Source organism: Sciurus vulgaris, assembly GCF_902686455.1.
Source record: "Sciurus vulgaris genome assembly, chromosome: 9".
Taxonomy (NCBI): Eukaryota; Metazoa; Chordata; class Mammalia; order Rodentia; family Sciuridae; genus Sciurus; species Sciurus vulgaris.
The window spans coordinates 90,108,172-90,252,350 of NC_136469.1; the positions used below are offsets into that span (position 1 = coordinate 90,108,172).

General features: G+C 35.6%; 2 protein-coding genes across 7 annotated transcripts in view; both read left to right on the forward strand.

Moving 5' to 3' along the window:
• Positions 1-22,272: 22,272 nt before the first annotated feature.
• LOC306669123 (UDP-glucuronosyltransferase 2B31-like) lies at positions 22,273-101,937 on the forward strand. 5 transcript variants are annotated; one of them, XM_079152999.1, is made up of 7 exons: positions 22,273-22,575; positions 85,258-85,722; positions 87,066-87,214; positions 93,535-93,666; positions 94,833-94,920; positions 95,730-95,949; positions 98,811-101,936. In XM_079152999.1, exons 1-7 carry the CDS (start codon positions 22,332-22,334, stop codon positions 99,088-99,090), a joined length of 1,578 nt encoding a protein of 525 aa, XP_079009125.1. In that variant the 5' UTR covers positions 22,273-22,331; the 3' UTR covers positions 99,091-101,936. The 5 variants fall into 5 exon arrangements, with proteins under 5 accessions (XP_079009125.1, XP_079009124.1, XP_079009123.1 ...); XM_079152998.1 differs by having other exon boundaries at positions 22,275-22,829; positions 85,497-85,722; positions 98,811-101,933; XM_079152997.1 differs by having other exon boundaries at positions 22,276-22,884; positions 85,540-85,722; positions 98,811-101,933.
• A 21,615-nt stretch (positions 101,938-123,552) lies between these two features.
• The window catches only part of LOC306669122 (UDP-glucuronosyltransferase 2B7-like), a 21,636-nt gene continuing 1,009 nt past the window's right edge, over positions 123,553-144,179 (forward strand). The window contains exons 1-5 of one of the 2 annotated variants that reach the window (XM_079152993.1): positions 123,553-124,342; positions 125,600-125,748; positions 138,072-138,203; positions 139,377-139,464; positions 140,399-140,618. In XM_079152993.1, coding sequence (XP_079009119.1) covers positions 123,595-124,342; positions 125,600-125,748; positions 138,072-138,203; positions 139,377-139,464; positions 140,399-140,618 — 1,337 coding nt within the window. In that variant the 5' untranslated portion in view covers positions 123,553-123,594. The remainder of the gene's footprint in view (positions 124,343-125,599; positions 125,749-138,071; positions 138,204-139,376; positions 139,465-140,398; positions 140,619-144,179) is intronic. The other variant, XM_079152994.1, reaches the window with a different exon arrangement.

The window sequence follows — 144,179 nt, forward strand, 5'->3', positions numbered from 1 at the left end:
TGGGGAGCTGGAGGAGGTGAATTTTTTAAAAGTTACCTTTGAATGGGAAGGCTCTTGTCTTCTGCCACCTTCCTCTGCCTCCCACGGATGCTGAGGAGAGTGCTGGTGAGGACCAGCGCTATGCCGGCAAGTTTAACTTCTTCCCCTTTAGCACCTTGGTGATACAGCAGTAGAAGAAATCACAATAGAGGACTGTTGGAACTCAGTGGTAAAACATCCCCGTGTTCAATCCGCAGTACCAACCCTGCCCTGGCGCCGCCATACACACATACACAAAGCCAAAACTAAGGGTGAACCCAAAATTCTATTTCCAAAATTTCTGAAAAATTTCAAGTGATATTTGCTAAGTTTTCTACATGGTTAACAAATGTTAATAAACTCCTAATGCTAACCAAAAGTAGCATTTGATACAAGAAATTCAGTCACACTCTTAAAATACTTATATTTTGGCTGGAAAATCAAGGATTGGGGACCAGATTACTAAATTACAGAAAGTAGATTGAGTACTCCTGAGAAAGATATTTCCATGATTACGGTAGAATTTCTTGACTCTGGAGCTAAAATAGTTGTTTGTATTTAGATTTCCTGCTCTTCCAGTTTTAGAAAAGAAATGCATGCTTAAATCTATAGTGGCTTCGTTTAATGAGTCTCTACAATTGTGAATATACTGAGGTGATGTTAGAGTCAAAGTCTTTCAGCTTGCATTTCACCAATGCATGTGCATAGATTATGTAAACAACATAAGGTGTATATGTAAATTATGTTATACATAAATGTATTTATTTTATCAATGAACAGATACTTTATACATCATTGACAGCATTATTCCAAGACCTTTCAGAAAATACTTGTCACATACATAGAACAATATGTCATCACCCTAATTTTTATTTTTTTGGTATTGGGGATTGACCCCAGGGGCCCTAAACCACTAAACCACATCCCCAGTCCTGTATATATATAAGTTTGTGTGTGTGTGTGTGTGTGTTTTCTTTCTTCTTCTTCTTTTTTTCTTTCTTTCTTTTTTTTTTTTTTTTCATTTAGAGACTGGGTCTCCCTGGGTTGCTTAGGGCCTTACCTCTCTAAGTTGCTGAGGCAACTTTGAATTCACAATCCTCTTGCCTCAGCCTGGTGAGTCAAGCCACTGTTGTTATAGGCATATGCCACCAAGCCCGACTAATTTTTTTTTTCTATTTCTATTAGGAAGGTCCATCATATTGTCAGAGACAATGAGGAAAGCAGAAATTCAAACCCATTGGGATTTGAAATCTCCTTCCCACACATTTCCTAACCAAATATTGATTTTTCTGGAGGACTACATGGCACACTTGCCAAACCCTTGCCTAAAGTAAAATGTATTCTTTGGTTTGTTTTCTTCACATTTCATTTTCAGTAGGAGTGACTCTAAACCATAGATGCAGAGTTTTGCTTGAAGTGAGAAGGATGCCCTTGTGAATTGGACTGTCCTAATGCCTTAGTGAAGATGTAAGAGAATGGTGGAGATGGGGTTCTATGCTTCTGATGAATCTAGTGTGTTTAAAAAATGTGCCTGTTATGGTTTAGATATGATATTGAGTAAAGTGTTCTGTAAATTAGAAACATATATATTTCTATACTCTCACAAGTATCCATATTTCATTAATATTACAGAATAACATGGGCTACATGGGAGACATTGAAAGTAGTCAAATTAAGGTTGTCACTATTTAACACATAGGAATCAATCACTCATTCAAAAACTACAGAGACTAGCATACTCAAGAGGCAAGTGTTGGATATGCAGAGAAGCAACGTTGCCACTTTTTTTGCATTCCACAGACCTTGCGTTGCATTTGGAAAGGTAGATGATGGATAAGCATAACAAATGTGTGAAAAATGTCTTAAAAAGAAAGAATCACAATGCTAAGAGAATAATCATTGGGGATCATAAAATATATCCCAAATCCATTGATAATAAAAGTGAGATATAAATAACATACACAAGTAGATATAAGGTAGAGAGGAAAAGGAAGACACAACAAGAAAGGCAGGGAGAATTGTAAAAACGATTACAAAGACCTGCTAGTTAGCAGGAAAGAAAATAGAGGTCAATTTTGCTGAAGAAGTAATTTGTAATCAGATAATAGACAAGAATTTAAACCATCTCAGAAGGACAGTGGGATCCAAAGAAGACTTGAGCTTAGTAGACATATAATCAGAATTTCTTTTTAAGAAAAGACTTCCCCATACCATTTAGGCTGCCCATGGAATCTCTACCTCTTTGCTCACCCTAATTACAGAATAGGGCTATTCAGTGTGCAGTTCAAGTACCCACCCAGCCATACAAATTAAGAGGAAAAAAAATCAGTCTGCCCTTGTGAATTGGACTGTCCTAATGCCTTAGTGAAGATGTAAGAGAATGGTGGAGATGAGGTTCTATGCTTCTGACGAATCTAGTGTGTTTAAAAATGTGCCTGTTATGGTTTAGATATGATGTGTCCTGACAAAGTTCATGTGTCAAACTATGTAAGACTTTTCAGAGGTAAAATGATTGGGTTATGAGAGGCTTACTCTAATCAGTGGATTAATCCTGTGCTTTGAATTAACTGGTTGGAAACTCTAGGCAGGTAAGATTTGGCTGGAAGAGGGAGGTCACTGGGGGTGTGCCTTTGGGGTTTATATTTTGTTCCTAGTGAACAGAGCCCTTCTGTTTCCTGGGACCATATCTTGAGCTGCTTTCCTCTGCCATGCCCTTATGCCATGATGTTCTGCCTATCTTTGAACCCAGACCTCTAAAGTCAACTGTCCATGGACTGAGACCTCTAAAACAGTCACAATAAACTTTTCCAACTCTAATTGTTCCTGTGAGGTTTTTGATCACAGAGATGACAAAGCTAACTAAAATTTACAGTGTTTCATAAGGAGTTTACTTCTAACTCACAAGATTAATACCTTCTCCCAATTGAGGAAGGAAAGGGGAAATTAAAAAGTCAAACAGAAGCAATCTTTAAATGGGAAGATTGGGGCCTACATTGTATTCTATTTGTTGCAGGGTCTGTGGTCTAATTCCTAAGGTCTTGATCCATTTTCAGCTGAGTTTTGTGCAGGGTGAGAGATATAGATTTAATTTCATTTTACTGCATATGGATTTCGAGTTTTGCCACCACCATTTGTTGAAGAGGTTGTCTTTTCTCCATTGTATGTTTTTGGCTCCTTTGTCTAGCATGAGATAACTGTATTTTTGTGGTTTTGTCTCTGTGTCTTCTATTCTGTACCATTGGTCTGCCTGTCTATTTTGGTGCCAATACCATGCTGTTTTTGTTACTATTGCTCTCTAGTATAGTACCTTTACTAGATACTAGTCAATCCTGCTTCACTTTTTCTATTCAGGATTGTTTTGGCTATTTGAGGTCTCTTGTTCTTCCAGATGAAGTTCATGATTGCTTTCTCTATTTGTATGAGGAATGTCATTGGGATTTTAATTGGAATTGCGTTTGAATCTGTATAGCACCTTTGGTAGAATGGTCATATTGACAATATTAATTTTGCCTATCCAAGAACATGGGAAAGCTCTCCATCTTCTAAGGTTTTCTTCAATTTCTTTCTTTAGTGTTCTGTAGTTTTCATTGTAGAGATCTTTCAACTCTTTTGTAAGATTGATCCTGAAGTGTTTTATTTTTTTTGAGGCTATTGTGAATGGAGTGGTTTTCCTAATTTCTCTTTCAGAGGATTCATCACTTATGAATAAAAATGCATTAGATTTATGCATATTGATTTTATATTCTGCTACTTTGCTGAATTCATTTATTAGTTCTAGAAGTTTTCTAGTGGAGTTTTTTGGATCCTCTAAATATAGAATCATGTCATCAGCAAATAGTGACAGGTTTAGTTCTTCTTTTCCCATTTGTATCCCTTTAATTTCTTTGGCCTGTCTAATTGCTCTGGGTAGTGTTTAAGAAACCTCAAATAGCCAAAACAATCCTGAGCAGGAAAAGTGAAGCAGGAGGTATCACAATACCAGACCTTAAACTGGCCACATCAGATTTTGTTGTAAATTTTATTATGTATATTTAAGGTAAATAACATGATGTGTTGAATACATATAGAAAGTAAAAAATTTGCTATAGTGAAGTAAATTAATATTTATAATTTCATATATTCAATTTTGTTGTTTGAACTCTTCTAAAATGGTTTACTTTCATTAAACCAATAAGATTTAATCAATCTATACTTCCCATTACATTTAAAACTTCCCAAATTTGTTATACTAATATTTTAAGTCCAGGAGTGATAAATGGTAAATGACTAGGATTTTCAAATTTGCTCAGTTAAAACCATTGAAAAAAAGAGGATACTACTTATACATGTGGGTATCCTTTTAGTACTTATGGTTGTGGTGGTTTTTGTTTCATTAGAAAGAATTGTAAAATCAAAAAAACAATTGCCTTGTATGAGGTAGGTTGCAGTGTTTTCTTTTGTAATAGACAAAATATCCAAGTGATAAAGATTTGGTCCCCAAATTATTTCTATATATTATTAATTTGTTATTCTACTATCATTACAATATTAATATAGAAGTATGAAGAAAAAAGCAAGACCAAAATTCAGTAAGGCAAACATTAAATCCTTACTCTTCATATCCATCATCTGGGACACATGGTGGTAGAATGTGAGCTTCTAAGGTCATGGACTGTCCTGCCCCTATGACCTTGCTGGATGTAATCCATATAGTCACGCCCTTCTGGCTCTGCTCACAGCTTGCAGCTTCCCTTGGCAAATGTTCCAGGTTCCTGGCATCTCCAACTTCCTGGGGTCTCCATTGCAGCTTCAACTTTATCTCACAGTTTCATATATTGCCATGTTAGGGGATGCTTGCAGGGTCTTCAATACTGCCACTTACCACCTAGCCTCCCAGGATTTTGACTGAAGTCTCTGTGAAAACCTCCATAACCATAAGACTGTTACATTCTGTGTACAAACAACTAGCATCATGTGGATGGTGGTAAGATCTACCATAAGTGTGAGTTGTATCAAACCTGGTTGAATCATGGCTGCAGTGGTTGAGATAAATGCAGAGAAAGAAATCCTGCAGGAACACTTCCCAAGTGACCCTGTGCAAGTTGGGAATCCCAGGGGTATCTTCGCAAATTAAAGTCTTAGAAATGAAAGTTCATACTCTTACATCTTTGAACCTGCAATGAGTGGGGTCTTGCTAATTCCTGAGATGCCCTCAAGGTATCTTTCCTATTTTACCAGTGAAAAGTATTTGGTTTCTTTTTAATGGAGTTCATCTCATTAGGATCTGAACCGTCTGTGACAATAATTTTAAAACTTCTCCTTTCCCCACCAAAATGTAAATTTTTAAAGTCACATTGACTGTCATTTTTTCCTACTAATTCTCACCTTAAATCTGGCTTTAAGCATTCAGCCTGAGCCCGAATGCTTTGCCTCCTTAACATTTCCCCTACCAGATTAACTATTCTATCAACTTTAGATAGGCTCTCACAATCTCAGGGTATGGACAAAATGAAGGTTTGTTTTGTTTTTGCCATGATATGAAATGAAATTCTTTAGTCCATTTCCCAATAAACCCATCATTTCCATCTGAAACCTTCTGGGTATATCCTTTACTGTCCCCATTTCTATCAGCATTTTGGTCTTGAGTTCTTACCAGAATCACCTATAACACTACACTTATAATATTCTAGGGTTTTATTAGCGTCCTTCTCCAAACTCCTCCCACAAACCAATTTTAAAGACTTATCCAAATCATTTCAGGAATAATCACAGTAATGATCAAACTTTCTAGCAGTAATTTTCTGTTACTTGTTTTTTTTTTTTTTTCTTACTGTAATAAAATAACTGAGAAAAATGAGGGGAGGGGATATTAGGGAGGAAATGATAGTGGAGTGAAACAGACATTATTACCTCATGTTCATATATGTCTGCATGACCAATGTGATCCTACAATATGTATAATCAGAAAAATGAGAAATTATACTCCATTTATATATGATCTGTCAAAATGTATAAACATATTCTCCTGTCATGTTTAACTAATTAGAACAAAAAAAGCAAAAAATAAAAGCAAAGCAAAACAAATAAGTTCTAAGAAGGAAAGGTTTATTATGGTTCAAGGTTTACAGTACATGGTGGTTGGTTCCATTGCTTTTGGGTCTATGGCAAAGCAGTACATCATGGCAGCTGAACCAAAGGTGCTCACATCATGATGACCAGGAAACACAAAGAGAGAGAGAGAGAAACAGGCCAGTGTCGCAAAATCTGCTTCAGGAACTTCCCCACAACAACCTAACTTCCTCTTTCTTTTTAAAGGCTTCACTACTTCCCAGTAACACCATAGACTGATGACCAAGTCTTTATCATTGTGCTTTTTGGTGCTGCTTATCCAAAATATAGCAGGACTGTATTGATGATAATAATGCAGGAGACAATTACGTTTCAAAAGCAATATCATTTTAATTTTAGTACAGTTATTTGTCATCCTAATGAATACCGTGTCAAGAATATTTCGTTTCTTTTTTTTTTTTTGGAAAAGAATATATCTTTCATATGCCATTTTAATGTAGATATATATCTTTCTCAGATATCTTTCCACATATTTAAATTTTTCTTAGCTGACACATACTGAATGCATATTATGTGACACCAATGTACTTGTTCCATGAATGTATTATGTAACTTCACCATTACAGCTTTTTTCTCTTATATTAGAAATGTATTAAAATTAGTGTACTTCTCTGTAAAACAGTCCTCACACTCTTTTTAATTAACAGAAAGAGAAATTACGAAGTTACCTCCATAGCTAATGCTACCACTTCACGTTTCAGCAGCTTGGGGTTTAGATTGGCAAGTCATTTCCTCACATGCACCCTTCTCTCTAATACTCATTCCAACACTAGAAACAAATGCAAGTACAATGCCTGAATGGAAAATATTGAGCACTTCTCAGAATCTAAAATCACAGTGCTGAGAAGGAAAACAACAAAATGATAGCAAACTTTTATTAAGAGACTACTAAATAATATGAACAATTCAAAGTATTCTAAGGATCACAATCTAGCTCATGATAATCAGCGGAGAAAGCTGTTATTCCTAGACATTGCATTTAACAATGAACAACTAGAATCAAAGAATTTTATGGAAAGGACAAGAAGTGTCAGAGTCAGGATTCAATCTGCTTTCAATGTTCTAATCATTAATCCATTCATAAAATTTCAATGTTTCAATACCAGTTTCAGATCAGTACCATCTCTTTATCTGCTTTCAGACGTGTACCTGAAAGTGGATCACTTCCCTTCTATCTCTAAATTGTGATGTTCTTTGGAACCTTATACATACAGTCTATTAATAATCATTTACTAGATAATTCAAGCCCTCCACCCTCAAGTGATAGATTTGTTATTCTTGTTTGTTTTGCCTTTGAGATTTAACTGATTCCAATCTCTATGTTAGAAAATACTTGAGCTCTTCCAATTTTTCTCTTCATTTATTTAGATCCTATGGATTCAAGAAGTTCTGGCCTATATACTCAGATCCTTGTAATGATCACTGAAGAAAATAATTTATTTCCCTTTCATGTTTTTGTACTCGTTTTCCTATATATCCACACACAAAATTTCATGTCTATCTTTTCTAGTAAATTATGTCTATCTACTTGATTCACCATTAGCTGTAAAGAGATAGGGGTTTCATAGACTGATCATGGTCTATGAAACCATGATCAGTCTATGAAACCATGATCAGTCTATGAAACCCCCGGACTGATCAATTTTGTCATGACCCACAAAGGAGTCAAATATCCGTGGCCAGGTGCTCACAGCATCACCTGTATTACTCTCTGGATGTGACTGTGTTCCTAATGGCCTGTGCGACTACTGCTACTTTCCTTCTTATAAAATGTCTATTATAAAAAGTTTGTGAAAAGAATTTCAAAGAGGAGAGAGTAGAATTTTTTGAGACCCAAGGTCAGTATGCATGATCCATTTAATTCAACTACTCTGAATCAAGGTGTAGCAAGGTTATGCTGTATGTTTTACAAGATTTTTACCTTGCTGATTTACATACATATTTTATTCCACATTAAACATTAATTAGTATATGATTCTAATTTCAAAATTCCTCAAAAAATTCCACTTTAGTACTAACTTGCATATTATCATAACTGAAAAAATGATACCACTTAAACCTTTGCTTATTGATCTGAGAATAGTAAATCTAATTATATTTCATTGTGAAAAATTTTTATTGTGAAAATTCAGAAACATCCTCTGTTTGGATAAAATGCATCAAATGGACCATTTGTATGTCTATCAAAGCAAACCAGTCAGATCTTTGTTAAAGGTGGACAGATCTAATTTATGCAGACTATTGATGTAGGGGAAGGAGACTATAGTATAAACTGAGCTTAACTCCTACTAAGACAAAGATGACTGAGATTTTCATAGGAATAAGAAGGGAATCTTGGGAGGGACCACAGAGGACTATTGAGCTACATGTAAATGGAAAATTACAGAGGAAGAAGTGGAAAGTTACTGAAAATGACCTAGCAGGGGTGACTAAAACAATGTGTACTTTGCAGCTTGAGAGAATTTCATTTTCATGAGCAAAGATGTATCATGGAGGTTGAGGTCACATGTAGGGACACAATCAATGAATTACTGCAGATAGAAGTCAGGCTAAGTTTGGTCAAGTCTCTTAGCACATTGTTAAAGAAAGTCCTCTGTGCTACATGAGAGTTTACAGTATACATTCTCATGAAATACAAAATATTTCAGTATGGAATTTTTCTGTTTTACAAATTTTGGATGGTTCTAACAAGCTTCTTACCTAAAACTATGCAACTTAGTAAACTCTTTAATTAGAAAGTCAAAAAGTCATTTCCACAGGAGGCCTTTAATATTCCTGAATTACTATTTTTGCTTTGTTGATGATTCTAAACAATTTAGTAGTAAAGCAGAAAACAAAAGAGAGACCCGTTAGTTAGGAATGAGAGTTGGAGACTTGCAAGTTTAGTTCAGTCCCACCAGATTATACTGTCAGATTTCCCTTCTCCTGCAATAAGATCTCCCATTTCTTGTCTTACCTTGTCTAGTAAGATTCTTCTAGTTACTTTAATACCTGGAATACTGAGGAGGTAAAAAACAGATACCTGTATTTTCTTTTTATTTATTTTTCTCCCACAATGCATAGAAAATTAAATTTAAAATTGAATAAAGAACCAAGATAAATCAAAACTTAAATAAATAAAAATTCAATAAATATCCAAATATTATGTGCAGCAATTTTTTAAAGCCTGTGCTGCATTTCACATCTTGCCTTTAAATATATGCAATTATTATCTCTAAATTCAGTCTGCAAAGTAAACCACAGAGAGGAAAGAAACTAAGTTAAGAGCAGTTCTTCTGCCTGACAAAAGATAGGTTTCAATAGTTGAATGAAAGAGAGACATAATTATCACTTTTGACACAAGGAAAAGATTTTTACAGAATTATTTTTATCCAAAAAGTAGGAATAATTGTTAATGAAGATAATTATGATAATCTCCAGAAAACTAGACAAGTAATGATTTTCTTTTAAACTTTGACTATATAATCATATCAATAAAAAGCAAAATTCAAATAAATGATAAAGTACAAAAAGTGAAAATATAACCATTATGTTAATATATTATAAAATAATATATTTTCAAAAAATGGAAAACCTTGTATATATATTATTCTGAGGCAATTCTTAGATCATATAGCCAGATACATTAGTCCTTGGCTACTCATATGTGGTCATTAAACTTTTTCACATGTTTTAATTTTGAAGTTTTTTCACATAAAGCAATATTTACACATGTAGGGAAATATGCAAACATGAAAGCAGACTTAACAGAGTCATATAAATCCAATTTTATATTAAATGCCCCTAATTGAAATGTTGTCCATGTGTTTGTTCCTTCAATATTGACTGTTGCATTCCAAACCTCTCAGCAATCAAAAAATTAAGTACAGAAATTCTAAGTGGTCACATATAAAGACAGAATTCTGAAATCCTTCATTTTAAAGAACTCTGGGATAGTCTTGTTTATTTTAAATATAACATTTAATGTCAATTCCTACAGAGATTGGAGACAAACACCAAATATTCATGAATTTAATTATGAAAATAACTCATGATGCTGAGTCATCTTTGTCAGGGACTACCTGTATAACTAGGAGTTTTCTGAATTAATTTCCATGTCAAATGCAATGTTTATTGAAAGAAAAGTAATACAAATAGACCAGCTAAGAATTTTCTTCCTACATTTCTCAAGTATAATCTACAGTATTCTTAAATATATGCTATGACACACATGTTCCTAAATCCTAATGTTAACCACAAATATTACTGAATAACAGTTAAGAAGAGTGAAACTTGAAAGCAATGTGTCTTCCTGCTGCTACACAACCTTCCAGAGTAATTCCAGTTTCCTCTATGGATGAAGCTTAACCTTCAGTCACCTGGTAGAAAAGAAATATTTGCAGAGTCCAGGTTCACTGTGACAAAGCTATATTGGAGCTGAGAGACAAGGAAATGAAATGATATGGCAAAATTTCAAATTTTCCTTTGTTAGCATTTGAATTTTTGTACACTTAGGAACTGACCGTATCATGGTGAAAATCCCCTAAGAGACATAATGTTCTTCTGAAAAAGAAGTTCTTAAACCAGGGAGCATACAGGGTCTCTGACAAAGATGAGATTAGAGTTGACCCATTGAATCTGCAGCCACACTGTTGGTCACTTCCCTAATGTCCAAACATGAGAATTGCCATATTAGCAGGGTTGGATTTGAGGTTTCAGTAGTAACTGGATCAGTCTTTGTTAGAGAGAGTCTATTTTGTTGTGCACATTTGTACCCTTCAAACACCTCCACTTTATGTCAGCCACCATCAACCATCACTGGAGTAGTCAGTTATTTGTGTCTCACCTATGGTTGATATTTATATTTCCCAACACAAAGTCCATGAAAATATACCATTAATTTGCTTGGAGCATTTCTACTTAATCTGATTGGACATCATTTTAAGTTTATGATCCATTCTGGTTTTTTGTTTATCTTCTATACTTATCTTCTCTTGTGAAATTTTTCTACTCGTTCTCCTTTGGTATAGGAAAGTTAGAGTCACTGATAAAACAGTTGAAATCCTGAGTCATGATGACAGGGGTCAGATTTTGTGTGGCTAAAATTGAGATCAATATAGATAGATAAGCTGGGAAAAAATTAACCAGAATTTATAGGTCAGAGAAGTTGAGATTTGGAAACATCTAATCAAACATGAGTACATGCAGGTGCAAGAGTTGAGCTAGAATGAAATCAAAATCAGGATGAACATATTGCATAAGTTCACAAGTACTTCATTAACGTATAAGATGGATGGCTAGGGCAAAAAAAAAAAAAAAAAAAAAAATAGAAACAAGACAATTTGAGACCTAAATTAGGAAATGTGATGTGCCCTAACGTAAGGTGTTTTAAAAAAATCACACTTCAATCAGTTAATTGGCAATTCCTAAAGCACATATGTGATTCTTGTCAGGGGCTCTAATAGTCAAGTTTCACACAGAAAAACAGAAAAATTACTAATTCTGTCCACTGTTGATCTTTCTCATTTTTCGTTCATCCATTCTGTTCCACTTTATTTCATATGTTCAATTTTGTTTCATATAATCAGTGAATATGTATTCTATTTTAGAGAACAACCTTTCAGAACAGTTGATTGCTTCTGCTATAAGCCTACGAGAGATCTTCTGTACCAAAATTTGTTCTAATTTTTTAAGCAGAAGGTCACTACACTCAATAGATGAGTAAGGTTTTTTTTTGTTTGTTTTTTTTTTTTTTTTTTTTTTTTTTTGCTACAATTAAGGCCTATGTCTCATTTGGATTCCAAGAATACACTAATAATCAGTGAATAACTTTCTTGGTTACGTATCTGGGTAGGATTGTTGTTGTACACTTCTTTAAATGTGTATGATTTGGGAGCAGAAGTAGTTGGAAAGTGTTGATCTACTTATGAATACTTCACTCCACTGAAATAAATGGAATTCTAAATATATGTATTTGAGAGTAGATGGGATACATTCCCTTTTTCTTCCAGGGATATTTTTTTAGTTTTATTTCACTATAGTTAGATTTATCTCACATAGAAACTTTAAATTTGCTGAAATTTCATCTGTGACTTTCCCTGAGATCACCTTTATAAAATGTTTCATGTGCACTTGGAAATAACATATGTAATCTCACAAAATTCTTTTAAACTTTGGAACACAAAGTATGTTGCTTGAATTTAATATGCATCCACCTACCGTACTATCTTTTCTTTTCCTAAAGACATGGCAAAATTTCCAGTCCACCTCATTTCTTTTTTTTTTTTTTCTTTTTATTGTAAAAAAATGGGATACATGTTGTTTTTCTATTCGTACATGGAGTCAAGGCATACCATTTGTGCGATCATAAATTTACATATGGTAATGTTTGAATCATTCTGCTCTTTTTTTCCCTTCCCCACCACACCTCCCACCCCTCTTTTCCCTCTATACAGTCCTTCCTTCCTCCATTCTTACCACCCTCCTTAACCCTAACCGTAACCCTAACGCTAACCCCTCCCACCCCCCATTATATGTCATCATCCGCTTATCAGAGAGATCATTCGTCTTTTAGTTTTTTAGATTGGCTTATCTCACTTAGCATGATATTCTCCAATTTCATCCATTTGCCTGCAAATGCCATAATTTTATCATTCTTCATGGCGGAGTAATATTCCATTGTATACATATGCCACAGTTTCTTTATCCATTCACCTATTGAAGGACATCTAGGTTGGTTCCACAATCTGGCTTTGGTGAATTGAGCAGCAATGAATATTGATGTGGTTGCATCTCTTTAGTATGCTGACTTTAAGTCCTTTGGGTATAGGCCAAGGAGTGGGATAGCTGGGTCAAATGGTGGTTCCATTTCAAGCTTTCTGAGGAATCTCCATACTGCTTTCCAGAGTAGCTGCACTAATTTGCAACCCCACCAGCAATGTATGAGTGCATCTTTTTCCCCACATCCTTTCCAACACCTATTGTTGCTTGTGTTCTTGATAATCGCCATTCAAATTGGGGTGAGATGGAATCTTAGGGTAGTTTTGATTTGAATTTCTCTCATTAATAAAAATGTTGAACATTTTTTCATATATCTGTTGATTGCTTGTACATTTTCTTCTGTGAAGTGTCTGTTCATTTCCTTAGCCCATTTGTTGATTGGATTATTTGTATTCTTGGTGTAGAGTTTTTTGAGTTCTTTATAGATTCTGGAAATTAGCACTCTATCTGAAGTATGAGTGGCAAAGATATTCTCCCACTCTATAGGCTCTCTCTTCACATTACTGATAGTTTCCTTTGCTGAGAGAAAGCATTTTAGATTGAATCTATCCCAGTTGTTGATTCTTGCTTTTATTTCTTGTGCTATGGGAGTCCTGTTAAGGAAGTCTGATCCTATGCCAACAAGTTGAAGGTTTGGACCTACTTTTTCTTCTATATGATGTAGGGTCTCTGGTCTGATTCCGAGGTCCTTGATCCATTTTGAGTTGAGTTTTGTCCAGGGTGAGAATTAGGGGTTTAATTTCATTCTGTTGCATATGGTTTTCCAGTTTTCCCAGCACCAGTTGTTGAAGAGGCTATCTTTTCTCCATTGCATATTTTTGGCCCCTTTGTCTAGTATGAGAAAATTGTATTTATTTGGGTTTGTGTCCATGGTTCTATTCTGTACCATTGATCTACCTGTATATTTTGGTACCAATACCATGCCGTTTTTGTTACTATTGTGTTGTAATAGAGTTGAAGATCTGGTATTGCGATACCCACTGCTTTGCTCTTTCTACTGAGGATTGCTTTAGCTATTCTGGGTTTCTTATTCTTCCAGATGAATTTCATAATTGCTTGCTCTATTTCTGTAAGGTACATCATTGGGATTTTAATTGGAATTGCATTGAATCTGTATAGCACTTTAGGTAGTATGGCCATTTTGACAATATTAATTCTGCCTATCCAAGAACATGGGAGATCTTTCCATCTTCTAAGGTGTTCTTTAATTTCTTTCTTTAGTGTTCTGTAGTTCTCATTGTAGAGGTCTTTCACCTCTTTTGTGAGATTGATTCCCAAGTATTTAATTTTTTTCGATGCTATTGTGAATGGGGTAGTTTTCCTAATTTCTCTTTCTGAAGATTCATCACTTATGTATAAAAATGCATTGGATTTATGAGCATTGATCTTGTAACCTGCTATTTTACTGAATTCACTTATGAGTTCTAAAAGTTTTCTGGTGGAATTTCCAGATTCCTCTAAATATATAATCATGTCATCAGTGAACAGGGATAATTTCTCAGTGGAATTCACATGGAATTAGAAATACTGTCACCTCAACGATCTTCCTACAGTTTTGAATTGTCTGAGAAAGTCTTTGTTTTCACTAATTCGTTTTTCCCCATGAGATCTTACAAAGATTTGCCTGGTTGATTTCATTCTCATTTTAAAATATCGACAGTAGGTATAAGGTCTGAATTTTAAGTTGTGATAACATAAAACCTATACTCTAACAGAACATAGTCAATTTTCATTCTCTCGCAGTGACAAGTAAATATATATGTTCATTTCTTTCAGAAGGAGACACAGTGCCATGTAGCTATGTTACAGATACATTTCGATGGTAAATGTGTTTGAGAGAAGTTTTTAAAATAATGGCAATTGTTCTATACAGTCATGCTTTAGTGAGCATTCCTCCAGTTCTCGTTCCTTCTTTTTCCTCAGGAGACTGTTACTGCCTCTTCCTATAATCCCAATACAGAAACATTAAATATTTCACATGACTGAAAATGAGATAATGACCGTTTCATTTTAAACCTGGACAAATTCTGGCTTACCATAATCAATAACAATGAAAAGGATAAAAAAAAAACTATAAAAGATTTTATGAATATTTGATAAATAAATGGATTTCTAAGGCCCTCCTGAATATTGTACATCATGGGAACTCTTTAAAATCAAAGTTGTTCAGGTTAAGAAAAACCTATTAGACTTTATGGGTAAGAAGACCTTCATCTAAGACCAAAAAATATTCTCCAGCCTAAAGCATGATTTTTTTAAGAAAAATAAAACATTGATGGTAGGAAAAGTATAGGAATAGTTTATAATAATTCTCCAAGGAACTCATGTAGATAATTAACAATTTTCAAAGAAAAAATAGGATCAATTTAGTGCAATTGAAGATAGTAATTTTAAAACATGGATTAATTGATTAATTTTTATCAAACTTATTTTGTAACAAATATAACAAGGGAATAGTGTCCATTGAATGGTGAGCATGAATGTAAATCATCAGCCAAAAAGACAAGTATTTCAATGGGAAGACAGATGAAGGATATAAAGAGGCAATTCAGAGAATTGAAAATAGTGAATATCAAATAAAAGATGAAGAAAGTTACTGATACTTTGTGAAATGGAAATTAAGTCAATAAATTGTTTCCCCTGAGAAGACTTTCAAAATTTAGAAATCTAACAAAATTGTTTCTGAAGCATTGTAATGTGATAAAATCTTTTTATGCAAAATTTAAATATTCTGTGTCATCCTGAAATTCTATATCTAGAAATCTGTCATGGAAAAAGTACTTGCACATGAGTACATATATGTGTGGGGTATTTCCTACTGCACAAATGACTATAAAGTGATACAGAGGATACAGCAATTACAAAGAATTATTAGATTTTGGCAATATCATTGAATGTTCTCCTTGTCATATTAATACCAACATATCAACTTCCAGAAAAATAAAATTAACCTGTGATGAACGCCTATAATTCCAGAAGCTCAGGAGACAGGAGAATTGCAAAGTGGAAGTCCTAAGAATTCAATAAGAAATAAGCTAGGAAAGGCTGAGTAGTAAAGTGCCCCTGGTTAAATCCCTAGTGTGTATATATATGTATATGTATATATATATATATATATATGTATATATATATATAATACACACATTTCTTTAAAAATAAAATATATGAAAACTGGAAGCTCAGGGGAGTCAGTCCTAAAGAATGCACAAAATTCCAAGGAACGGAATTTTAAATTTTACTCTGTGCACTTTTACAGTGTTAAACTTTTCACAATAATGTTTAATATATTAATTATGTAACTTGAAAAATTAATTCATGAAACAAGCAAATTGATTCATGAGAGCAGGTTCCAAGATTTGATACATTGCTGGTTCTTTACTGTCATTTAAAATATTTCAATTGACCAAGAATCTGGCACATAAATATTTGATCCATGCAGGGCATGTTTTTAACACATCTATTTCTTATTTAAAATATCTATGCATAAAAACATTAAAATGTGCATTAAAAATTATAATATTCATGAAATTCTGAGTTCACACAACTTTAATTATTTTACTGCTTTAATGTCATATTTACAGTTGTTTAATGACTTCTACTGAATAACCCAACATTTGTATTTGTGGATTTTTAAAAATGTAAGCTTTCTATTGCAATATAACATGCATATAAAAAGTACACAACCATAAGTATACCACTTGACAATATTTTTATAAAATAAATGCATCTGTATAGCCAACATTTAGATGAAGAGATATTATTTGCCCTCGTTTTGAAAAATCTAAAATAGGTTCCCATTTTTTAGGCATCTTAAGATAGGACTATAAATACATTGACAATCTTCCCATCTTATGTGTTTCCTCCTCTTGAACTTTGGCAAGTCGTGTGGCTCTCTTAATCAACAGACCATCTGATTATAACACAGCTTAACTTCCAAGGCTCAATAAGAAAAAGCTATTTTCTCTTCCTTTTTCTTTAATTCTGTCCCTGTCTCTTTCACCCTCTTCTGAGACATTCTGGAGCCCTGTGCCATACTCAAAGTCCTGCTGAGCAATGATGATTTGAGGGAGTGTTACAAAAATATGTCTTAAAAGTCACATTATCCAGTTCTAGGTATATAAGTGAATGATGTTCAGATGATTAAAGTCCCAGCAACCACATGACTGAAACCACCTGAGGAACCCTACACAAGAACCACATCACTGACCCCAGCCCACATCCAGATTTCAAGAATTATAATTAAATGGTTATTGATGTTTTAAGCATAGTTGAAGACAGTCTGTTACAAAGTGATAGATAACTAAAACAATATTTCAAAAATGTTTAAATTATGCACTTGTGATAATATAAAATGAATAGAGTTCTACAAAAATGGGACACTATATATACTATATTTTTAAAATAACTGAAACTCAGAAAGCATGGTGATTAAATCTGGAGAACATAGCCTGGATTCACATCCTTGCAATTCCACTACAGAGTCATGGGAGGTTTACCAACCTGTCTTCTAGGTGTCAGCTTTCCCACCAGTGAAATGAAAGTGAGGTAACATCATTGCCTATCTCAATGGTTTAATAAAACAAGTGACAGATATCTGAACTTGGCAAAGCAGTAAAAACAATTCTTCAACATAGCAGATTAAATATGTGTTAACTACAATCAGTATTAAGTGGATAGAAAAATTTCCACAATGATTATAGTTCTCACCTAGTGTGGGAAGCCATCCTTATTTAGCAGAATCAGACTAGGTTGAGCCATGGGATGCAGAGGCCTGGCTTCTAGGAACTGCCAGGAAGCATGTGGCACTGCATGGAAGTGGTTCCCTGTCTCCTTCTGGAACTTTCTCCCTAAGAGGATGGCTCCCCTAACTCCACCCTATCCTGACCATCACAGAAGAAACTCCTCCCAGTCCTTGCTTCCTTTACCTGTATGTTATAAATAAAGGAGAGTTGAACAAGTTGTTGTTGTAAGAGGCCAGAGCTAGTATGGCCACACCCATCATGACCCTTCTCATTTAAAAAGAGTATTATTGGCTCTTGTGTGTTCATTGAGTAGATTAGGTTTTTGGGTAATAGACAGAAAAACTGCCAACATCTTCCTCAAGCAGTTAACCCTTTCCTTCTTCACGTGGGACATGGCAGAGAGGACTCCCACAATCTAAATTACTTAAAATGTTATGAAAGATAACATATTTCATCCAGGTGCAGTGGTGGACACCTGTAACCCCAGTGGCTTAGGAGTCTGAGGCAGGAGGATCTTGAGTTCAAAGTCAGCCTGAGTAACTTAGCAAGGCCCTGTGTAGCTCAGTGAGACCCTGTCTCTAAGTAAAATACAAAAAGATCTGGGGATGTAGCTCAGTGGATAAGCACTCCTGGGTTCAATCCCCAGTCCTCCCCCCAAAATAAATAAATAACATGTTTCAAATATCTAATAAATAAGACACAAATAGTAATAGTAATTATGTTCTTTTTAAAGAATCAAAAGAAAATATTGGAATTGAAAATTACCATATTGAAATTAAAAAGATTCTTTCGAGTGGATCCAATAATAGATCTGAAACAGCAGCTGACAGAGTCAACCAACATGGCAGGTAGGTAAATAGAGATTATATGACCTAAAGAATAGTGAGATTAAAAGAATGAAGAAAAATGAGTAGAGCCCTACAGAATTATGAAGTACACTTAAGCACACCAACATATGTGAAGTGGGGGTACTAGAAGAAAAGAGAATGACCAAAAAGAGGAAAATATTTCTTTAAAAAAATTCCTGAACACTTTCAAAATATGATGAAAGACTTTGATTTACAAAATCTAGAAGTATAATGAATTTCAAGTAAGATACACACAGAGATCCAATCACAGACATGAAATTGTGCAGTCTCAAGAGAAAAACAATTCATTTACAAAGACACTCCACAAATATTAACTGCTGACTTCTTATCACAAACTGTGAGACCAAGGAGGGGCTAGTATGTGATATTCAAAGAAATTAAAAAATCTACTGAAGAGAAACCATATGAACCAGAAAACTATTTTTTCCAAAATAAGAAAGAAATAAAGACATTTCCAAACAAACAAAAAGAGATAATTTGTGTCTAGCAAATCTGCCTTGCAAGAGTACTTAGAGAAGTTCTTCAGGCTGAATGTAAATAAATCCAGACTTCAACTCTTTTTCACTTTATTTTATGCTTTGCTTTTTCTCTTTTGGTACTGGGGATTGGACCCTGGGATGCTTTATCACTAAGCTACATAACCACCTCTTTTTATCTATTGTTTTGAGACAGGTCTAAAGTTGCTGGGAGTCGCACTAAGTTGCTGAGGCTGGCATCAGATTTGCAATCCTCTTGCCTAGGCCTCCTGAGTTACAGGATTACAGGCATGGATCACTGTACCTGGCCCAAACTTCAACTCTAATCCACTCAATAAAGTGCAGTAAAAATAATCTGCAAATAAAAGGTAGAGTAAAACTGTGTATTTCTTCTCATTCCCTTAATGAATTTCAAAAGGAAGTACATGAAGTATATATTTTGTACATACAAAATCTTAATGAAAATATGGTTGAATCTTTGATTTTTCATTTGGTCATTGATATGACATTACAAGCAAAACAACCAAGTAAAATTGATAAATTGAACTTCACTAAAATTCAAAGTTTCATTCATAAAAAGATGTTCATCAAGTAAATGAAAAGACAAATCACAAGATTGCACAATATATTTGCAAATCATATATTGAATAATATTGGTCTTAAAATTTGTAAAGAAAACTTAAAACACAAATATAAGAAAACAGAACAATCAAAAATGTGCTGACGTATTACTCCAACTCTGGGAGTGGTGGAAAAAGTGCTAGTGAGCCCAATAGTTGTTTTTAAGGAAGCACTGGATGAACTTGTCCTGAGTTGGGGCCATAAGGTGCTCGTCTGAGGATTTCATCTTCCATTTTATTTGATCTCAATGAATCATCTTCTATTAAAATTTTAATTTTTCCTATATCTCATGCTAGGGAGAAATTGAAGTTTTTTTTTTTTTTCACACAATGCATGAAAATATAAATAAATTAGCCAAATATAAATATATGAATTTTAAAAAAGCAACGTATTGGTCATGAGTTCTAGTATAGAAGAAATAAAATTAAGGAGCATACTGGAAAATGTAAAGAACACAAGTTCATGTTCACAGAACTAGGGAAAAAAATCCCAAAATTCATATGGAAGTACAAAAGACCCTAAATAGCCCAAGCAATCCTGAGGAAAAAGAGCATGGCAGGGATATCATAATACCCAATTTCGAATGTACTACGAAGCATAGTAATAAAAGTGGCATGCTACTGACATAAAAACCAAAGGAATAGAGCAGAAAAACCAAGAAATAAACCCATGAGGCTATTGTTATCTGATTCCTGTGAAAATTTCCCAAAAACATACATTGGAGAAAAGATAGTGTTTTTAATAAATGTTGCTGGGAAAACCATATATCCATATGTAGAAGACTGAAACCAGATCCCTATCTCTTGTCTTATACAAAAATCAACACAAAATGGAGTAACGACCTAAGCATGAGGCCTGAAACCTTGAATCTACTAGGATAAAACAAAGAAGAAACATTTCACGATGTAGACACAGGTAATAACTTTCTGAATAGGACTGGTATAGCTTAGAAAGTTAATAGGAAGAACTGACAAATGGAATTGCATCATAATAAAAACGATAAATGGACAAATGAGCTGAACAGATACTTCTCAAAAGAAGTACACATAGCCAATATATACATGACATCTTCAGCCATCAAGAAAAAGCAAAACAAAATTGCATTGTCCTTCCATCATCTGTCATGTGAGGACACGGCATTCCTCCTCTCTGGAGGACTACTCTGTTCTTTGTGAAAGCACAGAACCCTGGACAATAAGTATGCCAGTGCCATGCTCTTAAACTTCCCAGCCTCCATAAATCTGAGAAATAAATTTTCATTCTTTAAATATACCAAAATATTTCATTATAACAACAAAAATCAACTAAGAATATCCTTCTTTCTGGTGCCATTAGTCCTTGTGGTAAACATCTGCTAAAATACTTGAAATACCCTTTGTGTACAATGTCAGCTTCTCTCCTGGGTATACACTGAAATAGTAGAGCAGAGGACTTCTGTGTCCTTCTTCTGACATACTTGCTTTTATCTAAAAATTAAGTGGTAAGTGGTATGCATGGAGAAAGAAAGAATATGATACATGTACATACATTACATTTAGTTTGGTTCTACACATTAAGGAAGAAGTAGAGTCACTTTTGCTTGTTAAATACTAGATATCTTACAATTTCAGTTGGTAGCATGAAGTCATAACTTTCCTCATTTGAAGGTGAGTTTGAATGAACATACAATCAGAGAGAGAGAGAGATACCACAGGGCAGATGCACCCTTCTAGGGCATACCTCCACTAGCCAAGCTTCACCTGCTTACAGTTATACCCACTCAGTTCATTCTAGTTTGAACTGATTAGGTTATAGTTCTCATAATCTAAATGCTTTTACCTCTGAATATTCCTTATGAACAGAAGTTTCAGTGGGGGGTTACCTTATATTCAAACCATAGCAATGATTAAAACTTTAAAAAGAATTAATATGTCTTATGGGAGTGGGTGAGATCTGGCAGTACTGGATTAATTACTGCAAGAGATAGTAGTTATAAAAATGGGTCACCCCAAGTGCTTGACCTCTTGGGCTTATACATACCCAAGTCCTATTCTACTTTTCTGCCATGCTGTCACATAGCCAGAGTCCCTAACAAGTGCCCTAATCAGATGCCATTCCAAGTCATAGTATCATGAGCAAAATGAGTCTTTTATTTCTAATATACCCTGACTTAGGTATTTCATTATAGGAGTATAAAATGGAATAAAACCAGAAGAACAATTGTATTTAAATCCCTATCCAATGAGTTTCACAATTCTGTGCATGTACTAGGAAACATTGAATTGTACACTTTAAATTGGTGAATCATATGGTATCTGTATATATCATCAAAATTTAAAAATTACCCTTGAATCAGGTCGTCTAAGAAATGCTGAGTCTGTTGTTTTATTATTTGATGTCTGGCTCGATGTAAAAGAGATATACAGAGAAGTTTCTCTCAATTGCCTCTGTGCTTGCTATCACTCTAAAACACAGTACATAAGACAGCTACTGTGTATATGAGATTTTTAAATCTCAGCTGGAAAACAACACTTACAAAAGTAAAAGAGATATCAAGCAAACTTTCATAACCTTGAGGGACTCTAGCTTGAGTTTGTTTTCCTGTCATCCACATGATCAGCCTGTTCACACTATGCCTGTACTTTGAAGTGCAGGAGTTATACTTTAACTTTTGATTGATTGATCCTGAGATATATAAGCCTGAGAAACCAAAGACTGGAAGAGTTGCTACTGTAAAAGAAGCATTACATCACCCCAAGATGTCTATGAAGTGGACTCCAGTTCTTCTGCTGATACAACTGATGTGTCACTTTAACTCTGGAATCTGCGGGAAAGTGCTGGTGTGGCCCACAGAATATAGCCATTGGATCAATATAAAGACAATCCTGGATGAACTTCTCCAGAGAGGTCATGAGGTGACTGTTTTGACATCATCAGCTTCCATCCTTATTAATCCCAACACAACATCTGGTATTAATTTTGAAGTTTACCCTTCATCTATTAGTAAACAACAGTTGGAACGACTTTTCTTAGGATGGATCCAGGAGTGGATTCAACTTGGTCCAAAAGATACATTTTGGAAATTTCATTCAGTAGTGCAAAAAGTGTTTAGGAGATATTCTGATACAATTGAACATTTCTGCAGAGAAGTAGTTTTCAACAAGAAAGTTATGATGAAACTACATGAATCAAAATTTGATGTCATTCTTGCAGATGCAATTGGTCCCTGTGGTGAGCTGCTGGCTGAGCTACTTAAAGTACCATTTGTATACACTCTCCGCTTCAGTCTTGGCTACACTTATGAAAAATACAGTGGTGGACTTATAGTCCCTCCTTCCTATGTGCCTATTGTTATGTCAGAACATAGTGATCAAATGACATTCATGGAGAGGGTTAAAAACATAATGTATATGCTTTATTTTGATTTTTGGTTTGAAACATTTGATGTGAAGAAATGGAATCAGTTTTACAGTGAAGTTCTAGGTAAGTTGGTACTTTAATTCATACTGTGAAATCCTAAATTCTCTGTGCCTTTGAAGCTGAGCTTGCATGAACATAAAATCAATAAAATTTTCTCTAAGTAAAATGATGGGATGAAAACATAAAATGAACAAGTAGTCTCACCAATAAAAAATGGCCCTTACATTAGAGGGACAGTTACTCATTCATAATGCTCCAGGAAATAATAACCTGCAAATTGAATCACTGAAGCTTTCTCTGAGCAATTACATATGTATCGTACTATTCTTTTGATCTTTAAGGACAGTCACTATTAATCTTACTAAATGTTTTAATGATAATAGATAAAATGATGTACATTAATGTGTAATGATGAACATTAATGATGTACATTAATAACATACACGTGTATTACTAGCACAACAATATATATGTGCCATGGGGAAATTGTTTACTTTTGTATAGCTTTGTTTAGAAATTAAAATATTTATTTGCATTACCATGAAGATTCCTTCACAGTGAAGTAAAGTGTCTCTATCCCAGAAACAAAAAGCTATAAATTGAACTACCTCATACTTCCACATTCCTTTGATAAAAACAAACAAATCATGTCTTAAGGCCTAAAACCTTGGTGTAGACTAGAACCACATCATATTAGTATATATTTTTAAAGACTACATTTACCATTAAATGAACGAATTAAGCATAAGAACAAATCTTTGTTTTAATAATTTTGAAAACTTTCTGGATGTTACTTTCGAATATATATATAGTTTACCAACTTAATATTATTAATCTCTTAATATGAGGCAAATGCAGTAGTGGTCATAGGAATTCAGCCATACTCACTAAATCACTATAGTTCACTTGTCGATTCCAAGGATCAAGGAAATGGTTTGCTAAATTGTGAGTATTAGACTGAGTACTCCTAGAAAAGATGTCTCTTCAGTTAGGGGAGCACTAATTGGTTACAGAATTCACAAAGATTCCAAAAATTTAGGTTACTCTTGCAGTTTTAGAGAGAAAGTAAAATAAAATGCATGTTTACTTCTATGTTGGCTTAGATTAGTAATTTTTTGTGATCATAAATATACTGATAGAATATAGACAGTACCCACACAATTAGTTTATGTACATATTAACATATGTAAAACATATTCATTATAGTATGAAAAAGCATACACTATATAACCTATTAATTGTAGTATGCAAACACCCCCCCACACACACACACTTTAAACATCTTGCCTACACTAATCCAACTCATTTCAATGAAATTATATGAGGCATTCAAAATACAATTACCTCATTTTGTTTCCTTTCCTTTTTTTTTTTTTTTTTTTTTCCTTTTCTTTCCTCTTCTTCATTCAGGGCGACCCACTACAATATATGAAACAATGGGGAAAGCTGATTTTTGGCTCATTCGAACTTATTGGGATATAGAGTTTCCTCGTCCATTCTTACCAAATTTTGACTTCGTTGGGGGACTCCACTGTACACCTGCCAAACCCCTCCCTAAGGTAAATCCATTCCTGTTTATTTTATTTTGTTCAATTGACACTTTTGGTAGAAATGACTCTGCATTACTAATTCAGAGTGACTCAGAGATATGAAAAGCAAGATGAAGGTTCTACCAATTATAGAACCAGGCATTTCTATGCCACCACACATATTAGCATTTCATTATTGTCACAGAAGAACATAGGCCATCTGGCATCCTTTGAGAATAGTCAGGTAAATTAAAGACTTCATTATGTAATTCATAAGAAAGAATCAATCATTTATTCAAATTGTATGTATTAAGCGACTGTCATATACTAGAGGTAAGTGCTGGATATACAGAGATATAAAGTTGACAGTTTCTGCATCATCCAGACCTTATATTCTAGCTGGGTAGAGAGTCTGTAACAAGTAATAAATTTTTGTGTGTTATCATAAGGAAAGTACACAATGCTGAGGAAACTGCCAGCAAAGATCATGAAAAGCATCCTAGAATCCTGGATAACTAAATTGACTTCTGAAGAATGCACGGAATACGAAGAGGGGTTGAGGGAGAGAGGAAGACACAAAAAGAAAACATATAGAATAGTAAGGGAAGTTCCCAAGAACTTCAAGAGTAGTTTAGCAAGAGAAGGCTGAGCAAAGAGCAGATGATACTGGAGACGTAAGTGGAAGTCAGATAATTAGTAGGGTTTTTAAAAATACCTATTAAGTGCGTTGAGGAGTCAATGAAAGAGTTAAGTATAAGAGAGATGTGAATAAAGTTTCTTATTTGGAAAATCTCACAATGCAGTCACCAAGTTGGATTACAGAGGGACAAGACAATGCAAAGAGGAAACATTCAGGAAATTGTTGCAAGAGTCAGACAACAAATGAGGTAGAACATGGATGAGGTTGTTCTTACATGTGACTATGCTTATTTGTCTATTAATAATCCAACTTCACATTGTTATGTGGAAAACATAGGTAATTCTGATATACAATGTCCCTGGTACAAACATAGGATCCATGATAATATTAACTATTGTAATTATTTCCTTTTGTTCCTATAAAATAATTTTTCCTTCTAAATAACTGAACTTTGTTATCTACTTTTAAAGATCCTAACTATACCAAAAAAGTAGGATTAATACTTGAAAATAGTAGTATATGGGTGTTTTTCCAAGTTAATCATTTTAGCCTACCTTAAACACTGCCGTGTACATGAATTTGGATTATATTCAACTTGAGAGAAAGAAACTCACAATATGGCTGAAATAAGCTACCATAGAACTTCTCTTGAAAATGTAACCCATCCAGGTCTGATATAGTAGCTCTATTACCAATAATATTAATTAGCTAATATGTGCCAGGCACAGTAGATATAATTCCACATATAACAGAAAATAGTTTTCTGAAAGATCAACACTATTCTCAAGCAAAATCCTAGAGAACAGATATTCACTTACAGGCAGACATGTGAGTTTTGGCAATTAAATGAGCAAGTAGAATTGCTAAATTTGTATTGTGAGGGTTAAAGTTCTTCACAATCATCTTGCTTAAAAGAAATCGCCTTTCTCAGTGATATAAATGTGTGGCCTTAACTTGTCTTCACTCCAGTACCATGCAGTTTTTGTTACTATAGCTCTGTAATATAATTTGAAATCAGATATTGTGATGCATCCAGCATTGCTTTTTGGGTTTAGAATTGCTTTTGTTATTTTAGGACTTTTATTCTTCCAAATGAATCTTACTACTGCTTTTTTTTTTAATAGTTCTGTGAAAAATGTCATTGGTATTTTCATGTGAATTGCATTGAATCTATTATATATTGCTTTGGATAGTTGGCAATTTTCACAATATTAATTCTACCTCTCCATGAACATGAAAGTTCTTTCCATCTTTTTGTGTGTCGTCTTTAATTTCTTTCTTCAATTGTAGAGGTTTTTCAACTCTTTGGTTAGATTTATTCCTAGGGATTTTTTGTGTGTTTTTTGAGGCTATAGTGAATGGAATCATTCTCTCTCTCTCTTTGTATTTTTTTCTTTTCCTCAGTAGATTTATTGTATATTGGAAAGCTATTGATTTTTTTATGTTGATTTTGTAATCAGTTACTCTGTCGAATTTGTTTATTAGCTCTAGCAGTCTTTTGGTGAAATCCTTTGAATCTTCTATAAATGGAATCATATCATCTACAAACTAATATTTTCGCTTCTTCCTTTCCTATTTTTATCTCTTTTATTTCTTTCTCTTTCCTAATTGCTCTTCTACTTGTTTTGGAATTGGTTTATTCTTCTTTTCCAAGGACCTTAAAATGAATAATTAGCTTTTATATGTGGAATCTTTTTTATTTTATTATACAGGCATTCATAGCTATAAACTTTCATCTTAGAACTTTCTTCACACTGTCCCAGAGGTTATGATATATTGTATTACTATTCTCATTTGAGTCTAGAATTTTAAAATTTCTCCCTTGATTTCCTGTAAAATTCATTTTTTTCATTCAATAGAGAGTGTTCAATCTCCATGTTTACATAGTTTTTGTATGGTATTGTCATGTTGGTTTCCAATTTCATCCTATTATGATCTGATGGGATGTAATAAATTATACCAATTGTTTCGTATTTAAGGAACTTTGTGGCCTTGCATATAGTCTTTTTTGTAGAAGGTTCCATGAGATGCTGAGAAGAAAGTGTATTCAGATGTTATTGAATGAAATATTCTATAGATTTCTGTAAGTCCATTTGACTTACAATATTTTTCAGGTCCAAAGAGTTTTTACTGATTTTGTGTCTGGATGACCTATCTAACAATGAGACAACTGTGTTGAAGTCACCCAGTAATTTGTACTTAAGTCTATCTGAGGTTTCATTCTGAGTAATGTCTCTTTTATGTAACTAGTTCCACCCATGTTTGTGACCTAAATATTTATAATTGTTATTTTGTTGTTGTTGTTGAATTATTCCTTTTACCTATATGAAGGGACCATCTTTGTCTCTTCTGATTAATTTTTGTTTGAAGTCTGCTTTGCTAGATATGAGAGTAGCTAACCCTGCTTATTTTCTGGATCCATTTGCATTACGTATCAATTTTTATCCTTTTGCTTTCAGCCTGTGGCTGTTTTTACCTATAATATGCATCTTTTACAAACAACATATCATTGGGTCTTGTTTTATAATTCATCCTGCCAGATGATATATTTTAATTGGAGAATTGAGACCATTTATATTCAATGTCATTACAAAGAGATGTTTATTACTTCCTGTCATTTTGATGTATTTATGTTTAATTTGGTCCTGTTTCTCATTTTCTTCACTACTTGTCAAGTCAGATTTGTTCATTTGTGAACTCCAGGGTTTGTTTTTCATTTCTTCTGTATGAAATATTTCATTAAGTAAGTTCTATAGTGCTGGTTTAATTGTTCTGTATTCTTTTAGTTTGTGCATGTCATGGAAGGTTTTTATTTCATACTTGATTTTGAAGGATAATTTTGTTGGATATAGCAGTCTTGGGTGACAGTTATTTTATTTCAGAACTTGGAACATATTATTCCAAGATCTCCTTTTAGAGTTTGTGCTGAGAAATGAGAAGAGATTGTGATGTCTTGCCTCTAAATGTGACCTGACAGCTATCTCTTAAGGCCCTAAAAGTTCTATCCTTGTTCTCGTGTTAGGCATTTTAATTACAACTGTGGAAATGTTCTTTTCTGATCCTGTGTATTTGGGGTTCTGTATCTGATATATACCCCTGTGTCTGTATATCCATTTCATTCTCAAAGTTTGGAAAAATTTCTGTTATTATTTCCCTAAAGAGGTTATCAGTTTCTCTGGGTCTACTTCTCATAACCTTCCTCAATTCCAAGGATTCTTAAATTTGATTTCTTAATGTTGTCACAGCATTTTTGTGTATTCTGGTCTGGTTACTTATTTTATTTACTCTACTACTGTCTGAATGTTCAAGGCTGGCCATTTTTTCTTTTATATCTGAGATTCCACCCTTTTCATTGTCTACTGTCTTATAGAGACTTTCAATTGAAAATTTTATTTGATTTATTTTGGTTTTCATTTCCAAGACTTATTTGTTGTTCTTTTTTAATATTTTTATTTCATTAAATTTTTCATTCTGTAGTGACTTCCTTAATTCATTCAATTGTTTTTCTGTGATCATTTTTATAATGACTTTTTGAACTACTTATCTGATTTTTTTTTAATTTCAATATCTTTGGGGTCAGTTGTTGGTGATTTATGAACGTTAGTTGGTTTCACGTTACCTTGTTTTTCCATATTTCTTGTAGTCCTGTGTTGGGTTTTATGCATCTGTTAGGAGGGATTTCTCTACCACTCTTTTTAGGATATGGCCTTTACTTTCCAAAGTATTCTAGAGTGATCTGGATTGAGAATCCCTGTAAGTGCGGTGTTCACAACCTTTACATTAATTCTCTCTGTTTTTGCTGTGGCAGTGGATTTCCATAGGTGGAAGCCATGAACCCACCCCCAGCTGTTTCTTCTTGAGGACTTATCATTAATTTGGGTTTTTATCTCTTCTATTCTTTGTATTAAAGTATAGTTAGAGATTGAGCATCACTAATTTGTGTGTGAAGCAAGGTGAACTATATTGTTGTTGAATTTAGTTTAGTAACCAACTTCTCTAACCTGTGAACTTGTAGTGTCAGATTTCCACCTACTCAGAGAACAGGGGGAAATAAACAATAGCCAACAACTGATACAAACAATATATAGCATTAAAATAAATACCTGGATTCTACTATGACTTCTTCAATGTTAATTGCTGTAAAAAAACAGAAATGCTTGGGTCAGCAATTGCCAATAACAACAACAAAAGGAAACAAGTGCACAAACATAAACTAGATCTGGCATTAAAACAAGAAACAGGTGTCAACCATGTCATCCACAGAGGTGATGATTACAATAGTGTTAATGGTGGGAGCAGCAGTTATACACACCAGTTAGTTCTAAAAGATGACAAGAATACAGTTAATTAAGATGAAATAAAATGTGATAGGAAGGTAGAAAAAGACTTTGCAGTTTTAAAAGGTGAACAGAGAGAATGCAGAAGAGTTGTAGCGGGTGACATTTATAAGGATGGAGGAGAAAAATAGGAGAAACAAAGGGAGAGAGAGAGAGAATAAAATTTAACTACCAGCAGGAGAAGAAAAGAGAGAGACACAATCGAATAAAAACAATACAAAGCAAGACAAAAATATACAAATCAAAAAACCTAATCCTCAAAAGACAAGGCAAGGTAAAATAACTACATTTTTAAAAAATTAAAAATGCTAAGAACAAATAAAGAAATGTGTATGTTTATATGTCCAAGAACCAATCAGTACTGCAAGAACACACACACACACACACACACACACACACACACACACACACACACACACAGAAAGAATAAGAAAAAGTAAAATTATTCTTGATGATAAATGAAGTAATCATTTCCACTGAGGTGGTCATGTAGTCACCAAGAATGGATAATGGATAACTGACTATGCCCAACTGTCTTTCTCTCCATTTCTTCTTGAGCTTTACTGAGAACAAGAGCAAGGGCTGGGTTTTATTATCCCCTACCTCTTTTTGTGGTTTTTTTTTTTTTTGTGTGTGTGTGTGTGTGTGTGTGTGTTTCCCTCTGAGCTGCCAGTTGGAGTGGCCCAAGACTACAACTGTTTGGAATAAGTCTCAGCCTCCCTTCTTACTGGTATGACATAGGATGGATCAGGAAGAACTGCCAGTTGGAGCTTTGCCTGCAGAGATCAGATCTATTAACTTCCAGGATGGGGTTGCCGCAGTGTTCTATGAAGGGAGTTCTGATGGATGAGGCTTAGGTCTAATCAGACCTCAGGGGCTTTGTGGGTGTCTGCTCTCAAGAGATTAGATGGACACACCCCTAGGGATTGGCTATTCTCTGTAGGGAGTCTGAATCTCGGGAGCCTCTCAAGAATTCTTCTCATTTGGGAGGGGAGCTGAACCTCCACACATTCTGCTGTCCACCAGCTCAGCTATCCCAGGGTTAATCCCTGAGTGTTTCCATACTTGCCTGTTCAGATTCTTAATCCACTTTAGCTGGTCACATGAGCCACCAGACTCAAAGTTTTGAAAAGCAAGTTGTGCTCCCCCTTTTCTTTTCTGACTTGAATCCTTGGGGTAAAATCTCTGTGCCTTTTTCACTCTCATTTATCTAGGTACACACTAGGCCACACAGTAGGCATTGTGGCAGTTTGCTCTGATCTCCCAGTTCTGGCCCCAGCAGCCGCAGCATGGCCACTTCAAGATGTCTCCACCTCATCTCTCCCCAGCCGGTAAATACACAGCACTTTTCAATCACCAGTGCACAGTGCAGCCTCTGGATCTGCTCAGGTCAGGCTGCTTTTCTGATCTCATGTTTTTCTCATTCCAAATATGTGTTTCTCTGTTTTTCCTTCCTCTGTGGTAGACAGCACCATCCCTACTGCTGCCACCACCTCCACAAACAGTTTGGTTCCAACATAGTCTTCTTCGTTTAATGAACCCAAACTTCTGAGTCTCTAAGACACACTGACTCTCCAGTGTTGAAATTTAGTGAAATTTTTCTTTCACCCACCTCACTAAGAAGTAGTACTCCCACTGCTTGTATTTTGATCCTTGGGGCAACTAGGAAGGCAGCCTTCCTCTAATGTGCCATGTTGAATCCCTTCTCAGTTGCTCTTTTTTGATGATGCAAATTTTTTATTTACAGGAAATGGAAGACTTTGTACAGAGTTCTGGAGAAAATGGTATTGTGGTGTTTTCTCTGGGATCGATGGTCAGTAACATACCAAAAGAGAAAGCCAATGAGATTGCATTTGCCCTTGCACAGATTCCACAAAAGGTAAGAAAAAGTGCCCTCTTAGTGGATAAGTATGTGAAGTCTGTTAAACTCTATAAAGTTTTTGATTAATGAAATATCCTTTCTAAACATAACCTATCATAATCCCTCTAACTCATCTCAGAAATCTTGTTTTAAAGAAAAATATGTATAGTACTTCTAAAACAGTAGAGAATTCTTAATTCATGTTAACATTAACATTATGATCATAAAGAATATATTTAACCAGTACATTGTGAAATTTGAACTGTAAGGTTATCACAGGCAGATACACAGATACCACATTCTTCCCTGCCACTTCTTCCTTTTCCTTTCAGGATTCCTGAGGGCACTATATACACTGCAAATGTTAACAGAAAGCAATAAAAAATTAACTCATAACTGGACCACCAAAATAATGTTAAGCAGGTATTGAAAAAGGATGAATTTTATCATGATTTTAGATATCCCACACAATCCCTTGTTCCTTGCTGACCCTAATTTAAGAATAGGCTTCTTGCCATCATATTCTACCTCATCTCTAGCCCAGATCAATGGAGTCTGCCAAACATGGACTGAACCTCTGAAATTGTGAGTCCAAAATAATCTCCATTAAAAAAAATAGCACAAGTTTCTTTAATGAACTGTTTCTGAAGTTTTGAGGAGAAAGGCTATCCAGAGTTGAACAAGATTGAAACCCTGAGTCCAAATTCCTATTCAGTCACTTGTATTTGCAGAAAAAGAAAAAATGGTTTGCACTAGTGTACAGGATCCTGACACTGTCTGAAGAAGGAAAATATTAGAGAAAGGGTAGAGTTAGTCCTGCCCTTCAAGTGGACTGTGTGCATTATAAAATGTGTTCCAAAGGACAGTGCTTCTAAAATATCAGATTAACACTTTCTAAGTAGAAAGAAGAAAATATCAGGAAGGTCAAGCAGAAGCAAGCCTGGCATAGGCTGAAATTCAGAAGCTTCCAGCTCCATAAAATGCTTTAACACCACATTTTCCAACATGTAGAATACTCTTGTGGTCCTTGTGCTTCCTATCTGATAAAGGTTTGTAGTTTCTGATCTGATATAGGTTTCTCCTAATCACCCAAGTATTTTTTTTTCTGCAGACTTAACGTTACATTTTACTTACATTTCATATAGAAGTTAAACAATTAAAAAGTATACTCCAGTTCATGAAGAATGCTTTTAATTTCCAAAGTCAGCTCCTCATCTTGGTCCTAGGCATAAAAATATTTTGGATCTATAGGAGACTACCACAAAGACTTTGTAGTGCATCATTAAATGATAACAATCAATTTTTAAAAAATGCAGCAACATCACAATTGTGTACTTTATTTCAACATCCATGTAATTATTTACAAGTTGCCAACAGGCTCTTCATTTTAAAACTTAAAGAATTTCCAAATCTACCAATATTGATAGAAGTGTGGGTTAAAGTCCACAAGTGACAGTGAAATGTTTCTTGTAGGTAGTGCTTAACAAATTGCAATCTAAAACAAGTTACATGTATTTCATAGTTAGAATTCATTTATTTCTCTCAAGTAGCTGACTGCATTGGTTTGCTTTTGTGTATAAAAAATATGCCAAACTGAAATAAGTACCTTAAAGAACTAATGAATTTATGTACTTGCTATCCAGTCTATGTCACTCAAAAGAGATAAACATGATGATAGTAAATTTGGAAAATGAAAGTTAGGATAAAATACATAAAACAAAATAAGTATGGACTTTTACTTTAGATTTTAGGAATTCTCATTACTTCAAATTATTTATACTCATTTCCTCTTGTGATAAATGTTGAACTAGATGATCTCTTAAATTTTTAGAATTCAAACATGGTATAACTTTAAACTTTAAATCATAGAATAAGGTACTTTCTTTACCAAACAGGTCATATGGAGATTTCAAGGCAAGAAGCCAGATAAATTAGGACCCAACACTCGGCTATACAAATGGATCCCCCAAGGTGACCTTCTTGGTAAGACTCTGAGATAAGTCCTGAAAACACAAGTTCAGTCAATCTGGATACTTACAATTCAACAGGAAACATTTTACTGAATATTTTTACTTAACAAAATCAAACACAGTGTTCAAATTCTTTTTATTTATTTTCCAGACCCAGGGATGGTTTGAAAAAGCAAATTAAAAAAACCCTGCAATTGTATTATACACAGTCTTTATATACACAATCCAAGTTATCTCCATTTCTGGTACAATTACTCTGCAAGATTTTTCAGTCAGTTCTTGGATTGTCTGTCTTATTCTACAACTTTCACTTTTTCTTTTGCCTCCTGCAGGAATATTTCAAATATCACTCAAAAATAACAGCCAGGATTTTTTTTTTTATTAACAGTGACTATTTTCTATAGAAATGAATGCACAATCTTCTTTATGAAATTATAACATACTTCATAATGGAACATAGTCTCTCTTTTCTCTGATTTTATTACCATACTATCTTACTTCTTGCTGCTTTGGACATGCTACATAGCAAACTTAGTGATTTCAATTGTTTTAAATGAGAAAATGTTCTAATATGTCCTTCATGAATTTATTTTTCATTAGTACATGTTAATTCTTGTACTCAAAAATGTCCTACTTTGTCCACCTGTCAATCTTGTTTTCATTTTTCAAATCTCAAGTCATAAATCTCCTCTTTCGTGTAGTTTTCACTTGGCACACCAGTGAACCTAGGTGCTTCTTCCTCTGAGATAGATGAAAAAAAAAAATCAATGCAGAGTCATGGTTACAATAATCTGTTATCTAAAATGCACGACTCCCTTTAACGTCTTTTAATACACATTTCTCATTTCATTTCTAAGGTTTCTAATTAATAATTTTGCTGCCATTCACTCAATCCTAGGTCATCCAAAAACAAAAGTTTTTATAACTCACGGTGGGACCAACGGTATCTATGAGGCAATCTACCATGGGATCCCAATGGTGGGCATTCCTTTGTTTGCGGATCAACCTGATAATATTGCTCATATGGAGGCTAAGGGAGCAGCTATTAGATTGGACCTCAGTACACTGTCAAGTGAAGATCTTCTCAAGGCCTTGAGGATGGTCTTTAATGACCCTTCGTGAGTACAACAACTTTGACATTGGGTAGTATTCACAGAAGGATTGTCTTCTCATCAATGAATATGAGTTTTAGCCCATTTTGAAGAGGATAACTTTGAAAGAATTTAAAAGATTTAACCCATGTTAAATCTTACTTATTTTCAACCAGTTTAACCAGTATCATTTCAGTGTTGTAGACAACTTCAAATATAATAAGTATTTCACAGTTGAATTGATCTTGAGATACATAGGTAAATGATTACTACGTCATTTCTATACATACACAAAATGTTTGGCATATATAACTATTGGCAATAAGGATGTAATTTTTAAATATGACAGGATCTCCACAAGAAAGATGAACTTATAGAAATATGACAAAATGTCTTAAATCCATATCTAAAATTTCTGCAAACATAAATCATTTTACTCAAAAATTATTTTATCAGTATCATGAACAGATTTAATTGATGATGTATAACAACAGCATATACCATTTATCTATTTAAAGTGTGTTTTCACAGTTATGCAACTCTTAAATACTATAAATTTTGGAAATTTTATCACATCGAAAGGAATGTGACAAAGCACTGAAGTCATTTCCTGTTTCCTCCTAGCCCAGCAGACACCACTGACTTTTTGTCTCTATAGATCATCCTATTCTAAATATTTCATATAAATAGATGATACAAATTATTATCTTCTTCAGTGTATTTATTTCAATAGCATAGTGTTGTCAGTTTCATCATGCTTTGCCATGTGTCAGACTTCATTGCTTTTATTGCTGAATAACATTCTGTGGTTGGATATATTCAAAGTAATTTATCAATTCATCAGTTGATGGAAGTTTTTGTTGTTTTCAATTTGATTATTATGAACAATGTATATATTTTTGTATGAACTTATGTATTCATTTTTTTCTAGTAAGTCCTAGTAGTAGAACTACTGGGTCATAGGGTAATTTTACATGTATTAAGATCTGCCAAACTATTTTCCAAAGTAGTTGTGAATTTTTGGCAACATGCAAGAAACATAAGAGAGTTCCAATTACTACATGTCATTGTTAGCATTTATTATCGCCTGTTTCTTTTATTATAGCCATCCTGGTGAATAATATTGTAGCTCACTGTGATCTTGACTTACATTTCCATTATAGCTAAGCAGCATCGTTTTATGTGCTTATACGTCATTCACTTGTCTTCTTGAAAGAAATGTCAGTTTCAGATCTTTGCTCATTTTTAATCAGGTTATTTATATTCTAGTTATTAAAATATTTCTCCATATTTTATGAATATGTCCCATCAGATATAAGATTTGCAAATATTTTTCTAACCTTCCATATGGTTGATATTTTTTAACTTTATGGTAAATTTGAAGCACAATAAAATTCATTGTATGATATTTGATAAAAGTTCAATAAATAACATTTACCATACTGCAAAGGGAAATGATGTGGAATATATAGTATCTAGCTAGAATGACCACCTTCATTCAATTCAGCTGTCATTTTTCCTATCAATAGTATTATTGTTTAAGGAAGGTATCACTTAAAGGAAAAGTTCAAAACTACATTTTCAAGAAGAAAATTGTTGGACAATGAATAATAAAAATGCTCTGAAAGAAGTAAAAAAAGAATAGGAAAAGATATATAAACAGGATGTACACATAGAAAAGAAAATGCAGATTAAAATGGCAGGTTTAAATATGAATATATCAATTATTACATTATGCCCTAGAAGACTTTAAGGCACCCTAACAATTTCTCCTCCTCTTCTTCCTCCTCTGCTGATCCCTTTCTCTTGTGTAATACTCTTCCTGTTACTTTTATATCACTCCCCCAACCAGATTCCACATATGAGCGAAAACATGCAGTATTTGTCTTTCTGATTTTTTACTCACTTCACTTAGTATTGGAATTTGTAGTTCCATCTATTTTCCTACATAATTCCTTTATGACATAATTTCCTTTATGGCTCAGTATTACTCTGATTGTGTGTGTGTGTGTGTGTGTGTGTGTGTGTGTGGGTGTGTGTGTGTGTGTGTATGATAGCACATTTTCTTTATCCATTCATCTGTTGATGGAAACCTGGGCTGATTCTATAATTTGTGAACCGTTTCATGAAGAGTGGCATGAATATATGCAAGTATTTCTACAGTAGGATAAGTTTAATTCCTTTCAGTATACCCAGCAGTGGTATACCTTCGTTAGAAGGTAGTTCTCTGTTTGTTTTTTCAGGAAATTCCACACTAATTTCTATTTTAGCAATACTACTTCCAATGTCCACCAACAGTATAGAAATGTCCCTTTTACCCTGCATCCTTTGCTAGCAATTATTGTTATTTTGATTCCTTTTGATAGTCATTCAGACTGGGCTGAGATGGAAGCTCAGTGTAGTCTTAATTTGCATTTTCTTGTAGGCTAAAAATGTTGATCATTTTTTCATGTATTGTATTAGTCAGATTTTTGTTGCTGTGACCAAAATATCTGACAAGAAGAACTTAATTTAGAGGAGGAAAATATTATTTTGGATCATGGTTGCAGAGGTTCAGTCTATAATCAGTCAACAGTTTCTCTGGGCCTGAGATGAGGTAGAAAATCACAGAAGAACATCATGGCAGAGGAAAGGTCCTCAGCTGATGGCAACCAGGAATCAGAGAGAGGGAGTGATGAGGATCCAGAGATAAAAATATATTCCCCAAGTTCACACCCCTAATGTTCTACTTCCTCAAACCACACCCTGGCTACAGTTACCACCAAGTAATACATTCAATTTCATCCAAAGGGATTAATCCACTGATGAGTTTATAAATCTCATCATTTAATTATTTCACTTTTGAACATTCCTGCAATGTCACATGAGCTATTGGGGGATATCTTGTATCCAAACCATAACATGTCTGTTCAATTCATTTGCCCATTCATTGACTGGTTTATTTGGAGAATATTTTCATATAAACATTTTGAATTCCTTACATATTTTGAATATTAATCCTGTCAGAAGAGGAGAGGGCAAAGTTTTTATCTTATTCTGTAGGCTGCCTCTTACTGAGCTGATTGTTTTCTTCACTATGCAGAAGCATTTTAATTTGGTGCAGTCACATTTGTTGATACTTCCTATAACTTTCAGAATTATGGGAGTCCTATTCAGGAAGTCATTGCCTGTGCCTATGTCTTGAAGTGCTTCTTCTGTAGTTTCAAAGTTTCAGGCCTCATACTTAGGTTATCGATCCATTTTGTGTTCATTCTTGTACAGAATCAGAGTTAGGAATCAATATGCAATCTTCAACTTGCAGATATTCAGTTTTACCAGCACCATCTTTAGAAAAGAATAGTTTTTCTTCAACATATATTTTTGGCACCTTTCTCAAGAATCAGATGGCTATAGCTGAATGGGTTTATTTCTTTGGCCTCTATTGTATTATGTTGGTCTGTGTCTGTTTTTATACCCATACTACGTTATATGTGTTACTATCGCTCTGTAGTCTATTTTGAAACTGGATATTATGATAATTTCAGCATTTATTCTTTTGCTCAGAATTGCTTTGACTATTTGGGAGGTCTTTTGTACTTCCATATGAATTTTATAATTCTTAGTTCTGTGAAGTATTCCATTGTTATTTTGACAGGGATTTTATCAAATCTGTAAATTGGTTTCATTCAGATGGTCATTTCAACAGTATTCATTCTGCTGATTCATGAACCAAGGAAGTCTTTCCATCTTCTAGTATCTTCTTTCTTCAATATTCTATAATTTTCATAGCAGAAGACATTCACCTCCTGGATTAGGTTTATTCCTAGTGATTTTCTTTGAAGTTATTGTTAAAGAAACTGTTTTTCTGATCTCTTTATCGCTGAATTTGCTATTTGCGTATTAGAAAAGCTATTGAGTTTTGTGTGATGATTTGTATCCTGTTACTTTTCTGAATTTGTATTTCATTATCAGTTCTAAGTCTTCTAGTGGATTCTTTAGGATCTTCTAAGTGGCAGATCACATGACCTACAAATTCTATATCATGATACAATTAGTGGGTATGTTGGTGTTCTCACTTCACCATCCCTTCAGGTTAATTATGACATTTTCAGCTGATTACTTAGGATATGTGTATTTTTCTTATACTTTTGGAAGCTTATTATGGAAAATATAATATATTTTGAATTATTAAGAAATACATTTAAAGCAACACATAATAACAAAAGAAATGCTTAGGGCTGCTATGTTAATATAGTCAGGAAAAACACCTCTGAGGGGTGACATGAGGGCCAAGATCTCAACCATGAACTATAAGCAAGTCTTGCAGTGTTGCAGGAAAAGATGCCTAAGGAAAGACCCAAGAAGATTCAAAGTATGAGTGTGCCAAGGGGAGAACACGTTTGGTGACATGGGAACAAGAAGAAGGCACATGTGCCTAAAGCACTAAATTTAGGAATGGAACCACCATATGATTCACTTATCCCACCCCTTAGTATATATTCAAAAGATTTAAATTCAGTATACTACAGGGATACAACCACATTGATGTTTATAGCAGCTCAATTCACACTAGCCAAGCTATGAAACCAAGTTAGGTGCCTTTCAACAGATGAATGTATAAAGAAAATGTGGTGTATATACACAATGGAGTATTAGTCATAAAGGATGAAATCATGGCATTTGCCAGTAAATAGATGGAACTAGAGACTATGATGCCAAGTAAAACAAGCCAGTCTCAAAAAGTCAAAGGTCAAAGGTTTTCTCTAATATGTGCAAGCTAATCAAAAATAACCAGGGGTGGGTGGTGTGGGGGGGAGGGAAAAAAAAACAAAGAAGAAGAGAGAATTTTATCAAAATAGAGGAAAGATGAATAGATTAAACAAGAAGGATTGAGGAGGAGGTAGGAGGGACAGGAAAAGGACAAAAGAGTGGAATGAATCTGACCAACTTTTTATATGTACATACATGATTACATCACAGTGAATCCCAATACCAAGAATATACAAAAAAACTCAAAAACAACTATAAATAAATTGCAGAAAGATTAGTAGAGAGAGTGAAGCAAGGAGAGGAAATGGGGAGTGGAGAGTACTGGGGGCTGAATTAGAGTAAATTATATTCCATGCTTTTGTGATTATGTTAAAAGGAATCCTAATGTTATATACAACTAAAAATCAATAAAAAAATAAAGAGGACAAATATGTATAGACAATGAGCAAGGGAAAATGATATCAGAAAATATGGCCAGAGTCTAACCCATCAGAATCCTCTAATACAAGAACAGACTTGGATTTTATTCTACTTGTGATGAGAAGTCAAAAGAAAATTTTGAGCAGGATAGCTTCATAATGGGAAGTATATGTTTTAATAATACCATTCTGGCTACCTAGTGGAAAAGAGACAGTAGAGGATAGAAACAAAGAGGAGAAACAGAGAGAATAGTTAGGAAGCACTGCACCACCATGATATGATTCCTTGTTAAAAGCTTCAAGGTAATCTTTCACAAATTGTATGCCTTCTCTTGCACTTATTGGTCTCAGATGGTTCATAACTATTTCCTCTGATGGAAAGGATTTTACTCACTTTCCTGAAATTTCATGATCACTTTTGAAATATTTATACATCAGAATATTCCAATTAAAACTATATATTATATGGTGAAAAAATAAAAATACACCATATGAGGGTTAGTCTATGATATTTATTTTAAATCGTCCATATGGCATTTGTGAAAAACTTTCTTTGACTTCATATGCTCAGACAAATTAACTTACTTTCAATATTGATACTTTTATGTTTCACCTTTAGATATAAAGAGAATGCTATGAGATTATCACGAATTCACCATGATCAGCCAGTGAAGCCTCTGGACCGAGCTGTCTTCTGGATAGAGTTTGTCATGCGCCACAAAGGAGCTAAACACCTCCGGGTTGCTGCCCACGACCTCTCCTGGTTCCAGTACTACTCTCTAGATGTGGTTGGGTTCCTGCTGGCCTGTGTGGCAACTGTGATATTCATTATCACTAAATGTTGTCTGTTATGTTGCCAGAAGTTTGCTAAAACAGGAAAGAAGAAAAAAAGGGAGTGATTGTACCTAGGCCTGAAGCTGGAAGTCCTGATAGAAGGCTCCTCCAGTTAACTCTCACAAGAGGAAATTGTCTTGCCAGGTTCCTACTCATTGTTACAACTTTTCACAAATCGCTTTGTCAAGTCAAATTTTGTCTTCATGAAATTCACTCTCTGTGTAAAAGGTAGAAATATTTCAGTTCAAAGAAACACTATTGGAGAAAATAAAATTAAACCCATGCATTTATATTGCCATTTATGATTCTAATTTTGTAGCTTCAACCTCTATGAAGAAAGACTCCACTAATTAGAGTTTGTGACAAGATTTGCCCTTCCATGGGTTTTCAGGAGACCCATAGTGTTGCTTACCTTTCGTTGTACATCAAGTCTCAGCATCCCTTCTTCCCTAAAAGATGTGGGAAGGCAACATTTGTCAGTGGCATTAGAAATGGAATGATGCCTACCTGCTTTTTCTTATCAAACTGAAATATGTGGGAAACATTTAGTTTCACGAGTTCATTCACTTTCACTCTTAGCCTTTTAAAGTTTCACCTATATGTTATTTTTATTCCTACATGTACATGTATGTATATGTGTGTGTGAGTGTATGTATATATATAAGAATACATACATACACATTTTTTATATATAATGGGTGGCATAGGGAGAGAGTGAAAATTGAAAAAATGAGACTATATATATATATATATATATATATATATATATGTAGTCTTCTGATTCTACTTTGCTTTGGATGTGATTTAGTTCCTGCTGGCCTATGATATTCATAGGCCTGTGATATTGATCCCAACTAAATGTTGTCTGCTTTGTTTCCAATTTTCTAACACTGAAAAGTGCTGTATACATATCTCCATTTTTTCCAAAGCAAGACACAATGTTGCTGAGCTACCTTACAGATATGTTGTAAAATTCAATTTGTTAGTGGGAGAGTTTGAAATAATGCTTATCATTCCATATGCCCTACTTTACAAAAACTAGTTTAATTTTTTTTCTTTCTACACCAACCTGTTGCCTTATTCCTCTCATATCACTGACAGGGAAACAAATAGTTTGATTGAAAAATAGCATAGTCATCATTTTCCCTTAAGCCTACACATATTCTAACTGAACATAATCATTAAAAATGCATAGAATACAAAATTACATAAATCTTATGGAGAATATGTAAATCAAACATGATATGCCAGTCCTCCATCGAGGTACACATAAGAAAAGTCCTTTGTGATTACAGTGTCCCACTTGAGAAATATCTAGTCATCCTTTGGGTATAAGATTATCATCCAAAATATCACATGAAATATTTGCCATTGTAAGATAAGAACTTATTAAAAGATAATTCAAACTTACTTTTGTAAGATAGAGGAATTTCCCATACAACTCATCTAAAAATTGATGAAATTTTTAAAAGAAGCTAATACAGTACCTTGTGGATAATACTATAGTCATGCACATGAACCTGAATTAAATATCATCAAATATATATTGCAGCAGATGCAACAAGAAAGGTTTTGTATACATTTTATAGTAGCATGTACTAGAAGTCATTAATCAAAATTACAAAGAGTGGGATGAAAGAGCAATTGATAAATGTAAAGTCACCCAAAACAATTAAAAGATGACAAAATTCACTGACACTTAGAAAGTAAAAATTAGCATAAACACAATAAATTGTATTCCCAGAGAAGATATTAAATCTATCTTTGCCACTCATACTTCAGATAGAGCACTAATTTCCAGAATATATAAAGAACTCAAAAATCTCTACACCAAGAATACAAATAACCCAATCAACAAATGGGCTAAGGAAATGAACAGACACTTCACAGAAGTGGATGTACAAGCAATCAACAGATATATGAAAAAATGTTCAACATCTTTAGTAATAAGAGAAATGCAAATCAAAACTACCCTAAGATTCCATCTCACCCCAATTAGAATGGCGATTATCAAGAACACGAGCGAAGCAGCCCAGCCCCCTTTGGTGGGAAACGCCTCTCTAGGCTAGCTTCCCAGGGCAGACCGCCCAGTGAGAGCCTCTCGACACAGAGCCAGCCACAAGTCCCCAAGGCAGCGGAGATATTCGACATGCAAGCGGCTTCTGGGACCAGGGCTGGGCAGCCAGAGACCTCTCCAGGCAGCATTGTCCCCCTCCAGCTGCAGGCTTTTTCCACGGGGCGATCCAAGATGGCAGACTAGAGGGTGACTGCATCTCCAGTTGCCCCAGAACCCAGGATTCAAGAAGGAGAGGCATTGAGAGTCTTGGACTAAAATAGAACCACAGGGTGAGTCTCCCCCACCCAGCGAAGCTCAGCTGGGTGGCAGGCCAGGATTCGAGTGGCTTATTAGAGTAGGACAGGGCAGATAGCATCTCTCCCAGGCAGCTCTGTGCAGTCTGGCAGTGGGCTCTGCCCACAGGGACAGATCCTCCAGCCTCTCAGAACAGGCCCCCCAGTGAGAGCCCTTCTGCACAGAAGCAGCGCGGCCAGCTCCGGCCCGCCACGGCTGGCTCTGGCCCGCCCTGCTGCCAGCTCCGGCCCGCGCACAGGTTGCTTCAGTGACCAGCACAGGGCACCAGGGACTTCCCCAAGCAGCCCAGCCCCCCTCCAGTGGGAAGCGCCTCTCTAGGCTAGCTTCTCAGGGCAAATCGCCCAGTGAGAGCCTGTCTACACAGAGCCAGCCACAAATCCCCAAGCCAGTGGAGACCTCTGACCTACAACCAGCCTCTGGAACCAGGGCTGTGCAACAAGAGACCTCTCCAGGTCTCTCTCCCTGGAACCAGTAGCTGGCTAGGGGCAGCGTTCTTTGGAAGCACTGCATTATCAAATTAATCCAAGACTTCTGGCTACTGAAGGCTGGTAGGTGATACACTGGAAATCTACAGGGTCACTATAAGCCAATAGAGGAAATCTACAATATCACAGAGTCCCATTGTCATCTGACCAATATGAGAAAACAAGGAAAGAAAATGTCCGAAACAAACGTAGATACTATATCAATAAAACCCAATGACAGCACAGCAGAAGAAATGTCCGAAAGGGAGTTCAGAATGTACATAATTAAAACAATCAGGGAAGCAAACGAGGAGATGAAAGAACAAATGCAGGCATTAAATGAATGCACTAATCAACAGTTAAAAGAGCAAATAATGGAAGGAAAAGAGCATATCAATAAAGAGTTAGAGATACTGAAAAAAAAAAACAAACGGAAATCCTTGAAATGAAGGAAACAATAAACCAAGTTAAAAACACCATAGAAGCATAAACAACAGGATAGATATCCTGGAAGACAGAACCTCAGATATTGAAGACAAAATATTTAATCTTGAAAACAAGGTTGACCAAACAGAGAAGATGGTAAGAAATCATGAACAGAATCTATAAGAATTATTGGATACCATGAAGAGGCCAAATTTAAGAATAATTGGGATTGAGGAAGGCTTAGAGAAACAAACCAAAGGAATGAACAATCTATTCAATGAAATAATACCAGAAAATTGCCCAAATCTCAAGAATGAAATGAAAATCAAGTACAAGAGGCTTATAGGACTCCAAATATGCAAAATTACAACAGACCTACACCAAGGCACATTATTATGAAAATAACTAACATTCAAAATAAAAACAGAATTTTAAAGGCCGCGAGAGAAAAGAATCAGATTACATTCGGGGGAAACCAATAAGAATATCAGCAGATTTTTCAGTCTAGACCCTAAAAGCTAGAAGGACCTGGAACAACATTTACCAAGCCCTGAAAGAAAATGGATGCCAACCAAGAATTTTATACCCAGCAAAACTTACTTTAGATTTGACGATGAGATAAAATCCTTCCACGATAAACAAAAGCTAAAGGAATTTACTAAAAGAAAGCCGGCATTACAGAACATTCTCAGCAAAATATTCCATGAGGAAGAGATGAAAAACAACAATGTAAATCAGCAACGGAAGGAACTAGCCTAAAGGAATAGCCAAATAAAGGAGAAACCAAATCATGTCAAAAAACAAAAATGAGTCCAATGACTGGGAATAAAAATCATATCACAATAATAACTGTGAATGTTAATGGCCTGAACTCATCAATCAAAAGACATAGAATGGCAGATTGGATTAAAAAGAAAAATCCAACAATAAGCTGCCTGCAAGAGACCCATCTCATAGAAAGAGATACCCATAGACTAAAGGTGAAAGGATGGGAAAAAACATACCATGCACACGGACACAGCAAATAAGCTGGAGTATCCATCCTCATTTCAGATAATGTGGACTTTAAGCCAAAACTAGTCAGAAGGGATGAAGAAGGACATTACATACTGCTTAAGTGAAGCATAAATCAGCAAGACATAACAATCATAAATATCTATGCCCTGAACATTGACTCATCCATGTACGTCAAACAAATCCTTCTCAATTCCAGAAATCAAATAGACCACAACACAATAATACTAGGTGATTTTAACACACCTCTCTCACCGCTGGCTAGATTGTCCAAACAAAAATTGAATAAAGAAACCATAGATCTCAACAACACAATCAACAATTTAGACTTAACCGACTTATATAGAATATACCATCCAACAAAGAATGAATACACTTTCTTCTCAGCAGCACATGGATCCTTCTCTAAAATACACCATGTTTTATGCCACAAAGCTACTGTTAGCAAATACAAGAATATGGAGATACTACCTTGTACTCTATCAGATCATAATGGACTGAAATTAGAAATAAATGACAGAATAAAAAACAGAAATTTCTCCAACACTTGGAGATTAAATAATACACTATTATATGATGAATGGATAACAGAAGACATCAGGAGGGAAATTAAAAAATTCTTAGAAGTAAATGAGAACAAAGACACATCATATCAAAATCTCTGGGACACTATGAACGCAGTACTGAGAGGAAGATTTATTTCATGGGGCGCATTAAACAGAAGAAGTAGAAATCAACAAATAAATGACTTAACACTACAGCTCAAAGCCCTAGATAAAGAAGAGCAGACCAACACCAAAAGTAGTAGTAGACAGGAAATAGTTAAAATCAGAGCCGAAATCAATGAAATGGGAACAAAAGAAACAATCGGAAAAATTAACAAAATAAATAGTTGGTTCTTTGAAAAAATAAACAAAATTGATAAACCCTTAGCCACGCTAACAAAGAGAAAAAGGCAGAAAACTCAAATTACTAAAATTCGGAATGAACAAGGAAATATCACAACAGACACAAGTGAAATACAAAACATAATTAGAAGCTATTTTGAAAATCTATATTCCAACAAAACAGAAAACCTCGAAGACATCAACAAATTTCTAGAGACATATGAATTACCTAAACTGAACGAGGAAGACATACACAACTTAAATAAATGAATTTCAAGCAATGAAATAGAAGAGGTCATCAAAAGCCTACCAACAAAGAAAAGTCCGGGGCCAGATGGGTTCTCAGCCGAGTTCTACAAAACCTTTAAAGAAGAGCTCACTCCAGTACTTCTCAAACTATTCCATAAAATAGAAGAGGAGGGAACCCTCCCAAACTCATTCAATGAAGCCAATATCACCCTGATACCTAAACCAGACAGAGACACATCGAGGAAAGAAAATTTCAGACCAATATCCTTAATGAACATTGACGCAAAAATTCTCAACAAAATTTTAGCAAATCGCATACAAAAATATATTAAAAAGATAGTGCACCACGATCAAGTGGGTTTTATCCCAGGGATGCAAGGTTGGTTCAACATCCGGAAATCAATAAATGTCATTCACCATATCAACAGACTAAAAGTTAAGAATCACATGATTATTTCAATAGATGCAGAAAAAGCATTCGATAAAATACAGCATCCCTTCATGCTCAATACACTAGAAAAAATTGGGGTAGTGGGATCATTCCTTAACATTGTGAAGGCCATCTGTGCTAATTCCATGGCCAATATCATTCTAAATGGTGAAAAACTGAAAACGTTCCCCCTAAAAACTGGAACAAGGCAGGGACTCCCTCTTTCACCACTTGTATTCAACATTGTTCTTGAGACTCTAGCCAGAGCAATTAGACAAACCAAAGAAATTAAAGGGATACGAATTGGAAAAGAGGAACTCGAACTATCCCTGTTCGCTGATGACATGATTATATATTTAGAGGAACCTGGAAATTCCACCAGAAAACTCTTAGAACTCATAAGTGAATTCAGTAAAGTAGCAGGTTACAAGATCAATGCTCATAAATCCAATGCATTTTTATACATAAGTGATGAATCTTCAGAAAGAGAAATTAGGAAAACTACCCCATTCACAATAGCATCAAAAAAAATAAAATACTTGGGAATCAATCTCACAAAAGAGGTGAAAGACCTCTACAATGAGAACTACAGAACACTAAAGAAAGAAATTAAAGAAAACCTTAGAAGATGGAAAGATCTCCCATGTTCTTGGATAGGCAGAATTAATATTGTCAAAATGGCCATACTACCAAAAGTGCTGTACAGATTCAATGCAATTCCAATTAAAATCCCAATGATGTACCTTACAGAAATACAGCAAGCAATTATGAAATTCATCTGGAAGAATAAGAAACCCAGATTAGCTAAAGCAATCCTCAGTAGAAAGAGTGAAGCAGGGGGTATCGCAATACCAGATCTTCAACTCTATTACAAAGCAATAGTAACAAAACGGCATGGTATTGGTACCAAAATAGACAGGGAGATCAATGGTACAGAATAGAGGACACGAACACAAACCCAAATAATTACAATTTTCTCATACTAGACAAAGGGGCCAAAAATATGCAATGGAGAAAAGATAGCCTCTTCAACAAATGGTGCTGGGAAAACTGGAAAATCATATGCAACAGAATGAAATTAAACCTCTAATTCTCACCCTGCACAAAACTCAACTCACAATGGATCAAGGACCTCGGAATCAGACCAGAGACCCTGCATCTTATAGAAGAAAAAGTGGGCCCAAACCTTCATCTTGTTGGCTTAGGAGCAGACTTCCTTAACAGGACTCCCATAGCCCAAGAAATAAAAGCAAGAATCAACAACTGGGATAGATTCAAACTAAAAAGCTTTCTCTCAGCAAAGGAAACTATCAGTAATGTGAAGAGAGAGCCTACAGGGTGGGAGAATATCTTTGCCAATCATACTTCAGATAGAGCGCTAATATCCCAAATCTATAAAGAACTCAAAAAACTCTACACCAAGAATACAAATAATCCAATCAACAAATGGGCTAAGGAAATGAACAGACACTTCACAGAGGAAGATGTACAAGCAATCAACAGATATATGAAAAAATGTTCAACATCTCTAGTAATAAGAGAAATTCAAATCAAAACTACCCTAAGATTTCATCTCACCCCAATTAGAATGGCGATTATCAAGAACATAAGCAACAATAGGTGTTGGCGAGGATGTGGGGAAAAAGGTACACTCATACATTGCTGGTGGGGTTGCAAACTAGTGCAGCCACTCTGGAAAGCAGTATGGAGATTCCTCAGAAGCTTGGAATGGAACCACCATTTGACCCAGCTATCCCACTCCTTGGCCTATACCCAAAGGACTTAAAATCAGCATACTACAGAGATACAGCCACATCAATGTTCATAGCTGCTCAATTCACAATAGCCAGATTGTGGAACCAACCCAGATGCCCTTCAGTTGATGAATGGATAAAGAAACTGTGGCATATATATACAATGGAATATTACTCTGCCATGAGGAATGACAAAAGTATGGCATTCGCAGGCAAATGGATGATATTGGAGGATATCATGCTAAGTGAGATAAGCCAATCTCAAAAAACTAAAGGACGAATGATCTCACTGATAAGCGGATGAGTACGTACGGGGGGAGGGGTAGGAGGGGTTAGTGTTAGGGTTAGGGTTAGGTTTAGGGTTAGGGATAAGGAGGGTGGTAAGAAGGAGGAAGAAAGGAATGTATAGAGGGAAAAGAAGGGTGGGAGGGGAGGGTGGAAGGGAAAAAAATAACAAAATGAATGAAACAACATTGCCCTATGTAAATTTATGATTTTTAATTAAAATTAAAAAAAACTGGGACATATGCACACTCTATTTATAAATAAATTCATGTAAAAAATTTGGAGATAACTTAAACAGAGATACATAGGTTTGAAATGTAATGAACTTAAAAAATTAGTAAAGGGTTTTTAACTTTAAAAAAAAAAAAGAACACAAGCAACAATAGGTGTTGGCGAGGATGTGGGGAAAAATGTACACTCATACATTGCTGGTGGGACTGCAAATTAGTGCAGCCACTCTGGAAAGCAGTGTGGAGATTCCTTAGAAAACTTGGAATGGAACCACCATTTGACCCAGCTATCCCACTCCTTGGCCTATACCCAAAGGACTTAAAATGAGCACACTACAGAGATACAGCGACATCAATGTTCATAGCTGCTCAATTCACAATAGCCAGACTATGGAACCAACCTAGATGCCCTTCAATTGATGAACGGATAAAAAAACTGTGGTATATATATACAATGGAATATTACTCAGCTATAAAGAATAATAAAATTATGGAATTTGCAGGCAAGTGGATGAAATTGTAGAATATCATGTTAAGAGATATAAGCCAATCTCAAAAATCCAAAAGAGGAATGATCTCACTGATAAGCGGATGATGACTCTTAATGGGTGGTGGGAGTGGCACAAGAATGGAGGAAGGAGGGACTGTATAGAGGGAAAAGAGAGGTGGGAGGGGTTGGGGGGGAGGAAAAAAATAATGGATTGAATCAAACATCATTACTCTATGTAAATTTATGAATATGCAAATGGAATGCTGTTACTCCATGTACAAACAGAAACAACATGTATCCCTTTGTTTACAATAAAAATAAATAAATAAAATAAATAAAAAGGGGCCTAGGGTTGTAGCTCAATGATAGAGTGCTTGCCTAGCAGTTGTGAGGCACTGGGTTTGGTTCTCAGCACCATGTATAAATAAATAATATAAAGATCCATCAACAACTAAAAAATTTTCAAAAAAATAATAAAAATAAAAAGGACTGGGGATGGAACTCAGTGAAAAATGCCCCTGTGTTCAATCCCCAGCACCATAAATCAATAAATAAAATGCATAAATTCTTTACAATGTACATGTATTCCATTTATAAGACAAATTAAATATGTTTAAAGGAAAAAAAGAAAAAGAAAATTGGAACACATTGTTTGACCCTGTAATTCTACAATGAGGAATGTTCCATGCTGACATGCTCCTCATAAACATGTTTAGGTGTGGAAAGTTTTCTCTCGAACTTCAGTGGTTAGCAGCAATTAACGCAGCTCTAAGAACACTGTAAGCCATACAGACATTACAGAGAGAGGGTAGATTGCAGGCAATATGGTTGAATGTTCTACTCGTCATATTGTTTTATTAAAAATTCCAGAAAACTTAAGAAAAAACACTCCTTCTTGGAACACAATCAAATATATGTAAACTTGAACAAACAAATAAGAAACAGTCTGAACAAATACACAGAGTTCTGAAGAAAGAATCTTTAAGGCCTGTACTTCGGCAGTGTTTAAACTTTCACAATGCTATTTTCATGAATTAATTATGTGACTTAAAAAGTATAGCAGTAGCTGGATAAAGCCAGCTTAAGGAACAGTGAGACACTAAACATCTCAGTGAGAACCTGTCTCTAAATAAAACACAAAGTAGGGGGAGGGATGTGGCTCAGTCATCGAGAGTCCTGAGTTCAATCCCTGGTAGCTAGCCCCACTAAAAAAATGTGTAGTAGTAAAATGGACATTGAGATTCAAAAATATAACTGTAAAATTTAGCAAACTTATTGTCCATATATTTGTACCATTCAGAATACTTAATGGAGCAGTAATCTGGGAAACTATCTCTGATTCATTTGCAGGCTGTTATTGAGACTTATACTTCATATTTAAAATATCAATGAATAGATCTATAATTTGTTATTAAATTTTCAGGTTGTGCCTATCTCAACTCGCACTATCTTTATGATGTAATTTTGGATTTAATGTCAACATTTAAATATATTTCATAGTAGCATAGGGCCTTCTGCTAGCAATTTCAGAAGCTTTTCTTCTGTAGCAATTTGAGACAGGACTATAAACACTGCAACAATGGTGCCATCGAGCCACGGCCCCTCGGGTTGAATTTTGTCGATCTCATTATGGAACTGGCACTGGAAGTCATGCAGTTCCCTTCCAAGACATTGTTAAACAAGGCACTGAATTCTCTTTATTTATCTGTCTCTCTCTCTCTCTCTCCCTCTTACTTTCTTCATGTCTTTGTCTCTTTCCTCACACTTTCCTCCTCTAATCACTTTGGAGCCCTGAGTTAGAATCAAAGTCCTTTTGATAGATGAGAATAGGTGGAGAATATAAAAACAAGCCTAGGAAGTCCCAATTTCTTCAGCTCTCAAGTAGATGGACTCTTCTGTTGCCACTCACCAGGCATGTGAGGGAATAATCTTCAGTTGATTCAGCTTCCACAATCATAGGTCTGTAAGTACCTGAGAAACCCATTTAAGAACCACTGTGCTCAACTCAGCCAACACCCAGAAGAGTAACAGAAACTATTAAAACAAACATGGATATTCTAAGCCCCTACATTTGGTGATTGATTTTTGTGCAGTGATAGATAACTATATCAATGTTTTTCATATATTTAATTGCACACAATGTGATACTATTTCTATTAATATATAAATGTAGGCACATAAGTGGAAGACTATGATGTAACATTTTGAAAATAACTATTACCCAGGACAGACAATCAGTATAGTATGTTGGTAAATATTTTGTATTCTGCACACAGTGTTGCATTATGGTTTACATATTAGGTGTCCCCAAAAAGCTCCTGTGTGAGACAATTCAAGGAGGCTTAAAGGTGAAATGATCAGGATTTATGAGAACCTTAACCCAGTCAGAGAATTAATCCCCTGACAGGGATTAACTTGGTAGAAGTGGTATGCAGGTAAGGTGTGAATAGAAAAGGCAGGTCACTGGGGGCTTGCCTTTGGGGTATATATTTTGTCCCTGGCAAGTGTTTTCTCTCTCTGCCCCTGATGCAATGTCCTGAGATGCGTTCCTCCATGACACCCTTCCACCATGATGCTCTGCCTTGCCTGGGGCCCAGAGCAATAGAACCTGCCATGTATGAACTGAGAACTTTGACATTGTGAGCTCCAAAATAAATATTTCCTCCTCTAATCATTCTTGTCAAGTCTTTTGGTCAAAGCAGCAAAAAAGCTGGCTAAGACACATTGTTACTAATCCCTATAAAGCACTATAGAGATTGTGGCATTGTGTGCCTCTGTTCCTTCACCAGAGAAATAGACATGAATGTGATGGTATAACCAATGTCATGGAAATGTGAAAATGGACTATTTAACTTGCAAAAGCACTAAAAATAATTGCTGTACACAACAAAATCAAATGGCACTATTACAGCACTAATGGTTAAAACAATTTCCATCACAATTTAGACTTTACATAACTATCAAATTTATTTTAAATGGCACATGTTTAAAGTTAACGATAGTTTAGGCTATTTGTCTTTTGCTGCTTTTGTTAGATTGATTCCCAAGGTTTTTTTTTTTTTTTTTTTTGAGGCTATTGTGAATGGAATGGTTTTCCTAATTTCTCTTTCAGAAGACTCATCAATTATGAATAGAAATGCATTAGATGTATGAATAGTGATTTTATACCCTGCCAATTTGCCGAATTCATTTATTAGTTCTAGAAGTTTTCTAGTGGAGTTTTTTGGATTCTCTAAATAAAGAATCATGTTAATGGTAAATAGTGACAACTTGAGTTCTTTTTTTCCTATTCATATATCTTTAATTTCTTTGGCCTAATTGTTCTGGTTAGTGTTTAAGAAACTTCAAATAGCCAAAACAATCCTGAGCAGGAAAAATGAAGCAGGAGGTATCACAATACCAGACATGAAACTATACTACAGAGCAATAGTAACAAAAACAGCATGGTATTGGCGCCAAAATAGACATGCAGACCAATGTTACAGAAGAAACAGAGACAAATTCACACAAATACAGTTATCTCATACTAGACAAAGGAGCAAAAAACATGCAATGGAGAAAAGATAGCCTCTTCAACAAATGCTGCTGGGAAAACTGGAAATCCATACGCAGTAAAATGAAATTAAACCTCTATATCCCACCCTGCACAAAACTCAACTCAAAATGCATCAAGGACTTAGGAATTAGACCAGAGACCCTGTACCAAATAGAGGTCAAAGTAGGCCCAAATCTTCATCATGTTGGCTTACAATCAGACTTCCTTAACAAGATTCTGAAAGCATAAGAAATCAAAGCAAGAATCAATAAATGGAATGGACTCAATCTAAAAAGCTTTTTCTCAGCAAGGGATATGATTAATAATGTGAAAAGAGAGCCTACAAAGTAGGAGAAAATCTTTTCCACATGTACTTCAGATAGAGCACTCATCTCCAAAATTTATGAAGAACTTAAAAAACTTTACACCCAAAATACAAAGAACTTAATAAATAGGGCAAGGAACTGAACAGACACTTCACAGAAGAAGACATAGAGGTGATTATTAAATATATGAAAAAGTGTTCAACATCTCTAGTAATTAGAGAAATGCAAATTAAAACAATTCTAAGATTTCATATTACTCCAATTAGAATGGCTATTATCAAGAACACAAACAATAATAGATGTTGGCGTGGATGTGGGAAAAAAGGCACACTTTGACATTGCTGGTGGAGTTGAAAACCGGTGCAGCCACTCTGTAAAGCAGTATGGAGAATGCTCAGAAAACTTGGAATGGACCCACTTTTTGAACCAGTTATCCCACTCCTCGGTTTATACCCAAAGGACTTAAAATTAGTATATTACCAGTGTGCAGGCACATCAATGTTTATAACAGCTCAATTCACAATCGCTAGTTTGTGGAACCAATCTAGACACCCTTCAACAGATAAATGGATAAAGAAATTGTGGCATATATACACAATGGAATATTATTCAGTCATAAAGAAGAATAATATTATGGCATTTGCAGATAAATGGATGGAATTGGAGAATATCATGCTAAGTGAAATAAGCCAAGCCCAAAAAAACCAAAGTGTATAATGATAAGTGAATGATGATATGTAACAGGGGTGTGGGGGTTGGGGGTAAGAGAAGAATGGAGGAACGTTAGATTATGTAGAGGGAAATGAGAGGAAGGAGAGTATGAAAATGGTGGAATGAGACAGACATCATTACCCTATGTACATGTATGATTACACAAAAGGTATGAATCTGTCTCGTCCAGTGAGTACAATGAAGACTCGGCTCTCAAATGAAGTTTTAAGGTCTTTATTTTTATGGGAGAGCTTCTGAGTCAAGTGCCTGGTTCTTCATCCTCCTCCACCACCGTCGTCTTCTTCTTCTTCTTCTCTGGTTGCGCAGCTCTCTCTCTCCTTCTTTTGTCTCACAGCTTTCTCTCTCCTTCTTTTCTCTCGTGTAGCTGCCACTTCTCTCTTCTTCCTCTCTCGTCGCGCCGCGGCCGCCTCTCCTCTTCTCTCGTCCTGCAGCTGCTGCCTGCCCTCCTTGCCTTGCTTGCTCCTTGCCTTTCTCTTCCCCGCCACGCAAAATACACAGCTTTATGGGATATAAGAGTCAATCCCTTAACGGGTCAGGCGTTTGGCTCGTGGAGACTTAATGGTGGGTAATGAGGACATGTACTGATCACGAGCTAAGCACAGACGCAGAGGAGATCAGTCAGCCAATAGAAAGCACTTCCTTAAAGTTGTTTTTCTTTGCCGTTGGGCTTCTCGGCACCAAATTAGGGCGAGGCCAGCCACCACTGCGGGCCCTACAGGGCAGCGGTCTCCAACATCTTCCCCTGTTTTATTAGTGGACTTAGGATCAGGTCATCATGATAACTCATGTGGTGAGCACCATCCTTACCCGTCATCGGAATTCTGACCTCCAGGCCTCAGAACCCTGTCTTAGGTTGGTATGGGCCCCCATGAGCCTATCTGTGACTCTGGATCCCTGGGATCGTGCCTGTCTTAGGTTGCATAACAGCAGAACATATTCTTACCCGTCATTGGTATCTCACCCATCTTGGGATGAGGACCTGTCTTAGGTTGATATATGCCTCTGTTTGCTTACCCATCATTGGCTACCGATCCAGCATATTTAGGTACACCTGGGGAGATGTGCCAGTTTCAAGCGCCATGAGTGCCATTTTGATGGTCTGATGTTCTCCCTGTTGTTGACTTCTTATGTGCATAAGGCATCAGATCATTATTCCAAATCCCAGTACCATAAGTATTCCAAGAGCCATGATGTCTGCCCATGTTTCAGTCTCTAATCCTAATTGAGTGGTAAGGTTATCAGGAGTGTAAGATCAGTTATGCCAGCCTTTAAGTGGGCATCGATAACCTTTTGTGTTTGTAAAGCTGAGGCGGCTCTTTCAGCTATATTATTGACAGCTTGTGCTATTGGTATTGTAGTAGCTAATGCTGTCGCTGCTGCTGCAGCTGCAGCAGCAGACACAGCCACTGCTGTAACCACTGCTGCTGTAATGCCAAAGTCTCTTTTGTTTCTAGACAAAATCATAGGCAACTCTTCATCAGTTATGGAGACTGGTTACTGCAATGGAAAACTGGGAGGCATTCCAACATTGTGAAAGGAAACAAGTTACGTTAGCATCAGAACAATTTAGGACGATAGTACTATGGTTAGTTAAGAGAAACATGAAAGGGGGTGACACACAGACTGGAGTGGGAGGAAAGGTTATACTTCCATTACAGGTAAGAAACTGAGTAGCAGATAGGAAAGAAGAATTGTCCCAATTAGAGGAGTTCCACTGGCACAATTTATGTTCCGCTCCCAGAAGGCTGAAAAATGACTGTATATTACTATATCCTTTTGTGTTAGGAAGCAGAAGCCAGTTGTAAGGATTGACATGTTTCATTCCTAACTGAACATCATCCTGGTAAAGAAAAAGATGTAAAAGAACGGTCTGTGAATCAAAGGGAATTGCAGGCAATCCTGTCGAAACATTGGTACTAGAAATAGGTGGAAGAATAGAAGAGGTATTAGTTAATGGTAAGGGATGATGACATCTTAGATGCGGGTCTTGTTAATCTCTCTGGGATTCAGACTGGTATTTTTTCACCCTGTGGGAAAACACATATGGAGCCTCAACTCCAGAATAACACTAGATCCGGACCTCTCCATTGTCCATTGAGCACATCCTTCCATTGTACAAGGACCTTTGGAGCCCCTGTAGATTTTTGTGTCTATCTGCGACTGTTTTTCCATCTTTGTCCAAATTTAGAAAATTTAAAGTAAATAATGCTATGTTTAGTTTATGTTTAGGAGACCTGTATGTGTCTCCTATTCCCCCTTTTTGTTTATTTAAAACAGCCTTTAGTGTTTGATTGGCTCTTTCAATGATTCCTTGTCCCATAGGATTGTATGGAAATCCAGTGGAATGGGAAATATCAAAGGTACTTAAGAAATTTTTAAATGATGCAGAAATATATGCAGGCCCATTATCTGTCTTATATTGTTTAGGCTTTCCCCAAGTCGCTAAGGCCTGTAAGCAATGTGATAATACGTCTTTTATTTTTTCTCCACTATGTAATGAAGCAAATATAACCCCTGAGTAGGTATCAATAGTTACATGAACAAATTTGAGATTTCCAAACTCTGGAATCTGTGTTACATCCATCTGCCATAGATGGTTGGGCAATAGGCCTTTTGGATTAATGCTATTATTAGGTGAATTTATGTATGTTACACAATTATTACAGTTTTTCACAATGGTTCAGGCTTGTTCTTTGGTTATATTGAATTTTATTTGTAAGGTTTTAGAATTTACATGAAATTTACTATGGAAGTTTTGTGCTTCTTCTACTATAGAAAAAACATGAGGATCCCTTGTGGCTAGATCAGCTATATTATTGCCCTGTGTTAATGGACCTGGGAAGTCTGTGTGAGCTCTTAAATGTCCTATGTAGAATGGCTCTGTTCTACTCCAAATGAGTTTTTCTAATGCTAAGAGTATGTTGGATATGGTGGAATTTTTGTTGATTAGACCGGCGTCTTCCAGTTGTTGAACTGCATTAACAGCATAATGGCTATTTGACAGAATATTTACAGGTACTTTATGAAAATCTTTTAATGTTTGTTCTATTTGCTGTGCAGAAGCCTTTGGAAAAAGAAATGTTTGTACCTTGTCTTTATGAAAATATGCTCCAGTACCATTATTGGAACCATCAGTAAACACTACCACTGCTTGTCTTACAGGTTCCCTTTTTGTAATTTTTATTTGAATCACAGGATTTCTTAGATAAAATTGTATATATGGATGTTTTGGATAATGATTGTCAAATATGGGGTTATTATCTTGTCTGGGGTTTTTCCAAATACTATGATGGCTGATTTTAATGCCTTGAATATTATTTGTGCCATTGCTTCAGGATAAGAAACTATTGTTTTTCCTGGAGAGTAGGGTAAATGTATCCACATTAAAGGTCCTTGTTGCCAGAGGACTCCTGTAGGGACTAATTTATTTGGAAGTACTCTGAGTGATAGAGATGCCGACAGATCTATACGATCAACATGTGCCTCGTCTAGTCTTTTTTGTATACATCTAGGGTTTTTCTGGCCTCCTCTGTAAGTTTTCTGGGTGAAGAAGGATGAGCATCTCCCTTTAAGATATTAAATAATGGTCCTAAATCTTGAGAAGTTAATCTAAGGTAAGGCCTTATCCAATTAATATCACCTAATAACCTTTGAAAATCGTTTAAGGTATTAAGATGGTCGAGTCTAAGAGAAGTTTTTAGGGGTGTAATGATTGCGCTGTTTATTTTAGCGCCTAAAAATTCTTGAACTTGTTGTCTTTGTATCTTTTCAGGTGCTATAATAAGTCCTCTTGTCTTTAAATGACTGATTAGATCAGTAAATACCTTATCTAGTATTGTTTGTTCTGGGTGGCAAATTAATACATCATCCATATAATGGTATATAATTATATCTGAGTACTTATTTCTGATTGGTATTAAAGCACTATTTACGTAAATTTGACATATGGTTGTACTATTGGCCATCCCTTGGGATAGGACTTTCCATTCATATCTGGCATCAGGCTGTCCATGATTAATAGAGGGGACCGTAAAAGCAAACTTTTCTGTGTTGTCAGGGTGGAGAGGAGTAGAGAAAAAAACAATCCTTTATATCTAATATTATTGATTTCCAGTCCTTTGGTAATGCTGATAAGACTGGTAGGCCCAACTGAATTGGCCCCATGGATTGCATTACGGCATTGATGGCTCTTAGGTCATGTAATAATCTCCATCTACCTGATTTCTTTTTTATAACAAATATGGGGGTATTCCAAGGTGATGTGGAGGGCTTTATATGCCCTGCCTCTAATTGTTCTTGTACTAATTCCTGGGCCGTTTTAAGTTTTTCTGTATTTAGGGGCCACTGAGGGACCCAGATTGGCTTTTCTATATTCCATTTTATTTTAATTATTTCACCAGTGGCCCCGAGGAAAAACCCAATCCCTGTCTATCACCTTTTTTTAATTTATATTGGTTCCATTATGCCTTGTTCATTGATTCCTAAGCCCTTTCCCCACTTGTGCCCTTGTTTTTTCATTATGTTTTGTGCCTGTTCACTGTATATTCCTTCTGTGGTTATTTTCATCCCCATTTGATTTAAAATATCTCTACCCCATAGTGTCACTGGGATTTGTTCTAAAACATATGGTTGGAAAAGTCCTTCTTGACCTTCTGGGCTTTTCCATTGTAGCCACATGGAGCTCTTTTTTGGTTCTGTGGCAATACCTAATCCTCTCAATGTTTGATTTGCCTTTTGTGTGGGCCAATCCTTTGGCCAGTCTTTTTCTGCTATGATACTTGTATCTGCTCCCGTGTCTAACAATCCATTTATAATTTTTCCTTTTACAATTAATTCTAACATAGGTCTGTTTTTTAGTTCCATAGTAAAGCAGGCCAAATCGATACCTGTACATCCCATACCCTTATCTCCCCTAAAACGTTGTTGTGACGCTAATGAGCCATGAAGACTAGGTAGTATACAAAGCTGAGCTATTTGGTCTCCTGGAGAAATGGAAATAATGCCCTGAAGTGATGAAGCAAGCACTTTAATTTCTCCTGTATAATCTTGATCTATGACTCCTGGAACTATCATTAGTCCTTTGAGTGCACTGGAGCTTCTGCCTAATAATAGTCCCATGGTGTTCTCAGGTAGGGGACCCTTAAAGTCAACAGGTATGACTTGTACACCCATTTCTGGCGTTACTATTGCTCTGGTGGTAGAACAGAGGTCCAGTCCTGCACGTCCTAGTGTTGATCTCCTTGGTCTGTCACTGGATAATGTGTCCTTGCCACTTTTTGAATCACCCCGTACATTTGTGCCAGGCACTGGCATTGTGGGCCCCGTTTCTCATTTTTTGAGCTTCCACGAGGAGGGATAGGTTTACCATCTACATCTATCATAGATCTACATTCACTAGCCCAATGATTTCCCTTTCTACATCTTGGGCAGATTCTAGGTTTAGGCCTTCTCTGGGGTCTGTCTTGCTGTTTTAACTGGGGACTTTGTTTTCTAAAGTGCCCTTGTTGTTTACAGTGGAAACATGATCCTGGGGGTCTTCCTCTCTCAAAGTTTAGTCCTTGCATTCCTTGTGTAATAGCTGCAGCCATAACTTGTCCCTGGATGACACTTTCATTTATGTCTCTACATACCTTATTATAGGCACTGAGGTCTTTGCTTTTCCAGGGTCTTATTGCCTCCTTACACCATCTATTAGCTTGTTCATACGCCAGTTGCTTTATGAGGGGCATTGCTTGATCTACATCCCCAAAAATGCATCCTGCTGTTTCTAGTAACCTAGCCACCAAATCAGCATAAGGCTCAGTGGTTCCCTGCAAGACCTTAGATAATTGGCCCTGTAGGTCCCCACTTCCTTGTATAGTTTTCCATGCTTTAGTCGCTGCAGCAGTTATCTGCATGTAAACAGCAGGATTATAATTCAATTGTGCCTGTTTTCCTGTATATTGACCCGTCCCCATTAACATTTCTATATTCCATTGTGGATTTCCTGCTGCCATATTACTTCGAACTGTGTCAGAAGAATATTCTTGCCATGCTGTTTTCCATATTAAATATTGTCCCCCAGATAATGTCGCTCTAGACACATATCCCCAATCATCAGGTGTTAAGTTCATGGCCCCTATTGATTCTACTAACGACAGCGTAAATGCTGCTTGTGGGCCATATGACACGACTGCTTCTTTTAATTGTTTTATTATTTTAAAAACTAAGGGCTGATGATATCTTTGTTGTGACCCTGGATCCTCAGAAACAGGAAACATAGAACTCCAGTCCTTTTCCCTTATATCCTCCTCATTTACCCTTTTATTTTTTGTATGTTCTTCCCTATTGTCATAATACAGATTATAGGCAGGGGGGGCTGTTGGTACAATATTGAATTTAAACTTTCTTCTTTTTTCCTGTTCTTCTTTTTTAACTATCCTCTCTAGTTCCTCTTCTGAAAGTTCTTCCTCATCCGAGGAACTTCCTCTTTTTGATAATCTTTCAGAGTTTCTGGATCGTCCCTCTTTTATCTCCTCTAAAATATCTTCTCCTTTTTCTAGTGTATCTTTAAATGTTGGCCTTGGGTCAGTTAAGCACATGCGAATCAACTTCTAAATTGTGCTCGTGCCCACCGGCAATGGTTCTACTTTCTCCCTCTTTCTTAGATCCTCTCCTAAGTGATCCCACTGTGGTATATTTAAGAGTCCCTCATCTGAAAACCATGGCACAGCTTCCTCTATAGTTCTGAAGAAAAGCCTCGCAGTCTTTGTTTTTAGAGGTGTTCCATTTGCTTTTAATAAGTCTCTAAGCAGACCCTCCATTCTGATCCATTCTGATCGCTGCCCATTTCCTAAAGCTTTAAATGCTAACCACACTACAATGCTAAGTCACACTAAAATAACTAAAACAGTAGTGCTCTGCAACAATACAATACAACCAAAGACATGAACTCTTGACAAACAAAAAACACACAAAATCTTATTATTTTAATACCTGGCCAGTCCGCTGGGGGTTACTTTACCCAGCTCCTTGTCCGCAGGGTGTTACTTTCCCAGCTCCCAGTCCACCGGGGGTTACTTTACCCAGCTTCCTGTACCTGGGGGTTACTTTACCCAGCTTCCTGTATACTGCTTTAACCTTTCTTAACTTATTTTACTTGACTTGTTTAGTTTTAACAGCTGTTTTACCTGGATATTACTTACCTCTTTTGTGGCAGTGCGAGGGGTCCTGGGTTTCGGCACCACTTGTCTTGTCCAGCGAGTACAATGAAGACTTGGCTCTCAAATGAAGTTTTAAGGTCTTTATTTTTATGGGAGAGCTTCTGAGCCGAGTGCCTGGTTCTTCCTCCTCCTCCACCGCCGTCTTCTTCTTCTTCTTCTTCTTCTCTTGTCCCGCAGCTCTCTCTCTCCTTTTCTCTCATGCAGCTGCCGCTTCTCTCTTCTTCCTCTCTCGTCGTGCCACCGCTGCCTCTCTTCTTCTTCTCTCGTCATGCAGCTGCTACCTGCCTGCCCACTTTGCCCCCTCCGCCGCACAAAGTATGCAGCTTTATGGGATGTAACAGCCAATCACCTTAACGGGTCAGGCGTTTGGCTCATGGAGACTTAATGGTGGGTAATGAGGACATGTACTGATCACGAACTAAGCACGGGCACGGAGGAGATCAGTCAGCCAATAGAAAGCGCTTCCTTAAAGTTGTTTTTCGTTGCAGTTGGGCTTCTCGGCACCATCTTAGGGCAAGGCCAGCCACCACTGCAGGCCCTACAGGGCAGCGGTCTCCAACAATGTACTTTTCTTACAAACCTTTGGTGATATATTGGGAAAATGCTTCCTACCTTTTTGAATTTCCCCCAAATGGCAAATATAAGAATAGGGGGTTATAAAATTAGTGACCATAAAATAAGACAAACTGGGAAAAACCAAGAAAATGCCTTGTTTCAAAGGTCAAAAGCAAAATGAAGAGAACCATTTTTCTACTTTATTTTATATGGTATTAGAGGTCTAAGAAAAGGAAACTACAAGAAAGCATGAAATAAAAAATACCCATATTTAAAAGAAAGATGAAAACTCCCCTTAGCAGACAACATAACCCTACATAGAGAATATTTTAAGAACCCTTTGGAAAAATTCTTGTTTAAAAAACAAAAAGAGCACATTAACATACAAAGACCAGTTATATTTTAACCTATTTGCAAAAAAACAGTTTCAAATGCATTTAAGACAACAATCCCATTTAAAATATAATCAAAAAGGAATAAAATACCAAGAATTAATTTAACAAAAGAAGTGTAAAGCTTACACTGTGAACACAACAATAGATTTTGCAATGCTATTAGAAAAATCTAAATAAATGGAAACACATTTCACATTCATGGACTGAAATGGTTAATGTTGTTGCAACAGCCATACCATGCAAACTGATATAAAAATTATACACAACTTTTATCAAACTCTCGGTACAATTTTGGTACAAATGGAAAACTGATACTAAAAATTTAAAACAGTCGTGAGAAAGAACAAAGATGGAAGTCTGAAACTTTCTCATTCAAAATGAACTACAAACCTACACCTATCAAGAGAATGTGGTGCAGGAACAGAGGTACGGTATGGATGTTTGCAATAGATTTTAGAACCTGGAAAACCCACAGATTTTGATTAATTGACTTTTCATAAGATTGACAAAACAAACAATAAGAAAAGAATCATCTTACTATGGAATAAATGTGCCTGAGAAAACTGATCATCTATATGTTAAAAAAAAATTGCTCCCTTAACCTATATCATGTATAAATATTAATTAAAATAGTTCAGAAATTTAAATGGGGACTTACAGTACATAAGCTGTATAGAAAATATGTACAAAATGTATTACCTTGAATACAGTAATAGGTTCTTAGGTATAGTACAAATGCATACAGACACAAAATAGAACGAAAAAACTGGACTTCATAAATCTTAAAAAATGTTCTACATCAAAGGACACTATCACTATAATGAAAATAAAATGATTAATACTTGCAAATCACACATATTACAATGGAATTGCATCAAGAATATACAAAGAAAACTAGCAACTCATTAGTAGGAATATAAATGACCAAAATTTTTTTAAAAATATTAAAAAGATCTGAATTAACGTGTCTCAAAGAATATTGAAATGGCTAGTGGACACCTAGAAAAATACACAACATTACAAATACTAGAGAAAACTAGGTTAAAACCACATTGAGGTATCTCACTATGTCATTATTAACACAGTTATAAATAAAAATAAAAAATATAATAAACTGATGGCAATGATGTGCAGTATTAAAATTTTCACATACTCAAGGTTAGATTGGAAATTGGTTCAACCACTATAGGTAAGAATCAACCCAATCCTAAAAAGTTAAAATTAGTGTTACCATAAGACCCCAAAGTTCCACTTTAACTTATATACCAAATAGACATCAAAACATATCCAAATAAAATTGGTACTTGCATATTAATAAATAAGATAATTCATAATATCCAAAGGTTGGGAAACAAATTAACGTGCAAAAAGTTAGGAATGAACAAATAAATGTGACTTATTTATGCTATAAATTATGATTTGACTTTCATAGGGAAAACACAGGTAATACATGAGGTTAAGGGAGCAATACTATAAACTGAGACCAGTTTATAGATGATCCCCACGAGCTTTCCTTACAAACTATATAGAAGAAGAAAACAATTTTCCTGCAGACCTGCATGGTTTAGGTCAATAGGATATGTTATATTCTTCAGTAAACAAGCTGAAAACTGCAGGAGAATTACAGGCTCACAATGCCAATAAGAACACAAGTTCATCTGGGTGAAAGGAGGGTGGGCTTTTATGATCCTTACACATAGCAGCTTGCAGAACTCAGGGAGATAAGGGTAATTCTGTAACCATGAAACCTGTAAGGACAGGGTCCAATTGGAACAGGTCAACAAGGGCCAAAGAGACCTAGAGTTGCACAGTGGGTACTTGAAAATCCATTGCCATTCTATTGTTAGTCAAAACTCAATAGATGGGCCTAAGTAGAACTCTCTGAAAGTTACCTTGGGACCCCCAAAACACTGGAAGGCAGAAAGGGTAGCCACTTCCTCCTCCCTTGAGAGTGTGCCCCCTTTTCCCTTTTCCTGTCCCTTCCTGCTGCTACTCTGAAAAACAATTATAAAATCTTTCTGGCATGATCACAAGAATCAGGATGAGAAAGGACTGCCACAGCTGCCTTGGCTCAGTGACATAGCTCATGCTCTGGGACAGCATGTAAAGGAATAAAGTCCTGACACCTGCTACGACATGGGTGGACCTTTAAAGACATTATTGTTTAAGTATTGAAATCAATCCCCAAAACCTGTACTGATTTAATAAGAATTTGAAATGCCCCAGAGTAAATCCACCTTTTGAGAGAGAAAATAGATTAGTGGTTACCTAGGAATGAGGGAAGAGGAATGGTTAGAGGTCCTGAGATACTTTAGACTGTTAAAATGCTTTAATATTGAACGTTGACTGAGGTTTACAATTCTGAGATTCTTCTCTGAGACTGAACAATTAAAAATGGTGACTTTTGTCCTATATGAATTACATGCAAACAAAGATTTTACTGGAAAAAAACATTTATTAGGCCATGATACCTAAGAAATGTTGATTCAACCACTTATGTAGGTTAGTTCCAGTCCAAGGAGACTATAGGCACCTGTCATCTCACTTGTCACTGTTACTGACACTATTCTAAAACTCTTAACATAAGACGGTTACATTGCACATGCAGAATCATAAATTCTTTAGAAAATATTTTAAAATTTTTGTTCTTTTTAGTTATACATGACAACAGAGTATAATCTGACATACATATATGTAAAAATGGAGTACATCTTATTCTGAGTAAGATCCCAGATTGTGGTTGTACCTAATGTAGAGATTCACTGTGGTGTAGTCATGTATGTGTACATAGGAAAATTATATCAGAATCATTTCACTGTCTTTCCTCTTCCTGCCCCACCTCCCTTCCCTTCATTACTCTTTGTCTAATCTATTGAACTTCTATTCCTCCCCTTTCCATCTTGTGGTATGTTAGCATCCACATATCAGAAAGAACATCCCACCTTTGGTTTTCAGGGATTGTTTTATTTTGCTTAGCATGATAGCCTCCAGATTCCTCCATTTTCCGGCAAATGTCATAAAGTCTTTTATTTTTTTTTGATATGGCTGAGTAACATTCTATTGTGTATATATACCACAATTCCTTTGTCCATTCATCTATTGTAGGAAACTTAGGTTGGTTCCATAGCTAGTTATTGTGAATTGAGCTGCTATAAACATTGATGTGGCTATGTCACTATAGTATGCTGATTTATCCTTTGGGTATTTACCTAGAAGTGGGATAATTGGGTCAATAGTGATTCTATCCCAAATTTTCTGAGGAATCTCCATACTGCTTTCCAGAGTAGGTGTACTAATTTGCAGTCCCACCAGCAATGTACATGTCCCACCCTTTTCCCAAACCCTTGCCAACATTCACTGTTACTTGTATTCTTAGTTGTTGCTATTCTGACTGGAGTGAGATAAAATCTGAGTATAGTTTGAATTGGCATTTCTCTAATTGCTAGAAATGTTCAACATTTTTTTCATATATTTGTTGACCGACAATATTTTTTCTTCTGTGAAGTTTTTTCAGATCCTCTGCCCATTTATTAATTTTTTTTCCTTTTGGCATTAAGTTTTTTGAGTCCTTCATATATCCTGGATATTGATGCTCTATCTGAGGTGCAGAGATTTTCCTCCATTCTGTAGACTCTCTCTTCTTGATTGTTTCCTTTGCTGTGAAGAAGCTTTTCAGTTGGGTACAAAACAATTATTGATTCTTGATTTTACTTCTTGTTGAGGGGTCTTGTTGAGGAAGTCAGTTTCTAAGCCACCCTGACTGTTGGCTCTATATTTTCTTCTATAGATATATAGTTTCTGATCTAATGTCTAGATCTTTGACCCACTTTGAGTTGAGTTTTGTGCAGGGTGAGAGATATGAAGTTTCATTCTGATCATATGGATTTCCAGTACCATTTTTTGAAGAGGTTATCATTTCTCCAATGTATGTTTATGGAGCCTGTAGAGGATCATAAATTCTTAAATGCAGGAAAACATTCATAATCATGAAAGAGTCATCACACATACACAAATAAATAGGAGGTCACCTATGCATATCTACTTGCCATCAATATATGCTAAATGTTCACTTTTGTATTTACTTTTATATGTATAAGTTACATTTTAACTAATGAATTCTGCTTGAATAAAAGCAAGAGCTAATGATTTCTGCCTGGATAAAAATAAAGCAGAGTGAACCCAATTTGAACAGAAGACTTGAATTTTACCAGGATGTCTGTGAAAATGACTGCAGTTCTGCTGCTTCTTCAGCTGAGTAATCGTTTGGTTCTGGAAGTTATGGAGAGGTGCTGGGGTGGGCAAGGGGATACAGCCATTGGATCAACTTAAAGATAATACTGGGTCTGGCATGGTGGCGTAAGCCTATAATCGCAGAGACTCAGGAGGCTGAGGCAGCAGATTGTGAGTTCAAAGCCAGCATAAGCAACAGAGAGGTACTAAGCAACTCAGTGAGACCCTGTCTGTAAATAAAATACAAAACAGGGCTGATAGGGCTGGAGATGTAACTCAGTGGTCAAGTGCTTCTGAGTTCAATCCTTGGTTACTCAAAAAAAAAAAAAAAAAAAAAAAGATAATACTGGAGGACCTCACACAAGAGGGAGCATGAGCTGACTGTTTTGAAATCTTCAACTTCTACTTCTCTGGATATTGACAAATCATCTGCCATTAAATTTGAGAGCTATCCTTCATCAATGTCCACAGGAGTGCTTAAGGATCTTCATGGATGTTCAGGATATTGATTTATGAGAAGCCAGAAAATTGATTTTGGAAATATTATTCATTATAATAATAAATTTTGAGTGGATTTTATGATCACTTACAGAATTTATGTAAAGATGCTGTTTTGAACAAGAAACTTACAACAAAACTACAAGAATCAAGGTATGATGTCAGTCTTGCAGATGCCTTTTGTGCCTGTGCAGAGCTGCTGACTGAGCTTCTTCAAATACCATTCACGTACCCTCTGTTTCTTTCCTGGTAACATATTGGAAACGTATAGTGGAAGACTTCTTTTTCCTCCTTCCTATGTTCCTTTTATAATGACAGAATTAAGTGATCAAATGACATTCAAGGAGCAGGTAAAAAAGATGCTATGCATGCTTTATTTTAAATTTTGGTTCAAATCATTTAATGAGAAGAGGTGGAATGAGATTTACAGTGAGATACCAGGTGAGTTTTTGTAGTATAAAAACTTACTTTCCTGGGACTTTTTGAAGATGAGCTTACAAGATTATAAAATCATAATGTTACAGAGCTGGGATCTTCTTAGAAACTGAAGCAATGAAGAATGAAAATCTGATTCTCGCAATCAAGTCAGAATAATTTCAGACATATCACTCAGAGTAAAAGGAATGAATTTACTGATGGGTTATTTATATTTGAATTTACTGATGGGTTATTTGAATTTGAAATCTAATTTTAAACTTCACTAAATGTCTTTATGAACACAGACACAACATTGAAGACTTACCTGTATATTTCTAGTACAGCTATCAACGTAGCTCTAAGAAATTTGTTTACCTTTAGATTCTTCATCTATTTTGTCATTATGCCTAAAGAATTCCTTCTCAGTTGTGTGACAGTGTTTCCATCCCAGAGCAGGAAACCTATAATTGTGTTTCCTAGCCCTTTCACATTCCTTCACTAAGGGTCTGCAATTCATTTTCTTTAAGGCCTATAATGCCGAAGCACAGAAATGCAAATTGTTAGTCTTGTGTTTTTAACTATCTTTGATTTAAAATAAAAGAACAAAAAAAGAATGTACAAGAATTTTATTTCATATTCTTAACTATTTCCAGCTCTTCTAAATAATACAATATTACTCTGCCATGAAGAATGATAAAATTATGGCATTTGCAGGCAAATGGATGAAATTGGAGGATATCATGCTAAGTGAGATAAGGCAATCTCAAAAAACTAAAGGACGAATGATCTTGCTGATAAGAGGATGAGGACATATAATGGGGGGTAGGAGGGGTTAGCGTTAGGGCTAGGGTTAGGATTAGGGTTAGGGATAAGGAGGGTGGCAAGAATGGAGGAGGGAAGGACTGTATAGAGGGAAAAGAGGGGTGGGAGGGGTGGGGGGGAAGGGAAAAAATAACAGAATGAATCAAACAACATTGCCCTATGTAAATTTATAATTTTTAATAAAAAAAATTAAAAAATTAAAAAAATTAAAAAAAAATAAATAAATATTTGCAAGTTCCTAACATGAGCCCTAAGTAGTAGTGGATACAAAGTAACAGAACCAGATTCAAACTCCTTTCAACTCACGTGCAGAAATAAGAATCAGAATAATTCTTCTAAATTGTGCAAGCTAGATCAAAGAATGCCGGAAAGTTCCTTCATTAATGTAGTATATTGAATGGATTAGGTGAATCAAATATGTGTCTACATTTGGGTCTGTTAGCATTCCAGCTTTAGAGGATAAACAAACACATAATACCTATTTACCAGCTGGCTTACTATGATGATATTTAAGATTTGGAATAATGAAGAGATTACACAGCATCTTCTCCAAATTTTCTCATATTGTTTTATATATATTTACATTTGTGTATATGTAAATATAAGCAACACATATGTTGTGGGGGCACCTGGCTCTCCTTGCAGTGCTTGACAGAGTTCCACTGAAGGATGATTGCAGAGACTCATCCTAAAAGGATTGTAGCCAGATGTATGCCTCCTTAGCTTGGATGTTATTCTGTGGAGTTTTCCTAATAATATATTACTCACTTCAGTCTGAGGATCTTGCTAGAGGTGATGGGAATAATTCTACAAATTTCCAGAAAAACATCACGGAGACAAAACACATGTTAAAACCCTGTGATGTTAACCTCACTACAGAAGAATGTTTTTATTATGTTAAAAATCAAACTCTGCATTTACTGGCACAGCCAGAACCTGTTGGGGCACAGAAACTTATAGATAACAATGTGTCCCCAAGTTCTAAGCACAAAGCACCTCCCACAGTAGCTACTAGATATGGACCAGCTTATTTTATCAATGGCAAGCCCTGGTACCCCCCTAAAGGCAAGCCCTTAGAGAAGGTAGATATAGATATCCCCCTGTCTCCTACAGGGTGGTTTAATCCAGATGATGGTTTTGTTTATGTGTGGTGGTAAGGTAAAAAAATAAGGTTTCACAACATTCCTTCCTTCCTACAAAGAATAGGTCACCCCTATAATAAACATTGGTACACAATGCCTTGTTCTTGGAAAAGGAGCTACATAAGACAAGGTAATTTATTTATTAAAAACTTGGCCACGAGAACCACTGCGACCGCTGCCCTCCTGTAGCCCTTAACTCAGCAATTTAGATATTAACCAGATGGACCTAGTAGAAATGGTCACATGAGATTATTTGTCTATTGCTTTAACCGCGAGAATAATAATAGTCTTAGGTCACATAGAGTTTAGATATTAAGGAAATAAACATTGTATTAGCTCATTGACTTAGTTAAATATTCTTAAAATAATTGTGATCTGTAAGGTTACTGTTTTCTCATAATCTTTCGGTAAAAACAATTTCTGCCTATGCTTTGGAAACTTCTTTGATTTTATTAATCATAAGCCTGTCATCAAAGCCTGAAGAAAAGTGTATATAAACCCAGCCTTCCCCAGAATAAAGTGGGATTGATTGCACCAGAACTAGAGTCTGTGTCTTTCATTCTCCATCCATTGCCGACGCTGTCTCCCCGCGCCCCGTTTACCAGTGTGGAACCCATGGACTCTTGCTAGGGCTGGACCCCGGCAAGTGGCGCCCAACGTGGGGCCCTCTGGTAAGCCCCCATTTAATTTCCTTCCTTTTCGAGACAACTAGGATCCTGCCTGGGGTGCCACGGACCCCTCGGTAGAGAAGGCCAAGGAAGGATAGGCAGGGATACAAAGAACAGCTACCATGGGAGGTAGTGAAAGCAAAGAAAGAGCACTATTTATTGATATCGCTAAGCACTTATTAACTAAAAGAGGAACACATGTAGGAACAGCTCAATTTAAAAGATTTTTTCATTTTGTACAAGAATGTGCCCCTTGGTTTCCTGAACAGGGTAACTTAGGTGTTAAAACCTGGAAAAAGGTAGGCGATGCTATGCATTTGCATCATAGATTATATGGCAATGAAAGAGTCCCTGCCGATGCTTTTGCGTTGTGGAATCTTTTTAAGGACTGTTTAGGCCCTAGACATGAAAGTGAGCAGCTAATTAAAAGGGTAAGATCACCGGATGAACTGTCAGAAAAGGAGCCTTTGCTGACAGCCTCGGTTAAAAAATATACAGAGGAAACTCAGAGTGAAAGTGAAAGTGAATCAGATGATGATGAAGACGGGGAAAGGAGAAAGGTCTACCTGATCAGTTCTCCCCATCTGATGAGGAGGACTTGGAAGAAGCTGCTTTCAGATATCATAATGAGGATCCACCTTTGGTGGCTCCTGTTGTGCCAGCCCTTCCTAAACCCCCAGATAAAATAAAAAGGAAAGTACAAAAGGTAGAATTTCTAGGTGCTGTTAGTGAGGCATAAAAACTCTCAACTAATGATTTAAAACCTTTGTTTGAAATACTAAAAGGTGATTCAGATCCTAACTCAAGTAGAATATTAACTAAAGAAGGAGAACAAGCCTTACAAGTTGTTGAAACTGCAATTCAAAAACATTACTTGCAACAAGTTAATTATAACTTGCTTTGGGTATTTATTGTGTTAAAAACAAAACATACTTCAACAGGTTCAATTCAGAAATTTCATAAGAGTTGTTTCAGAATGTAAACAAAAAGGGGTCAACAGATAGGAAAGAGAAAGTAAAAGGTTCTGGGTATGGAAATAAATTTAGTAAAAAAAAAAAAGGAAATGTTTTTGGGTAAGAAAGTGCTTGTGTGATGAAATACATGGGGGTCTAAGTAAGTGCTAAGAAAGTCTGTGTAAGTAAAGGGCAAGTTTAAACAAGTTTATGTGTAACTAAGTTGGTTGTAAGTATGTGAGACAGCTAAAGCTATTTAAGGTTTTTCCTAAGGTGAAATACTACTGTTCTGATATAAACCGAAGTTTAATCTATATGGTAAAATGACATGGTAAAATGACAAGGATTTGAAACACTAATTTACTCTTAACTTTGTGTCTATTTATTTTTCAGAACAATTAGTCTTAAAAATTGGGGTGTATACAATTATGGTAAAACAACTGTTAGAGTATTGTACTATGTTACAGAGTCAATTTTTCTTTAAAAGCTAAATTTGGTAAGATAAAAGTGTCAAGGTAATTGTGAAATGGTCACTAGTTGTATATTAAATGTGTTCATATTTTCCAGGTATACAAGTTTTTAAAGCAGGGAATTTATCAAGCACTGCTATTCTCCAGAATAAACTTGTCTGTAATGGTAATTTTAAACTTAAGGAGTACATTTTATTGGGGATTTATTTTTATCATTTAATGTTCTATTATGGGACCTATTATCAATAAGATATATGTAAAATTGGTTACTTATTTCACTGAGATAAAAATTTAAATGTAAATGTATATCTAAGAGTTAGTGACAGCCTGATTTGGTTAAAGGTTCATATCATAGAAGGTGAAAGCATTTTGCCACACAAAAAGGAAAATTAAAAGCTCTCTCAGCCTTTCTTTGATTCATGTTTTAGATACAATGTTAAATTGTGTTAATTATAAAGTTTATATACACTCAGGAAACAGTATATGTAAACTACTTAATGATATTTAAGAAAGAAGCAAAGATCAACATCAGAATTAGAACACTTAAGATCTGTAAAGAGCCATGCCTTACCTGAGATAAGGCTGTGCCTCCCACCTTACTGCATGTTAGAGTGACTCCAAAATAAGTCAGACTTCAGCTTATTTAAAGTTATAGTCAAGAGATTGGTCTTTGTTATAAAAGTACTATGATCTCAAATATGGGATATAATGTGGATCTCAGTCAAAATCCAAGATAGCTATTATACAATCTGAATATATTTTTACTCTTGCTAATTTCATTTTGTAAAACTGTTGCTTGTTAATGTTTTGCAGAAGTAGCTGCTTCAAGAACACACAACCTAGGTAACTTGTGTTAATAAACCATCATCTATAGAACAGATAGTGGTAACTTCCAGTACTAATACAGACTCCAGTTAGATAAAAGGGTACATAACTGTAAAGTTATGGACATTAAAGTTAAAGCCCAGTACTCTTACTTTATGACTGGTGAGACTGGCTTGCTGGATGATTAAGATCAAACTTAAGAGATTGGAGTTAAATACAGAGGTCAAGAAAAGTCCATATTTACATCTTGCCCTCAATGTCAGCCTGAACCCAGGGAATAAGAGGACTTCTCTAAGGAGTGTTTCAACTCTGGGTCACACAACCTCCTAATAAAGGAGATTGTTGAGACTAGAGGATAAAAAATCACTCAGTGCATCTGCTGCAGAGGAGGGTCATGGAAAAAGGGAGACATCCCTGGCGCTTTCAAGGAAAGCCACGTCATCGAGAAGACCCTGCCTAACCAATGGCACTGGTGGAGCTAAGAAGCTGCTCTTAAGTTCTCTAGGAGTGACCCCTGTGGGAACTCAGCTGACTCTTTAACAAGACAGGAACCAGGTCGATTTGACCAGATTGACCTTGGACACCCAGCAAAACAGTTAAAACCAAAATATAGCCATTCTTGGGCATTTAATAGAAATAATAGTTAAATGTAACTTAAGATGTACACTTGCATTAGCCCACTAAAATAAAGACTGGAAGCTACAAATGAAAGAAAGATTCTTCAGTGAATGTGTCTGATAACTATCAAGAGAAACCGCCAGAGTCAGAAGTTTTTTAGTCAGTTTAAGGCCTGCAGACCTTCCTAAGCTACACAGGTAGACTTAATCTATGTTTGCTCATATGATTATCTATCCCTAAGTAACAGAAGTATAGGAATCTCTACTAAACACAGGTTATACCAATAAAGGGATATTTTACAAAAATCAGATGACATTAAGTAACTTAACTATATTTTCTGGGGACATCTATGACATTAAGAGTTAAATGTTATGTTTACATTCCTGATAACCTGGACAATGTTAAAGTCCCCAAATAAAGGCCTTGTCCTCTCCAGCCTTTACTAGGCCTAGTTATGGGAACAATTTCTCAGTTCTTCCACCTCCTGTTGAGAGATTGACTTCCGTCATTTTCATGATACTCAGTGGCATGTTTCAGATACTGCAATATTTACTTGGTACTAATCTCATTTCAGTACTCATGTATTTTTGTTCTTCTATCATAGAAGCACCCATCCCCAGATGACTTTACAACCTGCTCTTCCCCAACCAGACTTCTACCTTGGACCTCTCGATTGACCCGATTTTTTAAAAAAGGAACTCCAAACTTCTTGCCCCTCGCTGCCCCCTTTCAGCTTCAAAGCAGCCAGAATGATTGATGCCCACTTCTCCTTACAGCAGTTGGGAGTTCCTAAAGCTAAAGTGGGGAATGAAGCCAGAAATAAGGACCAGGTAGTTAGTGTAGAAATAGGGAATTGGGTCAATTTGAGGAAATGAAGCCATAAAGCCATCTGCCTCTGGAAGTTGGAGACTGCCCCTGGAAAAATGGAATATCAAGGATCTCCGGAGCTCATTGATTACCAAATTTACCTGCCTTTATCAAGGACTGCAAGCAAGGAGCTGCTAATCAATGCCCCCTGGGCCCTTGCGTGACTGAATCATGTTGGCCCTCCCCCTGCCCATAGCTTCTCACTTAATGCAAAACCAGGCCTCTATAAATGGATTTGTGTTACTCCTTTGAAGGTAGATAATGACACTAATTGGGAAAAGGTAAAGAATCATCTTAAAGGAATTTGAAATAATACTAATATAGCTCTGGACATTTAGACTTTACAAAAACAAATAAAAATGTTAAGTCAAGCTCGTCTTTCTGTGGTTCCAACAAATAACCCGGCTACTCAAATGTTTAACAATATTAAGGTCACTATTTTCAATAGTACTTTTCTAAATATTATTATTCAATATGGATTAATTGGTGTTTGTATTTTAATTCTTATCTTTTGTTTTCCAGTCATCCTCCGAGCAATCCTCAGACTGATCCAGAGTGTTAATGTCAAAGAAGGCATCAATTTCTTACAAAATAAAAAAGGGGGAGCTGCAGGGGCACCTGGCTCTCCTTGCAGTGCTTGACAGAGTTCCACTGAAGGATGATTGCAGAGACTCATCCTAAAAGGATTGTAGCCAGATGTATGCCTCCTTAGCTTGGATGTTATTCTGTGGAGTTTTCCTAATAATATATTACTCACTTCAGTCTGAGGATCTTGCTAGAGGTGATGGGAATAATTCTACAAATTTCCAGAAAAACATCACGGAGACAAAACACATGTTAAAACCCTGTGATGTTAATCTCACTACAGAAGAATGTTTTTATTATGTTAAAAATCAAACACTGCATTTACTGGCACAGCCAGAACCTGTTGGGGCACAGAAACTTATAGATAACAATGTTTCCCCAAGTTCTAAGCACAAAGCACCTCCCACAGTACCTCCCACAGTAGCTACTAGATATGGACCAGCTTATTTTATCAATGGCAAGCCCTGGTACCCCCCTAAAGGCAAGCCCTTAGAGAAGGTAGATATAGATCTCCCCTTGTCTCCTACAGGGTGGTTTAATCCAGATGATGGTTTTGTTTATGTGTGGTGGTAAGGTAAAAGAATAAGGTTTCACAACATTCCTTCCTTCCTACAAAGAATAGGTCACCCCTATAATAAACATTGGTACATAATGCCTTGTTCTTGGAAAAGGAGCTACATAAGACAAGGTAATTTATTTATTAAAAACTTGGCCACGAGAACCACTGCGACCGCTGCCCTCCTGTAGCCCTTAACTCAGCAATTTAGATATTAACCAGATGGACCTAGTAGAAATGGTCACATGAGATTATTTGTCTATTGCTTTAACCGCGAGAATAATAATAGTCTTAGGTCACATAGAGTTTAGATATTAAGGAAATAAACATTGTATTAGCTCATTGACTTAGTTAAATATTCTTAAAATAATTGTGATCTGTAAGGTTACTGTTTTCTCATAATCTTTCGGTAAAAACAATTTCTGCCTATGCTTTGGAAACTTCTTTGATTTTATTAATCATAAGCCTGTCATCAAAGCCTGAAGAAAAGTGTATATAAACCCAGCCTTCCCCAGAATAAAGTGGGATTGATTGCATCAGAACTAGAGTCTGTGTCTTTCATTCTCCATCCATTGCTGACGCTGTCTCCCCGCGCCCCGTTCACCAGTGTGGAACCCATGGACTCTTGCTAGGGCTGGACCCCGGCAATGTGTAATAAATATAGACATATATAAATATTTTTCAAGGACACATACTAGCTTTATCAAATTTGAACTTTTTTTTAAGATGAAGAAAGTTTTATTTTCACATTTTTTTAAATTTAGCTTTTAATTTTTTACGGACTGCATTTTGATTCATTGTATACAAATGGGATACATCATTTCATTTCTATGGTTATACATTTGAATATATTTGCCTTCATTATTGAAAGTGCTTTCAGCCACCAGTCATATTCCTATCTACATGACAACTCTCCAGTGTCCTACAGCTTTAGTCTTCTTTTCCGGTTAGGGACGACCCACTACATTGTCAGAGACAGTGGCAAAAGCAGATTTCTGGCTCATTTGCACCTACTGGGATTTGGAATTTCCTCGCCCAAGCCTACCAAATGTTGATTTTGTTGGAGGACTCCACTGCAGACCTGCCAATCCTCTGCCTAAGGTAAACCTGTTCCCCTTTGGTTGTTTCTGTTATCCTTGCTTCTTCAAGAGGAATCATTCTCTTTCCTCACTCAGAATGGTTCACTCACAGAGACAGACTTACAGGAAATGGAGCAAAGAGACCTATCAATTGAAATTTTTGCATGTCTATACCATCACAATTATGTGAATTTCATTTTTTGTTACAGAAATAAAGGAACTTTTGAGGATAGGATGAGTTAAAGGAAGATTTTCATTATTCAACTTATAAGAAAATACCAGTCATTCTCTGAAAGAATATTGAGAAGTGAATAGCATGTACCCCAGGAAAGTGCTGAATAAGCAGAGAAAAAAGTAGGGCAGTCTCTGCCCCAAACACCTTTCACTCTGCATTGATATGGGTTGGATCCTTGTAACCACATAAAAATAAGCAAATAAAATAAAGGTATTATGTCCATCCACAATTAAATAAGTGTTCTTTAAAAAAAAAAAAAAAAAAAAGAAAGTAGACTAAGCAAGAAAGAAAAATTGTGTGGGAAATGTTCTAATAAGGAAAGACCAGAAGTGTTACCTGTGTACTCTAAGGCTACAGGGGATCAGGGGAGAACTCCCTGAGGGAACTGGGTCTCCACACCACAGCTGCTTGACAGAAAGATAATAGATAAAATATATGTTCTACATATAACAAGGAGTATAACTTGTGTATATTAAGGAGTACCTATTACTTTGTACCACTTATAGGTGTAGGCTGCCCTGAGTTTATAATTATCAACTGATCTACAAGCTTATATAATTATATTTCTTTAAAAGTACCAAAGAATTAATGTATTTTCAATGAATATCACAGTTTTAGAACACAATTGGAAAATAAGAATTTTTTACTACATCCTTACTTGATCTTTTAAGAGATATTTTTTGGCTACCTCCTTTTCAGTAGCAACATAAAATCTGATCTTATTCAAAGTTTAAAACCTAACGTGGTAACTTCCCATTCTGCAAGCAGAGAAATGAACATTCTGGACAGTCCGATTCTTGGGTAAAAGATTTCTCCGTTCACATTAAGGGATAAAGACAGTGTCAATAGAAAAGGTAAGAGAACAGGTAAAAGAGGACAAGAAAAAGGATGATAACAGACTAATCATGATAATTAAGAAAAGCTGTTGTGGTCATGAAGTTTCATAAACAATATTCAAATCCACATCTGTGGTTGTCAGATCTATAAGAATTCTTATGTCTCCAACGTGCCTACTTGCCATTCACTCTTAGATTCTCAGAAATTTCTGTATAAGAATGAGATATTTGGAAAATATAGCAAAACTCTGAAAAATGCACATTTTCTAATTTATTAGATATTTTAAAATAGCTAGAGGAAAGGGTTTGGAATATTTCCAATATGAATAATTGGTAAATGCCTGAGACAGGGGCTAATTATCTTGCTCTGATCATTACACATTATATACATGTATTATAATCACATAAATCCCCCCCAAATACACGACTCTTATGGTAAACTCAAAAGTTTACAAATTGCAATAAAGGAGAAAAAATAAAAGTGCATAGTGCCATTTGCTTCACAATAAACTTGGTGAATTATGCAGAGATGACAACAATCATGTCCCCTTTGAATCATCTTCCATTGTTTCACACAAGAGCTTTTGGAGGACATCTCACATCCAAACTCTAACAGTTATCAATTTCAGTGTGAAGACCACCGTCCAAACCTAACAAGAAGCACTCTGTCTTAAGGAATTAATTCAAAATAAATTTTGAAACTTTTTTTTTCATATCTTTTTCCCACTTCTTTGTTTTTGCCTTATAATTGTACAAACTGATAGTATTTGTGGTGACATGTTTGTCCATGCACACACATACAAAATATAGCAATATGATTTGACCATTATGGTTTGAATATGAGGTGTCCCCAAAAGCTCACATGTGAGATGTAAGAAGGTTCAGAGGAGAAATTATTGGGTTGTAAATCTTAATCCAGTCAGTGAATTAATCCCTGATGAGATTGATTGAATCTCATCAATCAATGATGAGATGGAGGAAGTGTCAATTGGGGAGTGGCTATGGGGTATATATTTTGTGTCTGGAGACTGGAGTCTCTCTCTGCTTCCTGATCACCGTGATGTGAGCTGCTTCCTCTGCCACCCTCTCCTGCCTTGATGTTCAACCTCACCTTGAGCCCTGAGGATTGCAGCTATCCTTCTATAGACTAAGTCTAAGAACTCTGAATCCTTGAGCCCTCAGATAAACTTTTCCTACTTTAAAATTGTTCTGGCCAGATCCTTTAAGTCACAGCAATAAAAATCTGACCAAGACATTGGCCAATATCACTCCCAGCACTTTCCCCCTCCCTCCCCCAACCTTCCACCCTTTGGCTCTCTTTCCTCTCCGGATCTCTCACTGATTTTCATGAGATCTGCCCCCATATTTCTCTTTCCTCTCTAGCTTCCACATATGAGAGAAAACATAAAACCCTTGCTCTTCTGAGTTTGACTTCTTTTGTTTAACATAATGGTCTTTAGTTCCAGTCATTTTCAGGCAAATGACATAATTACATTTTTTATGGCTGAATAAAACTCCATTATGTAAATAAACCACATTTTCTTTATCCATTCATCCATTGGCAAACACCTAAGCTGGTTGCATAGTTTGACTACTGTGAATTGTGCTGAATAAACATGGGTATACATGTATCACTGTAATTAGATGACTTTAATTCTTCATGGTAAATAGAATGGTCATATAATGGTTCCATGAGCCTTTTGAGGAAACTCCATACCAATTTACATAGTGGTTCCACTAGTTGACAATCCCATCAACAGTGTAAATGTCTTCCTTTTTCTCCCATTCTCCCCAGCATTTAGTATTCTTTTTATTCTTGATGCCTACCATTCTGACTGGTATGAGATGAAATATCAGTGCACTTTTTATTTGATTTTCATGAATTTGAATATTGCTTTGGTTATATAACCATTTTAACAATATTAATTCTGCCTATTCATGAACAGGGGAGGTCTTTCCATCTTTTTGAGGTCTTCTTCAATTTATTTCTTCAATGTTCTACAGTTTTCATTGTAGAGGTCTTTTATCTCCTTGGGAAACTTATGTGTAAAAGTTAGAGGAATTATAGGAAGGATTTTGAAAGACTTCTTTATACATCTCATCTAATAATTTAAACATATTAAAGAAAAATAGAGCTAATACAGTCAGTTGTTAAAAAAATATTATTAAATCATGAAGCCTGAATTAGTTTTCATTCAGCTAGCATGCAACACATGTATGAACAAAAGATTAGAATTCATCAAATAGTGAGAAATATTACAAATCATCAAACAATATATGAATAGCCTTGTACGCAAATACATGAAGAAGATGGATAGGCAATTCACATAAGCAAATATGGCTAATAACATGTAAAAGATGTCAAACATCACAAAAGGAAATTGAAGGTATTCAATAAATTTCAATAAATCCTGTCAGCAAGTTATGAGTGGAAGGAACATACCTCAACACAATTGAAGATACATATGCCAGAGACACAGATAACACAATATTGAACAGGGAAAAGTTGAACTTTTTCCTTTCAGTTTGGGAATCTGAGAAGGATGTTCATTTCCAGCACTCTTAATCAATGTAGTATTGGAAGTACAACCCAGAACAATTAACAAAAGAAAGAATATTCGTGCAAATTGGAAAGGAAGAAGTGAACTATCACTGTTTTGATTCCACATGATTTTATATGGAGAAATTCCTACTGGCTCCACCAGAAACCTTTTGGAATAAAAAGAACAGATGAAGCACTCTTCATAATGTTACTGCATACAAGATCAACATAGAAAAATGACAAGTCTTCCTAAAAACCAATAAGAAACTAGCTGAAAAATCAAGGAATCAATCCAAGTTACAATAGTTATGAAAAATTAACTAGCTAAATGAATTTAAGACAAAAAGTAAAAGAATTCTAAAATGTAAACTTCTAAACATGGATAAGAGAAATTGAATAGACACACACAAAAATGGAAAGTAGGCCATCTTTATAGGAAGAATTCGATTTGGTAGAATATCCACAAAATACAAAGCAATCTGCAGTCAACAAGCAAAACTTAACAAAATAGGGAGAAACTTCATTATAGAAATAATTTATAAAATACAAAACTTCTCTAAGATATCATCTCCCCAATCTGAATGGCAATCATCAATAATACAAACAACAATAAATGTTGGTGAGAATGTGGGGAAAACGGTACATTGATACATTGCTGGTGGGAATGCGAATTGGCGCAACCATTATGGAAAGCCGTATGGAGATTCCTCAGAAAACTTGGAATAGAACCACCATTTGACCCAGTTATCCTACTCCTTGCTTCATTCCTAAATCGCCATACTACAGTGATGTAGCTATATCCATGTTTATGGCACTTGAACTCACAATAGCTAAACTATGGAACCAAGCTAGATACCCTTCAACAGATGAGTGGATAAATAAAATGTGGTATACATATGGTGAAATATTACTCAGCCTTAAAGAAGAATGAAATTATGGCATTTGCCAGTAAATTGATGGAGCTGGAGAATATCATGCTAAGCAAAATAAGCTAATCCCAAAAAACCAAAGACTGAATGTTTTCTCTGAAATGTGTATGCTAATTCACAATATGGGGGAAAGGGTCTAGGGAAGAAGAGAGATACTTTAGATTGGGTAGAAAGGAATGAAGGGAGGAGAAGGGGTATGGGGATAGGAAGGGTAGTAGAATGTATCAGACATTATTACTCTATGTATATATATAACTACATAACTGTTGGGATTCTACACCATGTCCAATCAGAAGAATGAAAAATTTTACTCCAGCTATCCATGATGTATCAGAAAGTATTCTACTGTCATGTATAACTAATTACAACAAAAATTGCATATATATATATATATATACATATATATATATAAAATAAGGAGACATAGCATATCTGAACAAAAATAGTTAAGTAAGAGATATTAGAATACTTTGTCTCAAAATATATTATAGATTATAGTAACCAAAATAGCAAGGAATTAGCATAAAATCTGATAGGTGGACCAATATAATAGAATACAGAACCAAGAAAACTATCCACCAGTTTACAGTCAACTGACTTTCAATAAAGGATCCAAAAAATGTTTTAAAGAAAGAACAGTTTCTTCAATAAAAGATGATATGAAAACTGAATTTTCATATGTAGAAGACTGAAATTCTACCTCTACCATTCACCAAATAATTAATAAATTAAAAATAGATTAAAGATATAAATGTAAGTAAACAAATTATAAAACTACTAGAAGAAAAACTTCAGACAACTGGCCAGGGCAAAGGGTTACTTACTCTAACCCAAAAGCACATGAACAAAACTAAAAACTGAAGAATGTAACAGCAAAGGAAACAATCATGAGAGTTAAGAGAAAACATATGGAATGAGAGACATTTGCAAACCATTTATCCAACAAAGGATTAATATTTTCAATATATCAAGGTCCCAATCACCTCACTACCAACAATTAAAAATAGGAAAAACACCTGAATAGAACTTTCTCCTGGAAGATATACAAGTGGCCAAAAAGGGTATGAAAAAAAAGAAAAAAGCTCACCATCAATAATTATCAGGAAAACACAAATCAAATCACAATGAGGTATCATCTTATTCCAGTTACAGTGAATGCTATTGAAAGACAAAAAATAAAATGTATTGGCAAGGATACAGAGAAAAGACTAGGCTTTTATATTGTTTGAAGGAATGTGAGTTAGTGCATACATTATGGAAAACAGTATGGAAAGGTTACAAAAAAAAAGAAACACAAATACCATGAGATGCAACCATTTTCTTTCTGGGTGTGTATAAAAACAAAAGGACATCTGCTTGTCAGAGAAATATCTACACTGCCATGTTGCTTTCAGCACTCTTCATGATGTCAAAAGCACGTAATCTAACCAAGTGTCCACCAACAGGTAAACAGATAGAGAGAATATGGAATATGAACAGAATTATTTTATTTAATATATTTTATATAGTCAATCATTATTTGCATAAGCTGATGAAATTCATTGTGACATTTCCTTACACATACTATGCTTTAATCATATCCTTCCTGCCTACTATTTTCCCTCCTCTCTCTTCTCTAACACTTTTCCTCTTTCTTAACAGTCCCTCTTTGATGTTTGATGTTTTTTAATTCCCATAATGAGAGAAAATATGTGATACTTGTCTTCCTGTGCATGCCTTATCTCACTTAAAATGATGACCTCCATTTCCAATCATTTTCCTATAAAGAACATGACTTATTCTTAACAGATGAATTAAATTCTGATTTTATACACACACACACACACAGAGATATATATATATAAGTACTTATCCTTAATCCTTCATCTCTGGATGGGAACCTAGGCTGATTGCATAGCTTGGCTATTATGCATATTATTATAATAAAGACAAGTATTCTGGAATGTCTTTTCTATACTGACTTCTATTTCTTTGAATGTATGCCTAGAAGTGGTATATCTGGATCATATGATAGTCCTTATTTTTAGTTTTTTGATGAAACTGCATATTGTTTTCCATAGTTGCTGTTGTTTGTATTCCACCAATAGGACATGAGAGTTCTTTCTTCATCAGATCCTTGCTAACCTTTGTTATTTTGTTGTCATTGTTGTTGTGACATCAGCCATTTTGACAGGGTGAGGTAGAATATCAATGTAGTATTGATTTGCATATCCCTTATAGCTAAAAATGGTCAGTTCTATTCTTGACACATTTGTTGGTGACTTGAACTTCTTTGTACAAGTATTTGTTCAGATCTTTTGCCTATTTGTTGTTTCTATGACTTTTTCTTTAGTTGAACATTTTTTAAATTCCTTTATATATTCTGAATATTAATTCTCCATCAGATGAATACCTAGCAAAGATTTTGTCCTATTTGAAGGTTGCTCCTTTTCTGTAAGTTGGTTCATTTGCTGTGCAGACACTTTTAAATTTGATGTACTCCAATTTACCATTTCTTACATTTACTTTGCAAGCTTTGTAGTCCTATTCAGAAAAGTGCACAGGTCCCAGCACTCAGCCCTCCAGACTGCCTGGGAGAGAAGTGCCTGAAATATTAATAGGAGCTGTTTGGTTTAAGGCTGTATATTGTTTGCATTACATGCTGTTAATATTGATTTCCTTAAATATGAGATACTAAAGACTATCAGGGACACTGTAAGTCTACAGGGTAGGAACTGTACTACCTCAGATCCACACTGCTAGATAGGAAGGCACATGAACAACATGAAAAAAGAAGGTAAAAAAAATACCCCAAACAATCCAAAATGCTTCAGTAATAGATTTCATTGACAACACAGTGTAAGAAATATCACAGAAGGAGTTCAGAATGTACATATTCACGGCTTAAAGACTGATGTAAAGTATAAAATCAGACACAAATTTCAGGAGGTGACTGATCACTTTAATAGAGATAAAAATTATGAAAAGAAACCAAACAGATATCCTTAAATGAAGGAATCAATAAACCAAATTAAAAATTCAATGGAAAACATTTCATTCTATCACCAATAATAAAAATAAAATAATACAATAATAATAGTGTTGGCAATAATATGAGAAATCAAATAATAAAATAATAATAAAAATAATAATAAAGTGTTGGCAATAATATGAGAAATCAAAACACTATGTACCACTTGATAGAATGGAAAATTAGTTCACTCACTTGTATAAAGATTTTTCCAGGACCTAAATGGTTAAACAGAATTTTCATAAGACTCAGAAATTTTACTTTAACTTACATACCAAATATAAATGAAAACGTCTAAATAAAACTAGTACATAAGTATTAATAAAAAAGATCATCATAATAGCCAAAGGATGGGAAAAAACTAGTGTTACGCAACATAGGAATGAGCAAAAAAAAAAAAAATGTGATCTATTTTATACCATGACTTGTGGATTGACTTTGATAGGTAACACACAAACTTTAAGAATGGGAACATGAGGTTCAGGTAACAATTCTATATAAAGTAGGACTACTGGACTAACTCCCACATGCTTTCTTTTGTAAATAAAAGCTATTTTAGTGCAATGGTGCCTGGTTTATTAGAGTATGTTACATTCTTCCACAAAGAAGCTGTTATCAGCCAGAGAAATGCAGGCCCAAAATGTCAATAATGATACCACTTATCCTGCACAGAGGGAGAGGTGGACTTTTATGACCCTTACAAAGACCTGATTACAAAATGTAGGGAGATAAGGATAATTACCTTTAATCTTAAAATCTGTTTAGGAACAGGTTGCAATTAGAACAGGTCAGCAAGGTTCAAAGTGACCTAGAATTACACTGGAATTTACCATGAACAGGACGAAATTTAAAGTCTGATGTCATTATGTGCTCTTTCAAAAGTGAAAGGCAGACCTGGGCAGACTCTTCTGGAAAATTCCCTGAGACCCCCCAAAAAACTGGAGGGCAGGAAGGGCATGCTGTCCTTCTCCTGAGTGGACCACTCACTCCCTTGAGTGTCCCCTTATCCCTTTTCTTTCCCCTTCAATTCACTTATGTCTGCTGCTCTGAGAAATGTTTATATAATATTTCTGGCATGATACAGAAGTAAGGGTGAGAAAGCATTTCCATGACTGCCTCAAATCACTGCATAACTCATACCCTGTCACATCATAAAAAAGAATGAAATCTTGACACATGCTTCAACCTGGATTAATATACCTTTAAGACTTACAATAATTTGTCAGTATTGAAATCAATTACCAAAATCAAAAACAATTATTTGAAATTGTTGAAATCAATCACGGAAACTCATATATTATATAAAAATATTTGAAATCCCTTCAGAATAAGCATATCTATATAGAGAGGAAAATGATTAGAGATTACCCAGAATGGGTGATGTAGAACGGTTAGAGGTACTGGAAGAGTTTGGATTGCTAAAATGCTTCAATATTGAAGGGTAACTGAGTTTTCCAATTCTGAGATTCTACACTGAGATTAAAAAATTGAAATGGATACTTAAAAATATTTTTTTTATCTATGAGAATTACATACAAAGATTTTACTGGGAAAAAAATCTGTTAAACCATGATACCTATGAAATGTTGATTCAACTGCATATTTACTTTAGTTCCAGTCAAGAAATCTATATGCACAAATCACCTCACTTGCCACATTCCTCACACCATTCTAAAACTCTTAACATAAGACAGGTGCATGGCACATGCAGAATCATCAATTATTAACTGAGGGAAATCATTTGTAACCATGAAATAATCATTACACATACACAAACATAAGGTCACTTAACCTTTGATTTTTCTACCTGGCATCCAGATATTCTAATTGTTCACTTATTTATTTATTTTGATGTGTACAAGTTAAAATTTAACTAAGTAATGATTTCTTCTTGGATATCAGCAAGAGCAGAGGGAATTCAATGTGAAAAGGAAGCCTTGCATTTCACCAGGATGTCTACAAAAATGACTGCAGTTCTGCTGCTGCTACAGCTGAGTAGTCACTTTGATTCTGGAAGTTGTGGAAAGGTGCTGGTGTGGACAATGGAATTCAGCCATTGGATCAACATGAAAGCAATACTGGAGGAGCTCACACAGAGGGGGCATGAGGTGACTGTTTTGAAACCTTCGGGTTCCTTTTTTGTGGATGGAGATAAATCATCTGCCATTAAATTTGAGAGCTATCCATCATTGGCCAGTGAAAATGAAGAGAGGTATTCTATTGAGTCATTCAATGTAATGATTTATGAGATGCCAAAACAACCATTTTGGAAATATTTTTCAACATTTCAAGAAATTATGAGTCTATATTCTGATTTTGTAGAGAATATATGTAGAGATGCAGTTTTGAACCAGAACCTCATGGCAAAACTACAGGAAGCAAAGTTTGATATTGTTCTTTCCGATGCCGTTTGTCCCTGTGGTGAGCTACTGGCTGAAATTCTTCAGAAACCATTTGTATACACTCTCAGATTCTTTCCTGGATACACAGTGGAAAAGTATAGTGGGGGACTTCTCTTTCCTCCTTCCTATGTACCTGTTATATTTTCAGAACTAAGTGATCAAATGACATTCATTGAGCGGGTAAAAAATATGCTGTACATGATTTATTTTGACTTTTGGTTTGAATCATTTAATGAGAAGAGATGGAATCAGTTTTACAGTGAGATACTAGGTGAGTCACTTGTAGTATAAAATCATAACTTTTCTGGGCCTTTTTGAAGTTGATCTTACAAGAATGTAAAGTCAGAGGATTTTTTTAAAACTAGTGAGTTATTTAAGAAAGGTAAGTCATCTATCAAACTCAAAGTGCTAAAAAAAATGTACATTAAAGAATAAGAAACCTTTGGTCATCACTTGTATAAGATAAAACAGCAACAGCTATAGTCACCACATAGAGCTCTGAGGACTTCTCCAGGCAACTGCATACAGTTTACCATTGCACTATTCATTTTATTTACCTTTGAAAACTGATTTTAAACTTCACTAAATGTCTTGATGAACATAGACACAAAGACAGAGGACTTACTTCTATATTTCTATTTCAACAACCCATGTAGCACTAAGAAAATTTTTCCCTTAAGTTCAAATACATTCTTCATTTAGAAAGTATTTTATCATTTTACCTAATGAATTCCTTCTCAGTTGTGTGACAATGTTTCCATTCCAGACAAGGTGGCTTATAATTGTGGTTTCTAGCACTTCAACATTCTTCACTAAGGCTTTGCAATTCATTCTGTTTAAGGCCTACAATGTTGAAGCACAGAAATGCAAATTATTAGTCTTATGTTTTAAACTGTCAATTAAAGAAAAAAAGAATAAACAATATGAGTGAGGAAAAATTTTATTTCATATTCTTAACATTTTTCTGCTCTTCTTTAAAAGTATTTTTATGTAATAAATAGTTACATGCTTCTAAAATGAACTCTAAGCTGTAGTGAATACAAAGAACAGAACCATATTCAAACTCCATTCAGTTTCCTTGCAGAAACAAGGAGCAGAATTCTTCATCTAAATTGTATGAATTAGATGAAAGAATTCTGGAAAATTCTTTCTATTAGTGTAGTATCTTTCATGGATTCTGTAACTCAAATATTTGTTTACATATATAGTTGTTAATTTTTCAGCTTTAGTTTATAAAAACATATTTACCTCTATACTGGCTATTTTATTTTGATGATTAAGCTTGTAAATGGTGAAGAGATTATAGATAGTGTCTGCTCCAAAATCTCATATATATATATATATATATATATATATATATATATACACACACACACACATATATATACATACATATATATACACACACATATGTAAGTATAAGCATTGCATAAATAATAAATATAAACTTATATATACATATTTTCCATGCACACACAGTAGCTTTATCAAACTATAGACACTTTGGAACATATTTGCCTTCATTTTTGAAAGTGCTTTCAGACACCAGGCATATTCCTATCTACATGACAACTGTCCAACGTCCTATAGCTTTAGTCTTCTTTTCCGGTTTAGGACGACCCACTACATTGTCAGAGACAATGGCAAAAGCAGATTTCTGGCTCATTCGCACCTACTGGGATTTGGAATTTCCTCGCCCAAGCCTACCAAATGTTGATTTTGTTGGAGGACTCCACTGCAGACCTGCCAATCCTCTGCCTAAGGTAAACCTGTTCCCATTTGGATGTTTCTGTTATCCTTGCTTCTTCAAGAGGAATCATTCTCTTTCCTCACTCAGAATGGCTCACTCACAGAGACAGACTTACAGGAAATGGAGCAAAGAGACCTATCAATTGAAATTTTTGCATGTCTATACCATCACAATTATGTGAATTTCATTTTTGGTACAGAAATAAAGGAACTTTTGAGGATAGGATGAGTTAAATGAAGATTTTCATTATTCAACTTATAAGAAAATACCAGTCATTCTCTGAAAGAATATTGAGAAGTGAGTAACATGTACCCCAGGAAAGTGCTGAATAAGCAGAGAAAAAAATAGGGCAGTCTCTGCCCCAAACACCTTTCACTCTGCATTGATATGGGTTGGATCCCTGTAACCACATAAAAATAAGCAAATAAAATAAAGGTATTATGTCCATCTACAATTAAATAAATATTCTTTAAAAAAAAAAAAAGAAAGTAGACTAAGCAAGAAAGAAAAATTGTGTGGGAAATGTTCTAATAAGGAAAGACCAGAAGTGTTACCTGTGTACTCTAAGGCTACAGGGGACCAGGGGAGAACTCCCTGAGGGAACTGGGTCTCCACACCACAGCTGCTTGACAGAAAGATATTGAGAAGAGTAAGATTATTGAGAAGTGAGTATCATGTACCCCAGGAAAGTGCTGAATGTGCAGAGAAACAAAGTAGCACAGTCTCTACCTCAAACACCTTTCATTCTTCATGAAAGTTAGACGGTGAGCAAGAAAGAGAAATTGTGTGGGAACTGTTATAATAAAGAAAGCACCGGTGTTTCTTGCCTATTCCAAGGTTATTAGAGACCTCAGGTAAATTCCCTGAAGGAACATGGGTCTCCACACCACAGATGCCTGACTGAAAGATAATAGAAAAAAATAGATGTTGCACATATAACAAGGAGTATAACTTGTGTATACTTAATGAGTACCTATTAATTGGTACCACTTGTCTGTGTAGGCTACCCTTAGTTTATAATTATCAACAGATCTATAAGCATATAGAATTATATTTCTTAAAATGAACCAAAGAATTAATGTATTTTTAATGAATATCACACACCACTATGACACAATTGAAAAGCAAGCATTCTTTTAGTACATCATTTCTTGATGTTTTAAGAGATCCTTTTTGGCTACATCTTTAGTAGCAACATAAAATCTGATCTTTTTCAATGCTTAAAAATCAAAATTTGAAAGGCATAATGAAAAATTAATAATGCCTAGTTCTATTTGCTTAACCAACTTTGGAAATTATACAGACAAATGTTAGGTTAAAAACAGTATTTATTGCAGTAATTTATAACAGAAACTTTGCAAATTAGTTAGATATAAAACATGGAGTAATGATGTAAAACTTATACTTTGTTCATGTTATTATAATCATTTTATCAAAGAAGACTCAATGTCAGGTATTATACAAATATCTTTGGAAAATGAGGGGCAAATGAAAAATAAATTGTTATTTTTTTGGAAGATGAAAAACATATATAATAGAATTAGGTTCTCCAAATATGTGCCATATACATGCACTTAGTTGTATGAACAAAAAGCAAAACAGAATGAAAACATACATTTTTATATGTATTTGTTATGTAGGGTTGGAAACCAGGTCCTTGTACATACTAAGAAAATTTTGGGACACTGAACTCTATCTTTGGACCTTCAAACACAAATTTTAAATCTATTCAAATTTTGAACAACAAGGAGATTATTAGTAAGATAATTTCCTTTTTAATACTACTCTAATTTTTATAATGAACTTTTAAATTTTAATTTTAAAAGATGTTGCAGAATGAAAAGGACCAGTCTTCTCAGAGGTTACTACGTAATATGAGGATATGTCAGTTAATCATTTAAGTATGTGAAAAATAAAAAAAATAAATTATGAATGAATAAATAAATAAAAGAAAACGAGAATATTTCACACAACATGGATGAAGAAGGTTTTAAGCAGAGCATTAGGGAGACAAAATAACGTATATAATTGCCTACAGTAATAAAAGTAATCAGAACACATAATATCTGGTTGTATCATGTATGAGTCACAGGAAATCTTCATTGCAAATCTGAGGTATTGCAGTTTTCCCCCTATAGACTTATAGTATCCCTGCAGGTTCCAATACCTCACCTTGAAGTGAGAGATCAATATTAGCAGCACACCATACAAATAATATGCATCCTTAACTCAAATAGTCCCTTTTAAGATATTAACCATAATATCACTTAATAAACAGAGATTATGAGTTCAATTATTATCTACAGCTTAGCCAATAGGTTTGGAATAAAGACCACAATTTACCATAATTTGTCAAGGTGGTTCAAGGATGGGGAGCGGTGTAGGATATAACAGTTAATAAGATAAGAAGTGCATCTATAGAGGTACTATGTCATAGGAGGAGTGAAAGTGGAATTAAAATAAATTGGTTGTTAGTATGTGAAAAGGGAGAAAGACTCTCCAAGGAGACAGATAGATAAGAGAAAAATAGAGAGGATGAGAAAAACGTCAATAAAAGTAAAGAAAAATAGAAATAATAGTAGGTATAATAGGAATAATCACAATATTACTACTAATAAAAAAATCTACAATAAAACTATACATTACAAACTTCTGAGTCTTCAGTAGCCTGATGTCTGGGAGGAACTTGATAATGCAGTGACCCAAGAAGGTTGCTGCCCTTCTAGGGATGGTGGCCTCCAGGTGGGGTACAATCCCTGCTAGTGGGCAGAGGCACTTCCGCGTGTTGACAGATGGTCAACCTCAGCACAGGCACTAAACTGTGGTCTGGGGCTGAGCCGCCTGGGCCTGGTTTTTTAGGTAAGGACTGCAGGGCATGGAAGTCTTGCACAGTGGTGCTGGGCTGGTCCTGGGTCTCTGGGCCTGCCTCCCTGGAGCAAAAGTCTCACCTGGCAGCACTGGACTGGGCCTCATAATCCACTTTTCTAAAAAAATATTTGGCACATGATCATCTGCAATGACTATGTTTGAAATTTGACAATCACAATTTTGACTCTGGTGATAGTACAGACGTCATCATCACAATCACAGTTATTTACCACAGCACAGAATAGGCATCACCACAGCTTCAGCAGGAGGGAATTCTTCAGAGAGCCAAATAAGTGTCTGGGAAGCCAGGATATTGTTCTCTATGGACCAAGTCAGGAGGACAGGAACAAATATGGACAGTTTTGTTTGTTGAGTTGTAGACACATAATGAAGGAAACTAGATTTAAAATTTCATTGAGGAAGGAGTCATGAACCAGTCCAATTTACAGGATAAGGTAACAGAAAGGGATGTGTTTTAACTTTCCATTGTAACAAAATTTACCTAATCTCTTAACCTCATTTCTGATCAGTGATGAACTACGTAAAGATATTCTTGGCACAATATGTCTCACCTTGTTGAATTCATAGGATCATCTACATCAGTACAGAAAGAATGGAAATTTACTACACAGAGCTTTGTGAGTATGCCTTGCTGAATCTTTTTGCTAGGAGTATCAGATGAGAATTCTAATATTCTTTCTAGGCTGGGAAGCCAAGTCAGGAGTCAGACTTCACCTTTAATACCTTCGGATTTGGGTAAATTCCTTTCTTCTTGAAGTCCTGCAGATAGTTTAAGTTTTCTGTACCTGATATGAAATAGCTTGTGTATCTATGGTTATTTTTGTCATATGACAATTTCTTGTGTTTATCAATAAATCTAAATGCTAAGTTAAATTCCCATGTCAAAATTACACAAATAGATAGTTTCATTCTTTAATTATTCAGTGGTTAATTTTTGTTTGAAATGGGGTAGATATCTAATTAATACATATGACATAACAGTATATATCAAGTTATTAAGTTAAGACAAAGATATTCAAACATACTTTTTTGAAATATATACTATGATACCAGTAAAACTAGATATCATCTCAAGGTATTTCCTTGTTAACTCTATGTTACTGGTTAATACATACTGAATAAAAATATAAGCTCATAAAAACTTAATACTTATTGTTCAGAAATACAGATTTTTTTTTCATTAAATCGATGTCAAATTAAATTTTTTTTAACCAAAGATTTATTCAAGTCATGTGAACATGAAAACTGTTTGGGTCCTTCTTTTTTTCTCTATATTCTAGAGGTTTGGTTAGATGTAGTTTCTACATGTGCTGATTTAACTCTAAGTCAATGTGAATAAGAAATCTGCTAAGGAATTTTATAAATAAAGACTACCATCTTTATCTTTGGAAAAATCATGTAGATAAAACACATATTTACTTACATAAATAAATATGCTGTGTTAACATGAACAGACACTCATCACAGAACATATGGCCAGCATTCTAAAATTTTAGCCATAAATCAGGCAACACTATAATACAAAATCCAATGATTCAACTGTGATTTTAATAAAATTGCAACAATTTGAAATGACCTGCACAATATGGAGTAAAGTTTATTTGAAACAATGTTTGTGAAGAATGCTTATAATATTTTCTTTTCTCTTCGCATAGGGGGCCTATCTTATGGAGACTGAATAGGCTGAGGAGATAGATATCTTATGGTGCTCTAAATGTCTTCTAAGTATATCTGAGTGGACAACATATTCATTTTATTTCTTTTTTTCTCTCTTTTTAATTTGCTCTAATTAGTTATACATGCCATTAGAATGCATTTTTACACATCCTACATAAATGGAGTATAACTTATTTTTCACACTGATCACATATGTACATAGCACAGTAATGTCTGATTCATTCTACTTTTCTTTGTATGTTCACATCCTCTCCATTGCCATCACTCCCCATTATCTAATCCAAAGTACCTCTAGTTTTTCCTAATACCCACTAGGTATTTAATACCCATTAGGTATTTTCCTAATACCTAATACCATCCAAATGCCAGAGAAAACATTGGGCCTTTGGTTTTTGGGATCTGTTTTTGGGATTTCACTTAGCATGATGTTCTCCACTTCCATCCATTTGTCAGCAAATGTCATAACTTTATTCTTTCTTTAAAATTGAGTAATACTTCATTGTGTATATATGCCACTTTTTCTTTATTCATTCATCTGTTGAAGGGCATCTACATTGATTCCATACTCTGACCTTTGTGAATTGAGCAGCTATGAACATTGATGTGACTGCATCTCTGTAGTATGCTGATTTTAAGTCCTTTGGATATAAACCCAGGATTGGGATAGCTGGGTCAAATGGTGGTTCCATTCCAAGTTTTCTGAGGAATCTCCATACTGCTTTTTATAATGGTTGCAACAATTTGCAGTACCACCGGCAACATTTGAGTGTACCATTTTCCCCACATCCTTGTCAACATGTATTGTTGCTTATATTCTTGATAATTGACATTCTTACTAGAGTGAGATAAAATAGTTTTATTTCCAATAAGTATTTTTCCCATTCAATCTCCAGGAATTACCTGTAGGAGATCCTGAGTCTCTTGAGAGCTCTCACTTTAGTCAAAAAAACAAGTGACTGGAGGAACATGGAAGCTGAAGATGGAATTGGAAAGGGTGGCTGTGGGGGAAAGAACTAGTAGGGCCTTGAGAGAGGGCAGATCAAGGAATGTGAAGGAGCTGAGGAGAACTAGGAGGGTGGTTAAAAAAGAGCAAGAGGAGGGAGTGGTGCTGGGAAGGAAGAGGTCTCAGGGAAGCCAGTTTGGGTGATGCTTAAGTTTTAAAGAGGAACCTGCACACGCATGACCACAGAAGCAATATTCCCAAAAGTGAAGTCTTGGAAGCAAAGCAAGTATCCAAGAAAGATTTACAGATAAGCTGTCTCTCATATACACATATCTTGTATAACTAACATTCCTGTGACATTACTTACCCTATAAAACTTAGGAAATAGTGGCACTGTGCCACAACACAGATGACCCTTAATTATATTATACTGTTTAAAATATCCACTAAAAAGACAAACATTTCCATGTATATTAGGTATCTGGATTTCTAAAATTCAGAGAAACAAAATAGAAGTATGATAATCAAGGATCGGAGCCAGGAGAAAAGAGAATTGTGTTCAATTTATCCAATTTCTTGGTTTGAAAAAGTAATAGTGTTTTGGAATTTTTGGCATTAAGATTTAAATACATGTAGCACACTGAACTATGTACCTCAAAAAGAGTTAAAATTATATATTTGTTTTGTGTATTTGAACTTAAAGAGCCCCTATTCTAGTATGTCCACAAAATATTGATTTTCCTCCTATGCGGTTGAGCCAATCATTAAAGTAGTCTTTGCTCTGCTGTGGATTTGTGATGGAGTAAAAATTCTTTCCCTCACAGGAAATGGAAGACTTTGTCCAGAGCTCGGGAGAGAATGGTGTTGTTGTGTTTTCTCTGGGGTCCATGGTTGGTACCTTGAATGAAGAAAGAGCCAATGTGATTGCATCAGCCCTTGCCCAGATTCCACAAAAGGTTAGATAAGGTGACTGAGTGGTACAGAACTATGGAAAGGGTCTGTTGAACTCTGAAATGGGACTGATAACAGAAATTTTCTTGCAAGGGGTAAAATCTTGATATCTTTAATTTGTCTCGGCATTCACTACACATGGCAGCTGCTAAAATAGTGCAGAGGGTATTTCTGACAAAAAAAAAAAAAAACTTCAACATTAACACTGCTAAGAAAGAAATATATTTAACAGGTTCAGTGTTAATTTGATATTATATTGGTATGACAGATACACAGAAGTCACAAAATTCTGCCCTGCCATGTCCTCTTTTTCCATGCAGGACCCATGAGGACAATGTAGATACTAATGAAGTTAAATTTTAATGAGCACCAGCACGATGACTCTAAGTAGGTGTTGAAAAGTTAAATTGCATCACATATTGTCATCGTCTCACATAATCTTGCCCTCCATTTTTCTACTAAATGATGAAAGGGGCTTTTTTGTTGTCCTGTGCCTGGTGCTATTGGAGAAGGAAAGTCAGGGTAACTAACAAACCAACAAGACTTAAAGAAAGAAAAAAATCAACCTGCCTTAGTGACCGGCCCAGCTGGTTTCTCGAGATTGAAGATGTCTCAGTCAGGTTGGATACAGGAAGCAGCCCTTACCATGGACTCTCTGCCTTAGAAAAATGTGATCTCACAAGAACAAACACTAATACAATAATTTAAGAAGGGATTTCTGAGCAAACTTCCAATCATATCACTCAAAAGGAAAAAAAAAAAGTGTGATATTATATTTAAAGGTTGAGAACAATTGTAAAATATAGGTTCATAGAGATAATAAAAGTGGGAGGTCATTAGAAAGTTTTATGTAGATTATTGTCCTAGAATTATAATAACTATCAATATTTAAATACATTTCACAGTGATAAACCATTTACCTTGGCAACTATGAACTCTGAAGGTTGCATACCAAACATTGCTAAATATAAAAATACTTACAGGAAAAGAATATTCCATATTTAAATCAACATTCCACTTGTTCACATTATTACCTCTTGTTCTCATTTCTTGTTTCATTATCTCTCATATGAGAAGCATTTAGCTATGCAATTTCTTAATCTCTTTTGAATTTTAACATGCTTTATTCTGAATTGTCTCAAGGAATAAGAGGTCTGATTTACGCTAACAGGTTCTATGGAGATTTGATGGCAAGAAACCAGATACCTTAGGACCCAACACTCGACTGTATAAGTGGATTCCCCAACGTGACCTCCTTGGTAAGACTTGGGGAATGAATCATGAAATATGCAGAAAAGTTATTCAGAAAGATAATAGTTGTGTAGTACATAGATGTATTGAAAATCAATGAAAACACTAATTACCTATGTTTTTTATATTTACTCTCTTAAAAATGGAATAGAGAACAACTGTTTGCATTTTATTATACATGGCATAATATATTATCAATATTTCAGTTGTAATTACCTCTCATAGAGATTTACTCACTTTCTGCATTGTCTGTCTCCTATTTCTGTAACTTTACACCTATTTTTTGACCTACTACTGAATTATCTTAGATAACAACAACAAAAAAATGATCTCTTTCCAATTTGACAATGCTCTCTGCCTTTTCTATGACCAAACCAAAACAAAATCTTCATCATGAAGTGTACTGCATTTCATGATGAGGTGCAGGTCCGTCCTACTTCTGACTCCAGAACCTCTCCTCCCTGATGCATTGGTCAGTGCATAGCAGACTCAGGGATGTCACTCTTCCATTAGTACAAATTCGCATACTTCCCCTCCTACGAGTACACATGCAATTGCTACTATCCATAATGTGCTCTTTCTTTTGTCCACATGGTAACCTTTCTTCATCGTTCAATTTCAAGTCACATTCTTCCATGTAGTCTTCACTTATCTCTCCGATGGACCTTGGCGCTTCTTGCTCTGAATTTCAGTGCAATATTATGGTTATAATAATCGGCTATCTAGAAAATAATTTATCTTCAGTGGCTCATATTGTGCATTTTTTATCTTATTTCTGACATAATTGATAGTTGGCCTTAATCTGATCTACTTCTAGGTCATTCAAAAACCAAAGCTTTCATAACTCATGGTGGAACCAATGGCATCTATGAGGCCATCTATCATGGCATCCCTATGGTTGGCATTCCTTTATTTGCGGATCAATATGATAATATTTCTCACATGAAGTTCAAGGGAGCAGCTATTAGACTGGATTTTAACACAATGTCAAGTACTGATTTGCTTGAAGCATTGAATAAAGTCATCAAGGACCCTTCGTGAGTATAACAATTTTTTTAAATTTAAGGGTTTGTATAGATTCCCTTGACAATGAAAATAGATTTTCTCCTACTTTTAGTCCAATTTCAAACATTAAAATGATTTAGACAATGTGACGTATGCTTTTACTAAACCAGTTCTCTTAAAACTGAAAATCACCCTGATAAATTGCACAACTAGTTGTTCTTGTATCAGTGTGATGCTAAAAAACATTTTCTGTGTAGCTAAATGTAAACCAAATTTTTTGAGTAATATGAAAGAATACTGAGAAAAGATAAATGAATTTGAAGAAATATTTCAAAACCTCAAATTTCTGAAATTATTAATCTTTTTAGATTTTGTGCACATTATTATACATAGCTGAAAAATTTGATACAAGGATAAAATATGTAATGGCTAAATAAGTTAATTTACATTTCTGTCTTTTTAATACTTATAATTTGTATTGTAACAAACCTTACAGCTCCTCTCTTCTGCTTCTTCATATGATGCATAAGAAGAGTTGTACCCTATAGTCACCTGACTGAGCACAGAGCAGTTGTACTTATTCCTGTTATCTACTGCAGTTTGGTACCTATTGTCCAACATCTCTATTCCCACTCCCTCCTACCTTGTCTAGCTTTGCTCAGCACTGAACCTACTTCCTTGAAATCAACTTTGGTAGATTCTTCACATGAAGGAAAAGACACAATGCTTTTCTCCTGGGTCCTAGTTCATATTATTTAACGCGATGTTCAGCACTTCCATCCTCACTCCTGAAAAGACAGGATTTTATTCTGTTTTTATGGCTGAATAATAATTCCGTGGAAATATATTTCACTTTTTTATCTATCATCTAAAAAGGAACAAGACACTTGATTTCATATTTTGAGTGATATTGAGAGGGCTACAATAACAGGTAGGTTTGTGAGGGTGCAGGTATCATTTTGATATAATGATGGCTTTTTCCTTAAATTTATACCTGTTGGTGGAAATTTTGAGTTCCAGGAGAGTTGTATTTTCAGCTTTCTGAGGTAGCTCCATGCTCTTTTCCACAATAGTTGTGCTAATCCACATTCTGACAGTCATCTGTAGGAATTTCTCTTCCTCTGCACCCTTACCAACATTTGTCATTCTTTGTCTTTGTGACTATAGCCCTTCTTACTGGGGTTAGATTATCTCTTTTGGATGTTCTCATTTGCATTTCCTTCAGGATTAGTGATGGGGAGGAACTTTTCCTATACTTGTTGCCCAGTTCTGTTTCTTGAGAAATGATTATACAGATCATTTATTCCTTTTCAAGCAATGATTTTTTTTTCCTCTTGAGATTATAGAATTCCTCATGTATTCTGGATATTATTCATAGGTAAACAGTGTACAAGTATTGTCTTTCCAGTCTCAAAGTTTTATCATCACAATGTTCATTCTTAATTTGTCATGCAAAAACTTCTTAGTTTGATGGAAAAATTTATTTTTCTTTTTGTTACTTGTGCTATTGGAATCTTACCCAAGAAAATTGTTATCTCTATTGATTCCATCAACTGTTTTAACTTTGCCGCATATATAATTTTGTCTGAGAATTTGTTTTTAATCATACATGATTATGGATATTGTAAGAGATACAAAGAACTACAATAATATGTCATCACAAATATAATAATAAAATGATAAATATTAACCCAACAGACTATTTAAGACAGTTTCCATGGCATAAATTTTATGTGTTTAAATTGTGAAAATCAAGTATTTTAAGTATTTTCACATAGTGAAAAATGCCTCATCAAAAGAATATTTAATTAAAATGTGTCATGGAATAGAAACCTCATATAGGTGATCATAAATTTCCCTTACCCTTACCTCTGCACAACCACTAATCTAATTCCTGTCTCTAGATAAAACTCCTATGGGCATTTTATGCAAATAGAATCATACAATTTTTAGTAGACTGAAATTGAATTGTTTTACTTAGCATGATGTTTTCTATCTTGTCCACATTAACCGTATATAGATACATGATTTCTGCTCATTGCTGAATAATATTTTTTATGGACACATTTTACTTATCCAATCATTGTATCACAGACATTTGGTTGTTTTTAATTTTGACAGTTATGAACTAGCATATAACATATTAATGACATTCTTATGCATTAAATATATTTGTATATTACATAATGTATATTGTGTGAACATATATTTTCATTTCTTCTCTATAGTGCTTAGGGGTGGAATTACTGCTTCACATGTGAACTCCATGTCAATGACTAAATCCCAATCAGTATTCCAAGCTAGTGGCAACATTTTACATTACCACTAGCAAAATAGGAAGGTTCCCATTTCTTGATATCTTTGCCTGAAACTTGCTATCATCTATGTTTCTGATTATAGCCATGCTAGTGGCTATGAAGTGATATTCCTTGGTATCTTGATTTGCATTTATCTTATGATTAAAGATGATGAGTGTATTTTATTGTGTTTATGTGGTCTACATATTTATTCTTTGGAGAAATGTCTACTGCAACTCTTAAACTCATTGATAAATAGGTTATCTGTCTTCTAATGTTTGCATTGCAAGAATTCTCTATGTATTATGGAGACAAATCTGCTATGAGATATTTGATTTGCAAATATTCCAGAATAGAAGATCCACCTACTATAGATGGACCTATCAATTCCTTCATAGTGTATTTTGAAGCATGGAAGTGTTTAATTTTAGTTAAATATTTCTTTAACTATAAAAACTTCCCCAATTCTAATGGAAATGACAATGTAAAGAACATAGTGCCTAGTTTTGTGAGACTTTCAAAGACCATTTCAGAGCCTTGAATAGTCAGACCAATTAACTTGCTTTAAATGTTGGTGTCTTGTGATCATCCTTTAGATATAAAGAGAATGCTATGAGATTATCACGAATTCACCATGATCGGCCAGTGAAACCTCTGGACCGAGCTGTATTCTGGATAGAGTTTGTCATGCGCCACAAAGGAGCTAAACACCTCCGGATTGCTGCCCACGACCTCTCCTGGTTCCAGTACTACTCTCTAGATGTGGTTGGGTTCCTGCTGGCCTGTGTAGCAACTGTGATATTCATCATCACTAAATGTTGTCTGTTTTGTTGTCAGATGTTTGCAAAAACAGGAAAGAAGAAAAAAGGGGAGTAACTTATTAGACCCCAAGCTGGGAGTTCTGACATGTGGGCCTTTTCCACTTTACTCCAGCAAGAGTACATTACAATCCTAGCCACCCTTCTGTCTGTGTGAAAGCAAATTTTCACAAAGGAACTAACCAACTCAAAGTTTCTTTTTCAAAGATGTAATTCCTGGTTAAGGGGTATAAACATGTCAGGTCAAAGAAAAATCAAACGTTGGGGAATATTAAACTATATGAAACTGTAGAAATTAAATATTATAATTTATTAGTCATAATACAAAAATGACTACCTTAATTATGATTATTTATTGAGACATAAACGGTGAGGAATTACTCATATGATCTCTTAAATTCTCAGCCTGCTTTAACTTCATTTTGGTGCAGAATTTTGTGCACTTAACATCCTTGAAGAAAGCACTCAATGATTACAATTGAGTAAAAAGCCTAACTCTTCCCTTTGGGTTTGAGACACAAGTGTTGCTGCTGTCTTTTACCATAAATCCAGCCTCAGCATCACTTTTCTCTGAAGCATTTGCAAAGATGTTGGCCTTGTTCCAGCTAAGTTACTTCCCAACAGAATGTCTGTGTAATTACAAACATAATGATACCTATCTGTTTTCTACTGTACAGTTGAGCTACTGAAGATAACATTTGGTTTCATTAACTCATTATTATTTACAGCAGAATGCTGGTTGTACTAGTTGACAATTTCACCAACAGTGTGAAAGCATTCCTTTTTCTCCACATTCTCTCCAGTGTTTATTATTCTTTTTATTCTAGATGACTACCATTCTTACTGTTATGAGATAAAATCTCAGTGGAGTTTTGATTTGAATTTCCATGAAGGTTAAAGATATTAAATTTTTTTTCATATTATTTTTGGCCATTTGTATTTCTTCTTTTTAGGAGTATCTGTTAAATTCAGTTTCCAGTTTGTTAGTTTGGTTGTTTGGTGTAAAGTTTTTTTGAATTCTTTATATATTCTAGGTATTAATCCTCTATCAGAAGGTACCTAGTAAAGATTTTCTTATATTCTGTAAGTTCTATCTTCACAATACTAATGGTTTCCTTTGCTGAGCAGAAGTGTTTTAATTTGATGTCTTAAATGATTTATTTACTCTCAGCATGATTTCCTGAACTTTAGGAATTTTATTGAGAGGGAGGTTGCCTGTGCCTCTATGCTGAGGTGTTGACCCTACATTTTCTTCTAGGAGATTTTGTGACTATAGTTCTGTGATATAATTTGAAGTCATATATTGTGAAGCCTCCAGCATTGTTTTCTGGGATTAGAATTGCTCTGGCTATTCTGGGTCTTTTATTCTTCCAAATGAAATTTAGGACTATTTTGTCTAGTTCTGTGAAGAATGACATTGGTATATTCATATGAATTGCAGTGAATCTGTACATCACTTTGTTTATACGGTCATTTTAACAATATTAATTCTGCCTATCCATGAACAGGGAGGTCTTTCCAGCTTTTGAGGTCTTCTTTAATTACTTTCTTCAATGTTCTACAGTTTTCATTGAAGAGGTCTTTCACCTCCTTAGAAAACTTATGTTTAAAAGTTAGAGGAATTACAGGAAGGAATTTGAAATAATTCTTTATATATCTCATCTAAAAATTTAGACATATTAAAGACAAATAGAGCCAATACCATCAGCTGTTAAAAAATATTGTTAAATCATGAAGCCTGAATTAGTTTTCATCCAGCTAGTATGTCACACATGTAGAACAAAAGATAGGTATTCGTCAAATAGTGATAAATATTGCAGATCATCAAACAAAAATATAAATAACCATGTATGGAATAAATTATGGAGATGGATTGGCAGTCACAAAAGTGAAATGACTAATAGCATATAAAAGATGACAATAGTCACAAAAGGAAATAGAAGTAATTTAATAAAATTCAATAAATTTTAATAAATCCTGTCAGCAAGTTATGAGTGGAAGGAAAATATCTCAACAAAATTGAAGACACATATGCCAGACATACAGATAACATGATATTGAACAGGGGGAAGTCGAAACTTTTCCTTTAAGTTTGGGAGCCAGAGAAGGACGCTCATTTTCACTACTCTTATTCAATATAATATCTGAAGATCTATCCAAAACAATTAACCAAAGAAAGAAAGAATGTTCATCCAAATTGGAAAGGAAGGAGTCAAACTACCACTGTTTTGATTCTGCATGATCTTATACTAGGAAACCATACTCACTCTACCAGAAATATTTTGGATGTAAGAAAAAAGACAACAGATGAAGCAGACTTCATAATGTTATTGAATACAAGATAACCATACAAAAATGACAAGAATTTCTAAACACAAATAAGAAACTACCTAGAAAGTGAAGAAATCCATCCAATTTATAATAGTTATTGTGACGAGTTGACATATTTGACTCTCTGGAAATGTTATAGGCCAGGTTATATGGGCAATGACTAAAAAGACTCCATTTTACCTTGATACTCCATGTTATGTAGGAATTGCTTCTCCCATGGGAACACCCCACCTCTGTACCCATTATCAGTTACTTAGCATGACAAGTTTAGCAATACAAAATGCCAATTCTATCTGAAGAAAAATTGTTCTCTTTTGATTCCTATTTCTCCTAAACAATGCACCATGTGAACAGCGATGTCAACAGTGATGTCAATTGTGTGGATGTTAGTAACCATTCTTTAGTTTGTACCCAGGTAAGGTTTGTTTTGACCTACTTCCTCCTCTGCTGATGATTTTATGATGTTAGTTTGTAATTTTGAATCATAGCAACAGACACTTATGATTGATGTGATTTTTGAGATCTTGCTGATAAGCAGATGAAGACACATAATGGGGGTGGGAGGGAGGGAAGAATGGAGGAAGGAGGGACTATGTAGAGGGAAAAGGGGGTGGGAGAGGTGGGGGAAGGAAAAAATAACAGAATGAATCAAACACCATTACCCTATGTAAATGTATGATTACACAAATGGTACGCCTTTACTTCATGTACAAACAGAGAAACAACATGTATCCCATTTGTTTACAATAAAATAAATTAAAAAAAAAAAAAAGAACCCCTACAACTCTATGGTCAGGGCTGTTCTCCCAATAGCCATTTTTAAGCCATTGTGTGAGACAGTCAGCCTGTCAGCTTAATAAAGATTCTCAAATATGGACTTCTCAGTGGTGATCCATCTGTTCTTAAGTTGTGCCCCACAACAGTATAAAAACATAATTAGCTACAAATAAATTTAACATGAAAGGAAAAAGAATGCTAAACTGCAAATTCTGAAACACTGATAAATTGAAAAAGACATATAAAAATGGAAAGACAGTCCATCTTTGTAAGAAGAATTCAATTTGGGAAAATATCCACAAAATGCAAAGCAATCTACAGTCAGAAAGCAAAACTTAACAAAACAGGGAGGAAATTCTTTTCAGAAATAATTTATAAAATACAAATATAATAAAACCTACCTGGAGCCATGAGGGACACAAGGAGACATAGTACTTCTGAACAAAAACAACAGTGAGAAATATTAAAATACTTGCCTGAAAATATATTACAAAATTATAGAAACAAAAACAGCAAAGGATTTGCATAAAATCTGGTAAATGTTTCAGTGTAACAGAATACAGAATCAACAAATCAATCCACCAAAATACAGTCAACTGACTTTCAATAAAGGGACCAAGAATATATACTAAAGAAAGAACAGTTTCTTCAAAAACTGGTGGTAGAAAAACTGAATTCCCATATGTAGAAGAATAAAACTGTACCTCCATCACTCACTAAATAATTAATCAATTCAAAATAGATTAAAGACATAAATTTAAGAACACAAAGGATAAAACTACTAGAAGAAAAACTCCCAAAGTTTGCTTGGGTGAAGGGTTATTGACTCTAACCCAAAAGCACAACCACAAAAGTAAAAATTAAAAATGCAATAGTAAAGGAAACAATCAAGAGAAAACATATGGAATAAGAGAAAACATTTGCAAACCATTCATCCAACAGGGATTTATATCTTTTAATTATCAGGGAAACACAAATCAAACCAAGGTATCATCTTACTCCAGTTAGAGGGAATACAATTTTAAAACAAAATTAAGAAGTATTGACAAGGATACAGAGAAAACAGTAGGCTTTTTATGCTGTTTGCAGGAATGTAAGTTATTTTATACACTATGGAAAAAGAGTATGGAATGGTTAGAGAAAAAGAAGAAATAGGAATACCAGGAGATGCAATGATTTTCTTTCTGTGTGTGTATACAAATGAAAGCAAATCTGCTTGTCTAAGAAATGTCTACGCTGCCATGTTGCTTTCAGCACTCTTCACAATACCAAAGACATGGAATCTAACCAAGTGTCCACCAAGAGGCAAACAGATATAGAGAATGTGGATTATGAACAGAATTATTTGTATTTAATAGATATCATATAAATATTCAGTCATATTAATTGCATCGATTGATGAATTTATTATGACATTTCCTTGCATAATGAATTGTGCTTTAATCATATCCTCCCTGCCTGATACTTCCCCTCCTCTCTCTAACCCCTCTTCCCTTTCTTAACAGTCCCTCTTTTATTTATTTTTTTTAATTCCCATAATGAGTGTAAATATGTCTTCCTGTGTTTGGCTTATTTCACTTAAAATGATGACCTTCAGTTCCATTCATTTTCCTACAAAGAACATGACTTTATTCTTCTTAACAGTTGAATACAATTCTATCCTTATTCTCCTTCTCTAAATAGGAACCTACGCTGATTGTATAGCTTGACTATTGTGCATGGTACTATTAAAAGACAAGCATTCTGGAACCTATTTCGTATACTGACTTCCATTCCTTTGGATGTATGCCTTGGAATGGTGTACCTGCATCATAATATACTTCTATTTTTAGGTTTTTTATTAAACTTCATACTGTTTTCCGTAGTGACTGATGTTGTTTGCATTCCACCAATAGCACATGAGGGTTCTTCATCAGATCCTTGCCAGCATGGTATTTTGTTGTTCTTGTTCTTATGACAGCAGCCATTCTCACAGGGTGAGGTAGAATCTCAAAGCAGTATTGATTATCCTTTATCGCTAAAGATGGTCAGCGATTCTCTTCATACATTTGTTAGTGATTTGATTCCTTTTTAGAAGTGTCTGTTCAGATTTTTGCCTATTTGTTGTTTCTATGACTTGTTCTTTTGTTGAACATTTTTTGACTCCTTTATATATTCTGGATATTAATTCTCCATCAGATGAATAGCTAGCAACGATTTTGTCCTATTTGAAGGTTGCTCCTTTTCTGTAAATTGCTTCATTTGCTGTGCAGGCACTTTTCAATTTGATGTACTCCAATTTGCCATTTCTTACATTTATATCCCAAGCTTTGTAGTTCTATTCAGAAAATTGTTGCCTATTCCTATATCATGAAGTGCTTTCCCAGTGTTTTCCTCTAAGCTACAAAATTTCATATCCAACATTAATTTCTTTGATCTACTTGGAGATAATTTTGTATAGGGTGAGATAAGGGAATCTAGATTAAATCATCTATGTGTAGATATTCAGTTTTCCCAGTTTCCCATTTTTGGAGTATGTCTTTCCTCGAATGTGTGTATTTGGAAATGTTGTCAAGAATCAATTCACTGTAGACCTGCAGGTTTACTTCAAGATTCTCTATTCTATCCTATTGTCTATGTTCTGTTTTCATATAAAAAATATCCTGCTATCTTGTTAATAGGGCTTTGTAGTACATTGCTCATTTCTCCCAGGATTTCTTTGGTCCTACAGAGACTTTCATATGCCTTTTCTACTTCTGTGAAGAATATCATTGGTATGCTGATGAAAATTTCATTGAATCTTCGGGTGTCTTTTGATTATATGCCCATTTTAACAATATGAATTCTCCTAGTTCATGAGTGTAAGGCAGTCTTTCCAACTTCTGACATCTTCTTCAATTTCGCTCTGCAGTGTTATACAATTTTCATTTTAGAGGCCTTTCCCCTCTTTGGTTAATTTCTAGATTTATTTATTTTGAAGCTCTTGTGAATATGACTGCTCTGATGACTTTCTCAGGGTGTTCAACATGGGTGTATTTAAAAAGGTACTTTATTTATACGTTCATTTTATATCCACGTACTCTGTGAAGTTTATTAATTCTGAGTGTTACTGAATTTTTAAGTGTCTTCTAAGTATAGAATCATATCGTAGGCAAAGAGAAATAACTGAACTTAAAACTCTCCTATTCCCTCTATGCCCTCTTCGTTTCCCCCAGCCTGATTTATATGACTAATTATTCAAGTACTACACTGAATAAACATGGTGAAAGTAGACATAGACAGCTTCTGTGTGTTCTTGATTTGTAGAAAATACATTCAATTTTTTCCTAATTAAGTAACTTATGGGTTTGACATATGTAGCTTTTATTATGTTGAGGTGATATCATTCTATGCCAGGTTTCTACAGGATTGTTTTCACAAAGGGGTAGCAACTTCTCTGGATTTTTTCTGGGTCTATTGAGATGATCATGTAATTTTTATGCTTGGTTGTATTTATGTGCTGTATTACTTTTACTGATTTGCATTTGTTGAAGCATTCTTTCATTCCTTGATATGGAGCCAACTTGGATCATGGTATATGATCTTTACCCTGGTATTGTTGAATTGGATCTGGGAGCATTTTATTGAAGATTTTAACGTCTATGTATAGGGAAGATTTTGGTTTATAGTTTCCTATTTTTCTTTGAATCATTATCAACTTTTGTTCCCAGGGAAATAGTGAATTTGCAGAACGAGTTTGGAAGGATTCCTCCATTTCTATCACATGGAATGATATTTTCAAATCTGTAAATTAGCAACAAATGTATTCATTTCTGGTGTTTTTGTGTTCACTTATTCTACAATTTCCAGTTGATTGGCATAAAGTTTTTCCAAATATTCCCTACTGATCATCTGATTTTCAGTGCTTTTTAGTATAATAGCTACCATTTTGCATCTGATGTTATTCATGTGGTTCTTTCTTCAGGTCTCTTTTTTCACTTAATTCAGCTCTGATCTTGATTATTCATTTCCTTCTACTGGTATTGTGTTTAGTTTGTGATTATATTTCTATGATCTTGAAATGCATCCAACTGGTTTTCTTCAGAATTACTACTTTTGACATAGGATCTCATGGCTAGGAAAGAATAGTCCTTGCTGTTTTTCACAGATTCAGTTACACGGAGTCTCTCTCTCTCTCTCTCTGTCTCTCTCTCTCTCTCTCTCTCTCTCTCTCTCCTATCCTTTAAATAAAACTTGTTAACTTGCCTCAGTATTTCTCACGTTTTTATTAGCACTGGACAACAAGGACATTATCCTGATTTTCAAGACTGAATTCAAAAGCATGCAATTAAAAAAACCCATATTTGAACATATTTGAAAGAAAAGTGAAGACTTCCTTTAGCAGGAAATATGATTCCACATATTGAATGTTTTAGGAACTCTATGGAAAAATTTTTATTTAAAAAACAATAACAGCAAGTTTCCCAAATACAGGTTAACATACAAAGACCTATTTGCAATGAACAGTTCCAAATGCATTTAAGACATCAAACCAATCCTTTCTAAAATATAATAAAAAGGAATAAAATACTGTCATGGTTTGAATGTGAGGTGTCCCTGAAAAGCTCATGTGTGAGAAAATGCAAGAATGTTCAGAAGGGAAATGATTGGGTTATAAGTGTCTTTACCCAATCAGTGATATAATACCTGGTAGGGTTTAAACGACTAGTAAATGAAGTTGTAAGGATTGAATAGACCAAGGTGGAAATAGGGGCATGGCTTCGAATATTTATTTGTTTCTGGAAAGTGGAGAATCTCTCTCTGCTTCCTCATCATGGGAGCAGCATCCCTCCACCACACTTTGGTGCCATGATGTTCAGACTCACCTCTAACCCCAGGGAGTACAGACAGCCCTCTATGGACTAGGACTTCTGAAACCATGAGCCCTTGAATAATCTTTTCCTCCTTGACAATTTTTGGTCAGATCCTTTAATCACAGAGGTGAAAAAGCTGAGTAAAACAAATACCAAGAAGTAATTTAGCAAAAAGGTGTAAAATTTACACTGGGAACACAACAATAGACTGTGCAATGCTATTAGAAAGACCTAAATAAATGGAAACACATTTCACATTCACGGACTGAAATTTTTAGTATTGTTGCAAAAGGCATGCCATCCAAGGATGTGGGGGAAAAGGCACACTCATATATTGCCAGGGGGAATGCAAAATGGTGCAACCATTATGGAAAGAAGTATGGAGATTCCTCAGAAAACTTGGAATGGAACCACCATTTGACCTAGTTATCCCACTCCTCGGTTTACACCCAAAGGACTTAAAATCAGCATACTACAGTAACACAGCCACCTTAATGTTTATAGCAACTCAATTCACCATAGCTAAAATATAACCAACATAGATGCCCTTCAACAGATGACTGGATAAAGAAAATGTGATATATATATATATATATATATATATATATGGAATATTACTTAGCTTTAAAGAAAAATGAAATCATGGCATTTGTTGGTAAGTGGATGGAGTTAGAGAATATCATGCTAAACAAGAAAAGCCAAACCCAAAAACAAAGGTCAAAGTTTTCTCTGATATGCAGATTTTAACTCACAAGAATATGGGAGGGTAGGGAAGTATAGAGTTATTTTATATTAGGTAGAGGGGAGTGGGAGTATGGGGGCAGGAATGATGAGTGAGAGACATTATTACCTTATGTACATAAATGAGTGCATGATAGATCTGATCCTACAATATATGTATCAGGAAAATGAGAGATTGTGCTCTATTCATGTATGATCTATCAAAATGTATAAGTGCATTCTACTGTCATGTACGACAAACTAAAGGAAATTTTTAAAAAGTATGCCATCCAAATTGCCATAAAAAACACTTATTAAAATCCCAGAAGAATTTTGGCACAAATTGAGAACTGATGCTAAAAATTTAAAACAGTCATGACAAAGAACAAAAATAGAAGACTAATACTTTCCTATTTCAAGATGAACTACAAAGCTACACAGATCAAGGGAGTGCAACATAAACACAGAGACAGAGCCTGGAGCAGTGGCACACCTGTAATCCCCAAGGCTAGAAAGGCTGAGGTGGGAGGATTGTGAGTTGAAAGTCAGCCTCAGCAATGACAAGATTCTAAGCAAGTGAGTGAGACCCTGTCTCTAAATAAAATACAAAAGCAGGACTGGGGATGTGGCTCAGTGTTCCAGTACCCCTGAGTTCAATACTTAGTATCCAAAAAATAAAAAAAATTAAAAAGTTAAAAAAGAGGTTATAGTATGAAAGTTCGTCATAGATTATATAACCCAGAAGACACAAAGATTTTGATTAAATGATTTTCATTTGTTATAATTAGTTATAAGTGACAGTAGAAGGCATTTCGACACATCATACAGAAATGGAATATAATTTGTTGTTCTTGTTGTACAAGTTATAGAATCATACAGATTGTGTAATCATATATGCACATAGAGAAATAATGTCCAATTCAATCTATTATCCTTCACTGCCTAAACCAAAGTACCTCTATTTTCCCAATCCCAACCACTTATTGTGAATTAGCAACCACAGAGCAGAGAAAATATTGGGCCTTTAGTTGTTTTGGATTGGCTTATTTCACTTAGCATGGTTGTCTCCATCTCCATCCATTTACCTGCAAATGCCATAATTTCATTCTTCTTTAAAGTTAAGTAATATTCCATTGTGCATATATACTACAGTTCTGTTATTCATTCATTGGTGAAGGGCATCTAGGTTGGTTCCATAGTTTGGCTGTTAAGAATTGCTCTGGAATGGTGTTTATAGAAACAAACATTGATGTGACTACATCACTGTATATGCTGATTTTAAGTCCTTTAGGTATAAATCTAGAAGTGGGATGACTGGGTCAAACAGTGGTTCCATTCCAAGTTTACTGAGGAATTCACACCACTTTCCATAATGGTTGCACCAATTTGCAGTCTGACCAGCAATATAGGACTATACCTTTTTCTCAATATACTTGACAAGATTTATTGTTGTTTGTATAGTTTCTTTCTGCCTGAGATATTTTATTTATATTTCATTTTTCATTTGTTCTAATTAGTTAAACATGATAGTAGAACACACTTTGAGACCTCAAACATAAATGGAGTATAACTTCTCATTCTGGTTGTACATAAGGTAGAATCACACGAGTTAAGTAGTCATATATGAACATAGGGTAATAATGTTAGATTTATTCCACAATCCTTCCAAACCCATATCCCCTCCCCTCCCTTCATGTTCTTCTTCCTAAAACAAAGTGACTTGATTCAACCTTAATACCACCCCCTAATGTGAATTAACATCCACATGACAGAGAAAACTTTGGGTCTTTGATTTTGAAGGACTGGGTTATTTCATTAAGCATAATAGTCTCCCACTCTATCCATTAACCTACAAATTCCATGATTTCATTCTTCTTTAAGGCTGAGTAATATTCCATTGTGTATATAAACCATATTTTCTTTATTCATTCATCTGTTTAGAACATCTGAGTTGGTTCCATACTTTAGTTATTGTGATTGGAGTGGCTATAAACATTGATATGGCTATGTTACTGTAGTATGCTGCTTTTAAGTAGCATACTTTGGGTATAAACTAGGAGCGGGATAGCTGGGTGAAATGGTGGTTTCATTCCAAGTTTTCTGAAGTATCTCCATATTTCTTTCCACAATGGTTGCACCAATGTGCAGCCTCACTAGCAAATATATGAGTGTACATTTTCCACCACATCCTTGCCAACATTTATTGTTGCTGATATTCTTGATAATTGCCATTCCGATTGGAGTGAGATGAAATCTTAGAGTACTTTTGATTTGCATTTCTCTAATCATTAGAGAAATTGAACATTGTTTTATATATCTATTCATTGAATGTATTTCTTCTACTATGAAGTGTCTGTTCCCCTTCTTTTGCCATTGATTGATTGGGTTATTTGTTTTTTGGTATTGAGTTTTTAAGTTCTTTAATGTTCTTTTAATGTTCTATCAGAGGTGCATGTGGTGAAAATTTTCTTCCATTCTTAGGCTCTCTCTTCATGTTATTGATTGTTTCCTTTGCTGAGAGAAGCTTTTTTAGTTTGAGTCCATTGCATTTATTGATTCTTTTTTTCTTTTTATTGTAAACAAATGGGATACATGTTGTTTCTCTGTTTGTACATGGCATAAAGGCATACCATTTGTGTAATCATAAATTTACATAGAGTAATGTTGTTTGAATCATTCTGTTATTTTTTCCCTTCCCCCCACCCCTCCCACCCCTCTTTACCCTCTATACAGTCCTTCCTTCCTCCATACTTGCCCCCCTCCCTAACCCTAACTCTAACCCTAACACTAACCCTTCCCTCCCCCCCATTATGTGTCATCCTCCACTTATTAGTGATATCATTCGTCCTTTGGCTTTTTTTTTTTTTTTTTTTTTTTTTAAGATATTAACTTATTTTTTTTTTTTATTGTAAACAAATGGGATACATGTTGTTTCTCTGTTTGTACATGGCGTAAAGGCATACCATTTGTGTAATCATAAATTTACATAGAGCAATGTTGTTTGATTCATTCTGTTATTTTTTCCCTTCCCCCCACCCCTCCCACCCCTCTTTACCCTCTATACAGTAGTTCCTTCCTCCATACTTGCCCCCCTCCCTAACCCTAACTCTAACCCTTCCCTCCCCCCCATTACGTGTCAACCTCCACTTATTAGCGATATCATTCGTCCTTTGGCTTTTTGAGATTGGCTTATCTCACTTAGCATGATATTCTCCAATTTCATCCATTTGCCTGCAAATGTCATAATTTTATCATTCTTTATGGCTGAGTAATATTCCATAGTATATATATACCACAGTTTCTTTATCCAGTCATCAATTGAAGGGCATCTAGGTTGGTTCCACAGTCTGGCTATTGTGAATTGAGCAGCTATGAACATTGATGTGGCTGTATTTCTGTAGTATGCAGATTTTAAGTCCTTTGGGTATAGGCCAAGGAGTGGGATAGCTGGGTCAAATGGTGGTTCCATTCCAAGTTTTCTAAGGAATCTCCACACTGCTTTCCATAGTGGCTGCACTAATTTGCAGCCCCACCAGCAGTGTATGAGTGTACCTTTCTCCCCACATCCTCGCCAACACCTGTTGTTGCTCGTATTCTTGATAATCGCCATTCTAATTGGGGTGAGATGGAATCTTAGGGTGGTTTTGATTTGCATTTCTCTTATTACTAGAGATGTTGAACATTTTTCCATATGTTTGTTGATTGCTTGTAGATCTTCTTCTGTGAAGTGTCTATTCATTTCCTTAGCCCATTTGTTGACTGGACTGTTTGAATTCTTGGAGTAGAGTTTTTTGAGTTCTTTATAGATTCTGGAGATTAGTGCTCTATCTGAAGTATGATTGGCAAAGATATTCTCCCACTCTGTAGGCTCTTTCTTCGCATTGCTGATAGTTTCCTTTGCTGAGAGAAAGCTTTTTAGTTTGAATCTATCCCAGTGGTTGATTCTAGCTTTTATTTCTTGTGCTATGGGAGTCCTGTTAAGGAAGTCTGGTCCTAGACCAACAAGGTGAAGATTTGGACCTACTTTTTCTTCTATAATCTGCAGGGTCTCTGGTCTGATTCCGAGGTCCTTAATCCATTTTGAGTTTAGTTTCGTGCATGGTGAGAGATATGGGTTTAGTTTCATTCTGTTGCATATGGATTTCCAATTCTCCCAGCACCATTTGTTGAAGAGGCTATCTTTTCTCCATTGCATATTTTTGGCACCTTTGTCTAGTATGAGAAAATTGTATTTCTTTGGGTTTCTGTCTGTGTTCTCTATTCTGTACCATTGATCTACCTTTCTATTTTGGTACCAATACCATGCCGTTTTTGTTACTATTGCTTTGTAGTAGAGTTGAAGATCTGGTATTGCAATACCCCCTGTTTCACTCTTCCTGCTAAGGATTGCTTTAGCTATTCTGGGTTTCTTATTCTTCCAGATGAATTTCATAATTGCTTGCTGTATTTCTGTAAGGTACGTCATTGGGATTTTAATTGGAATTGCATTGAATTTGTATAGCACTTTAGGTAGTATGGCCATTTTGACAATATTAATTCTTCCTATCCAAGAACATGGAAGATCTTTCCATCTTCTAAGGGGTTCTTTAATTTCTTTCTTTAGTGATGTATAGTTCTCATTGTAGAGGTCTTTCACCTCTTTTGTGAGATTGATTCCCAAGTATTTTATTTTTTTCGAGGCTATTGTGAATGGGGTAGTTTTCCTAATTTCTCTTTCTGAAGATTCATCACTTATGTATAAAAATGCGTTGGATTTATGAGCATTGATCTTGTAACCTGCTACTTTACTGAATTCACTTATGAGTTCTAAGAGTTTTCTGGTGGAATTTCCAGGTTCCTCTAAATATATAATCATGTCATCAGCGAACAGGGATAGTTTGAGTTCTTCTTTTCCAATTCGTATCCCTTTAATTTCTTTGGTTTGTCTAATTGCTCTGGCCAGAGTCTCAAGAACGATGTTGAATAGAAGTGGTGAAAGAGGGCATCCCTGCCTTGTTCCAGGTTTTAGGGGGAATGCTTTCAGTTTTTCACCATTTAGAATGATATTAGCCATGGGCTTAGCATAAATGGCCTTTACAATGTTAAGGAATGTTCCCACTATCCCTATTTTTTCTAGTGTTTTGAGCATGAAGGGGTGCTGTATTTTATCAAATGCTTTTTCTGCATCTATTGAAATAATCATGTGATTCTTGACTTTAAGTATATTAATATGGTGAATTACGTTTATTGATTTCCTGATGTTGAACCAACCTTGCATACCTGGGATGAAACCCACTTGATCATGGTGCACTATCTTTTTAATATGTTTTTGTATGCGATTTGCTAAAATTTTGTTGAGAATTTTTGCGTCGATGTTCATTAAGGATATTGGTCTGAAATTTTCTTTCCTTGATGAGTCTCTGTCTGGTTTAGGTATCAGTGTGATATTGGCTTCATAGAATGATTTTGGGAGGGTTCCCTCCTCTTCTATTTTATGGAATACTTTGAGAAGTATTGGAATGAGCTCTTCTTTAAAGATTTTGTAGAACTCGGCTGAGAACCCATCTGGTCCCGGACTTTTCTTTGTTGGTAGGCTTTTGATGACTTCTTCTATTTCAGTACTTGAAATTGGTCTATTTAAATTGTTTATGTCCTCCTCATTCAGTTTAGGCAATTCATATGTCTCTAGAAACCTGTTGATATCTTCGAAATTTTCTATTTTGTTGGAGTATAGATTTTCAAAATCGCTTCTAATTATGTTTTGTATTTCAATCCTGTCTGTTGTGATATTTCCTTGTTCATTCCGAATTTTAGTGATTTGGGTTTTCTCTCGTCTTCTCTTTGTTAGTGTGGCTAAAGGTTTATCAATTTTGTTTATTTTTTCAAAGAACCAACTATTTATGTTGTCAATTTTTTGTATTGTTTCTTTTGTTTCAATTTCATTGATTTCAGCTCTGAGTTTAACTATTTCCTGTCTTCTACTACTTTTGGTGCTGTTCCGTTCTTCTTTTTCTAGGGCTTTGAGCTGTAGTGTTAGGTCGTTTATTTGTTGAGTTTTACTTCTTTTATTAAATGCGCTCCATGAAATAAATTTCCCTCTAAGTACTGCTTTCATAGTGTCCCAGAGATTATGATATGATGTTTCTTTGTTCTCATTTACCTCTAAGAATTTTTTAATTTCCTTCCTAATATTTTCTGTTACCCATTCATCATATAATAGCATATTGTTTAATCTCCAGATGTTGGAATAGTTTCTGTGTTTTACTCTTTCATTTATTTCTAACTTCAATCCATTATGATCTGATAGATTACATGCTAGTGTCTCTATCTTCTTGTATTTGCTAACATTAGGTTTGTGGCATAATATATGGTCTATTTTAGAGAAGGATCCATGTGCTGCTTAGAAGAAAGTGTATTCGCTCTTGGTTGGATGGTATATTCTATAAATGTCCGTTAAGTCTAAATTATTGATTGTGTTATTGAGATCTATGGTTTCTTTGTTCAATTTTTGTCTGGAAGATCTGTCGAGTGGTGAGAGAGGCGTGTTAAAATCACCTAGTATTATTGTGTTGTGGTCTATTTGGTTTCTGAAATTGAGAAGGATTTGTTTGACATACATGGATGAGCCACTGTTTGGGGCATAGATGTTTATGATTGTTATATCTTGCTGATTTATGCTTCCCTTAAGCGGTATGAAATGTCCTTCTTTATCCCTTCTGACTAACTTTGGCTTGAAGTCTACATTATCAGAAATGAGGATGGATACTCCAGCTTTTTTGCTGAGTCCATGTGCATGGTATGTTTTTCCCCATCCTTTCACCTTTAGTCTATGGGTATCTTTTTTTATGAGGTGAGTCTCTTGCAGGCAACATATTGTTGGACCTTTCTTTTTAATCCAGTCTGCCAGTCTATGTCTTTTGATTGATGAATTCAGGCCATTAACATTCAGGGTTATTATAGAGAAATGATTTGGTTTCCCGGTCATTTGGTTCATTTTTAAAATTTTGTTTATTTATTTGTTTGACACAACTTGTTTCCTCCTTTATTTGACAATTCCTTTAGGATAATTCCTCCCTTTGCCAATTTGCTTCTTTGTTTTTCATCTCTTCCCCATGGAATATTTTGTTGAGAATGTTCTGTAATGCTGGCTTTCTTTTTGTAAATTCTTTTAGCTTTTGTTTATCATGGAAGGATTTTATTTCATCGTCAAATTTGAAGGTAAGTTTTCCTGGGTATAAGATTCTTGGTTGGCATCCATTTTCTTTCAGGGCTTGAAAAATGTTGTTCCAGGCCCTTCTAGCTTTTAGGGTCTGGATTGAAAAATCTGCTGATATGCGTATTGGTTTCCCCCTGAATGTAATTTGGTTCTTTTCTCTCACAGCCTTTAAAATTCTGTCTTTATTTTGTATGTTAGGTATTTTCATTATAATGTGCCTTGGTGTGGGTCTGTTGTAATTTTGTGTATTTGGAGTCCTATAAGCCTCTTGAACTTGATTTTCCATTTCATTCTTCAGATTTGGGAAATTTTCTGATATTATTTCATTGAATAAATTGTTCATTCCTTTGGCTTGTTTCTCTAGGCCTTCCTCAATCCCAATAATTCTTAAATTTGGCCTTTTCATGATATCCCATAGTTCTTGTAGATTCTGTTCATGATTTCTTACCATCTTCTCTGTTTGTTCAACTTTGTTTTCAAGGTTAAATATTTTGTCTTCAATGTCTGAGGTTCTGTCTTCCAGGTGTTCTATCCTATTGGATATGCTTTCTATGGAGTTCTTAATTTGGTTTATTGTTTCCTCCATGTCAAGGATTTCTGTTTGGTTTTTTTTCAATATCTCTAACTCTTTATTGAAATGATCTTCTGCTTCCTGTATTTGCTCTTTTAACTGTCGATTGGTGCGATCATTCAATGCTTGCATTTGCTCTTTCATCTCATCGTTTGCTTCTCTGATCATTTTAATTATGTACACTCTGAACTCCTTTTCTGTCATTTCTTCTGCCATGCTGTCATTGGGTTTTATTGATGTAACATCTAGATTTGTTCGCGGCATTTTCTTTCCTTGTTTTCTCATATTGTTCAGGTATCAGTGGACCGCTGAGATATTGCAGATTTCCTCTATTGACTTACAATGTCCCTGAAGATTTCTATATATATCCCCCCTTAGCCTTCAGTAGGCTGAAGTCATGGAGGAAGTTGATAATGCGGTGCTCCACAAGGAAGCTGCCTCTCTAGGAGTGGTGACCTTCAGGTGGGGTATAATTCCTGCTAGTGGGCAGAAGTGCCTCCACTTGTTAACCAATGGTCATCCAAAGGGGACCTAGGCTGCCGGCTGAGGCAAGGCCTGTTTGGGCCTGAGTCTCTGGTTTTACCGTCCTTGTGGGGAAACCTCACCCGGCAGGGAAGACTCACCTGGTGGGGAGGTCTCGCTGGTCAGTTCCCTCCTAGAGTTTCCCCTCAATTTACAGCTACCGCCTGGGCTGGGCTGCCTTCCTCTGCAAAGTTCCCAGGGGCCCGGCCCTACCTCCTGGGCCTGGGAGCCTCACCCTTCGCAGATGAATCTCCTTAGGCTGCCCCTCCTCAGAGAATCTGCCCGCAGGCCTGGAACCTTCGCTCCGCCCTAAGCCTGTCTGTGTGCGGCTCTTCCACCCAGAAGCCTCCTAGATCCTGGGACCCTGCTCTGCACCTAATCGCCTGGCTGTGTGGCCCCTCCTCTGAGTCGCCACCTGGGGCCCCGAACAATCGCTCTGAGTCCCAGAGACCCACCACACGCCTCTTCCTCCAGACAGCCGCCCAGTATTCCGGTGCGGTCACTAGGAGTCCAAGAAACTCACTTCATGCCTCCTCCTCCCACCAACCACCCGTAGCCCGGGGCAATCAATCACTCCGAGTCAAAGTGACCCTTCCCGTTCCTCCTCCTTCTCCAGATAACCCCCCGGGTGTTCAGGAGCGGTTGCTCTGAGTGGCTCTGAATCCACGTGACCCGCTGCATGGGTCCTCTGGGCAACCGCCCGGAGCTCTGTTGCGGCCACTCAAGACCAAGTGACCCACCACGCTTCTCCTCCAGGCAGCCCCCCTGTGTTCAGGAGCTGTCACTTTAAGTCCAAACATCTCACCACTCGCCTTCTCCTCTGAGCAGCCGCCTGGAGCGCTAATGCAGTCACTGCCAGTCCACACGACCCGCTGGGCTCCTCCTCCTCCTCCTCGTACTCCTCCGGGCAGGCCCTGTGTTCAGAAGTGGTCTGAGTCCAAACAGCTCGCCACGCCGCCCCTTCTCTGGCAACCGCCTGTAGCTCTGGTGTAGTCACCTGAATCCAAGCCTCCGCGCTCCTCTTCCTCCTCCTCATCCTCAGGGCAGGCCCCGGGGTTCAGAAGCGTCGTTCTGAGTCCAAACAGCTCGCCGCGCAGCTTCTCCTCTGGCAACCGCCTGCAGCTCTGGTGCAGTCACTCCGAATCCAAGTGGCCACGTTCCTCCTCCTCCTCCTCAGGGCAGGCCCCGGTGTTCTGAGTCCACACAGCTCTCCTCCCCACTCCTCCCCTGGGCAGCCGCCGGAGCCCCAGTGGTGGCTCCGAGTCCCAGCGCTGTGCCGAGCGGCCTCCTTTACGGGGCTCCCAGCTGTCCGCGTTCACTGCTCCAGCGGGGGGAGGGGCGTCTCACCGGCAGCTCTACTTCACAAAGTTTCCTGCGTTCTGGGACCACCGTCCCATCCGGGATGCCTCCCCAGGGGGTGAGAGTCACCCGGCTGCTTTGAGTTGGTCCCAAGCGTCCCAATATCTCCTCTTTTGAATCCTGAGTCCTGGAGCAACATGAAATGCAGCCACCCTCTAGGCCGCCATCTTGAAAACCCCACATTTATTGATTCTTGATTTTATTTCTTGAGTTTAAGGAATCTGGTTAAGGAGTCAGTTCCTAAACCAACATGGAGAACATTTGTGCCTACATTTTCTTCTATTAGATGAAGGGGCACTATTCTACTGCTTAATTTTTGACACCCTTTGAGTTGAGTTTTGCACGGGTGAGAGATAAGGGTTTAATTTCATTTTGTTACATATGGATTTCCAGTTTTCCCAGCACCATTTGTTGAAGAAGCTATATATTTTACAGTGAATATTTTTGATGCCTTTGTCTAATATGAGATAACTGGATTTGTGTGGGTTTGTTTCTTTGTCTTCTAGTCTATAACATCAGTCTATGTTTCTGTTTTGGTGCCAAAACCACCATGCTATTTGTTTTTTTACTATGGATCTGTAGAATAGTTTAAGGTCTGGTATGGTGATACCTCCAGTTTCACTCTTCTTGCTAAGGATTGCTTTGGCTAATCTGGATCTCTTTTTTTCAAAATAAATTTCATGATTGCTTTTTCTAGTTCTGTGGAGAATGTCATTGAATTTGATTAGGAGTTCCATTAAATCTTTATAATGATTTTGGTAGTATGGCCATTTTGAAAACAGTAATTCTGCTTACCCAAGAACATGGGAAAATTTTCCATGTTCTAAGGTCTTGTTTAATTTCTTTCTTAGTGCTCTGCAGTTTTCATTGTAGAGGTCTTTCAATTCTTTGGTTAGATTGATTCCCAAGTATTTTTGATTTTTGGAAGGTATATCATATGTGGTCATTTTTCTAATTTCTCTTAAAGTGGATTCTTCACTGATGAATAGGAATGTGTTTGATTGATGGATGTTGAGTTTATATCCTGCAACTTGGCTGAACTGACTTATGAGTACTAGAAGTTTTCTGGTGGAATATTTTGGATCTTCTAAATACAGAATAATGTCCTCAACAAATACTGATAGTCTGAGTTCTTCTTTTCCTATTCATATCACTTTAGTTTCTTTCATTTGTCTCATTAACCTGGCTAGACCTTCAAGGAGGATGCTGAATAGAAGTGGTGAAGAAGAGCATCCATATCTTGTTCCAGCTTATACAGGGAATGCTTTCAATTTTTCATATAGAGTAATGTTGACCTTGGGATCAGCCTAGATAATTTTTGCAATGTTGAGGGATGCTCCTACTATTCTTAGTTTTTCTAGTGTTTTGAACATGAATATGTGCTGTATTTTGTCAAATGCTTTTACTGCATCTATTGAGATAATCATGAGATTCTTCTCTTTAAGTCTAATGATGTAATGCATTATGATTTTTGATTTCTGTATAATTAACCATCCTTGCATCCCTGGGATCAACCCCACTTGACTGTAGTGTGCTATCTTTTTAATATGTTTTGTATGTGAATTTCCAACATTTTATTGAGAATTTTTGCATCTACATTCATAAGGGATACTGGTCTGAAGTTTTCTTTCCTTGATGTGTCTTTATCTGGTTTTGGAATCAGGGTGATAGTAACCTTTTAGACTGAGTTTGAAAGGGTTCCTTCCTTTTCTGTTTTATGGAATAATGTGAGGAGTATTTGTTTTAATTCTTCTTTGAAGGTCTTGGAGAACTCAGTTAAGAATGTCCTGTCCTGGACTTTTGCTGGTTGGGCAGCTTTTGATGGCAAGTTCTATTTTAATGCTTGAATTTTATGTGTTTAAATTGTGTAATATCTCACATCATCAGTTTCAATATATTGTATGTCTCTAGAAATTTGTTGATGTCTTTGAGTTTTTCCATTTTATGAGAGTATACATTTTCAAAATAGTTTCTAATTATTTTCTGTATTTAGTAGTGTCTGTCATGATGTTTCCTTTTCCACATGCATTTTACTAATTTGAGTTCTTTCTCTTTCTCTTTGTTAGTATGATTAAGGGTTTATCAATTTCATTTATTTTTTCAAAGAACCAATTTTTTGTTTTGTCAGTTTTTTGATTTGCTTCTTTGTTTCAATTTCATTCACTTCAACTCAGATTTTAATTATTTCGAGTCTTCTCCTGCTTTTTTAAGGTCTCTAAGATGTAAAATTAATTCATTTATTCATGGGCTTTCCCTTCTTTTAATGAATGAGCTCAATGCAATGAACTTTCCTTCTAGCACTGACTTCATAGTGTCCCAGAGTATTTGAAATGCTGTATTGGTGTTCACATTTACCTCTAAGAATTTGTTTTTATATTGTCCCTTATTTCTTCTTGTATCCATTTGCTATTCAAAGCATGTTATTTAGACTCTAGATATAGGTGTTGCTTCCATTTTTTATTGTATCATTGATTTCTATTTGCATTCCACTATGATCTGAGAAATTATAATATCTCTGTTTTTTCTGCTGAAAATAGCTTTGTACCACAAGATATGGTTTATTTTAGAGAAACATTCATATACTGCTGAGAAGAAAGTGTATTCACTCTTTGATGGATGAAATGCTTTCTATAAATCTGTTAAGTGCAAATTATTAATTGTAATATTTAGTTCTATAGTTTCTCTGTTTAGTTTTTGCATGGAAGATATATCCAGTGGAGAGAGAGGTGTGATAAAGTGGCCCCTATTATGTTGTGTTCTAATTGATTCTTGAAATTGAGAAGGGTTTGTTTGATGTACATAGATACTCCACTGTTTGGAGCATGAATGTTTATGATTGCTATTTCTTATTAATTTATAATTCTCTTAAACAGTATAAAATGGTCTTTGTTGGAAGCCATACATAAATTATGGGTTTCTTGAGCCAACATAAGACAGGGGAGATGCTTCTCTGGGAATTCCGGGGTGAAATTCCCCATTGTAAAAAGCCCAGGTAGGTCATGCTGGTGCCCTGATCTCACTCACAGCTCCAAAATTGAACACCTCTGCCTGGAGATGGGCATAACCTGCCAAGCACAAACAACATGTTTATCTCAATGATTATCCTGTCCCCCGTGAAGGAGATCCCTATCAATCCCCTTTGGTCTATACTGATATAAATCAAGTAAGCATAGACTATTTGTTTGTTAGAAGTCATACCCAACTGGTTCTATCAGTACATAATGATACTCCTTCTAAAGTAATTCTGGATTTCTGTGTTAATTTCATACTACTTTCATAGCTTAAATTTCCAGATCAGCACACACCTCCAAAGGTTATCCATTCCTTTACCCAAGCAGAACCTGAGGGAGAGGCCTTGTTAGTCCCTTCTTACTAACTCCAGTTTGGAAACCACTTTATCTGATATGAGGCTAGAATCCCCTTCTTCTCTGTGCAGTCCATATGAGCGATATGTTTTTCCCATCATTTTACCTTCATTTAGTGGATATTTTGCATATGATGCAAATGCATATGATGTAAGTCTTTTGGACCAGACTATTGATGGGTCTTGTTTTTTAATCCAATCTTCCAGTCTATGTCTTTTGATTGATTTTTTTCAGGTTGTCATGGGACTCCTCTGTAGGGGGACACAGAACAGGGATTATAGGTCCAATATTGAGGTGCCAGAAGGTTTTGATACACATGAGGCCTTCCTTCCAACCATCTTTCTGCAGAGGCAGAAGAGAGCCATACTCCCCCCAGTTATGTGAGTCCTGAAGGGTTCAGGGATGGTCAGATCTGGCTACAGCAAATCATATGGTAGGAAGAGGATGTGAGTGTATCTTGCTCTCAGATCACCCTGCCAGCTAGTCTGGTACCCACCAGTTTCCCAGGAGCCTCTCAGATTGGCTTGCAGTTCCCTAGCTCCATTCTGGTCCCTGATTCCCTCCCTAGATGCAATTCACTGATCTGCACCAGATCCTGCATCATTTGGTTACAAAATATGATCTTCCTGCCCAAGTCTCCTAAAGCCTCCTTGCCCACCATACAGTCCAGCACTCACAGTCATGTGGCAGACCCACAGCTCTCAGCACCTGGTCCTGATCTGCCAACACAGAACAGCTCTCTGCAACAGGTGCCCAGGTCTAAGCGCTCAGCCTGCAGGACTGCTTTGGAGAGAAGTGCTTTTTCTATTAATGGTGCTATTTATTTTCAGGCTGTATGTATGTAGTTTGCCTTGGGTGCTGTTAATATTGATCTCCATCATAATGCAAGGTAAGACAGACTTTCAAGAACACTATAAGTCTACAGGGCAGAAGGTGCACTACCTTAGGTCCACACTGCTAGTGGAAAGACTCAAAAACAATATGAAAAGAAGGGAAATATTCCCCCAAAGAATCCAAAATTCTCCAATATCAGAATCCATTAAGAACACACTAGAAGAAATGTTGGAGGAGTTGAGAGTGCATATTTAAAGTGGTCCCTGACATAAAGTGTGAGGTAAGTAGTAAAATCAAACATAAATTTCAGGAGGTGAATAGTAACTTTAATAAAGATGAAGAGATTATGAAAAGAAACCAAACAGAAATCCTTGAAATGAAGGAATCAATAAATGAAATTAGAAATCCAATGGAAACTATCACCAACAGATTAAACCACTTGGAAGAAAGAACCTCGGGCAACAAAGACAAAATATGTAATCTTGAAAATAAAGATGACCACATAGAAAAGATGGTAAGAAATTGTGAACAGAATATCCAAGAATTATGGGATAACATGAAAAGACCAAATTTAAGATTTATTATGATAGAGGAAGTCATGAGACACAAACCAAAGGAATGCACAATATGAATACTAGATACCCTGTCACAGGGAGAAGTGGACTTTTATGACACTTAGAAAGACATGGTTACAAAACTTAGGGATGTAAGAATAATTACCAATGACCTTAAAATCTGCTTGGGAAGAGGTTGCAGTTAGAAGAGGTCAGCAGGTTTCAAAGAACTAGAATTTCAGGTAATTCTGGAAGTTACCATGCTCATGGGAACTTTAAACTCTGAAGTTTGTGCCTGGGATGTGGCTCAGTGGCAGAGTGCTTTCCTTGCATGTTGGAGGCACTAGGCTCGATTCTCAGCTCTGTACGTAAACAAAATAAAAATAAAGGTACATCGACAACTAAAAAAAAAAAAAAACTTTAAAAAAATAAAAAATAAAGTGTTAAGTCATCCTGTTCGCTTTTAAAAGTCAAAGTTGGACCTGGGAAGACTATTTTGGAAATTTCCTTGGATGTGCCAAAATCTGGAGGACAGGAAGGGCATGTGTCTTCCTGAGAGGACCACTCACTTCCTTGAGTGTTTCCGCTTTTCCCTTTTCCTGTGCCTTCAATAAAATTAGGCCTGCTACTCTGAGAAACATGTCTCAAGTCTTACATATGTCCACAAAAATCAGGATGAGAAGGGACTTCCATTGTCATCACAGCTCAGTGGCATAGCTCATGCCCTGTCACAGCACTAAAAGGAATGAATCCCTGACACATGCTGTCACCAATGAAACTTTAAGACCTAATGGTGAGTGTTGACATCAATCACCAAAACCTATAATGATTATTTGAAATTGTTGATGTCAATTGCTAAAAAACATATAATATGTAACAATTATTTGAAATGTCTACAGAATAAGTCTTTCTATAATCAGAGGAAATCCATTATAGATTACCAAGAAATGAGGGATGTGGAATGGTTAGAGGTAAGTAGAGAGTATGTATTTCTAAAATGCTTCAGCATGGAATGTTAACTGAGGCTTACAGTTCTGAGATTCTATTCTGATATTGAACAATTGAAATGTGTATTTAAAAGTGGTTATTTTTATCCTATGTGAATTATATGCAAACAAACATTTTACTGGAAAAAAAGTGGGTTGACCCATGATACCTAAGAAATGTTGATTCAAATATATGCTTACCTTAGTTCCAGTCAAGAAATAGGTAGGCATAAGTCTCATCAATTCCTATCATTCCTCACCTTATTCTAAAACTCTTAACATGAAGCAGGTGTATTGTACATGTAGGATCATCAATTATTAACTTCAGGAAAGCATTAATAATTATGAAAGAGTCATTACATGTACAAACATGAAGTCACCAAACCTTTGATTTTCTACCTGGCATCCAGATATTCTAAATGTTGACATGTATTTACTTTGATGTGTACAAGTTACATTTTAACTCAGTAATGATTTCTTCTTGAATATCAGCAAGAACAGAGGGTTTGAAGGACAATGGAAGCCTTGTATTTCACCAGGATGTCTACAAAAATGACTGCAGTCCTCCTTCTGCTACAGCTGAGTAGTCACTTTGATTCTGGAAGTTGTGGAAAAGTGCTGGTGTGGTCAACAGAATTCAGCCATTGGATCAACATGAAAGTAATACTGGAGGAGCTCACACAGAGGGGACATGAGGTGACTGTTTTGAAACCTTCAGTTTCCCTTTTTGTGGATGGAGATAAATCATCTGCCATTAAATTTGAGAGCTTTCCTTTATCAATTTCAGGAAAATATTTAGAGAATCTTAAAAGGAAATCCATCAGTGTACTGGTTTATGAGATGCCAAAACAACCATTTTGGAAATATTATTCAATGTTTCAGGAAGTTATGGGTCAATATTCTGATGTTTTAGAGAATATATGTAGAGATGCAGTTTTGAACAAGAGACTTATGGCAAAACTACAAGAATCAAGTTTTGATGTCATTCTGTCAGATGCCTTTTTCCCCTGTGGTGAACTGCTGGCTGAAATTCTTCAGAAACCTTTTGTGTATACTTTCCGCTTCTCTCCTGGTAACACGATAGAAAAATATAGTGGGGGATTTCTCTTTCCTCCTTCCTATGTGCCCATTATATTTTCAGAACTAAGTGATCAAATGACATTCATTGAGCGGGTAAAAAATTTGCTATACATGATTTATTTTGACTTTTGGTTTGAATTACTTAATGAGAAGAAATGGAATCAGTTTTACAGCGAGATACTAGGTGAGTCACTTGTGTATAAAATCATAACTTTTCTGGGATTTTTTTTATGGTGAACATACAAGAATATAGTAAGAGGATTTTTTTAAATAGTGTCATGTATGCAAAAAAATCATCTATTAAACAAAGTACAACAGAAAAATGTACATTGAAGTGTGAGAAATCTTTGGCTAGCACTTGTATAAGACACAACAGGAACACATACAATCATCACATAGAGTTCTGAGAACTTCTGTAGGCAACTGCATAAATGTTACCATTGAACTATTCATTTTATTTGTCTTTGAAAACTAATTTTAAATTTTAATAAATGTCTTCATGTACAGAGACACAAAGATTGAGGACTTATATGTGTATTTCTAGTACAATTATCCATGTAGCACTGAGAAAATGTTATTCCTTTAGTTCAACTAGATTCTGCATTTAGAAACTATTTTGTCATTTTATCTAAAGAATTCCTTCTCAGTTGTGTATAGTGTTTCTATCCCAGAGCAGGAAACCTAAAAATTTGGTTTCTGGCCCTTCTACATTCCTTCACTAATGTGTTGAACTTCATTATCATTAAGACCTATAATGTTGAAGCATAGATATGCAATTAATTAGTTTTGTGTTTTAAACTATGTATTAAGGAAGAAAAAAATTGAAGAAAAAAGAATTATATTTCACGTTCTAATGATTTCTAGCTCTTCATTCAAAATATTGTTACATAATAAATATTTCCAAGCGTCTAACGTGAACCCAAAGCAGTAGAAGATGCACAGAACAAAATCATATTCAAGCTCCTTTTAGTTCACTTTCAGAAACAAGGATCCGATTTCTTCTAAATTATACAGACTGAATGGAAGAATTTTGAAAAGATCTTTCCATTAGTGTGGTATGCTTTATGAATTATATAACCCAAATATGCATTTATATTTGTGGTTGTTACTTTCTCTGTTTTAGATTAAAAAAATACATAATTTACCTCTATAGTAGCTATCTTATTTTGATGATATTTAAGCTTGTAAATGTTGAGGACATTACAGATAGTTTCTGGTCCAAAATCTCATATATATATGTAAATATAAGCATCATAAATATATATGTATGAAATATAGACATATATAAAAATTTTCCATGCACATATAAATTTATCAAACTGCACACACTTTTAAACATATTTGTCTTCATTATTGAAAGTTCCTTCTGACACCAGGCACACTCCTATCTACATAAAAACTTTCCAACAAACTACAACTTCAGTATTCTTTTCCTGTTCAGGACGACCCACTACATTGTCAGAGACAATGGCAAAAGCAGATTTCTGGCTCATTCGCACCTACTGGGATTTGGAATTTCCTCGTCCAAGTCTACCAAATGTTGATTTTGTTGGAGGACTCCACTGCAGACCTGCCAAACCTCTGCCTAAGGTAAACCTGTTCCCATTTGGCTGTTTCTGTTGTCTTTGCTTCTTCACCAGGAATGATTCTCTCTTCCTCACTCAGAAGGACTCACTCACAGTGACAGACTCACAGGAAATGGAGCAAAGAGTCCCATCACTTGGAATTCTTACTATCACAAGAATGTGAATTTCATTTTTGTCACAGAATAAAATGGACTTTTGAGGGCATTCAAGAATAGGGTTTCAGTTCAATGGAGAGCTTCATTATTCAACACATCAGTAAATACTAGTCATTCTCTGAATTAATGCTGAGAAGTAACTAGCTTGTACCAAAGGAACATCCTGAATATGCAGAGAAAGTAGGGAAGTCTCTGCCCCCAAAAAACTTTCATTCTTCACTGAAAGGTAGACTGTGAGCAAGAAAGAAAAATTCCATGGGAATTGTTATAACAATGAAAGCACAGGTGCTTCCTGCCTATCCCAAGGCTATAGGACATCTCAAGAAAATTCCCTGAAGGAACATGGGTTTCCCCACCACAGCTACCTGAGAGAAAGATAATAGAAAAATACATATTGCACATATAACAAGGAGTACAACTTGTGTATATTTAATGAGTATCTATTAATTTATACTACTTGTCTGTGTAGGTCGCCTTGAGTTTATAATTATCAATGAATCTATAAGCATATAGCAATATATTTCTTATAATAAACCAAAGATTTAATGTAATTATAATTAATATCACACCAATGTACACTATTGAAAGCAATAATTTTTTACTATATAGTTTCTTGATCTTTATCATGCTAAGGGAGATGAGCCAGCCCAAAAACCAAAGGGCTAATGTTTCTCTGATATGCAGATGACAATTCACAATAATGTGTGTGTGTGGGGGCGGAGTGCTGGGGAAGAATAGAGTTGCTTTAGATTAGGTAAAGGGAGGGGAAGTGGTATGAGGATAGGAATGATAGTGGAGTGAAGCAGATATTATTACCTCATGCACATATGTGACTGCATGATAAATGTGATCCTACTATATGTATAATCAGAAAAGTGAGAGATTACACTCCATTCATGTATGATCTATCAAAATGCGTACATGCATTCTACTGTCATGTATGACAAATTGAAACAAAAAATTTTAAAAATAAAATTAAAAAAAGATACCCTTTTGGCCATATCTTTAGTTGCAACATAAAATCTGATCTTTTTCCGCTTTCAAAATCCAACATGGTAACTCCCCATTGCACAACCAGAGAAATAAACATTTTGGACTGTCCAAGCTTTTGGTAGAAGATTTCTCCATTCATTTTAAGGGATAATGTTAGTGTCAATAGAAAAGGTAAGGGACAGGTAAAAGAGGACAAGAAAAAGGATTTTTAGCAGACTAATCATGATAATTAAGAAAAGCTGTTGTGGTAATAAATTTTTCATAAACAAGATTCAAAACCACATAGATGATTACCAGGTCTATATGAATTCTTATGTCACCAAAGTGCTTCCTTACCACTCATTGTTAGAATCTAAGAAATTTCTGTATATATGGAAGAATGAGATATTTGGAAAGTATACCAGAAATCTGAAAAATGCCACTTTCCAATTTATTGTATATTTTAAAACAGCTAGAGGAAAGTGTTGGGAATGTTGATGAATGTTTAAAGAGACACAAGTGCTAATTGTCTTGATTTAATTGTTAAAGATTATATACATGTATTAAAGTATCACACAATTCCCCAGAAGGTTTACAACTATTGTTGGAAAATCAAAATTTTTCAAATATAATGAGAAAAATAAAAAGGCCTAGTTTTAATTACTTCACCAACTTTGAAATTATACAGACCAAAATGTTAGGTTCTATATAATATTTATAGCAGTAATTTATAAAAAGAAACATTGGAAATTATTTAGATATACAAAGTGAAGGAAAGCTGTAAAACTTATACTTTGTTCATGTTATACTAAGGTAATAATTTTTTAAAGACACTCAACTACATTGTCAGCCATTATGTAAGTATCGTTGGAAACTTAGGGGCACATGATAAATAAGATTGTTATTTTCATGGAGGATGAAAAAGCAAATATAATAGGATTAGAGTTCTCTAAATATTTGTTTTCTATTAGTACACTTAGTTGTATTAATAGAAAACAAACAGCATATATACTTATATATATTTTTATCTAGGGATGGAACCCTGGTCCTCATACATACTGAGCAAATACTGGGACACTGAACTGTGTCTCCTGCACTTAGCACACCAAATTTAAATCAATTTAAATTTTAAACAATAAGGAGAATACTAGTAAGATAATTTTCTTTTTATACTATTCCAATGTTTTATAATGAATTTTTAATTTTAATTTTAAAGAATGTTGCAGAATGAGAATCATCAATCTTCTCAGGGACTAATCTGTAATATGAGAATATGTCAGTTAATCATATAAGTATGTGCAAAATAAAAAATGAATGAATGAATGAATAAGTAAAAGAAAAAAAGAATATTTGCAACAATAGGGATGAAGAAGTATTTAAGCAGAGCATCAGTGAGATTGCATAATGAATACCATTACCTACAGTAACTAAAAATCATCAGAACTCATAGAATACAGGGATGTACTATGTGACTCACGGGAAAAATGCATTCGTCTGAAGCACACACGTCATCAAGTTAAAATTAAAATTTTGAACAATGCTATAGACAATGTAGGACCTGTAAGTAAAGTATGAAGTTATTATATCTTGTTCTTTTTTTTTTTTTTTTTTAAGGGAAACCTATTTACTTTTATTTTATTATTTATGTATTTTTTTTGGGTTTTTGTATCTTTTTTTTTTATTGTAAACAAATGGGATACATGTTGTTTCTCTGTTTGTACATGGCGTAAAGGCATACCATTTGTGTAATCATAAATTTACAGAGAGTAATGTTGTTTGATTCATTCTGTTATTTTTTCCCTTCCCCCCACCCCTCCCACCCCTCTTCACCCTCTATACAGTACTTCCTTCCTCCATACTTGCCCCCCTCCCTAACCCTAACTCTAACCTAACACTAACCCTTCCCTCCCCCCCATTATGTGTCATCCCCCACTTATTAGCGATATCATTCGTCCTTTGGCTTTTTGAGATTGGCTTACCTCACTTAGCATGATATTCTCCAATTTCATCCATTTGCCTGCAAATGCCATAATTTTATCATTCTTTATGGCTGAGTAATATTCCATTGTATATATATACCACAGTTTCTTTATCCAGTCATCAATTGAAGGGCATCTAGGTTGGTTCCACAGTCTGGCTATTGTGAATTGAGCAGCTATGAACATTGATGTGGCTGTATGTCTGTAGTATACTGATTTTAAGTCCTTTGGGTATAGGCCAAGGAGTGGGATAGCTGGGTCAAATGGAGGGTCCATTCCAAGTTTTCTAAGGAATCTCCACACTGCTTTCCAGAGTGGCTGCACTAATTTGCAGCCCCACCAGCAATGTATGAGTGTACCTTTCTCCCCACATCCTCGCCAACACCTGTTGTTGCTCGTATTCTTGATAATCGCCATTCTAATTGGGGTGAGATGGAATCTTAGGATGGTTTTGATTTGCATTTCTCTTATTACTAGAGATGTTGAGCATTTTTCCATATGTTTGTTGATTGCTTGTAGATCTTCTGTGAAGTGTCTGTTCATTCCTTAGCCCATTTGTCGACTGGATTATTTGAATTCTTGGAGTAGAGTTTTTTGAATTCTTTATAGATTCTGGAGATTAGTGCTCTATCTGAAGTATGATTGGCAAAGATATTCTCCCACTCTGTAGGCTCTTTCTTCGCATTGCTGATAGTTTCCTTTGCTGAGAGAAAGCTTTTTAGTTTGAATCTATCCCAGTGGTTGATTCTAGCTTTTATTTCTTGTGCTATGCGAGTCCTGTTAAGGAAATCTGATACTAGACCAACAAGGTGAAGATCTGGACCTACTTTTCCTTCTATAATCTGCAGGGTCTCTGGTCTGATTCCGAGGTCCTTAATCCATTTTGAGTTTAGTTTCGTGCATGGTGAGAGATATGGGTTTAGTTTCATTCTGTTGCATATGGATTTCCAATTCTCCCAGCACCATTTGTTGAAGAGGCTATCTTTTCTCCATTGCATATTTTTGACCCCTTTGTCTAGTATGAGAAAATTGTATTTATTTGGATTTGTGTCCGTGTCCTCTATTCTGTACCACTGATCTACCTTTCTATTTTGATACCAATACCATGCCGTTTTTGTTACTATTGCTTTGTAGTAGAGTTGAAGATCTGGTATTGCAATACCCCCTGTTTCACTCTTCCTGCTAAGGATTGCTTTAGCTATTCTGGGTTTCTTATTCTTCCAGATGAATTTTATAATTGCTTGCTCTATTTCTGTAAGGTACATCATTGGGATTTTAATTGGAATTGTATTGAATTTGTATAGCACTTTAGGTAGTATGGTCATTTTGACAATATTAATTCTTCCTATCCAAGAACATGGAAGATCTTTCCATCTTCTAAGGTGTTCTTTAATTTCTTTCTTTAGTGTTGTCTAGTTCTCATTGTAGAGGTCTTTCACCTCTTTTGTGAGATTGATTCCCAAGTATTTTATTTTTTTCGATGCTATTTTGAATGGGGTAATTTTCCTAATTTCTCTTTCTGAAGATTCATCACTTATGTATAAAAATGCGTTGGATTTATGGGCATTGATCTTGTAACCTGCTACTTTACTGAATTCACTCATGAGTTCTAAGAGTTTTCTGGTGGAATTTCCAGGTTTCTCTAAATATATAATCACGTCATCAGCGAACAGGGATAGTTTGAGTTCTTCTTTTCCAATTCGTATCCCTTTAATTTCTTTGGTTTGTCTAACTGCTCTGGCCAGAGTCTCAAGAACGATATTGAATAGAAGTGGTGAAAGAGGGCATCCCTGCCTTGTTCCAGTTTTTAGGGGGAATGCTTTCAGTTTTAGAATCATTTAGAATGATATTAGCCATGGGCTTAGCATAAATGGCCTTTACAATGTTAAGGAATGCTCCCACTATCCCTATTTTTTCTAGTGTTTTGAGCATGAAGGGGTGCTGTATTTTATCAAATGCTTTTTCTGCATCTATTGAAATAATCATGTGATTCTTGACTTTAAGTATATTAATATGGTGAATTACGTTTATTGATTTCCTGATGTTGAACCAACCTTGCATCCCTGGGATAAAACCCACTTGATCATGGTGCACTATCTTTTTAATATATTTTTGCATGCGATTTGCTAAAATTTTGTTAAGAATTTTTGTGTCGATGTTCATTAAGGATATTGGTCTGAAATTTCTTTCCTTGATGAGTCTCTGTCTGGTTTAGGTATCAGTGTGATATTGGCTTCATAGAATGATTTTGGGAGGGTTCCCTCCTCTTCTATTTTATGGAATACTTTGAGAAGTATTGGAATGAGCTCTTCTTTAAAGGTTTTGTAGAACTCGGCTGAGAACCCATCTGGTCCCGGACTTTTCTTTGTTGGTAGGCTTTTGATGACTTCTTCTATTTCAGTACTTGAAATTGGTCTATTTAAATTGTTTATGTCCTCCTCGTTCAGTTTAGGCAATTCATATGTCTCTAGAAACCTGTTGATGTCTTCGAAATTTTCTATTTTGTTGGAGTATAGATTTTCAAAATAGCTTCTAATTATGTTTTGTATTTCAATTCTGTCTGTTGTGATATTTCCTTGTTCATTCGGAATTTTAGTGATTTGGATTTTCTCTCGTCTTCTCTTTGTTAGTGTAGCTAAAGGTTTATCAATTTTGTTTATTTTTTCGTAGAACCAACTATTTATTTTGTCAATTTTTTGTATTGTTTCTTTTCTTTCAATTTCATTGATTTCAGCTCTGAGTTCAACTATTTCCTGTCTTCTACTACTTTTGGTGCTGCTCTGTTCTTTTTCTAGGGCTTTGAGCTGTAGTGTTAGGTCGTTTATTTGTTGAGTTTTACTTCTTTTATTAAATGCGCTCCATGAAATAAATTTCCCTCTAAGTACTGCTTTCATAGTGTCCCAGAGATTTTGATATGATGTTTCTTTGTTCTCATTTACCTCTAAGAATTTTTTAATTTCCTTCCTAATATCTTCTGTTACCCATTCATCATATGATAGCATATTGTTTAATCTCCAGATGTTGGAATAGTTTCTGTGTTTTACTCTTTCATTTATTTCTAACTTCAATCCATTATGATCTGATAGAATACAAGGTAGTGTCTCTATCTTCTTCTATTTGCTAACATTAGCTTTGTGGCATAATATATGGTCTATTTTAGAGAAGGATCCATGTGCTGCTGAGAAGAAAGTGTATTCACTCTTGGTTGGATGGTATATTCTATAAATGTCCGTTAAGTCTAAATTATTGATTGTGTTATTGAGATCTATGGTTTCTTTGTTCAATTTTTGTCTGGAAGATCTGTCCAGTGGTGAGAGAGGCATGTTAAAATCACCTAGTATTATTGTGTTATGGTCTATTTGGTTTCTGAAATTGAGAAGGATTTGTCTGACATACATGGATGAGCCACTGTTTGGGGCATAGATGTTTATGATTGTTATATCTTGCTGATTTATGCTTCCCTTAAGCGGTATGAAATGACCTTCTTTATCCCTTCTGACTAACTTTGGCTTGAAGTCCACATTATCAGAAATGCGGATGGATACTCCAGCTTTTTTGCTGAGTCCATGTGCAAAATGTTTTTCCCCATCCTTTCACCTTTAGTCTATGGGTATCTTTTTTCTATGAGGTGAGTCTCTTGCAGGCAACACATTGTTGGATCTTTCTTTTTAATCCAGTCTGCCAGTCTATGTCTTTTGATTGATGAATTCAGGCCATTAACATTCAGGGTTATTATAGAGAAATGATTTGGTTTCCCGGTCATTTGGTTCATTTTTTAAATTTTGCTTATTTATTTGTTTGACACAACTTGTTTCCTCCTTTATTTGACAATTCCTTTAGGATAATTCCTCCCTTTGCTGATTTGCTTCTTTGTTTTTCATCTCTTCCCCATGGAATATTTTGCTGAGAATGTTCTGTAGTGCTGGCTTTCTTTTTGTAAATTCTTTTAGCTTTTGTTTATCATGGAAGGATTTTATTTCATCGTCAAATTTGAAGGTAAGTTTTGCTGGGTATAAGATTCTTGGTTGGCATCCATTTTCTTTCAGGGCTTGAAAAATGTTGTTCCAGGCCCTTCTAGCTTTTAGGATCTGGATTGAAAAATCTGCTGATATGCGTATTGGTTTCCCCCTGAATGTAATTTGGTTCTTTTCTCTCACAGCCTTTAAAATTCTGTCTTTATTTTGTATGTTAGGTATTTTCATTATAATGTGCCTTGGTGTGGGTCTGTTGTAATTTTGTGTATTTGGAGTCCTATAAGCCTCTTGAACTTGATTTTCTATTTCATTCTTCAGATTTGGGAAATTTTCTGATATTATTTCATTGAATAAATTGTTCATTCCTTTGGCTTGTTTCTCTAGGCCTTCCTCAATCCCAATAATTCTTAAATTTGGCCTTTTCATGATATCCTATAGTTCTTGTAGATTCTGTTCATGATTTCTTACCATCTTCTCTGTTTGTTCAACTTTGTTTTCAAGGTTAAATATTTTGTCTTCAATGTCTGAGGTTCTGTCTTCCAGGTGTTCTATCCTATTGGATATGCTTTCTATGGAGTTCTTAATTTGGTTTATTGTTTCCTCTATGTCAAGGATTTCTGTTTGGTTTTTTTTCAATATCTCTAACTCTTTATTGAAATGATCTTCTGCTTCCTGTATTTGCTCTTTTAACTGTCGATTGGTGCGATCATTCAATGCTTGCATTTGCTCTTTCATCTCATCGTTTGCTTCTCTGATCATTTTAATTATGTACACTCTGAACTCCTTTTCTGTCATTTCTTCTGCCATGCTGTCATTGGGTTTTATTGATGTAACATCTAGATTTGTTCGCGGCATTTTCTTTCCTTGTTTTCTCATATTGTTCAGGTATCAGTGGACCGCTGAGATATTGCAGATTTCCTCTATTGACTTACAATGTCCCTGAAGATTTCTATATATATCCCCCCTTAGCCTTCAGTAGGCTGAAGTCATGGAGGAAGTTGATAATGCGGTGCTCCACAAGGAAGCTGCCTCTCTAGGAGTGGTGGCCTTCAGGTGGTGTATAATTCCTGCTAGTGGGCAGAAGTGCCTCCACTTGTTAACCAATGGTCATCCAAAGGGGACCTAGGCTGCCGGCTGAGGCAAGGCCTGTTTGGGCCTGAGTCTCTGGTTTTACCGTCCTTGTGGGGAAACCTCACCCGGCAGGGAAGACTCACCCGGTGGGGAGGTCTCGCTGGTCAGTTCCCTCCTAGAGTTTCCCCTCAATTTACAGCTACCGCCTGGGCTGGGCTGCCTTCCTCTGCAAAGTTCCCAGGGGCCCGGCCCTACCTCCTGGGCCTGGGAGCCTCACCCTTCGCAGATGAATCTCCTTAGGCTGCCCCTCCTCAGAGAATCTGCCTGCAGGCCTGGAACCTTCGCTCCGCCCTAAGCCTGTCTGTGTGCGGCTCTTCCACCCAGAAGCCTCCTAGATCCTGGGACCCTGCTCTGCACCTAATCGCCTGGCTGTGTGGCCCCTCCTCTGAGTCGCCACCTGGGGCCCCGAACAATCGCTCTGAGTCCCAGAGACCCACCACACGCCTCTTCCTCCAGACAGCCGCCCAGTATTCCAGTGCGGTCACTAGGAGTCCAAGAAACTCACTTCGTGCCTCCTCCTCCCACCAACCACCCGTAGCCCGGGGCAATCAATCACTCCGAGTCAAAGTGACCCTTCCCGTTCCTCCTCCTTCTCCAGATAACCCCCCGGGTGTTCAGGAGCGGTTGCTCTGAGTGGCTCTGAATCCACGTGACCCGCTGCATGGGTCCTCTGGGCAACCGCCCGGAGCTCTGGTGCGGCCACTCAAGACCAAGTGACCCACCACGCTTCTCCTCCAGGCAGCCCCCCTGTGTTCAGGAGCTGTCACTTTAAGTCCAAACAACTCACCACTCGCCTTCTCCTCTGAGCAGCCGCCTGGAGCGCTAATGCAGTCACTGCGAGTCCAAACGACCCGCTGGGCTCCTCCTCCTCCTCCTCCTACTCCTTTGGGCAGGTCCCGGTGTTCAGAAGTGGTCTGAGTTCAAACAGCTCGCCACGTAGCCCCTCCTCTTGCAACCGCCTGCAGCTCTGGTGTAGTCACCCTGAATCCAAGTGACCGCGCTCCTCTTCCTCCTCCTCGTCCTCAGGGCAGGCCCCGGTGTTCAGAAGCAGTCGCCCTGAGTCCAAACAGCTCGCCGCGCAGCTTCTTCTCTGGCAACCGCCTGTAGCTCTGGTGCAGTCACTCCGAATCCAAGTGGCCACGTTCCTCCTCCTCCTCAGGACAGGCCCCAGTGTCCTGAGTCCACACAGCTCTCCTCGCCACTCCTCCCCTGGGCAGCCGCCGGAGCCCCAGTGGTTGCTCCGAGTCCCAGCGTTGTGCCGAGCGGCCTCCTTTCCGGTGCTCACAGTTGTCCGCATTCACTGCTCCAGCGGGGGGAGGGGCGTCTCGCAGGCAGCTCTACTTCACAAAGTTTCCCGCGTTCCGGGATCACCGTCCCATCCGGCATGCCTTCCCAATGGGTGAGCGTCACCCGGCTGCTTTGAGTTGGTCCCAAGTGTCTCAATATCTCCTCTTTTGAATCCTGAGTCCTGGAGCAACATGAAATGCAGCCACCCTCTAGGCCGCCATCTTGAAACTCCCCTATATCTTGTTCTTTAAAATTTTTTTTTCAAACAAAGCTTAACCAAGAGCTAGCAAGTGAAATATACTACTCAGTTTGGGAGAATGTGGATATTATTGTGTAGATGAAAACAGAAAATCATGACTTGAAAACGGAAAAAATAAACAAATGATTTTGACAAGATTTCCAAAAAATTTTGGATCTGCATAACACGTTTGAGTGTAGTACTTTATTGAAGAAGTTAGAATTATTCCTCTATGGAATATATAAGGCAGAAGATCAGAAACCACCCGTTAGAACATTTCCAAGACAATTACAAGGAGTCACATTTTTTTTTTTTCAGGAACTCTCTAGAGATGGAAGTGAGTCACTCAATAGCATGACAAAATCTCTGCTGGAGAAAGGCCTGATGGCACTCTCCCACTGGTGTGAAAGTTTTCCCTGCCAGACACAGTGAGGTGATAACAAGAATCCTTCACAGTCAGTTCTACACAGTACATTCTACCAGGAACTCAATCGTACAATGTGATTTCATGTGTTATGGTACAAAACTTATGAACAGACCCATCACCACTGAGAAGACTAAATTAGGACTCTTTATTAAGCTGGCTGGCTGATTGTCTCACACAGTGCCCCAAAAAAGGCTATTGGGAGAACAGTCATGATCATAGGGTTGCAGGGCTTTTGTACCACAAATCAGTACACCAATCATAAGAGTCTGTTGCTTTGATTCAAAATCACAAACTAACATCATGAGATCTGAAATCATTAGCAGAGGGGGAAGGGGGTCAAAATGATCTTACTTAGGTACAAATTAAAGTATGGTTACTAACATTTGGACAATTGCTGTGGACATCGTTGTTGACATGGTATAGGCCTTAGGAAAATAGGGAGCAAATAGAGGACAAATTTTCATTATAAAAGAATTGTCATTTCATAATTTTGTATTACCAATCATGTCATGCTAAGCAACTGCTTATAGGTACAGAGGCAGGGTGTTCCCATGAGAGAAACATTTCCTAAGTAACATGGAGTATCAGAGCAAAATGGAGTCTGTTTAGTCATTGCCCATATAGCCTGGCCTGTAACTTTTCTATGGAGTCAAATCTGTGAGCCCATCATACATCATAACTAAATATGTACCAAAAATATGTTCACCAAACATATGGCTAAACATATATGCTATTAGAGAATTAATATGACTCTTAACTCATTCAAAGAAATTATAAATCAATACTGGACTCCTAAAACCCAGTGATCCTTCAACTTTTAACAATAAAGAATAATTTAGAGGTAGAATTTACAACATTTTGATTAAATTTAAGTTATAAGGAGTTGTAGAGCATAGAAAAAGGTAAGTTAGGATTTATCTCAATTTTATCTAACTTTTTTCTTCATAGTTATAGAAAAATAAAAGAGCAGGCAACATTATAAGACAAAACTCAATGCTTTTCCCCACATAATATTTCATCCTGCGTCTTTCATGAAAATTCAATGAATTGAAATGAACCTACAAAATACAGAATAAAGTTCTTTTCAACTAATGCTCATGAGAAGCTTTTAACATTTTATGGGGGAACTATTTTATAGAGGTTGAATACTGGGCTGAGGAGACAGACATCTTCTGTCACTGTGATGACTTGTGAGCACCTCTGAGTGAATATCATATTCATTTTATTTCTAACGAGGTATTTTTCCCATTCAACATCCAGTAGTGTCTTGTGGGGATCCTGAGTCTGAGAGCTCTCACACAGGTCAAAGGAAGGAGTGACTGGAGGAACCTGGAAGCTGAAGAGGGCACTGAAAAGTGTGGCTGTGGGGCACAGAGTGAGAGAACTAGTAGGGCAGGTCAAGGGGTGTGAAGGAGCTGAGGGGAACTACGAAGGTGGTTGAAAGAGCAAGGGGAGGAAGTGGTGCTGGGAAGGAAGAAGACTCCGGGGAGCCAGTTTGGGTGACCTTAAGTTTTGAATAGGAACATGCACATGCATGACCACAGCAGCACTGTTCCCAGAAGTGAAGTCTTGGAAGCAAAGCAAGTATCCAAGAAAGATTTACACATAAGGTGTTTCTCATATATGCATAGCTTGTACAACTTACATTCCTGGGACATTACTTACCCTATAAAACTTAGAGAAGAGAATATTGTCACTGTGCCACAACAGAGATGGTCCTTGATTATATTACACTTTTAAAGAAATGCAGTAAAAAGGAAAAAACTTCCATGGATATTAGGTATCTGGATTTCTAAAATTCAGAGAAACAAAGTAGAAGTATGATAGTCAAGGATCAGAGCCCGGAGAAGATAAAATTTTGTCCAATTATATAATTTCTTCATTTGCATAGTAATATCCTCTGGTAATGATTGCCTTAGATATAAATAATATGTGTAGCACTACTAAACAATGTACCTTAGGAAAGGTTACAATTATATACATATATATACACACAGAGACACACATACATATGTAAAATGTATAGTGGACTTAATGTTAAAAGGTGACACTATTATAGTATGTCCTCAATATATTTTTTCTCTCCTCATGTGATTGAACCAATCATTAAAGTAGTCTTTGCTCTACTGTAGATTTGTGATGGAGTAAATTCTTTCCTTCACAGGAAATGGAAGACTTTGTCCAGAGCTCGGGAGAGAATGGTGTTGTGGTGTTCTCTCTGGGGTCCATAGTTGGTACCTTGAATGAAGAAAGAGCCAATGTGATTGCATCAGCCCTTGCCCAGATTCCACAAAAGGTTAGATAAGGTGACTGAATGGTACTGAACTATGGAAAGGGTCTATTAAACTCTATAACGGGTCTGATGACAGAAATTTCCTTGAAGGGGTAAAATCTTGATATCTTTAATTTGTCTCAGCATTCACTTTTAAAACCAAATACACATGGCAGCTGCTAAAATAGTGCAGAGGATATTTCTGATTAAAATCATCAGCATTAACAATGTGCTAAGGAAGAAATATATTTCACAGGTTCAGTGTGAATCTGATATTCGAGTGGTATGACAGACAGGTACACAGAAATCACCAAATTCTGCCCTGCCATGTCCTCTTTGTCCCTGCAGGACCCATGAGGACAATGTAAATATGAATGAAGTCAAATTTTAATGTACACCAGCAGAGTGATGATAAGTATGAGTTAAAATGCCAAATCACATCATATATTGTCATCTTCCTACATAATCTTGCCCTCCATTCTTCTCCTAAATCATGAAAGGGGCTTATTTGAGGTGCTACTCATGGTGGGGCAATAGAAAGAAGGAAAGTCAGTGTAACTACCAAACAAACTAGACTTGAAAAAATGAAAAATCAAACTGTGCTAGAGACTGCCTCTGCTAGTTTCTCAAGATTGAAGATGTCTGAGTTAGGTTGGAGACAGGAAGCTGCCCTTACAATGGACTCTCTGCATTAGAAAAATGTGATCCCACAAGGGCAAACACTAATGCACTAATGCATTTTAAGAAAGGGTTTCTGAGTAAACTTCCTTGTGTATCATTCAAAAGGAAACAAGGTGTAATATTAAATTTAAAAGTTTACAAGAATTGTAAAATATAGGTTCAGAGAGAATGATAAAAGTGGGAGGTCATTAGAAATTTTTATGTAGATTATTGTCCTGGACTTATAACAATTGTCAATATTTAAATATACATGTTTTATATTGATAAACCCATTCACCTTATTAAATATTTATGAACTCTGAAGATTGCATAACAGACATTTCTAAATTTACAAATACTTAAAGGAAAAGTCCATCATCTATTTAAATCACAATTTTATTTGTTTACATTACCCCATCCCTGTTCTCATATCTCATTTCCTTATCTGTTTTATGAGAAGTATTCAGCTATGTAATTTTTTGATCTCTTCCAAATTTTAACATGCTACATTTTGAAATTGTCTCAATACCCTATCAGGTTCTATGGAGATTTGATGGCAAGAAACCAGATACTTTGGGATCCAACACTCGACTATATAAGTGGATTCCCCAAGGTGACCTCCTTGGTAAGACTTGGGAAATGAATCATGAAAACATGAAGAAAAATTGATCAGAACAAAAATATTTGCATAGTACATAAATTTACTGTAATTATTAATGAAAAATTCATTAATTACCTAAGTTTTTATATTTACTATCTTGTCACAGAAAATGGACAAAGAACAGACCAAAATGATTCTACAATATGTACAATCAAAACAATGAGAAATTGCACTCCATTTATGCATGATTTTTCAAATGTATAAAGGCTTTCTTCTGTCATGTAAAAATAATTAGAACAAATAAAAAAATAAAATAAAAAGAACAACTGTTTGCAATTTAATATACATAACCTAATAAATTATCTGCATCTCGATATAATTAACTCTGATGGAATTTTTTGTCACTGCCTGCATTGGTTTTCTGCAATTTTATGCCTATCCTTTGACCTACTACAGGGCTATTTGAGATGCCATAAAAAATGATCCCTCTCCTTTATTACAATGTTCTCTCCTTTTTTCCATGACCAAAAAAGGTAAATCAATCTTAATCATGAAATGATTCCAGAACCACAACTACCCTACTCCCTTCTGCCTTGGACAGTGCATAGTAAACTCAGGGATGTCACTCTCCCTTTAATAGTACACATTCCCATACTTCCCCTCCTATGACCACACATGCTATTGCTACTATCCAGGATGTGCTCTTTCTTTTGTCCACATGACAGCCTTTCTTCATCATTCAAGTCTCAAGTTACATACTTCCATGTAGTCCTCACCTATGTCTCCAATGGACTTTGGTGCTTCTTGCTCTGAAATTCAAAAGAAATTTTATGCAGTTACTATGGTTATAATAATCTAATATCTAGAAAATAATTCATCTTGTATGGCTTATGTTGTGCATCTATTATTTCTGACTTATAACTGATAGTTTGCCTTAATTTGTTCTGTCTAATTCTAGGTCATCCAAAAACCAAAGCTTTTATAACTCACGGTGGAACCAATGGCATTTATGAGGCGATTTATCATGGGATCCCAATGATTGGCATTCCTTTGTTTGTGGATCAACTTGATAATATTTCTCACCTGAAGATCAAGGGAGCAGCTATTAGACTGGATTTTAACACAATGTCAAGTACTGATTTGCTTGAAGCATTGAATGAAGTCATCAAAGACCCTTCGTGAGTATAAATTTTGTTTTTTCTTTTTGATGTATGTGTAAGATAGATTCCCTGGACAATGAAAATAGATTTATTCATACTTGTAGTAAATGTTCCAAAAATTAAAAATATATAGGCAATGTGATATGTGATTTCACCAGATCAGTTCTTTTATACCTGAAAATCAAAGTGGTACATTGACTGCATGATTACTTATTCATTAATCAATGTGATGCTAAAAAATTTTTTGTGCAGCTAAATGTAAACAAATTTTTTTAGTAATATGATGGAATACAGAAAAAAGGTGAATGAATTTAAAAAAATATTAGATAATCTTTCAGAACCTCAAATTTCTGAAATTATCTTTTTACATATTGTACATATATTATGCAGAGTTGAATAATTTGATATATGGATAATATATGTAATGACCAATACAGTTATTTTCATTTGTCTTTTAAATACTTGAAATTTCTGTTGAAATGAACCTTATGACTCCTCTGTTCTGCTTCCTTAAAAGATGCATGAGAAGAGTTGTACTCTATACTCACCTGACTGAGCACAGAACAGTCATGCTTATGCCTGCTACCTGCAGTTTGGTATCTGTTGTCCAACATCTCTAGTCCCACTCCCTCACACCCTGCCTAGCTTCTGCTTAGCACAATTCAGAACCTACTTCCTTGAAATCAACTCTTGTAGATTCTACATGTTAAGAAGAACACACAGTTCTTTTCTCTTGGGGCCTAGTTTATATTATTTAACACGATGTTCACCAGTTTCATCAGCACTCCTTCAAATAGGATTTTATTCTGTTTTTATGGCTGAAGAAAAACTCATGAATATATCTCAGTTTTTTAAAGTGTCATCTAAAAAGGAACACAGTACCCAATTTCTTATCTTGGCTAATGTTGAGAGAGCTGCAATAAACATGAAGGTTATCATTTTGATATACTGATGCCTTTTCATTCAATGTGTGCCCCTTAATGGGAATGCAGAGTTCCAGTTCAGTTGTATTTTCTGTTTTTCAAGCAACCTCCATGTATTCTGGCAGTGGTCTGTAGGAGTGCCCCTTCCTTTGTACCCTCACCAACATTTGTGATTCTTTATCTTTGTGACTATAGCCCTTCTCACTGGGGTTAGATTATCTATTGTGGTTGTTTTCATTTGCATTTCCTTCAGGATTAGAGATAGGGAGGATCTTTTCACATAATTTTTGCCCATGTGCATTTCAGATCATTATTCATTTTTAAGTATTGATTTGTCCTCTAGAGACTATAGGATTCCTCATATCTTCTACATACTAGTGTTCAGTAGATGAGGTAATAATCATTAATTATAACAGGTTCTTTGAGACATGGTTTCCTTGCACAAATTTTATGTGTTTAAATTGTGAAAATCAAGTCATTTAAGTATTTTCATGTTGAAAAATGCCTCATCTAAAGACAATTTAAGAAAACTTGTCACCAAATAAGAAACTTCATATACTTTATAAATAAATCTCCCTTATCCTTTGAGACTCTATAAATAAAACTCTTATACAATATTCATGCAAATAGAATCATACAAAATTTAGTAGACTGCAACTGGGTAGTTTTACTTATCACCATGTTTTTGAATTTATCCACATTAACCATATATAGCTACTTGATATCTGTTCATTGCTGATTAATATTCTCTCTATGGATATACTACATTTTACAAATTCATTCATTACAACACAGACAAATTGTTTTCAATTTTGAGTGTTATGAACATGAATATGTATATTCAAGATGATCTCATATGTTCAATATATTTGTATATCATGTAATATATATTGTGTTAACATCTATTTTCATTCCTTCTCTATAGTTCTGAGGAGTGGAATTACTGCCTCACATGTGAACTTCAAGTGAATGAGTAATTCCCAATCAGTATTCTAACCTATTGGCAGCATTTTGCACTACCACCAGCATTATAGAATGGTTCCCATTTTTCTATATCATTCCTAAAACTTGCTATCATCTGTGGTCCTGATTAGAACCAACCTAGTTCTTATGCAGTAGTATTCTTTGGGATCTCAATTTGCATTTATCTTTGGTTAAAGATGATGAGCATATTTTCTTGTGTTTAAATGGTATGCATATCTATTCTTTAGAGAAATGTCTATTCCAGCACTTAAACTCAGTTATAAATATGTTATCTGTCTTCCAATGTTTGCATTGCAAGTGTTCTGTATGTATTATGGAGATAAGTCCATTATGATGTATTTAATGTGTAAATATTTTATTTCATTCCAGAATGGAAAATCCATTCATCATGCATGGATCTATCAATTTCTTCGTAGTGCAATTTGAAGGATTAAAGTGTTTAATTTTAGTAAATAATCCTTTAATTATCTAAACTTTTCCAATTCTAATGGAAATGTCAATGTGAAGTACATAGTGCATAGGCCATCTAAAATCAATTCAACATTCATTACAAATATCAGTAATGTTATTATGTAAGTAAAACCTCACATAAAGGAACACTTCAACAATGCCTGATAAAAAGCATACTTGTTAATAAACTTCAGTGGAAAATTAATTCTAAACACTGAAGAAAAATAGAATGGAAATGAAGTGCACATCAAAAAAAAACCAGAAAATGAATCTAAAATAAAATGATGAATCCAAGTATGAAGGAATTGAAGTCTACATTAATCACAAAGACTGGTATTATTATCAGCAAAGACTAATCACATCATATTTTTCAAAACTAACAATGTACCTTGTTTATAAGACCTGCTGTATTTACGTATAGAGCAATACTATAAGTGAAAAGGTAAGAGACGTCCTACTGAAGCTATAATCAAAATAGGTCATTTTACCTCTACTTATATTGACATAATAGTCTAAAATAATTACTAAAAATAATTATTATTATTTTTGTAATATTATCTCATGAGATATTCTGAACAATACCATCCTCAATTTTATGTATCTACTAAATAAACTTCAAAGTAAACAAGTCTAAATTAGCAAAAAGGAAGAATACACAGTTTGTTGTGAAAATAAAAAGATCTTGAACTCTTTTGTAATAATGCTGAAATTATTTAAAAATTAATGAATATAAGAGCATATAAGATTGGTAGAACCTAATAAACCAAACCTAAGTGATGAATGTGTATTTATGCCATAAAACATTTTAGTGAATTTGAAAAGAGTGAAATCATGAACACTATTTTATACAGACACACAGGAATCAAGTGAGGAAAATACTGTAAAAATACTTACATAAAAAAACACATCTGGACATTAATCTAAGTATATGAGGAGCCATATGGAAATTTTTTCACACTAGAATCAGTATCTGACATGTGTTTAATCAAAGAGGATCTTTCTGACTAGTGAGTTAAATATACAGTAAAAGGTAGAAAATAGATCAAAAATGAAATTGTTATAAGTCATTTCACCCATCATGATACAATGACTCTTCCAAAACATTAAGATGATCATTTCAAATAGCATTTAACCATATCACACACCACACTTAGGAATGGCTGACTGCCACTTGGTATACTACAAAAGATTAACTGTCTTACCTCACATTTAATTTTCATTT

Excerpts from the sequence above, each read along its gene's own strand:
- LOC306669123 (XM_079152997.1), top strand. The coding sequence starts at position 22,332 with ATGTCTATGAAGTGGACTCCAGTTCTTCTGCTGATACAACTGATGTGT. Across the intron at positions 22,885-85,539 it reads CTACACTTATGAAAAATACA|TGGAAAAGTATAGTGGGGGA; the intron begins GTGGTGGACTTA and ends CTGGATACACAG. Across the intron at positions 87,215-93,534 it reads CTGCCAATCCTCTGCCTAAG|GAAATGGAAGACTTTGTCCA; the intron begins GTAAACCTGTTC and ends TTTCCCTCACAG.